This window comes from Colius striatus, chromosome 2, assembly GCF_028858725.1.
Source record: "Colius striatus isolate bColStr4 chromosome 2, bColStr4.1.hap1, whole genome shotgun sequence".
NCBI classification, from domain to species: Eukaryota; Metazoa; Chordata; class Aves; order Coliiformes; family Coliidae; genus Colius; species Colius striatus.
The window spans coordinates 102,266,615-102,388,510 of NC_084760.1; the positions used below are offsets into that span (position 1 = coordinate 102,266,615).

Below are 121,896 nucleotides of genomic sequence, written 5' to 3' on the forward strand. Positions count from 1 at the left end.
CCTTCAATTTAGAAATCTCCTGCTTCCTTGAACGAGGAAGATTTTCCTTCTTATAGACTTCATATGCGATGAGCCACACAAAAGACATGAACATGTGTGTATGTGTTTGCAATGGAAATAAATGTACTTTGGAATTTTTCTTTTTGCTCTCAAACTTGATTAGTGGAGGAGGTATTGTGAGGATTTCAGATATATGTATGTCATTTCTCAGTACAGTATCTCAAACGTAGAGGAAAAGAACAGGAAAAAAAGGCAATTCAGATATTTATCTTATTTGTGAAGTCTGACTCAAGACATCTTGGAACAATGTCCCTTCCATCCCCTACCATTCCATAATTCTATGAAATTTATCCACAAAAAATAATATTAAGTTAGCTAGGATGCATATTCTCAGTAGCAGCAGTGTACATTGTTATTCTAAGAAAACCAAAGATGAATGATAATATCTAAGAGAACTCCATGGACTAATTTGATTTGCAAGTGTGCATGAGTTTAGACTCAGATTCCATCCCTTAAGGAGCAGATATTTTCTTGATAAAATAGACTCTTTTTTTAAATGGACTCATAACAATGCTTTAGTAAAGATAAAAAAGATACATTACTATGAACTGAGAATATTGATATAGCATTGCAAATAGACCAAGTATTATTCAGTTTCTTTTTTGTACACATGTACATTTTAAAGACTGCTCAGCTGTCTGTACCATCTTACTGACGACGGTATTTTGACTCCACTGAAGTCTGTGCCAACTCCCTTTGATTGCAAGCATCACTTTGATGATCTTGTTTTCACGTGCACATTAAATAAAATAAAGTAGTTGTTCATTTATTTCATAGAATCATAAAATCATAGAATGGTAGGGGTTGGAAGGGACCTTTAGAGATTTGCCTGCTTAGCATTTTAATTTTGATTTGTGCAGAGGAAAGAAAGTCTTATTAGTTAATATGAAAATACAAATTAAAAAAAACAAGTAATAAATTTATGACTAATAAACTTAGCCCATGGAAATGTCGAAACACCCTGGTTTGATGGTGTGGATATACCTGTAATATGGAAAATGAGGAAACTTTGTCAAAGTGTGTATGAGGGTCACAAGCATGTAAAACTGCATAAATGAATTGATTTTGTAATTGTTCGTCCTGACTGAATACTTCAAGTAGCAAAGCTCCTTAGATACCACCATCATCATAAATAATAGTCTGCATCACAGTATCTCAAAGGTCATCACAAAAAATCATCTCAGGTATGCACTGTCTTGTTTCAGGAAAATATCAAAATTTGGAAACTTTAGCAGCTTCTGGGGCTTTTTGTAGCCATCTGGATCACTCCAGTCTAGAATGTAAAATTTCTCTAAACTCCTGTAAAATTCTCTTCCCCAGAGTCTCCTCCTTTTCCAAGCAAGGGAAAGTATTTCACTTTTTTGTTCTCTCAGCTATATTCTTCCACTTGGTTCTCGGCATTATGCCCCCTCATAACTTAATAGAATGGCTGAAGAATTAGGGCTACCTAAGTATGAGAAAGAAAAAACATCCATAAAAATAAACTATAGCACACAGAAGAGTCTGTGGTCATATATAAAAGTCTGCATAACTGTGGAAGAGAGTGCTTGACTGCCTTGTCCAAAGAAAGGATGTGTGGTCAAAACCTCCTGACCATAAGGATCTTGATGACAAATTAGTTACCTCATGTAGTCTCTCGGCAGCAGCAGCAGCAAAAAAACAAATCAAAACAAACAAAAAAAAAACAACAAAAAATAAGTAAAAGGACACAAAGATTCTCTCTTTTTCCCATCCCATTAAAGATGAGCATGTTGAAGCAGAAGAAGAACTTGCTCAGCATATTCTTGAGAGCGGTTGGAAGTGAAGCAAGCTCTCTTTCAACAGGACTATGTACACTGTGGGTGGATATATCTGATCAAATGCAGAGATCTTCAGTGTAGATGTCTCCTGCCAAGCTCATCACACTAAATTCCTTTTGTAATCAATGAGAGAAATGAGAGTTCCCAGGATGTGGCTCATCCCAAAGTAGACATATGTTTAGTCAGACAAACTGTTTTCAAATAACTATCCCTCAGTTGATTAGAAAGGGAACTTGAAGGGTGAGTAATTAGTTACAGAATAGATAAAAATCAGTATTTATCTAATATTTTAACCTAAGTTAGGTAAGTTGAATTCCACTCTGCATTTCTTTTGTAGCAGGAGCTGGATACCACAAGATTTTCCTGTATATTCCCCAAGAATGGTGCTACCGTTTCACCTGTCTGTCTGCTGGGGATCAGGGCAGACATACTGAGTTTCAGAAAATGTCTCTATTAATCTGCCTTTTGGAGACTTTCTGCATCCTCCTTTTCATTTGCCATTGCTTATCCTCTGTAGTAATTCCAGGCTCCACTATTTGAACCTGGTGACTACACTAAAAAACCAAAAAAGTTAAAAAAATGTCAGTTGTCCTTTCCAAAGCTGAGTCCTAAGGGTGTACCTTATTTTTCTGCTGATTTAATTTCCCTGATATCCAGTTATGCTGTAAATGCTTCTACATCTAAAATGTTTGAGAACATTTGGTATATCCTCAGTGCAGGAGAACACTCAGAATTAAAATGGCAAAATTATCTTGTAGGATAAGATATTTGCATTGTCAAAGAGCTTGAAAACATAAAGCTGGGCTTCTTGAAGCCTGCTCAGTAAGACTCAAACCTTCACAGGTTCAGATTTGGAAGTTTGAACTTTAAACTGGAACAGGAAAATGAGACATGAGCAAGTGGGTTAAGACACGGTTGTTTTGGAGCTTGTGGTTTCATCATTATTCCAAGTGCCAGGCGAAACAACTTCTTGGGCATATGGGATTACAGAGAGTTGAGGCCCAAGACAATAGAAAGTTTCAGAGAAAAATAACTTATCTCTTCTACCTCTCTCTCCTACAACATTGCAACTTTTTCTACATTAGTCTTGTAAGAGGTTTGTCTGACCTGTCCTTAAGACACCATTTCAGTTTATCTTCTCCAGGGCTTTGTTGTTATGCTATGGCAGATGGTTCTTTTCTGTTCCAAGTCTTTCAGACTTAAATTTAAGCCTATCTGTCATAAGCACAGAATCTCTTACACACCTGAAAGTTTCTTTTGTGTCTACCGACTGCCACCAAACTGTAAGTTTTCTCTTGATGACCAGAAGCCCATGTCTTACAGGATCTCTTCACAGATAATATTTCAGTTGACCATTCCTAGTGTCCTCTCTCAAATTGTCTTTGGAAATGCTGTGCCAAAAATTGATTATTTTGATTCTAATCTCTCTTTGGCTTGTGAACATATGGAATGCTCAGTCTCTTTCTCAGACTTGTTACACATCTAGCTATTTTCCACTATTTTCCAGCTGTTTTCCCTAGAATTCTTGATGTTTTTCCCCATCTATGATGAGTCTGGCTTTCAGGTGGCACCTGCATCCCTAGACTCAGGCATCTTTTCTGTGGAGTTAGGAACTTCCACAGGTGAAAGTCAGTTTTAATAAGCTGCAGGGAATCCAGGCAGTCTTCTTCTAGGGGGACTGTGCACTTCTAGGCTTTGCCAGGTGCTTTCAAATAGTTTTTCATGCAAACCAACTTCTGTTTGAAGAATTACAAAAATTTAGTTCAGAGACAATCCACTCTAAATTCTGTGAAATTTTGCAGTCTTGTAAAAGATAGTTCATCCACCTCCTTCCCAATTTATATCAGTCTTTGCTTTCATGTTTTCACCAGAGCTGTAACAGTTAAGAACAGTCTTCCTGATTGAAGTAGTATGTAGGAGATAAGCTTTCAGTATACACAAATTTACCATGGATTTAGATTTTTTTTTTAATGTTTGATGGCAAGTTACAACTCTTCAGTTGCAAGGAACTAGATTGAAGGTTCTTCTCGGTCCTGAACTCCTTATCTTGTAGGTAGCCCTTTCATAGCACAGACAATGAGAGTTGAAAATGCAGATAATGATAGCTGAAAATGCAGAATCCATTATTCTTCTCAGAGACGTTGTCTATGATTTTTCAGCAATATTATCTACATCTTTAGTTAAACAAAGTAAGGCACAGCAATTTCAGAAAAGGCTGCCCAGGGAGTGGAGTCTCCTTCTCTGGAGGTTTGCAAAATCCACCTGGATGTGTTCCCGAGTGACCTGATCTCAGTGGACCTGCTTGAGCAGGGGGTCTGGACTAAATGATCTTTAGAGGTCCCTTCCAACCCCTACCATTCTATTATTCTACGATTCTGAGAGCACCTTCACCTCTCCCAGCATCCAGTACAAACATTTAAATATTGTTTTGTAACATCTTACATTCCAGTTCATGTTTGGAGATTAAAAAATGGAGACTGGAACTAAGGTAATGATTAACTTCATTTACCACATTTGTTTGCTGATGTGTAACTCCAGTGAGAATCAATAAAACTTTATGCCCTCACTCACACAGCTTCCAGCCCCAGCAGGCTGGGCCAAAATGGGGATTAGCAAAGCTATCTTTCTCTTGCACTTCTATACTTCAGTAAGATTTCTTTGCCTTACATTTGAATTACTAAAGTTAAAACCAAATATATTCAAAATCAAGTGTGTGAAGCCATGTTGTGACTTTCAGATTTGCTGACCAACTACCACAGTCACTGCAAGAATGTCAGACCCATATACGAGGACTGAAAAAAAACCAAGGATCTTTATTAAGGTGTCTAACTATTGTCCAAAAATGGTGTTATGTGCATTTAAAACACAATTGTTGATAACTGTATTCTACCTTTAAGACCTCTATGATATTGGAAGAATCTGTAGCTCTCGTCTTTGAGAAATATCTTTTGTAGGGGCTATCACTGGCATGAAAATGGGTGCCACACTCCTAAGTGGATCTGGTCCTGTATCTGCTTATTGCCTCTGTTACTGTGACAAAAGTCACAATTTAGCAATTGCTATTTCCGTGCTTAGAATGGGCTTTAAAACACAATGAATATTACTTATGTTTTGAAATCAGTTTTTAAATTTTTATTTTGAAACCCTTGCCAGACAGTTTAAGCCACATTTTCCTTTTCATACTGCTGCTTAGAGATTCTGTTAAGTCTCGCTCTCACTTGAATAGGCATCCCACCCAAATTCTTGAGCCAGCTAGAATTGACATTTCTTTAAAAGCAAAAAAAGAATGTATAGCTGAACTGGAAACACTTTGAAGAACACAAGAGTTTGAGATTTGAGACAGAAAGTGTCACAGATGGCTCACAAATTCATTTTTTTATAATTCTGTAAAGGAGGTATTAGAGAAATGAAGCATTCTGTCTTAATTGCCTACATTCTTCCAAGGCCTTTCTAGCTATCACATTTGATTAATGTATAACTTTTTCTATATTTATCCTCATGACTCCCCTGTGAACAAGGCATTTACAAGATAATGAGATAAAATGCATGAAAAGTACAAGTGAGGTCTAAAATGGAGTAGTGCAAAGTCTCAGAGCATCAACTGAGAAAACCCCTCTACTGTGCATTAAGCTGGTATTTGTCTTCAGAAGTGATGCACTGTACTGCTGAAGGCTCTGTCTTTGCCCTACCTTCTTCTGTGTTCCTCACTACCTATTCCAGCAACACTGCCCTGTACCACTCCCAGGAGAATGAGCTTTATTAAATTTGCAACCACTGATAGTAATGAAAGCAATAACATTTTAATGCAAATAGTGCATGAGAAGCTGGAGATAAAGTCATATGCTGTTAGAAGCTGTAGCAGGAGAACAGTCTGAGCAAAATAGCCTACTGCTTTTTATATGTTGTCCCCTCTCAGTACACTGGACACCTTTAATTAGTTTCCTTGTACAAGTACTCTGTTACTATCTCTAATTTTCTTTTATTGGTGATACTGAAATAACATGCACGCTTGTGTAGGACTGAGGTTTGAAATTTGCTAAGCATGTTGTAACAAGCATAGAAAATCAGTTAGGGAAGGCAGGTATAAAGTGCTAACTGGTTCGTCATCAATGCGTTTTGTTTCAGTTTCTCTTCTAGAGTGCAAGAAAAGAAAGGGTGAGAATTATAGAGGAATAAAAGAACTCTGGAAGGGGTGCTAGGCCAGAAGTGGGTAGATGGCACACTTAATTAATCAGTTTGATTTTCTCATATTTGTATAATATTATGAATGATACTTTCTGAACCATCCATTAATAATGTGCTTTAAGCAATTCTGTACTACAGATTATACCAACAGTTACTTATCGCTGAGCTTAATTTATAATTAATAGTTTCCTCCACATGTCTCTCACTTGGACATTTATTTCTTACCACCAAAATGAGTACGACAGATATGCTTTTAAGACACTGCATAATTTGTCCTATTTTGATTAAAAGGGTATCACATGCTTCCAGTTTTTGTGGTATCTGTCCAAGCAAAATGCTCACTTTGAAAAAAATAACACTTAGGAAAAAAAAATAACACAATGAAAGGGTCATCCTTAAATGAGGTCAACATTGAATTGTTTAGGTAAGAGAAAGGACTTGGACAATGAAATTGAATGAGTAACTTTATATTGATGAGCCTTTTCACCATTAGTATATTATTGTTACTATAAGGGAAACAGGCGAGGTCTGTCTGCTCTTCAGGTAGATTCACACAGGTATGACATTCATATTACTGGAAACCCTTTGTTGTTTAGTTAGTGTCCTCTCTCTGTATCTTCCAAAGAAGTATTCTTTATGCGAACCTCTTTTAAACCTTGTAGGTTAAAAATAATAGATATGTCAATAAAAATCAAATAGATCAACTGCATGAATACATAGAGGAGCGCTGTTGCCTTTTGAGACTATTGAACTTCCTTTAATCTGTAGACATGAGATGCTGGTGGTTCTGTAGGGCATTCCAGTGATGACAGATTTTTTTTGAAAGCTTAGCTTATGGAAAAATATTCAGGCAGAGACATCAGATCCACAAGAGGAGTATCAATGTTCTTGGTTTTTAGGTTCCATAAAAGAAGCCATAAACATTTTTGGGGGAAAAAAGGAAGAAAAAAGCTTCTTCTATAATGGTATTTTTCTTTCTGTTACAACTTTACACCTGAAATTGTTGCTCATGTGGATTTTGAGGAAAACTGCTGCAGGAATCCTGATAGGAATGAAAATAAACCATGGTGGTTTTGATCCTGCTACCAGATTAGATTAATGTGGCGTCCCAGAGTGTAAAGGCCAGATTATGTGTATTTCTTCTTTCATTATCCTGCTATGTTCTCTACCATGATTTTTACTTTCTTAAGTATGAGAGAATATTCAGCTTATTCTGTGTTTGTTTTATTTTGGTTCAGGGATTTGCTTTATGTGTGCATTTAGAGCATTTTTATTGATAAGACTGAATTTCCTCATATGGACTTGTGACTTGATAAAGCCCAGTTACTGTACATAAAGGAATGGACTTTGGTAAGGTTTCTCTTTAGGGTGGGATTCTTTTACTTTTCTACCCTACACTGCTTCTCCTCATACCTTATTCTTGTCTCTCACCTTAACTTTTTCATGCTCTCTCCAACCTTGTTCTTCCAGATGACTTTTCACATGTTGCTTTCCAACACTGCTGCTCCATTCTCCTACCAATGTGATGCTTTTGAGCCTGGTGGAGTGGGATTATGCTCAGCTTGGTCATCTTTCTGCTTGATTCCTGTTAAAAGGAAGTGCAGAATACACTTCAGAAGTGTTTGAAAATGTATAATCAAGGTTAAATCCTCTCTACAAAAGTCAGGGTATGTCTCCCTATAACTAGTCCAGTGCAAAAGACACCTGAGACTAGTCAACGTTTTGAATACGAGCCAGTCTTAGTGGACTAGTCTGCTGCTAGTACACATACCATACAGTAAGCATAGTTTATGGCAACCATAAAGAAGACAACCTGGAGCATGAAAAACTAATCACATAAAGGCCAGCAAAAGAATGTTTACTACAAGGTTTGTCGATCACTTCCAAGACTGTAGTTTGTTTAAACAACATGTCTCTAGCATGAATGTGCAGCAATATACGATGATGTTTTATCTCTGACAATGACTCTCTAGTAAATAAAACTAATATTATATTAAACAGGCCAGGAAAACACTCTATATCTTCATACAACAGCAGGCTTCAGGTTTTCAGAATGCTATTATTTTCACTCTATGGTTCTATTTCAGGAGTTTACACATAAATTATTGTAGGAACCCAGCTGATAAGAAGATGCCCTGCTGCTGTACCACCACCAACATGATGTGATTGTGGTCTCATAGCATTCTTCAGTGTTCAGAGACAGCATCAAAACCCCCTGGGAGGATGGGAAGAGGTACAACTGTGCTAGACAAGTACAAAATACAATGGAAGGTGGTCATTTATGTTGTAAAAATTTCTACTAAAACTCTGCTCAGTACCCCTGATTGTTTGCTAACCTGGTGTACACGCTATGAAACTTAGTCACACAGGGCCTTTTGATCACAGGGGAACTGATATTGAAGGTCTTAAATATACTGATTGACAATTAAGAGACTTCTGGTTTTCCTTTTATATTTAAGTAGATATAAGAACATATGAGAATGAAATGCAAGATACATGGTAAAAATAAAAATCCTGGGCATCACATTTCATAGCACGTATTGTCAGGATGGGGGAATGGGAAACTGAGGACAAAGATAAAAAATAAATAAAAGGATAACAATATTTGTGGGTTTTAATAAATCCTGAACAGGAACCTCTAAAATCTAACTCATGAAAAATTACATTCAAAGATATTTTAGATTTGTATGTGAAGGTTTTGTTTCCCTAATACAAACAAATGCAGTGTGCAGAAGTGAAATTGAAATGCAAGTGCTCCTACCAAGTACCATCTGTTGCATGAAGTCGTTCCAGACACCCTTACAAATGCCTTCTGGTCTTTATTCTCAAATATTCCTGTGACTGCTTCCTAATCTGTCTGATTTTTCTAACTCACTGTTTATTAATTTTCTGAAGGCTATGGGAGTTTTTTCTTTTCAAAATTTAAACACATAAATTAAATTAAGGGACTGATTTCTGCTGTTCATTACAGATGCTGATACGTTAATGAAGTCTTCAAGTCCAGAGGAGTGCTATTGGGAGACAGAGGCTTGTACTACCATGGAACATTTTCTTTTACTGTCACAAGAAAGAAATGCCAAGCCTGGAGCTTGGAGATGTCACATCATCAGAGAAAGAGATTTCCCAAATGTGTATGTTTGTTTTGCCATTTTTGTGTTGTGGTAGATAGTTTTTTCAGTGCTTTTCACACACTTACCTTACAGTACTTAAGAGTAGAAGGGAATATACTTGATAATAATAAACATATGTCCAAACATGAAAAATGGCCTTTTACTCATTTCTTCACCAACTCAAGTCGTGGACTAAATGTGAATAAAAAGGGTCCCTTTAAATTGTCCTTTAAAATTTTAAGAGTCACCATTACTCTTGAAGAACGTATTGAAAAATGGTGATTCAGATTTATGCCAAAATAGCTGTCTGCTTTCCAAAACTATCTCTTTGTAAATATTTGAGAGAGCTGTGAGAGTCCTTAATGTGCTTTAGAGAGCAATAGATGGATGAATTGAACAGGTTGACATTTATCAGTAGCCTGGACTGTGTTTTGTATAGCAAAGCAATCACAATGTCTAGCGAGCCTACCCTTAGTTGTAAACTGGAATGGGAAAAGTAAGATCAATATAATTAATTTAACCAATTCCTGTCCTTTTCAGTTTTCTCATGTCATTTTTTCCCAAGTCTTTCTAGAGTACTCTGACTTCTTCCCACATAAATCTCTGTTCAAACTTGCTAACAGCTCATCTCTTATTTTCTGTTTCATCTCAAATCACACTTTTTTGATCAACAGTTTTTTTTGTGTTGTCGCTGTTTGATTCAAGATGGAGAAATTAATTGACATCTTTAAAATTCTTGGTAAGAGGAAGACCATTCCCTTCACTGTCTCATCCAGCCTTCACTGTGCAAACACTTATGTGGGGAAATGCTCACTGAATTCAGGAAAACTATTGTTAGATAGGAATCCCTAAACAAATCCAATGCATATACATTCATGGGTCCTGGGACCTAAAAATTATAAGGGACTCATCTCTTGTTTTCTCAATTTCTGATAATAAAAATTTAAATTTTCTTAATGTTATGGTAAGTTTGTAGTTTTGAAAGATATAGTTCAGTTAACATGTGAGTTAGTTAACAAAAAAAAGTATTCTCTGCAGCTGCACATATACTCTAATGAATGGCAGTAAAGAAGAATACTATGTCATCGGGCATTACTCAGCCAGCCAGAACATTTGTACAGCCTGTGGTTAAGTCTCTACAAATGTTCTACCAAGAATGAAACAAACGGTTATACTGCTTGTTGGGAAAGTCCCTAGACTTTGTCAGCTATCAAACTATGTATTGGCACTATATGAGACCACGTTAGCCAGCATGAGCTAAAGCTATTCCAGGGAATGTGCTAACAATTGAACAGCTTTCACCATCACAGGATAGTGTGCAAGCTGAGGCTCTGGACATGTTTACTTTACTAGTACAGACATAGTCTTTATCCCTCTATCAACAGACAAAGGATAACCTGATACCAAAATCATTACCATGGCTGCCTATGGCTTGGACAGTTGTACCTTCATTCAGTGGAAAATTGTGTGGATGGCCAGGCCCAGAGAATGATGGTGAATGGAGTTAAATCCAGTTGGTGGCCAGTCATTAGCGGTGTTCCCCAGGGCTCACTGTTGGGGAATGTTCTCTTTAACATCTTTATCAATGATCTGGATGAGGGGATCAAGTGCACCCTCAGTAAGTTCACAGATGACATCAAGCTGGACCTGCTTGAGAGCAGGAAGGCCCTTCAGAGAGACCTGGACAGGCTGGAGTGATGGGTCGAGGCCAATAGTATGAGGATTAACAAGGCCAAGTGTTGCGTCCATCACTTGAGCCACAACACTCCCTTTCAAGGCTACAGGCTTCGGGATGTGTGTCTGGAAAGCTGCCCTGTGGAAAAGGGTCTGGAGGTGTTTTTTAACAGCCATTCAAACATCAGCCAGGAGTGTGCCCATGTGGTCAAGAAGGCCAATGGCATCCTGGCTTGTATCAGAAATAGTGTGGCCAGCAGGACCTAGGAAGTGATTGTCTACCTGTACTTGGCACTGGTGAGGCTGCACCTCAAACATTGTTCACTTTTGGACCCCTCACTTCAAGAAGGATATTGAGGTGCTGGAGAGTGTTGAGAGAAGGGCAATGGAGCTGGTGAAGGGTCAAGAGCACGAGTCTGATGAGGAGCAGCTGAGGGAAGTGGGGTTGCTTAGTCTGGAGAAGAGGAGGCTGAGAGAAGACACAATCACTCTCTACAACTACTTGAAAGAAGGTTGTAGTGAGGTGGAGGTCAGTCTCTTCTCCCAAATAGTGAGAGACAGGACAAGAGGAACTGGGCTCAAATTGAGATTAGGAAGGACTTTTTCCCTGAGAGGCTTGTTAGACACTGGCACAGGCTACCTAGGGAGATGGTGGAGTCACCATCCCTGGAGATAATTAAAAGCTGTGTAGCTGAGGTGCAGTGGACACAGTTTAGTGATGGTCTTGGCAGTATTAGGTTAGTGGTTAGACCTGATGATTTTAAAGATCTTTTACTACCAAAATAATTTTATGATTGTTGCCCTTTGCAGAACACATCCCTGTGCCTATCAAATGCACTTGTCTTCAGTATTTGTCTCAGACCTGAAGGAACTTGTAGAAAGTGGATTTTACCTTAATGTTGGTAGACAGTGAGACAAAAAAATATTTTGGAAATATCTAGGATGAATTTACAGCTAAAATACCAAACTTAGATTAAATTTGAAGTTTCATATCTATTTCTAACCTAGTACTACCTTCCTAATCTAAACAGCCAATACACTTCTCTCACAATGAATTCCTCTGTCCTTCAAATCTCTAGTATGAAGTTCTAATATTTCTCATGAAGTATGACTAAGTAGCCAGCATCCCTTGTGCCCCACCAGTGATCCTGGGCAAATCTCTTGGATGCATATGGGTCCAGGCCCAAGAGGTGGTCAAATACATGTGAGTATAAGAGTGTGAGCAAATAAGTTTTATAAGTGAATGAGTTTGAATATGTAAAATCAGTTTCTTTAGATATTTTGTAAAAGAAATCACCTTCTGCTCAAGTTTTGTTACACTCATGTCCTGCAGTGCAGATTATGATGCAGTGCAACAATAGTTGTAAATAGGCTCATGTTAGCACTTGAGTTGCTGCAAAGGACTCCCTAACTCCCATTGAGCACTGCACTAGTGCTCTAACATCACTTCAGGACAGGAGCCAGTATCTTCTGTGGATTTCAGCAACCATGAAATATAATACATGAACATACTATCTCAGGCAAGCTCGGGAGTGTCTGTACCAGATGCTGTTAAAGCTAATTACTTTAGCTGCTGTATCTTGTTAATGTGGTTACCCTGCTTTTTTCTCTGGAGCAGAGTTCAAAGCTCTCTTGGATGAATCACATACCTGGCAGAGACAGGTAAAGGGAGGACAGGGATGACTGTAAGTGAAGAAAAGCAGTCTGACTCATTACGTGCTCTTTGCAGAAATAACTCCCCACATTGCTCTGTAAAAATATGAAAAGTAGTGAAATTAAATTAATTTAAGAATGAAAGAACATTAAATAGAAGGCAATTCTTAGCTCCTCTCTACCTGTAGAGCTTTTATGCCTTTATAGCATAAAGATTTATCATAGCTGCGTAATAGATAGGGAAAAGTCTTCCCTATCTATTCCCTAGCCAAAGTCCAGGTTATGCTATTTATTTTGTCCTCATACAGCTCCACTTCTGTGCCTCTGATTGATTACTAACTACTGATTACTAATGTACTATCACTAGTATATTTCCATCCTTTCTTCTTCAGGGAGATGTCAAAAAACCTTTAGTTTGTCTTTTCCAAGATATTTTTTCAAACAGGGACTCACGTCTTGAGGTTGTTGTTATGACCTCACAAAGAAATTCTAGTTTTGTCAGTGTCTAGTTAGACTTGAATTAAGAACCTGATGAGAACAAACTAATCCTGGGGGTGGACTGCCCTCTCCTGGAAAGCTGCATGCATATTAGAAATACAAGTGCTACATTAAAATTATATTAAAAGAAAAAATAAATACAATCCATTATAAATTACAGTAAACTAACACTCTGATAAGTAGCCAAACTGATGTCTTGTACTCCTCTTTCTCTATGCTCTTTACTTCAATGGATTCTGCAATAAAAACAGGTGAAGCACCCATTTATAGTATCCCATTCTCTCTCATTTCTAGCTCTCATAGAGGTTGGTATTGTTCTAGGTCTTTCATGTTCTCAACATTTTTGCTGACACACTGCATTATTAATGGCCATGCTTCCACTTTTTCCTTAGGGCCTCCCATAGGTCATTGTCATGGTCTGACATGACAGCCTTTTCTGGTAAGGGGGAAGGGGCTGTAAAGATGGCTCCTGTAAGAAGTTGCTCGCAACTCTCCCCAGCTCAGAGCCAGACCCACTTCTGGGGCTGAGTCAACTAGACGCCTCCACGATCACTTTTTAAGAAGAAGCCAGAAGAGGAGGTTTCTTCCTCCATCTTCTGACCCTTCTTCTTCTTCTGGCTGGTGGTGGTGCAAGGAGCAGGAACAGTGAGAGAAACAACCATGTGGACTCCAAGGTCAGTGATGAAAGAGAGGAGGAGGTGTGCTGGAGCAGAGACTCCCCTGCATTCTATGGAGAGACCTGGTGAAGCTGAGATTTATTTTCATTTCTTTAAAGACCCCGCATCAGCGGTAGAGACTCATTTTGATAATGAGCCCATATCAGGAGCAGAGACTCATTTTGCTAAAGCTGGCCCCAGACCAGGGGCAGCGATTCACTTCATTAAAGGCCCCAAGCCAGGGACAGTGACTATGGCTGGAGGAGGCCGTGTCCTGTGGCGGGGACCCAACCACTTCACTGCAGACCCCGAGCCAGGGGCAGTGATTTTCTTCTTTAAAACTATGACTGGAGGAGGCCGTGTCCCAAAGGAGGGACCCTTTATCACTATGGCTGGAGCAGGCCATGTCCCGAGGAACGGACTCAATATCCACAGCTGTAACTGTGGGGAGGAACCCATGACAAAGCAGCTCATTAAACTTATGCCCAGAAGAGGCCTTGTCCCGAGAGAGAGACCTCATAAATGCAGAAACTGCAACCATGGCAAAGAATCCACACCTGAGATATTCACCAAGGACTGTGTCCCGTGTGAGGGAACCTGTATCGGCAGAAGCCGCAGCTGCTGGGAACAACCCACACCAGAGAAGTTTGTTAAGGACTGTGTTCCGGGGGAGGAACCCCGTGTTGGAGCAGGGGAAGAATGCCAGGAGTCATCCTCATCTGAGAAGACAGAAGTGGCAGAGCCTATCTGTGAGAAACTGACCACATCCCCCATTCCCTGCCCCTCTGAGCCATTGAGGGGGGAGAAGGTAGAGATATAGGGAGCAGTGAGCTGGGCCCGGGAAGAAAGGAGGGATGGGGGAGGGAGATCTTGAAGTGCTGACTGTAATTTTTTCATCATCCTACTCCCTTTTTGCTTTTATTCCATTGTGTTTCTTGTAGAATAAACTTTCCTACTTTCCTCTCTAAGTTGAGTACTGGAGTCTGTTTTGCCCAGAACTGTAATTGGCAGCGAGCCCTCCCTACCCTTGTCTTAATCCACAACAACCTTGCTTATCTTTTTTACTCCCATTTTGCTGGGACCTCTGCCATGCTAACAAGGGTGGGGGTGAATGGGAGCACCGAGTGAGATACTGTCATGGTGCTGCTGTGCTAGCTGGGCCAAACCATGACACTCATGAAGACATCAGTCTCAGTTGTGGGAGACAGAGGTTCTCTATAGGTAGGCTTTGGACTGTGAATGCCTTTCAGCATTATGTGTCTCTGGTAGTCTCCATGCTCTGCAACTTACCTAACAGCCATCACAGTGATTGCCAAGCATGAGGACTATTTACTCCTCCAGATGCTATGCAGGCAGAAGATAAGAATCAGCAAAGAATCTTTCTTTTTTAGTAGTTTATTGTACTTAGGCAGGATTTTCTCAGGGTCTGGTTTGGTGAAAATGGAAGAGATTTTTTTCTTGATTTCTGTGCATGGCAAATACAGAACTCAGAATGAGTCTCAATACCAGTGTACACATGGGGAAGGAGCACATGAAATGGACAGTTTTAAAACTTCTCCATGGGGCAGGTTGAGCCAAGTCTACAGAGCTCCTCAGCACTGTTGTTGACAACCGATGACAACACAGTGTAAAGTGAAAATGGTATCAGATCCTCAGTACCCACCTTGTCTCTGTGTGTAAACATCAGAGATAGGATTTAACTGACCAAAAATAAATGGCTAGGGCCCTTTAGAAATCTTCAGGCTCTTGAGACATGTGGAAGGACCTGGCAGAAAAATTTTCATGGTATGAACGAGACCCAGTCCTTTCTGAAGTGGCAGCTGTAGTCCCCATAGGATTTCGTATGGAGTTTAAAGTGGTATTAGATGTTTTGCTAAAACAAGTCCCTGCCAAGCTATACATTTTCTATCTATTTGGAAAGAATTTATATCATAGTGAGGTTAGTTGAGGGTTCTCTCATTAGCTAATAAAATACATAAATACATATTATTGCTCCATGATAATTTAAGACTGCAATGGAGGAAAAGTAAACAAAGAAACTGTAATGCATTTGAGTCTTTGCCATGCCTAAAGAACCACCAGATCTCAATACAGGTGTTTTGTTTTGCACTGGCACATTTGTTCTTCAGTAGCTCATTCCATCATGGTCATCCCTGTATCCAAACAATACCATTTCTTCCAGAACATGTAATAAATAAAATTAATTTTCTTTCTGACAATATAATGAAGTGCCATCTTTAAGAAAAAGTCTGACAAGCTGTCTAGAATTGTCAATACACCCAAAAAATCATCTACATTCATAGCCTCAGGAATAATTTTCAAATGTGTTTAAATAACAAGCACCCTGGACTAAATTCAAATATCTGTTGCACAAGACTTTCATCATCCTACTCTTCTCCTTTGAGAGCACAGAATAGATAAAAATAATTTGCAAGAACTTCAAACTGTTGGAGTGGTGAATTTGACTGTCTGTAGTTTGGTCACAATTCACTTGTTTTTTACTAATGCATGCTTTGCTTAATTCCCTGAATAGTCAACAAAGATATCAACAGCCTTCCTGACTCTTATTTTTTTTTCTTGCTTATGCCAACATGTATGACAGGAAGAACACTCTGTCATCCCAGTCCTAAAGCTAGCTTGACTATATGATAATATCAATTACAATGTTACTTTCTTGTATGCCATGTCCTCACTTGCTACCTTTTCTGTTTCATTAGATCTGAGAAAGCTTTTGAGCAAATTCCCCAATATTGTCCCATGCTGAATATTCTACACAGATGAGGAAGAGAAGTTGAACAACTACTTCCTAAAAGTATGTGTGGAAGTTATTAGATTTATTACAATAAATGTAGACTTGTACAGTAAAAAAACAGGTATAAGCATAAGTCAAGTATTAATGCTGAGTAAATTTTCTAACAAAATAAAACTCTAACAGTTATTACTATGCCTATTATCTTGGCAGCAGCTAAGCAGATGATACACATTAGAGAATGTTACTGCAACAGTTCCTTTCCTAAGCGAACAAGCAAACTTGCAGTTTTTATCATGAAAGCATCCAGCATATAATTTGCAAATGTAGGGCTAAACATTAAAAAGGCATTTGCAAGCCCCCAGATCTGCAGATTTTTCAGATGATTAAGGGACTACACTGTAGATCTCCTGCTTTCTTTATTATTTCCTTAGTGCTCCGTCCCTGGGCTTGTTCCCGCATGTGGAGGCATAGTTGCAGGGGAATAGGAAAAGGATGTTTTCTGTAACCATCCACAGGGATTTTTCTACAACTGTCCTACCTTCAGGTAGACACGTATCTCCTCCCTCTCACCTCAGGCAGCCAATTTAGGTCCTTTTTTTACACACCACCTCCTCCTCATGTCTCTGGCCAAGAAACATCAGAGCCAAAGATTGTACTGTTCCAGTCTTTTGCAGGAAAAAAATCATAATGTCTCAAGAAGGATAACCTGACAGCCTGAAACACCAGAAGCATGAAAGAGGCCAGAGGAGTACTCAGGCGACAGCTGCACAGAGGACAGAAGATCATGGTGCTGAAAAGCTGTTTGCTAACTCACCAGGGAAGAACGTGGCATGACCTCACATCACAAAAGGGAGGAGAATAAAAATAGTTCATTACAGCATGGCTTGGCCAGCATGTCCTAATATAAAGGCCAGTAGTTTCTGACTGTAGGAATTTTAAGTCAAATTGTTTCCAAGGAAAATAAAACCATTACTAAAAGAGAGTTTATAAAAAACCACATGGATTCTGAAGTGGTTTTACAGGTGGAACAGTTTCAGCTTTTGTGATATCCTAAAATCACGTCCTTTACAGGAAAGAGAGCAATAAGGTTTTGAGGCTTTTTCCCCATTTTTTCTTATTTCTAGAAAGCCCAGTTGCCAACAACACAAGCTAAGTTTCAGATTTGCTGGAGCACAGGAGTTGAGGACTTATTGTTACAACTGGGCAAATGATATATTTTCTTCATTTTACTGGACAAAATTAGCTCCTAGCTGTGTTCTGAAATGACTGCCGACAGTTCATTTAAAGTAAATGTATGCAGTCATCACATTTGTTTGGTATTTTATGCTACTGAATTTCAGTCACCGAGTGACCTGTGATGGCACATGCAGCTAATCACTACCATGTCTGTCAAGGAAAATGAGAGTTTGGGTAAGAAATGTTCCTCTCAAATGAGAAGGAACAAGATTCTACTCAAAGGTAAGCTCAGTTTAGGACAGAAAAATACATTTCAACATAATACCTGAGAGACAAGGAGGAAATAAGGCAAAAGTAGGGCTAAGCAGTCCATATGTTGTGCATGTAAGATGTTGTCTAGCATTGTAGCTTGCTATCTGCTTGTGTACAGCTGTGTTACTTTCAGCCCAGTTAAACATGTAGCAATAGATACTCTAATGGATTATTATCTCTCTGCTCTGTGAAATGTCTCCATGAAATGAGTAAGTTCTTTCCAAGGGTTGTAAGAGGTGATTGCACCAGTGCTCCCTGCACCACTTCAGCTCCCAGCTGTGCAATGTGCAGGAAAAGTCACAGTGGATGTAAGCATGGAAAAAAATCAGGAAATAAAGGTCTTTATTGGTGCTGCATTTGTATATCTGCAAGTGCAAAGATAAGAGGTAGTCAAGTATCCTAACTTTCAGTTTCTCCACTGAAAGATGTTGCTTTTGCAAATTTTTCTCTATAGAAGGGCCTCTGTACCTTGGACTCTTCCCCATGGGGCTGGATGCCAGATTGGTCTGGATAGAACAGGAAGGGACGTAAAAGATGTGAAACTAAATAGGCTTCTTCTGGACAGACAGCATTAATAACAAAATAAATTGAATTGTGCAGAGGAGAGGCACAACTTAGTTATGGTGTGTATGCAAGACAGGGAAATAAGCTCTTGTTACCTCAGCTCTCTAGCTTATAGCTGTCAGGGCCCTGATGGTATGATAAGCTCTGTCCCTGCCTGGTCCCCCAAGGATTCCCCATGGCCCAGAACACAATGTCAGTCCTTAGGGCCATCAACCCCTTCCCCCACTGAGCTGGTCCCACCTACGAGTCCATGGCCCAGCCCAGCCTTGTCCCCTCCCCACTCCCAGGGAGGTGCCTGCTGCCCAGGGCTGGGGCTACTCTGGTGACCCCCAGCTGCCTTCTCTTGGCTGGGCTTGGGATGGGCCCTGGCTGCCAAGATCTGCCTCAATGGACCTATGGGGAGTTCCTTAGGGAGACAAATGGTTTTCTCCATGGTCCTTGACATCAGTACAAGTTTTGCACCTTTCTGTTTGATCCCCTGCTCACACCTTGCTTGTCTCTAGGTAGTGATTCCCCCAGAGGGCAGGGTGACAAGTGAGAGCCCATACAGATGCTGGTGCACAAGTATCTGTCTCATTCAGGTGGGACAGGCAAGGTGACTGGCTCAGCTCTCCAGCAAAACTTCCTCTTAGCTGATGGCTCAGAGATGTTTTGCAGACTTCAGGAGCTGTCACACTCCACATCCAACCCAACAGTACTTACACTCTGCATCCCTGTCTGAGTGTGTTTCACAGCAGGAGAGACTTGCTCATGTAAAGTCAACTTGAGATAGACATTTCATACACTGAATTTCAGGAAGAAAACCCTTAGCCACCTGTCAAGAGGGTGTTTGTTGCCTAGTGTGTCAGGGTATCACCAAGTCTAGTTTTGTCTGCAGCTACAATGAAGGTGCTTGAGGATCACTTGTAGGAGGATACACATGAACAACATGAGAAACAGCAGGGATGTAGTTCTTGTGTTGCCTATGTGAAAGCTTTGCTAGGATCAGGAATAGCTTGTCTGGTACAATTGGAACGTGACTGGTGGACCAGAGTCTGGGGACACATGGCACAGGAGTGGGTATAGAACTGTGGCGCAGCAGAAGGCCATGGGACAGCAGTTGTCTCAATAATGTCAGCTCAGGTATTTGTTCTAAAATAGCTTTTTGAGCCACTACTGTCACATATCTACTTCCAAAAAAAAGCCTGACATTGTATTTGTTACATAAATCTAACCCATCCACACAGAGGAACTAGAAACTATAAGGTTTGTAATATCTGGGATTATTATTTACAACTCTGTTATTCTTCTTGATGCCTTGCTAATTTCTCACATACTGTAAGTAGTGAAAGAACTATATTACAGCAAACAGCCTAAGGTTAGATATCAGGAAAACCTTAATGGTAAGGATAATTGTTAGCTGCTTTCCTGAGAAGGATGTGAAGGTTAAAAAAACCTCCTGAGAGGTTTTTAAGCTATGGTTGTTCAAGCAGCTGTCAGGAAGGATGTGGTAGAGTTGATTCTGTTTGAGGGAAGAGAGATGCATTAGGTGGCTTCTGGGGACTCATTTCCAGCCCTTTAATTGCAATGGCAAAGGGCACAAATTCACACTTTGCTTCTATGCAGTACATCTCAAATTAAAGATTCAGTTGTATGTATCCTGTTCGTATGTAGAAGAATGACTGTTGACAAGGTGTGCTCCATCAAAGTACTCTGTCCTTTAAGTGAGTCTCAATCATATACCAACATGTGTGGATCATAGAGCTGAAAATGCCTATCCACCTCTTATTTAGCAAGATCATTTAAATCAAGGTGTTTTTCTAAAGCATTTTATTATGTGTTAATTCATTATCTGGCTATTCCAAGTAAAGAGCTTTCAGCAGTCCTGGGAGCATGCTGGTAATGCCTGTGTTGCTGATGCTGAGAGGCTGAGTGGATGAGGGCCTGGTGCAGGAGAGAAGCCATAGCCCCAGTTTGGTGGGTGCCAGGAGGACAAAAACTCTCTCAACAGCTGCAGGAGAACCAACAGCAGCCAGGAGATCAGCCCTGAACAAGTCTGGCTTGCATATATTCCTCGTCACAGCTGAGGGACACTCCAGTTAAAACCAAATTAACTTTCAAGGTGAAGAAACTTCAGAAGTTGCAGTTATGTTCTGAAAAACAGGGGCAAATCAATTGTGCTTGATATGTCCCCAGGCAGAGAGAGCTGTCACTTGAATGAAATTGCTTGTAGGGTCATGCTGGAGATGTTTTGGGAAATGATATCTCTGAGTGTTTCCAGAGTGGTTTGAAAAGGAAGATATTTTTCTTCTTTCTCTGAAGACAGTTGTTCTGCTCAGTCAGTCTTCCTGGGGCAAGGATTCAGTGTGTTGTACTCTTCCCAAGGGAAACCAATGTGCTCTAAGACATGAGCTATAGCACTGAACTTCAGCCTGTCAACTGAGAGGGGATGTAGATATAACCAAGGTGGTTAGTGGGGACAGTGACGTCAGGAACTTGAGTATATAAAGCTCTGAAGTCCTGGAAATGCATTTCCTCTTTTCACATCTATAAGCTCATCTATAAGTGAGATCAATGGAGAAGGAAAGCAAAAGGTACAAAAGCCATCCTGCAGAGAAAAGAGGAGGATTACTGCCAACAGCTTGTGAAGAGCTGTAGTACAGCCGTTTCAAGAAGCTATTTAGGTGTCAGAAATCTAATTTGCAGAATAATAACAAAAAGGCAACAAAAGAGATGATATAGTTCAATTGATCATCAGTCATCATCAATGGCAGACTCGGGGGGAAAAAAGTCTTTATGAGAACAAGTAAATGATGAGTAATGGAGCCTCTCAAAACTGAGGTACTGAAATCTATAAAAATGTCTTTCACATGAGGCTAATGAATGGTCCTGCTCTGTCCTCAGTGTATCTGAAGAGAGCCTAACAGTCTACCTGATTCAGCTTTGTATTAATGGACAAAGTCTATCATTAGAGAATTAGAGGACACTGAGCTCATTCCCCTTAGAAACCAGCTTGGAGTCAGGAATTCTGTGACTAAACATGGAAAAATATGAAACTGAAAAATAAACAACCTGGCCAATCAGTGCATTCTGTTACTTCTGCGGTTGGTCTGTTACTTACTACACCTACTAATGTGTTTTTAACAGGAAAGGCAAATTAGGGATTAGAGAAAGTACAAATTAATTTAGAAACTGGTTCTTTGGATCATATTTGTATCTGATGAGGAAACAATAATTAATTTATATTTAACAGAGTTAAATGATTATTAACTCACATTATTCAGTTCAGGAAAGTAGAGAGAGATGGGTTGCAGAAGAATTTTTTCTATTAGTATTTACTCACAGAAAGAACTATCCTTGGTGAGAGGTATTTGATTTCTCCCTTGTCTGGAGATGCGTTCATTTTCTTCTCTGTTATTACATTGATTTTCCTCTAAAGAGTCTTTAACTTGATTTTAAGAACTAAAAATTGTACAAGACGTATATAAAGGCTCTCTGAAATTTATAGAATTAGTGACTGGAAACATGTCCTTGATTAACTGGCAAGTCTCCTGTTTATCACATAAAGGAAATGCACTCTCCAAGTGAGTGCAGCTGAGATGTGTCATCTTCTCTAGTGAAGCTGTAGATTGATCAAACATGTACAAATCTCTCTTTCTCCAAGCATAATCAAAGTATTTTATAATTTGACACTTGACATTCAAATTATTTTTTGTTTCCATTACTGTACAGTTCTAGATCTATGTTTTTACGTTTTAATTTAAGAACACTAACTTGAGCTCACAATCCATTTATTTGTTTTATCTATACTTATTTTATTTTCCAAGGGAGTTATTTTGTCTCTGTCTCATTTTTAAAACTCAGATAAAATCTGTGCTATGCTCTCACAAAATCTACGTTGGTTTTTTTTTTTCCAAATAGATGCCTCTTTTTTAATCTGTTTTTTTTTGGTGTCTTACAGTGATAATGTTACACTTGGCTTTCTCTTTTTCATTTCTTCAGTAATTTTTAAATGTCTTGTACTTTGATGGGAAGGAAAAGGAGGAACTGAGAAATAAAATAAAAACAAAGCTTGTTTGCATAAGATATGTTTACTTGAAAGCTAGTGTTGTGATATGAGCATCAAACTAACAAATCACTCAGGATTTTTTCAAGTTTATGGACAAAGATCTGCCAATGTATCATGAGTGCTTACTGCCACCTTTCCTTATGCTGGGGCTTTGATATCACCTGCCTTGTCAAAGAAAGTATCATCTGCTGCACCCTTCTGGACATTATCAAGACAGCACATTCTCCAGAAAATCCCAAAGAAAATCAGGTAGTATTACAACATAGTTTTCGTGAACAAAGATGTGTCTTCCATTGTTTCTCGTAGAAAATTGTCATTAAAATCTCTCTATTTTTGATTAGTCTAGGATTTAAATGAAATCCAAGATAGGAGACTGTTCCATGCTATTTACTAGAACACCTAGAGTGCATCTGAGGGCAGAGCAAGTAACGCTGTCAGAGGCATAAAAAAGTGAGGCATGGCTCCTCATAATTAGTGTCCCTGCTCATCATGCCCTCATAAATGTTTTGGTGACCCCATCTCTCTCCTATATCAAACTGTGAAATCTTGAGGTCCTCCATGCCCTCCTCACTCTCAAATGGTTCCCTAATCCTGCTTCTTCCAATTCATGTCCCATAATCTCTCTGTGAGGTACTCCCAGTTTCCATTAGGAAAGCCTATCTCTTCCACATCCATGTGTACTAGGGAGATGTTCACAGGAGTCACCTATGCATATGCTGACATGCTGATTGGTTGGTACAGATCTGATGACTGGCCAAGCAGAAGTGAGTGGTGTTTGCTTTCACTATCAGTGCCCTTATGGAAAACAAACTGTGGTTTATTTTCTCTGTTAAACCACTGATTTTCTGAAGCCTTATAGGAACATTGGAGTTTTGTCCCCCTACCAAGGTGGGGGAGTTTGATGCTAAAACAGTGATTGTGGAAGTAAGGATACAAGCCAGCTGTGGCTGTGATGGCATCCAGACACAGAATCTTAAGGGTTGGAAGGGACCTCAAAAGATCATCTAGTCCAACTCCCCTGCCAGATCAGGATCACCTAGAGTAGGTCACATAGGAACTCATCAGATGGGTTTTGAATGTCCCTGAAGAAGGAGACTCCACAACTCATCTGGGCAGTCCATTCCAGTGCTCTGTCACCCTCACAGTGAAGAAGTTTTTCCTTATGCTTCTTTGGAACCTCTTATGTTACAGCTTGTATCCATTGCCCCTTGTCCTATCATTAGACATCACTGAGAAGAGTCTGATTCCATCCTCCTGACACCTGCCCTTTATGTATTTGTAAACATCAATGAGATCACCCCTCAGTCTCTTCTCCAAGTTAAAGAGCCCCAGATCCCTCAGCCTTTCATCATAAGGGAGACGTTCCACTCCATCATCTCTGTGGCCCTGTGCTGAAACACAACTGACTGCAAAACTTTTTCCAGGACCAATTATCCATTTTCCTGCTCATGTCACTTCTGCCCATTCTAACTGCAAGCTATCCACTGGCTCTCTACGGAGGGCCCTCTGAAGTGCCTCAGAGCTAAGACAGAAGGGACACTTAACCATCTCCACATCAGCCCGAGATGCATTTCCCACCTATGTCCTGGAGGTGTGTACCTTTTGACCACTGCTTCTACCCCAAGGGACTTGTCTCAACTGAAGCGGCTGTTACACGTGGCCTTTCTGCAACTGTCATTCTCCCAGTAAAGAAGGGAGATTCCCAACTTACTCCTAACCATCAGTTTCCTCTACTTTGGCAACCTCAGCTGAGGACTACACTAACCTAACAAACAAAACAATTGAAACTCTTGGTGGCACTCTGTGTGGGAATGTCTAGCTTGCCTTAGCTGAGCCCAGTGGGGGTGGTTGAGGTGGTGTTGCTGAAATACAGGGCACACCCTTACATGCACATTGAGGACTGGGCAGAACTGAGATATCAGGAGCTGTGCCTGGAAGGCAAAGACACATTATGCACTGAACCAAAGCAAACACTGCCTCCCAAGTAATGAACAACAGGAACTAACCCAAAAATGGAAAACAGCTAAGGAAGCTGTTTAAGCTTTGCTCCCCCAGGAAGGACGTTAGGAGGTGTTGAAAGAAATTCTGATACAGACTTGACAATATCAGGGTCTGTTTTACACAAAAACATAAATCAGAAGCAATTCCAACCTAAGCAGCACAAGTGACCAAAAATACTATTGAGATCTAAAGCTGAATGACTGTGTAAAATTAGATTGTGCCGTGGTTTCCATACCTTCCACCACCATGATCTCCACCTTTACTGTAGCAAAGTGAGATCAAGCAATTTGAGAACAAAAAGTACCTCTCAGACCAAGATAGTGCCTTCACATTTCCCAGCATCCAGTACAAATGGTTGAGTCTGATTTGTTAATCCATCCAAGTCAAGGTTGTTTGAATGGACAGACCATGGCAAAGAGGGTCACAGGATGGGAGAATGATTAACTTAACCTACCTGCCTTGTTTGTTAGATGCCATCTCACTTCAGTGTGAGTCAATAAAACTTTGTGCAGAGACACACACAACTTCCAGCACCTGCCAGTTGGGCCAAAATGCGGATTGGCAAAGCTGCCTTTCTCTTTCTTTTCTTGCTGAGCTCAGGTAAGAGTCCTTAGCCTTCTGCTTCCCTAGGTGAGATGAGGGCCAAGTGCTTTCAAGCTCCATTTGGTGAAGGTAGGTCCCCGAATCTCCGTGTCACCACTTAGCAGGTCAGTGATGGATCTGAGGCTTGCTGACCAGTGAGAGTTGTCAAATAAAGCAAGAGCTGTGGTTCCACTGGTGTTTTTGAAAGAGAAGCCGGAAGAATAACAGCTTTAGTGTCTGCATGGGAAACAAATGGCTCACTGCAAACATGCCTGATGGCCATAAATGGGGTCACCCTTGGAAAGCAGCCCCTTGGAAAAACTACTGCAAAGTCCATGGCAGTCAGTAAGATGGTAACCTCTCATTTCAGAAGGCTTCGGATCAAATACTAAAGCTGTTTTTACTGCAAAACATTGATAAGTACAGTGATCCTGATTTTTATCCTTTAAGACAAGAGTTTTAAATTTTTTAAATTAAATATTTAAAACAAAGTTTAAAATGAAAAATCTCCTTTATATCCCAGGACTTTCACATTTTTCTTTTGTCAAACACATACAAGAAAATGTTTTCCTTTGTTTTCCTGGGAGCAGTAGGTAGAAATTTAATCTTCAGTAACTTAGATTAACTTTTCCAGGAATATGTCTAGAATTCTTTTTTACAACTCCAAAGGAATACAAGTGTTCCACTAAAGGTAATATGTGACTTTCAAAATCTGTAAATAATTATTCCACATGTAGTAGACATTTCAGTTTTCAATCAGATATCATATTCATTCATACTTTGACATTGTGTATCATTGTGTGGCCCTTAAATGGCTTTTTAAAAGTACTATTAAAAAGCATAACAACAGTTGGTATTATTTTCTAATAGCTCAGACATTTAGTGTGACAGAATAACAGACATATCATTGTATGGTTGTGCTGGGTTATAAAAGACAGATGATAAAGTTATTTTCATTTGCTCATTATCAGCTCTCTCTAACTCACTTACTCCAAAGTGAAGGTCCATAAAACTGCCTTAAAATAATTTTTTGATGTCTCCTGGATTAGTACTGGTGAAATTTAGGAAGACATGTTAAAAACTGGTTGCTCATATATATTTGAATATTCTGTTCAATTATCGTATGTCATGTCTGGGTTTATAAAGGCTTGGATTTTAGCCAGAATAATAAATTTCCTGCTGCATTTTTAAATCTAGTGTGTTCATTTTGAAGTTCATACTTTGCAATGTTTTTCGGGCCACTGACATCATATTTGCCTTTGCCAATCTGCGTTGCCTTTTAACTTACACGTGTCATCTGAAATCTCATGTGTTTATGCGTAAACCAACTGAAATATATCTCTTTTTTATGGTAACTTAAAAGGAATGGTATCCAAAGTAGAGTTCTTTGGGCAAATACAGTTTTAAGAGGAGTCAAAAAAGGTTGAAAAATAGTATTCTCCTATTCTGGCCTCAGCTGGCTTAAGAAAAATTCATAAGAGGAAATAGTTGTTTGTGGAGTCCATCAGGAAAAATTAGTAGGCTACTTGTGTTTTACATAGTCTTATTATAACAGTAAGATTAGATATGAGATGCCTCAATGTCATTGGTTTCTTGAGTGGTAGATTTTATAGCATTGAGACAATTATGCAAACAGACACAGAAGATTGCCTTCAGGCAATTAATAATCTTACTTTCATTAGTGGCCCAAATACTTCTTATTTTACAGAAATGTGTCATATGGAGGTAGGTGGTAGATTACATCATGGGAGTTAATCACACTGGAGTGATGTTGCAGTGAATATAGCCCGAGTGTTTGCATACAAGAAAGATTCATGTTACCTGAGAACACTGTGCAAGACTATGAATTTTCTGTGTTTTTCAATAATAATCTATCTTGAAAAGTTAAATAATTAAACCATATAATTCTTGTAAATTTGTAACCTAACACTGGATACAGAAATAAACTTTCACAAAATCTAGGAATAGAAATGCAAAATCTTTATTATAGACATTACAGTAAAACAATTGATTAGATGGCAAACTCCATTTCAGACACCAGCGTTTTGGAGTTAAGTCTTAAATATATTAACAGGTACATCATATATACCTTATGCACATGTAGCTTTCAGATATATACTAATTGATTTACTAATTTAAAATCTTGCTTGAATTTGTTGCAACAGAAATGCAGCCTGACATTAAGTAGTAAGTCTGCTCAACCCATTACAAAAATAATGGTGGCCACTGTAAAAGTCTATGTAGTCATTTTAGAATTGAGTTGCTCCAGGGCAAGACATCGTAGGATAAACAATTATTCGGTGACCATTCGCACACAAGGTCATAATCTCACATCCTCCAAAACTTTAATATTGATATCACTTCCCTTCACCTTTCTCTGACTGGTGTTTGACACTATTTAGTCCCTCTTTTTGGTCCCTCTCAGTCTTATTTCACATTTCTTGTTCTCAGCTTCAGACATATACAGAGCTCTGTTCTGACCTGCTTCTCTACATCTCTCTTCTGTTATTTTTTCCTATGACATGTTCCAGTCATATAGCTGTGATTCTGTCACGAGACAGAGATTTACCCAGAATTCCACAAAATAAAAGATGTCTTCACTTGTCAATGCTAAATGAAAAATGGGACTCAAACTCACAAGTCTTTTTAAATGTAGCTTTCTCATTTTTAATGTGTTTCCTTTACTTCCCCTGTAGTGAGAGGAGACATACTGGATGACTATTTAAGAACAGATGGTGTTTGGATACTTACTCGAAATAAACAGTCTTACAAGACAAATAATGAAAAAGAATGTGCGGAAAAATGTGAAGCAGAAAGAAATTTCATTTGCAGGTAATGCACGTTAAAACCATGACATTGTGTTGTGCATATCAGTGATATTTTCCTACTGTTGCTCAGAACCAACATCCCCATGCTGATACATCTCTGGCTACAGCAGTGTCACCCATTCTTGTGCCTTTACCTTATGGCTTAACTCCACACGTAAATTACCACAAGTTCCGGTAAAGGGTGGATTTACTCTATGTTGCTCATTCTAAAGTAAATGCTAAAGTTCTTGCTATTGTCCAATGCTATCCTGCTCTTACCCAATCAACAGAGCTTCTCAAATCTCCTTAGCTGGGTGCTGCATTGATTCACAAAAGAAGGGTGAGATATTTCTAATTCATTGCAGGGAAAGGTACTAATCTGAGCAACCTAGGATGCTGTTGATACCTAGTATCTAGCTTTCCACACAATAAGTTATTAATATAGTCATTCATCCTGAAAAAGTCAGCCACTTCAGAGCAGGAGAAAACATCAGTCTCTTGCTTAGTGTCTCAAATACTGAGCACAGTACCTGAAAGATATAAAGGGGTATGACAGTGCTAGTAAATTAATAATTTCTAGGAAAATAATTATGCATTGATAATTTGAATTGAATTAAAATTATTCCTTCCTATGTTAATATTGCTTCCATCTCAATTTGAACAGGGCCTTCCTATTCACCAGGAAAATGCTACAGTGTTTAACACTGGCTGAAAATACCAAAATGACAGTGATGTTCAACAGCACAGATGCAGTTCTTTATGAGAAGATAAGTATGTATACAGTAAGATGCTACCCATTTACACATTAACCCTATTTTAACTGCATCCTTGTATTCTCTGCTGCAGTGTTGGAGCAAACTATTGCAGGTGATGACAGTTTCAAGGAAGTAGGCCTGTACCCTTTATGAACTGGGATGAAACTGTCAGAGAATTTCACATACAGCATCAAGACTCCATATATTTGAGGTTGTGTTTCACTCCTTTGGTCATGTATTATTGAGACCAAGCAAAATAAACATTCTCCAAAGCAAAAATTATACATTTCTCTGCCCTTTAACTATTTGTAGTCTTCTGCTTCATGGAGCTAATGCAGTACCTTGGTCATATAAATTTTCAAGACTATAGGATTAGCTACTCTTGTGTAGTCCTCTAATTTTCTGTATAATAATTCAGTCAAGAATTATTTGACTGAAATATTATATTGACTTACAACTGAGGGGTTTCTTAAAATTATATTCACTATTTATGTTGTGTAAGCTGTTTAGTTTATGCTGAATTCTTCTTGTATGCCATGCTTAGATGAGTGGCTTGGTTTGAAGGGGTTTTAATTAATTAATTAATTAATTAATGCTTTCCTATATTCTGAATAGATTCTATGCAGCTGGAAAAATAAATATGTTTTTAACTAGATGATCTTCACAAGTTTTTGGGGGAACATAGATAATGCAGTCACAAATGCTAACTTCAAAAAAGAAAAGAAAGCCCCTATTACTAACTGATATATAAGATTAATAGTTCATTAGAAAAGACAATTATTTTCAGTGTCTTTAGAATCTTGATGCATTTGAAAGATACACAGAAAACTGTAACTGTATGAATAATCACGGTACAGGTTCCTTTTACCATATTAAGGAGAAAGCAGTTCATGTCTAGATTCCCAGCTAGTATAAACCGGTACAGTTCTGATTAATTCCTTAACTTCTGCTAGAGATTTAGCCCAAATATAACAAAAAAAAAGCTAGAATGTTAACATTGAAATAGTTGTATCCTAATTCTTCTGCTACTAGACTGGATGATGGGTTGCCATGTTCACAGCTCTGGTTGCAACTCTGTAATAGTTATCTTCAATAAGCACCAGTTCAACCTCTAGTTGACAACCAGTGTCATTCTACTTTTGTGGTCCAATACTTCTTCCTTGGTGTCTTCTTTCTATGCCACTGATAAGTAGATTTTCTCACCAGTTTTCCTGAACTTGCAGTTTGTGTTTAGCTTGTACAAATTACTAAAGCTAGAATCTGAAGCATGCTGCTTGATTATTGAGTGTTATCATGGTTAGATTTCTTCCTTCTGGTTTAGAAGGTAAAACCACTGTTCTAGTTATCAGTTTATCAAAAGACTTTAGGTCTACAGTTGTGTTCTCCAGCCCAGTATCAGACTTCACAAGACTAAAGCCTATAGAGAGCTCTTCTCCATCGTTTATTTTTCACATGTTTCTTGTTGACCACTGATACGTGTCACCACTACAGAAGAATAGTGGAGCAGGTTCAGACAAATAATTTCTGGCAGAAGTGAATTATCTGTAGAAATAATGGATGTAGCCAACACCTCAATATTTTAAATGTTTTTTTTTTAACTGAAGTTAAAATTGTTTGGAATTTTCATTTGAGATTAGAAAAGGACAAGGACTATGTGCTGTATAATTTCTCTGTATATGTTTAATACACACTTGCACAAGCTGTTAATCATGAAATTGAAATGAGTCCTTCTAAATGAATACAAAATTCCCAATTGATGGTAATTATATGCTGTCATGGAGGGCCAGAGACTCTCTCAGGCTTAAATTGGTACAAATCAAGACAATATCTCTAAATTTATCAGGCCCCTTTACATTGCTTTCCATTGTCCAAGCTCTTCCGAAGTTCTGAGACACCTGAAGAGACACATCTGATTCTCATATCAGCAGCAAAATTCTTGCTTTTTATACACAGGAGCCTTGGCCTTTCAGGAAAAGCAGGGAGCACTGCTTGGCCTCTCTTCTTTCTTCTCAGCCTGAAGCTGCTCTGAAGTTACTCTCTGGAAGAGAGGCCTGATGCCTCCAGCCTTCAAGTTCATCCCAGTGACCTTCCTGAACACATGTAACCTAGAAATTGAATCAGAGCCTTCAGCTCTGCTGTCCATTGGAACTATACTTTCCTGTAGAAAAAAAAAAAGGCCTACCTGGCACCCTCTCATACTTCAGGATGGATTTTCCAGACTTAACTGAAACTGTAGGGCTAGATATGGAGTTACGCCCTTCTCTCCTCATCCTCTTGGAATCAGAGCTTTTCCTTCCTGGTCATAAACAGGACTGAAGGAAACGTCACCACACAAGTCCACTGCAGCAGGAGACACTGTGTCTGGTTCCTCCCATCGAGAGAATAAGTCATCAGTCTGTAGAGGCAGGGAGTTCCCCATCAATGGAGGCACTTGTCCAGGTGCAGGACAGAGACATAGTCATCCAGCAATATCACTAAAAGCTGCAATCAGATACTACAACAGCTTGGATGGATACCACATCCCTCCATGTAGAATCTATTTTCTAGTTCCCTAGTTCATCCTTTTGCTAATGGTGGTGGTTCTTTGAAACAACTCAACATACATTATCAAGTCTTAAGGCAGCTAGATACTAGTGGGGGGAAAAAAAGCATCTGCCTCACAGCCTCTGTATTTTCATCTAATGAATGTATAATCTTACCTGTGGCTGACTCAGACCTTGGAGTTCATAACAACTGCTCTGGCATCAGCTTTTGCCAGAATTTATTGTCCTTGGGATTGGATTCAAAATATCTGTACAAAGCATCTATTTTAAACCCAAAAGATTCATCCTTTTGTGAGTATAAGAGTGTCTAACTGTGCTGGGCTACCCAATGTTATGCAATCACGTTTTCTCCCATCATGTTTTGGGATCTGTACACAGATCATACTCTGGATTGTCTGAAGGGCAACTTCATGAGCATATGAGTGGCAGTCACAGTTTTACTTTTTTTATGTTAATGGAAAAACTCCGTATGAGGAATCCTCTTTTGCTTACAGCCTCCTTATTAATAGTTGGAACAATCTACAAGGCCTGGATACTATGCTTACTACATTATGTTGAGTTAGATTACTTCCTACCCACACCTCCTTTTCCTTTGATTATAATTGGCTTCTGAGAATTTAAGAACCATGATGTTTTTGCTACCTCAGTGGCCAATTGAGATACTTAACCTCTTGCAGTGATAATTATCAGAATTTTGCCACTCAATTGTTAAAACATTCCTTAAGAACTTGATTCGAGACTTCTTCACAGAGCAGTTTCTCCAGTCAAATCTTAACTTTGTCTTGACATATAGTTTCCACCTCTCTTGAGAAACACAGACTAACAATGATTATAGGCCAGTACAGCAAACTCCTGTACAGGACAGAAAAGTAAGAGACTGGCGGTCAAACAGAAAGAAGCAGTGTTACTAAAAATGCTGTTTAAGAGCAATTAAACACCAAGGCCCAAATGCATGGTAGTCTCCATGTGCCATTTGAACTGGAAAGTTACTTGCTTGTCTTAATTCCTGATTCAGCTATACAGAGCCTCCACCGCCTCTTCCCAGGTTTCAAATATGTCCAGCTTTTTCACTTAGACAGGCTAAAATCACTTAGGAGGAACCTGGCAACATCAGAAAATCCATGAGCAAGGCTATTTAGCAGAGAATGTCCTGCTGGGATTGACTACTGAAGTATCAGTGTTGAAGCAGCAGTGACAAGACTTTGGAGCACTCCAGTAGTACCTAAGAACCAGGCAGCAACTCCCTTTTGGTAAGACATACAGCACAGATATTTGTAGTCCCAGCCACACACTGTGACAGCAGTAACCATTGCAAAGTGTTCAAATGAGGTCAGCTTTTCCTATCAGATTGGTCTCATGTTTTTACACTAACATTTCCGTTTCATATTTTGGGGTTTAGGGAGATCCTTCTTGTGCAAGCAAATTGCCGTAAGGGGAAATCAGTCATTTCTCTTCAGCATCTGTTGCCAATAAGAGCATGATCTGCCTTAGAATCCCACTAGAAACTATCTGAGAGTCTGAGGCTAAGAGGAATCAAAGGTTTTGAGGTCACTTTTGTAACAAATGTATTTTAATAACTAAACATTTTTTTACTCAAAGGGATAGTTGTATGACATCCAAACTGCAAACGTGCTTATGAACATTTTATTTCAAAAAAGTCTCCAGCTGCTGATGAGAGACCTTGGCTTTCATCCCAGTAGTGTAACAGTATAAGCATTCAATTTATACATGTCAAAAATAATTATAACTTGTTATATCCATTTTCTTAGCTAGATTAGTAGCTTTATAAAAAATACTTCAGGAAGTTTCCTCTGTAGTTGCCTAGAAATTGATAACTCATGTGTTTTAAAATGCTTTATAGAATCACATTTCTGTTTGCATGCACAAGAGGTTCAAATCAAGGGTAAAACATGATTCATCACAAACTGATGAACTTCAGAGTTATATCTGCAGATTCTTAGTGTCAAGGGATGCAATTTCATAACACCATTGAATTAACAAAGCCAATTTCATTTCAGTTTACCTTCTACAATGTAAAAGAGGAATTGGGAAGGACTACAGAGGAATGGAAGCCAAAACTCGGAGAGGCATTCCATGCCAGAAGTGGGCAGAAAAAACACCCCACAATCCAAAGTATGATCTTATTTGTCTTTGTCTTCATGTTCTGAAACCCTTGCAAGATTCCACAACTTCATATGTATAAACATGCTTCTGCAGGGGTGTTAGACTAGATGATCTCTAAAGGTCTCTTCCAACCCCTACCATTCTATGATTCTATGATTCTATGTTATCAAAGACAGTTGTCAGATGAGTTTTTAAGACATCTGTATCTTCATCTCCTTAAGTTACTTTTGACTCTACTGGCATCAACTGCAATTATCTGTGTAAGCAAATGTTGCATTGTCAGCTAGGGAAGTCATGTCTAAATGCTGGGCCTCTTAAGAAGATGAAATGCTCTTTCTATCAACACATGACGAGGATTTCACCATTGGTGACAGTGAGGCCGTATTTTCTCTCTTCTGTATGAAGTGTTAAAATAAAAGCAGTGATACCTGTGCAGTTCTATGACCCTCTGCCTGCCATCTATCCAGTCAAGAAGAAAAATTAAGAAAGGAAATGCAGGAACCCACCTGCCCATGCAGACTTTTCTCATGGCTGGCTGCCATTGGGTTCACTGAAGCAAGCATGGAAGTGAAGCTCCTATTTCTCTGGTCTGTGTTGGAATTTGATCAGTTTCAAAAGTTTTTTGTTTTGGATTTTTTTTGGTTATTGTAATGAAACTTGAATGTGCTTGTTTAGATTTTTTGTTTAAAAACCATTCCATCTTCTTTGGGAGGGCTGCTATAGGAGGAAGCCTAGGGTCACTTGCTCAAAAGTCTCTGCAAAATAGGATCTGATTGTGTCTGGTGATTAGTCTGTAGAAATATTCAGTTTTTAAAATAGCTGTATTAAGAAAAATACATGTCAGGGCCGTAGGTCATAGTCAACTGACTAGATCAGCTGGATGCAAGTATTAATAATTCCCTTTTGAGACTGTCATAGTCTGTATAGGCTGTCAGCTCATTTGTCATTGGCAACTGGGACCTAGGGAGAAAGATACTTAAAATAGTAGCTGCAGAATGGTGGGGTTCTTTTCTTCAGATTTCATTTAGAGGTTACAAGCGGGAATCTGTTTCTCTCATTTTTACTGTGAATTAATAAAACCCACAGCTAAATCGGGAAGTTGGACAAATGTCTTTTTTGGAACCTTCTGCTCAACCACATTACTGGAATTAAAATATAATTTTAATACTGTTACAGTTATACCCCCGAAAAACACCCCAATGCAGGGTTGGATGAAAACTTCTGCAGAAATCCTGATGGGGATGAAAGTGGACCCTGGTGTTACACAACAGACCCTGATACTAGATTTGATTACTGTAACATCCCAGAATGTGAGGGACAAGTCACGCACACTGGAGAAGGTATATTTATCTTTTAAAAGAGTGTTCAAGAGGGTATTATTATTCCTTCTATTTGTTCTTGCTTTATTATTGAAATTGGTTTCAAATGTGATTTTTGATCAAGCTGGAACTTAAGAAATTCTCAGCACAAAGATGGTTTTCCTAATTGTCATCAGTTATCAAAGTAATTTTGTAAAGATATATATAGATTTTTAATAATTTGCTGATATTTTCTCACCCTTACTCCAATCAATTTATTTAATTTTAAGAAGAGTTAAGATTGACCCATGTGCTGTGTTACATGCAGAACTCCCACCGCTGTCAATACATACAGATATGTGACAAAGTCCTCCATCCAAATGACACATATCCCTAATTTTTTTATCATTTGGCTAGGCTGTAATGCATGGGCTTCTGGATTTCTTTCATTATTAGTTGGAAAAAAACCCTCTTTTCCTTTCCATTTAGTCTTCTGTGAACAGTTCAAGATCAGTATTCATGGGCTGCTGTGAGCCTTGCTTTGTTTTCATTCTACCTAGGCCCTACGGTGGAGTGCATGCAGTGTAATGGTGAGGATTACCACGGAGACGTTTCCAGAACTGAGTCAGGGCTTGAGTGTCAGCGCTGGGATGCCCAAGAGCCTCATATGCATGGCTTTACCCTGAAATAGTAAGTCACACTCAGCACTGAACTCCTTACCACAGTGACTGGGAGACCCTGACTGCAGACAATCTAATTGCTACAGCCAGCCACAGCTTACTCACAAGCCTGTCTATCATTTTCCATGTGCAGCTTTCCAGAGAAGGATCTGAGGATGAATTATTGTCGTAATCCCGATGGCGAACTTCGGCCCTGGTGTTTCACTACCAGCCCAACTAAACGCTGGGAATATTGCAACATTCCTCGTTGCAGTGAGTCTGCTTTCCTGAGATCATTCCAAAGGGTAGTTCTTCTCATTAAAATGATTCAGGAAGGGAAAAGACAAGAAATCACAGTTCTGAGTAACCTGGAGAAATCCTTAAGAACCAGGGAAAGTGCAAATTAATAAGTAAAATCACTCACTAAATTTCTATTTAGACTTTCTCTCTGACCTCTGCAGATTCTGTGCCTCTGATCATTACTGGTTTTGCTGTTCTTCACATGCCAGGCTAATTAGCTTTCTTTCACTCTTCATTCTGTTACACTTTCCCACTTCACTGACTCCAGAGGTTTGGCTGTGAAGGCTGTTCTGCTTCCTCTCACAATTTATTCTTGGCCCTTATCTTTTCTGGCCTTCCACCCCACATTATATTGATGTGCTCTCTTCATCCCACTTGTTTTTAAAAGACTGCATAGGACAACTTACTGTGTTGTCACAGGCACAGAGTCTGTCTAAAACCAGCAAAGCTATTTACTGAGGACTGTAAATGGTGAGATACACGACATTTGTCTGGCAGCCCGACTGCTTCTGAAAATCTATGCTTTAGTTTTGCCATGGGTTTCAACCAATGTCATCTCTGCTGAAAGGAAAAAAAAACCCACATGTTCAAACATTACAGAAAACAAAGGGGTTTAAAATATATTTAAAAGTACTAGGTAGAAGCATTTTTCTTTTCTTTTAATCCTGTTACAGCTACACACTCACCAGTCTCTGGCCTGGGCTCCCAGTGTCTCTCAGGGAAAGGAGAAGACTATCGAGGCAGGATAGCCATCACTGAATCAGGAAATGCCTGCCAACACTGGAATACACAGTTTCCTCACAGACATGGCTGGATTCCTGACAGATATCCCTGCAAGTATGCTGAGCCTCGTCATTTTAACAAATACCAAAGAACATAGTCATTCGCTATTAATCCAGATGCAAAGGCAAGAGGAGCTTAGGTTTTCCACAGATACGTTAATAAGCAGTTTTCTTGCCTATTGTCAGCTCTTATTACTTCTATTCTTGTCTTCTTCTTCTTTTTTTTCTGCATTCCTTATTTTTTACCAGCTACTTTATTATGCATTTGTCTCACCTGTCTCTTCCACATCCTACCATAGAGTTAAAAGTATTTACTATTTTTATGTTAAAAATTCCCTATCTGTGTTTTGTCATGGTTTCAATGCATTACTTTTCTGAAGAGTGATTCTCTAAGGTCCACAATACTCCAATATACCACTGGCTTCCAAGGTTAGAGGAGCCGGGTTTACAGAGCATCATCAGTGGGGAAGTGTAGCTGGAACTCACCAGGCTTTTAGCTTTGTATTTTGATGTTACAGCTTATGAAATGGAGTCTGTAAGCTTTCCTGGGCCTGTGAAACCCTTTCTACTATCACAGGGCAGAAAGCAGCTCAAACTGGTGCTCATAAGCACATGCTTCCAGGATTAGTCTGTGGCATCCAGCCTCGCCTGGCTCTTACCGTAATGGTCAGGTACATCAAGGGCTTGTGTTTTGAAGAAAGCTTTTACTGCCTTAACTTGGCCTCAAAAACAGCCAGCAGAACGCTGGGCATTGAAAAAGTTCCTCATATACCATCAACATTTAGACTGTAAATTCAAAGGCTTTTGATTAGTTGCAAAATAGTGGCGCGTGAGGTAATCTCCAGAAAGCATAAACGTAACCACTGAGTTGACTTCTGTATGCAGTTATAGTTCAGTCTTGCACACAGCTTTTCTGGATTTCTAAGAGTAGTTTGAAGACAGTGCTTCTCTTTCAGGGGCTTAGAAGAAAACTACTGCAGAAACCCTGATGGAGAGAAGAGGCCTTGGTGCTACACCATCAACAGCAGTGTTCGGTGGGAATATTGTGCAATTCCCCACTGTGATGGGATAGAACAAGAGATTGCTGGTATGACTAGTAGAGTGTATTTGAGATAAGAACTTTAAAACAGTGAGAGTCTTATTGTTTCTCATCATAAATATATGAAATCTTTTTTTAAGTCACTTTGGCACTGTTGCTACTGCACTTTGTCTGCTTGACATGTTGCAAAACCTGTCAAGCTTTGGACTTTCAGTAGTTAAGTGCAGTAAAGGATGCAAATCACTGGATGATCCAGAATTACCTTTTTTTCCAAAGGTAGGACATTTTTAATAAGTTATTGAGTAATGAAAACCAAATTTTAAAAGATGAAAAAATGCTAAATAAAAAGAAGGGAAATTTTTGGAAAGTAGTCACAAAAGAGAGGACAAGAGCTTCCAAAGTAATAAAATGTCATCTGAAACATCCCTTCATTGAAGCAGAAAATATGACAAGACAGTCTTGGTGCAATCAAAAGGATAGTAGAGAGATTAAACTTTAACATAATGTCCATTTTAGAAACATATCAGAGACAAAATCACTAGCATCTAGTCTCTGAGGATTTTTTCTGTGATCTGTAATTCAAACAGGTTCACATATATAAAAAAGAAACTGATTGGTGAGCCTTCCACTGAATGACATTTGACATGAGAGGGTAATCTTTGAAAGTTTTCTAAACATTTTTGGAAACACCCTTCCACTTTTCGTGCTGGCCACCATACTCTCACTGGATGCTATCTGCATCAATGAGTCACTGTTTTTTGTAATCCTGTATGTTTGATGCTTTCTTGTGCCTACTCAGTAAAAACATAAAATCATGATGCAAAAGATCAGTTTCTATTGTTTGCTGCAGATGTTCCTGTACAGGTTTCCCTGCTAGAGGAATGCTACCGAGGCAAAGGCCAGAGTTATCGTGGCACAACTTCCACCACTGTATCAGGAAAAAAATGCCAGGCCTGGAATTCCATGTTTCCACACAGGCATGAAAAAACTCCAGACAGATTCCCAGATGCGTATGTCTATCTCATTTTTTCTTGCTTTATCTGACAACAGCTATTGCCAACTGTATTATCTTTTCGCATCTATGCTTTAAAACACTGCCAGAGAATGTATCTACAAGAGATAATTTTTCCAAGACAAAAAAACATTTTCTGTTGGTCTCATTTTTTAAAATTGTGTTTCCTTGTTATTTAAATTCTGAGTAAAATACAACTATGTCCCTTTACTCTTAAATCTGAGCTTCTGTAACCACCTCTGGGAGACTTGTATTCAGAGTCTGGGCATCTGCTGAAATATGCATTTTGTTTATGAATTGGAGACCTTTATGGTGTTTTTTCTACTTATTTTATCCTTGGAGAACACAGCATTTATATTCCAAAACACACAGTCAGATAGATCATGATTAGAACTACCATCTAAATGTTCTTTCTAGTTGTAATTGAGCACTCAGAATTGCTTACACTGAGTTTTCCCCTTTGATTTGTCTTCAGACAGACAAAACTGAAACAGTGAAGACTTAAATTGCTAATCATAATTACTAATTTGTGAGTAGTTAATAAGGATAGGAAAGCAAGAAGATGACAATTGCCTGGAAGTCCATCATTGTTTGATGAATTATAAGTAGAAGTAGAAAAGTTGATACTTTCCATTTTTTTTGACTTTTTTATGATGTCACACTAATTTATTTCTTTTTTCAATCATGTTTTGGTATTAAAACCACTGATGTAATTAAAGTGAAACATCTTCAGAGGAGATATTATTTCTCATCAACATTTCAGAAAATTGAAATCAAGCTGTGAAAATGTGGAATCAATGTGTTCTGTCATATTCAGGGAAAAAAAGCATTTAGGCTTTTTATTTTGTAAATGTGTTGTGATTTTGGATGGGGAAATACCTCAAATCTAAAAATTATTGAAAAGGGAAATTCTACCTCCTCCTGCCCCAGCAAGCACAGGCACAAGAGTGTTTTCACTAGATTCAGCAGAAGGGGGGGTTTTGCAGGAAAATAATTTACAGAAGTATTTCTTTGCCACTCTTCCGAATACGAGAAAGAACCCTTTAACATTTAAAAACACCAGTAGTATGGATCTTCCTGCATTTTTAGTACTAATTTACAAATTCACACAATAGTATATGCTCATACATCTATGCATAGAATTTGAATTATTGACATATTGGCCATTTGTTTAGCTGCTCAGTACATTGACATATTACAGACAGAATTTAAGCCAGTACTTGAATTGTTTACTTATACATAAATATACTTATGCTTCTGATCTACATACAGAATGTAACTCCTATCACAACCATAAATGTGTTTGCTGGTAATAGGATATCTAGCAATAAGTTAAAAAATAATACATTTATTTCTCTCTAAGTTATGCAGATCCACATCTTTTTTGGCAAGATACTCCTATGATTACTATCAATCTTATTTGGCATGAATGTTGTACTTGTTTTTGCAGAGATTTGAGGGAAAACTACTGTAGAAACCCAGATGGTGATAACAGCCCATGGTGTTTCACCACTGACCCCAGTATGACATGGGAGTACTGCAATCTCAGAAGGTGTGATGATCATATGCAAGAACCCATACCAAATGACTCCCCTGCAAGGACAGCACAAAACATTGGCCTGACTACACTCATGACATCTGGTAACAGCTGGCTATAAGTGTTACCTGTAGAGTCTGTGGGTAAAACAAATAGCAAGCTATCAAAATTATTCTTGAGTAGGGCTTCGACATAACAGTCACATCCCTCCTGCAGCTTTCGGATCTGTACTGTTGAATTTTGCAACAAGAAGTCTTCAGTCAGTTAATATAGTGTAGCTGAAATTATTTTGGGGGCATTATTTAGGACATCTTTTTCATATAGGGAAGTAGATAGACAAAATTTCTACAGATAGTTGTGTGCTATTGAAATAGCAACTAACAATAATTTCCTTTTCCTCTTTTTTGACAGACTGCATTCATGGTAATGGTAAAGACTATCGTGGCACAGTAGCAAAAACTGCAAGGGGCAGGACTTGTCAAGAGTGGAGTTCTCAGAAACCTCATATCCACAAATATTTCACTCCTTTGACTCATCCAAGAGCAGACCTGGATAAAAATGTAAATAACTGCTAGTGCCATTGGTGTCATTGAACAATGCCTCCTTTCTCCATGACCCCTCAGCAAACACTTCATCTTCAGTCTCTATAGATCTGGAGTAACCGCTTTGGTAGCCCAGACCCATAACAGCATTGAAGAGGAAAGGATACATTTTACATTACCTAAGATGTGCTGGTACTTCCAAGCACAGAGGTACACCATGGGGTTGGTTCTGACAGACAAGCAGCTCAAAATAAATCATACAGTGCTTCCCTGATTTCTACAATCCCCAAAGCAATGACTGTTGTGTTTGTCACAAGCTAAGCAGGCTTCTCAAATTCTCAGAGCTGGCCTAACTTGCTCTCACTGACTTTAGGTGAAGAAGGATTGGGCCAACAAACACTGGGACAGGCTGCCCAGAGGGGTTGTGGAGTCTCCTTCCTTGGAGGTCTTCAAGACCCGCCTGGACATGTTCCTATGCGACCTGATCTAGGTGACCCTGCTTCTGCAGGGAGCTTGGACTAGTTGATCTCTAAAGGTCCCTTCCAACCCCTACCATTCTATGATTCTATGAAAGCACTTGGTCATCCTATGTAAACTTCTTATGGGGCTTTAAAAAGCACTAGAGCTAGGGTAACTTTTGGTGGGTGAAGAAAATAATATCAGCTTTTATAATATTTTTCTAATTTCAGCTAATGGTTTTGGGATATAGGAAAGAAAAAGTTACGTGATCAAAGGATATGGAAAGCATAAAAAAATCCAATGGAAAAGAAGTTTGGGGAAATCAAAGTTTTAGTTTAACACTTTTTAAAAAACATACACTTACAGTCTTCATTCTGTGGCTAACGTTTGGAGTCTTCATTCTTTGTTTTTGTACTCATTACAGTATTGCAGGAATCCTGACGGAGATGTAAATGGCGTTTGGTGCTTCACAACAGATCCAGAAAAAAAATGGGAGTACTGTGAAATCCCACGCTGCTGTAATTATCCTTAAAGACTTTTCTGTCCTCCCTTTCTACAGCTTGCTTTGATAGTTACAAAATGGTTTCAATACAATCACTAAAAAACTGCAGCAGGCAGTATCTTTAGGTTTTAATTTAGATTTGTATGGAAGTTTAACACAGTTGGGTATCTGTAAGAGTTGTTAAAGTTTGGAGAGCTTGGTGTTAAGAATCATCAGTAAGATTTCATAGATAATAATCTATGTGTTCGTTATCATCGGTGAAGCGAAGCTTAAACTGAAATATCCAGTAAAGCTGTGAAGAAACCTATTCCTTCTCTGGGCTCCTCAAACACAGGACAGAATTTCTTTGATATTCATGCTAGTATTTCCTTCCACTTTGCAGCAGTATTAATGCTTTGAGAACCTGCTCATACATTTTCCTTGTTAGTTGAGAGAGATGACATCCTTTGAAACCCTTTTCATTCTTTGCTGACTTAATTTTTATCTTTATCTGGATGTTAAAATAATCTGTCATTATATATTTTGCCTTTCATTTGGCATAGGGAGCGAATTTGGTCCTGGAAACTTTAAGTAGATTTCCTTGATTATTTTTTTCTATTTTTGGGTAGTAATCAGAACACCGTGCAGTTGAAGTGCTTGTGCCTGGACATGTTCCTATGTGACCTGATCTAGGTGAACCTGCTTCTGCAGGGGGGTTGGACTAAATCATCTCTAAAGGTTCATTCCAACCCCTATCATTCTATGATTCTACGATCTCTTGTGGTGCCCTGGCAGGTGGCTTCAAGAGGAGCTGTACTGTACTGGGATCTCTTGCCTTGCACACCTGGCAGTCATCTTGTTTGCTTTACTCTTCTTTTCCTTGTCTTCATGCTGACAGAATTTTCTTTTAATATGTCTAGCAGGGATATGGAAAGTCTTTTTCTTCATCATCTCAGGTATTATTTTTCCTTCAGTAACATCTAGAGAGCAGGTCCCTGCTTGGTTGGACAATGTAGCAATATGAAACAGTGAAGAGTGGTCACTCCCTCAGGACTTTGTGATATTCTTCATGCTGGCCAACTAACATGTTCCTCTCAGCAGCAATACATTGTGATTGCACATACAAATTTTTTTATCCAGACCTAAGAGCTATGTAGGCAAGAAGAATAAGGAATGGTTTACAAACAACACATCCCACATCTGTGAAAACCTGATCCCTGGAGATGTTGTGGTGGAGTTTCACTTTGAGATCTAATATCTTTTTAAAACAATCTTACTGTATAATCTCCTGCTTTTAGTTACTTTATTAATTGTCTCATACTGGAAATGACAAGTTTAACATCCACAGCACCATATGCAGCTCTGGAAAGAGTTACTTGGGTCTAGGTTCAATCAATTTTTAAAAGTTCAGAGATATTTTTACTAATGAGAAAGTAATGAACAGTGTGAGGGCTTATTTCATGACAAAGGGACAGTTACTCAATTCATTTTTAATCTAGGAATTGGTTTGAACTCAACCAATATGTAGACTGTAACGTTTTACAGAATTTAGAAATTGGTATTGTTGTCTGGGTAATAAACTTTTCCACTTGTTTAACTCTCTTTTCTCTTCATCTTCCCTATAGATATTCTTTGGCTGGGGGGACCTCATTGTAGTTTTACTTATATTGTCTGACTATGTGCAAATATTTGACATAGTTAACTTTTTTTTCAGGTGAATTAATATTTTGTCATCAAATGTGATATATTAACCCCAGATCTAGATGCTGAAGATAATGGTGATATAATGGAGTCTAAAGGCTGTGGTTGATTCTTTAGCTTCTATTAACCAATATAAAGAGCGAAAACCTAGGGAAGATTTTAAAAGTCTCTTTTAATCTCATTGTACTGTGAATGGCATTACACTACTGCTTTAAAATTCTCCATTGTAGCTTTTTTTACTCTGTAGCTTCTTCTGAGCATGACTGTGGAAAAAGCCCAATGAGGAGTGAGCGAGCCTGTGAGAAACACAGCATGTGTGATGCATCTCCAGGGTCTTGGCCTTGGCATGTCAGTCTCAGGAAGAGGTATTGGTATTCCAGACTGTATCACTTACAGGGACATTGGGGTTTCAGAGGGTGAAGGCGTTAGAAAGAAACTGACAGGAAATAATTCTTATACTTTTGGAAGCTGTCCTTGTTTTCTGTATAAAATAATCTTTTTTCTTTTTTAGGTTGGTTTATTTTAAAAATTATAATGTCCACAGATAGCTATTTATTGGGTCATTAATCCCAAACTCCCCCCATTCTTCTGATTCTCTAGATGGAAAACTTGAACTGCAGACATTAAGTGCAGCTTTATTTACTGAAAGGGGCAAGGAATAATTCTCACTGAAGATAGTGACACTTAATTGAAATCTGCAATGGGAGTTTTAAACCCAGGAATATATAACCACTAACCTGTAACATGTATGAATGGACTTTAATCATCCTTTTTCACCCAACACTCAATCTGGTCCAAATGTAAATTGATCCTGTGACCGCTCTAGTTGAGTTAGAAGCCATAGGGACACCGTCACCACTCAGTGTTAAAAAAGTGACCATGCCTAACATTTCCAAAGTCTCAGTGAGAGTAGATGAGCAGGAGATGGAGAAGTGCTAATGAATTTTTCTATAGAACTGTCGACAGTCACCATAGTAAATGTTATGCCAATAAAAGTTAAAAGTCCACAGTAAGGTTTATTTAAAGACTTAGTCCAGAGCAGCCCAACAAATGAGAAGGATGTATTTTTCATTATTCCTTATCAGGGCAAATCTTTTACATCACAAGTGAAATTGTTGGGAAATGTAATTACTTTTATCAAATTTTTGAAAGCATGAGTGTCCTGTTGCAAAAATTTTGCCTGCATGTTAAATATCTTTTCACATCTCTCACATTCTGGAGTAAATAAAGCTGTCCTTTGGAAATCTGCATTTGATTTTTCTTGCCATTGCCAAACCATGATAGGTAAAAGGTTTGAATAAGGGGTATATTGATAGTTTCTTCACATTGCTCATTGTTCACAACACAAATAGTGGAGAGTTGACTAAGCAGTCTTAAATGAATGTGTTTGTTTTATCTATTTAGTACCAACGTTCACCATTGTGCTGGCACCCTGATACATCCACAGTGGGTCCTTACTGCAGCTCAGTGCTTGCAAGAGTGAGTATCCAATAGAATGTGTGACAGCATTTCGTAAATCTGTATGAGAAAATCAACAGAGCAGCAAGGTGTACCCAGTAAGGTACTTTCTTTACTCATTATTTCATGTCCTTCTTGCCGGAAAGCAAGATTTTTATTTTGTGTTCCTGTATCAGTCAAAGAGCATCACAGCACAATAGAGGTTACCTCTGTCTTCTGCCTTCTCCTCCACCTCAAAATATACAAAAAAAGATGTGCTGGTGCTAAACTGCACTTGGTAAAACAGTGGCTAGCAGCTGAACCTTAGGAGTTGTGAATACTGCCATATTATTTACAGTCCATCAAATTTTTCACTGCCATAAAAATAACTGTTAAAAAAATCCACATTTTCCTTCTCCTTGAGAAGAAATGAAAGTATCTATGGCCAGAAGCAGCAGCCTGACTGTCTTGTTAATTGTAGTTCTCCAGGGAAAAAGCTGGATTTTGTAAGAATTACATTTGTGGTTATATATATGGATATATAGCCTTGCCACTGTCATTTATTTCAGGTCAACAGATCCTTCTTCCTATAAGGTGTTTCTTGGGATACAGAATCTCAATGCAGCAGAGCCATTCCTGCAAATTCAAAGTGTTCAGAAAATATTAAAGGAACCAAGTGGAGCAGACATTGCTTTGCTGAAGTTGAACAGGTACTGTCTCAGTCCAAGTTTTTCCACTCTTAACATCTTTATTCTGAGGTCACAAGTTAACTTAGCTTTTAAGAGATATAGCTCTCCATAGTGGTTTTATAGCTCTCCAGAGTGGTCTGAGAGACTGTGAGAGTTCCCTCGAGTGTTAGCACAGGCATCTGTTCAAGGGTGAACTTTGAACATCTCTCCTGCTGACTGACTCCATTGGCAGAACCAGTCTGAGCTTCTTACACAGTTTAGGAAAGGCAAGGACCAGTTAGGACAGGAGGGATGAATAGAACTAATTGTCATGTGGAATTTGCACTGTCAACTTGCTAAGAAGCAGCTCCACTGAGACAGGGAGGGTGGAGGCAAACTAAAGCATAATTATATCTGGAGGGTCTTCTTTTTGGAGGCTTTTCTTGCTCAGCTCTGAGGGCTGTGAGCCCTGACTGAAGTTTTAGCCAAGAGGCACCACAGCTTCTGCATAGAGCAAGTAGAAAGGTCCAGTTTCTCTGCCAGTGCTTCAGGCCAGATCACCCAAGAAAACACAACGTGAAAAGACTGGTTGGTACTCCTATACCTGTCTTTTGTGTCAGCATACGAGGCTTGTTAGAGAACTGTAATATAAGTCTGTGAAAATCTTGAGCAAAATCATCCTAAAGGAGGGTTGACCTATTGAGAAGGATTATTGGTTTCAATAGAAGTCTAACTTTAGGTGAATTATGTGCCATGCTCCTGAGAAGATGTGACATCTGAGACTTGATACTTCCATTTCAATGTCATATTATCCATATTCTGTTCTCATTCCCTACTCTCTTGTTCATTTACATATCCAGATGTCAGAGGCCTCTGAGAAGGTGACAGTGTCTACCCTGTGTTAATTGCACTCCCAAAGGCAAATTCCTTGTGTGCCAACAGGATTTTTAGGTGCACTAATCCAAACTTTCTCACTTTAATCTCCTCTTGTCTATCAATTTCCAGGAATTCTTTTGATAAAACTTCACTTTATTGAGAAGCAAATGAGCTAGTTTTGGAAGCTGCAGAATTGATTTCCATTCTAAGAGAAAAAAGAGCTCACGCAGAATTAATTTCATGGAACCATGCTAGAGTGAAGGTTTGAGAACACCATTTCAGATTTCAGAGGGCTGGAGGATAGAGTTCAAAATGATGATGATGGCATTGACACAACTGTAGCTTCAACACAGGAGCTGATCAGCATCTCCAACCCTCCTGGACTGCTCTGTTTGTGTTGGAGTGATCCTGATTTTAAGATGGGTTAGAGACAGTTCCCCTTGATCTCTCATTCCCTTGAATTTTCTTGGACCTTGTGACCTGGCTTGGCCTGATCAGCAACAGAGGGTTTTGTTAGTTACCTTTAACTGGACATTGAATATCTCACTAGTTATCACATCACATACTTTGAAAATCATTCTGGACCTCAAAATAGGTTACAAATGTCCATTTTACCCTGACCAAACATCTGGAGTTTGTTAAGTTCTTCTCAGTGGCAGATCTTGTTTAGCAGTTTGTTTGGACATCCTTCCACTATATCAAAACTGTCTACGCTCTGATTCCCAGAGCAATATACCTTCCAAAAACCATCTCATCTTTTCACAGCTAAATCTGAAAGTCAATAAGAGATCAGACAATCCAAAGCAAAGCGCTCCTATGCAAGGATTTAATCTTCTGCAGAACTGCTTCCCAGGGCCCTGTGCACTCCAGTGCTGGAGTGTCAGGGCACAATGTTGTGATAAGAAAGTTTAATTTTGGTATATATTTTATTGAGATGCTAGACTTATTAATATGCATGATGTCACCCACAGTTATAACGTCCACATTAACCAGAGGAGAAAGGAATTTTCTGCGACTTCAGCTGTGTCTACTTATTTACTCAATCATCCATCCTTTCCTCCTCCTGTGAAGTCCCTGAAAATCTCCATGACCTCTGAGACAGGGATAATGATAGATAGGTCAGGTTCACATCATCTGCAAGGATTCCTGTGATGTAGGCTCGGGCTTGGGCTTTTTTTACACACGCTGCAGGGGTAACCAGAGATCAATGCTCTAGGACTATGGTGCAAGCACACGCACACACTCATTATGCCCACAAACACATCCCAGAGGCTTTCAGTTGCTGTAAGAAACCTTTCTTTTCATCAAGTGACTACAATCCTCTCTACAGTTTTAAGGCACCATCAGCTTTTCCACCTTTCCTCACGCCACTTCCTTCCATGTAGTCTTTTGAAAGTGAAGACAACAAGAAAACAGTAATTTTTCAGGATCTTTTAATTATTCTCTCTTTGTTTTCCAGTCCCGTAACAATTACTGACCGTGTAAAACCAGTTTGTTTGCCTGAAACCAATCTGGTGGTAGAAAGAAACGCATTATGTTTTCTAACTGCCTGGGGAAGAACAAGAGGTAAAGCATATTTGATGTAGTTGAAAACTTAGGAAGATTTTCAAATTCTGTCCCAAAATGTATGCACTCATGGGAACTAAAAAACCCACATTTTGTTTCAGATTTAACCAGATGTCACCAAACAACATTATTCTTTTTATTTCTTTTTTCTCAGAGCTTGATTTTTCCCTTGCTTGCTTGCGTCAACTGTTTTATCTAAACAAGAGAAAAGAGAGAGGAGAATTAGACTTAAGATCACTCCCTATATCTCAATTTTGGTCTTTCTTCATCTTCAGTATATACTGTATTTGCACAAATAATACTCAAATAATGCCCTTGTCTTTAATTTTGCTCTTCAGATATGTATTTTTTTTTAACATCTGAATGAAGCTTGCGCTTTACTCCCTGTAGTCTAAAAGTTATTGTTTGCATAAACTTCTGCAGGGACCTACATTCACTCCAGACTGATAGGATATATAAGCAAGCACTAGATCTTGTATCTGAGATAAGACAGCATCTTGAGAACCGTGAAAGCTTTGAGTCAGAGCTTGTACAGATCTAGCCACCTTTGGGGCATGGGAAAAATGAGTGCAAGCTGAAGGTTTTTAATGTCAGTAAAATCCTTATCTCAATTTTGTTCACAGTCTAGCATTAAAAACCAGAAAATGTGGTCTCCTGCCACCCCACTGTACCTCCCCTGAAGGCTGAGAGTACTCACCCCTCTTTGCCTGCTTTTGCTGCAGCAGGAGGTGACTCCATATCCCTGCAATGTCCTGCAGTGATAGAGGCATCTGCCCGCATTCAGGCCCAGCTCCCATGGACACACTTCTGGCCTTTCTGAGCTACATGCAAGGGATGCACCTTCCCACCCTATCTGTCAGACAGCACCTTATAATACTCCACCTGTAAAACCAAGCCAGTGGATCCTTCTTTATGTGTGCACCCACAGAGTTAAATAATTGGATAAATAAATAAATACATCAACATTAACACAGCAAGTCCCCGTCTCTGAGTTTCACCATAAAAATCTTCCATGGGGATTACACTTTTTTCCCTTTCTCATGTCATTTAGCTGCAAAATTAGTGCTATGAAAACAATGCTTAAGAATAATCACTGTACTATTAGTTTAACTCTTCCCCAGCACAGACAGTATTTACTGACTTTCACCTTTTTTGCCCGACCTTGCATTTTTGTTCCTTTTTGTTCAGCTTGCCACAGGGTGGCAGCTGCTTCCTGTGTTCTAGTGATCAGACACACACGAAAAAAAAACAGATACAGTCTAGATTTCTTCTGAAGTGCACCGAGATGGAAAAAATAACAGACCATTGTTGCATTTATGCTATGGGAATGAGGAATCTGCCATGTCGTGCAACTAGATCATGGAATAAACAGTGGGGTGACCCACATCTAAATAAACTGTGTTGGGACAAAATTTAGCCTTCAGGAAAATCCTCCTTGTCTGGAAAACACTTTGGGCTAGAAAGAGTTCAAATTAATGTAAAGTAAATCCAGGCTAACGTTTTTCCCACTGAAACAAGCTATTGCTACTGCACCATGATGAAAGCTTACAAATTGACACAATGGGGTAAATACTAAATGTCTGCTTTTATTCATTTTTGTTACACTTTGCAAAGAAGAATAAACTCTGCTTAGGTGCAATCCAACTAACAAAAAAAAAGTAAAAAGATTTAATAAAGTCCTTCCAGGAGCTCAGAGTCCAGTAGCTCAGTAGAGCTGGGAATGAATTCCAGGCCTTTAATTATTCAGGCTTCACTAGAGCACAATGCCCAAGATACCATTTATGACTGTTGAATGGTTTTGATTTTTCATAAAGGTACTGATACAGACAGCAGATTAAAAGAAATTGAATTCCCTGTGCTTGAAAACAGAATATGTAATCGCCCTGAATTTCTGAATGAAAGTGTCAAAAATCATGAGTTCTGTGGTGGATTTACTTTTGGAAACATCGGTCACTGTGAGGTAAGAACAATCTAGCTTTGGCAATTTGTACTTCTGAGGCACAGAAATAGCTTCAACAATTCAAAGCAGCCCCATGAAGCATAGGAACAGAGGCATGGACAGCATTTTTTCTTCACTTACACTGTCCATCAGAATAGGAGAGAAATTGTGTAGGGTAATTTCAGCTTCCATTCAGAATAGCATGCTGACATACCCTACCCATAGTAGCCCAGTGTTGTGAATACTCCATCTCACCTCAAATAAAGCCTGTGATATATTTACTAACTGGACTTCCCTTTCTTACAAGAGACAGGGAAAACTAGCAGCTGTTTCTGGCACAGCCTGGAGTTGTACCACATCTTTTTTAAATTCCTTGATTAAATAAACCTCAAAGTGCTTCCAGTTTTTAATTTTAACAAGTATAAGGATAGGAGACTATTCAAATGTGTGTTTCTTGATGGAGGATATCATGTTGGGAGCTTTTCAGTAAAAAGCTGGTAGCTACTTGGTGACAGAGTCAGGAAGCAAACACTGGTCTGCCTGAGCGGGTGTTCAAGACTGCAGGTGCAAATGATGTCTTTGAGAGTGTAGACAGTGCATTCGTTGGCAGGCGTACAAATCACTAGACACAAATATTCATCTCCTGCTATTTCTGGGTTTAAAAAAAACAACAAACCAGCATTCTAACAATTAGATTAATTTTCTCTAGTATCAAGTAGGTAAGTGGATATGAAAGATTGATAAATTTTCTTTTTTTGTATAATTGGCTTCATAGTGATCTGGTGGTGTCCCCTCATCCATGATCGGTGGTTGTGTCTCTCTTCTTCAGACCAGAGGAATGGCCTGGATGTTTGTAAAGAACCTTTTTTTTCCCCTTCATGTTTTTTACCCCAGCAGGTCTAATAAAACACTCTCCCTCTCTCTATGGCTCTTACCTCAGTCATATTTTCAGGCCTTCCGAGTTACCATAATATTATTCCTGCCAGTATTTTGCTGTTCTCATGTCTACCATCTCCATCATAAAAGAAGTCACCTTATTCTTTCTTCTCCTTCCTAGGCTGAAGTTGGAGGACCTCTGGTCTGCCAAGATAAGGATAGATTTGTCCAATATGGAGTAACCTCTTGGGGACTGGACTGTACTCAGCTATCAAAGCCTGTTTTTGTCCGAATTCCTAATTTTGTTTCTTGGATCAAGAATACAATGATTGCCCACTGATTCTGGATGCAGGGTAGTTTTTCTGGAAAGAAGTCCTTGTGTCAGAAACAGCATTTCAAATACAGTTTAGAAATTGGAATAATTCATAAGAATCTTAAATAAATATCATTTCTGGCTGAACATAAGTAGTTACTGTGAAGCAATACCCAAGTAGACCAATTATTACTATCTGTCAGTGTGTCTGTGTTGTGCCTGGCTAAGTCAACCATGTTGCATGTGACAACAGTTAGAAGGTTCCTACTTTATTCCTCTCTTTTGAGACATGTTCCAGCTAATGAAAGTGACTGCTTCTTTGTTTAGATATGTGTTTTTCTCTGTACATGCAAGGAGCTGAACTATCTCTGTGTACAAAATCTTCCCTGTGCAATAAATTTTGTCCTACCAGAGTGAGTAATTTTTTTTCTTTTTCACACAAACATCTTACCTAGGAAGGCTAGAAAGTTGCACAGCCTACCATAAAGCTCTGCTCGGGTGGTGAGAGTTGGGGGAAATGAACCTCAAGAAGAAGCAACTCTGTCAGGTCTTCCTCCAGCTGCTGGCAACACACCCACAGTTTAGCCTGTTTCTGTACCCACCACTGGCATCTGCACCCCTTTCCGTGGCTGCTTGAGGAATAAATAGCAACCAAACCTCATAGATGCTTTGGGTATGAAAAGACTAAGCTAGACTGTGAATGTGTTGCCAGCAGCTGTATCAAGACCTGATGAAGTTGCTTCTTCTTGAGGTTCATTTCCCCCACTCTCATCACTTAAGCAGAGCTTTGTGCTGGTTTGTGCAACTGTCTAACTTTCCTAGGTAAGATGTTTGTGTGACAAAGAAAAAAATTACTCACTCCAGTGGTCAAAGTGGTGATATGGTATGGTTAACACGTTTGTGTGGCACTTGCTTTCTATTCTTCATGTACTGTTTTTGAAAGTTCTGCCAGTATTAATGTTCCTTCAAAAAAAAAACAGATATAAATACTTCATAATAACTGGTCAGACCTAGAAATTGTTCCTGTTTCTTTTGGTTCCTGTAAGTCATTCCTCGGTGCCTGTAGGCATTGCCTGATGGAAATTTCAGGTATTTTATGACCTTTTTTTGTTAGTAATTGCTGTATTGTGCCTGATGGGGGTCTGCTAACCTAGGCAATACCATTGCTTGTAGAGGTTTTGTACAAACATAGAATCATGGAATCATTATGGTTGGAAAAGACCTTTAAGATCATTGAGTCCAACCACTAACCTAACACTGCTGAACCTGTCTAGCTATAATTCAAAGATTTCAGTAGCACAGACATGTGCAGTTGAATACTCCTCATGAAATCCAATAGTTGTCATTTAAATGCCATTGCTGTTTCATGTGAACCTTGATTTTAAGGTTTAAAAAAGGCCATTCTCCCTGGACGCTTTGCCAGAGTACCTCTCAATACTATTTGATTAGATTTGGAATGATTGTCATTTTAGCTCTCCCTGGACACTAATAAATACAATCTTCATGTCACTATGCATCACACTGGAAAATCAGGTTTCATTCCCAGAAATCCATGTGATTCATTAGCAATCCATTCTCTTGCTACAGGATGTTTTCGAAGACCCCTGGCTTTCAGTTTACAATATTCTCTGCTTCCTTGACTTGATTCTGCAGTTATTTGAGTCTTTTTTGAGTGTCTTTTTGTGACTTGAGGTGTAGTTCTTTTAGCTTTTATGAGAATGCAGTCTGTAAATCTTGCATTATTTTCTCCAGCTGAGAAAATTATTCTTGTTCTAGCTGTTCTCTTGCAACATGGGAATTGTTGATTTATTATTAGTCATCTGTCCTGGTTTTTGCACATAGTGATAGATTACTTCTGGCAAGGCTTCTTGCATTTTCCAATCTTTTGGTGTGTCTAAACAGTCAATTTACTTTTATATTTACAGTGCAACTCATTACTACTAGGACTGTGTCAATACATTGTCATAGAAATCAGGAACTTGGACTTTGATTCTGATAATAACACCAGTACTTTGTCATTGGATGGCACTTTGCATCTTCTGCATCCTTGGCACACAGGAACCATCCTCATCATTTCATCTGTGCTTCTTGGGTCCAGTTCAGTGCACTGCATGTTCTTACTCTGTCACCCTTGCAAATCTACCACTGGATTTTTTTGTTTTCCTGTACCTTAAGCCCATCGACAACTGCAGAACTTCAAACCTTTCTGAGTGCTAGAAGTGCTTTTTCTTCAAGAATCTGTCTTATACAAGATGTTACAAGACTAGTGGCTAGTTTGTAATCAGGGAAAGTGTTGCAGACTTTGAAAATAAGTTTGGAAAAGCAAGTTTTGAAGATAACTCCAGTTGCCCACTTCACAGTTCACCCCACTTTCTTCTGCCATCCACCTTGTTGTTTGTGATTAATCTTATATTTCTGCACTTTCTTTTGCAAAAATATAACATGATGGCATGTATTTTAGAAATTTACTTTGAGCTAAAATATGGTGTAAGTAAACAAGAAAACTGATCAGAAAAATTTCCTTGATCTCTAACGCAGAATTTCCTAATCATAGCTCAGCCATGACTGCCAGTGTTGAAAAAAAATCAAACCAAACAACTTCTCCATTTCTGCCTGGAGCAAATGCAAGTTGTAGAATCTGGTGGCAAGGTCTTTTTGCATAGAGATATAAAAATGTTTAAAGAATAAAGGAGTTGTAAACAATGTCTATTATACTGGAATCATCATAAATGCTTTTATACGCTGCTTGTAAACAAAGAAGATGTTATCGTATGTTATACACATAAAACCACACACACACAATCTGCTGAAATGTTAGATTAAGTCAGAAGGTAATATTCTCACCTCGCTGACATATTGTTGAAAATCTCATTGACTCAAGTGGCTTGAACTGATCCCATTCCACACAGCCTGAAATGGAATATAACAACATCATTTGCTGCCTTGCCCTTTTAGCATTTTGTTTCAATAAGATCAAAACGGTCAGAGCATCCTTTATGCAAGTTAAGGAGTCAAAAACAAGCCTGCAAATAAACCTACATCTAAGTGACAAGTAGAAACTGCACTGGCAATTTCAGGATATGGATTCTGTGGAAAAGGGAGGTTGCTTGTCACTCTTTTCCAAAAATGTCACAGAAACAAGGAGTTGTAAACATTCACCCAATTTCAGTGGCATTTCTAGACAGTCGATTTCATCACTAGCTGGAAGCATCTGTAAGCAATACACTGCTCCAGGGATTGTTATGTATAACTCTGTGTGTAGAAAAAATGCCAGAACAGCAAGTCGTGGGCATTGCCAGGGTCTTTGGAGGAACTTGAGCAATTGTTGGGTAAAGTGTAAAAATCTCTCTACACATTCTCTCATCTGCTTTTCCAACCAGCAGTAGAATGGTGGTTATGCTTCTTTTCTTCATTTCTTCTTCCACGTTCTGCTGCCAAATACTCCAAGGATACCCCAGTAATGCCAAACATCTTTAACAGGATGGTCAAAGTGGCACCATTACATGTGAGAAGACAGACTGATAAGGGTTCATCAGCCCCTTCATGGGCTCCAGAACAGTAGTCACAACTGACTCCTGTGATTTGGAGCAGCAGAGACAGGAACTGCTTGCCAGCTAAAATCCCCAAAAAAGTGTAGCCATGGCCTACCAGGCACTAGTCTTTTAGGAGCCTGAGTGCAAACAGACACTTTGTTATAGACTCTCTTATAAGAAAACAGAATTAAAAAGGAAAATAAACAATAAAGGTTGAATTTCAGGAACTATTATATGCTGCTGCTTTGTTTCTGTTGTGCTTCTCTACATTTAAAGAGCAGCTGGCACTCACAGGCATGCTGGTGATTGTAGGATTCTGGTACATGAGGAGAATAACAAAATTAAGAAAGGACAGAAGTCGCATGCAGGATGCGCTCTCACTAACAGAAACATGGAGTAGGCTACAGCAGCTCACCACAGTGGTTTTGCCGAACCATTCCCCAAACCATGTAGTGCTGGGCACTATATGCTGGGAGGCACAAGCAGGACTCAAAGCTGCCGATAAGGTGGCTCTGCTGTCTGCCATCCTTTAGCTCAGCTGTGGCTTCTCCAAAGCTCTGTGTCTAGGAAATGGAGAATGCAGTGACGTGATGAAGTTGTCTCTCATGTATAAAGAGTTCTAGCACAATGTGTGCTAAATGTCACTCTTCGCTTGCTTACTTTTAAGCAGGGGAAAGGATTGCATTTCATAGAATCATAGAATGGTAGGGGTTGGAAGGGACCTTTACAGATCATCTAGTCCAATCGCCCTGCAGAAGCAGGTTCACCTAGATCAGGGTCACATAGGAACATGTCCAGGCGGGTCTTGAAGACCTCCAAGGAAGGAGACTCCACAACCCCCCTGGGTTTCCTCCTAATCATCTCCAGTAAAGGCTGCTATCAAAATCTCTATAGCATTAATGCTCTTCACAACTCTTTTAAAGGCAATTGCAGGATCCTTGCTATTTTGGATATTGTTTCAGCAGCACAGAAACCATAGTAGTTAATTCCTTAGCTCTTTCTACTATAAAGGTGAGATTTTATTTGCTTGCTTCCTAACCTCTCTGCTTCTCATATGTCTGTCTTACTTCATTCTACTGATTTCTTATGTTTGGCAGTAGCCAGAATGCATGAACATCTCAGAGACTAGAACTCTCACTACTGGAAAAACATCCTCTCTGTGTCTCCTTACTGTCATCATCACTTTCCTTTCCTTGGATACATTAGTGTCCATGGCCAGAAATTGCAGAGATGAGCTTCTCCACCAGGTCTTCTGCCCTCTATGTTCCTTCACATGTAGAGCAAGAAGAGAATTTGGTTTTAGCTTGGCTACTTTTTTTCTTCATAAACCCCTTCCCACTTTACAGCAGCTCCTGCTGTTAGAAGTCATCCACATTATCTCTCTGGGGCTGCTGCTCAAAGTTCCCTCTGGCTATGTGAATCAGAGCCACTTTTGTCACTTGATCTGGTTGTTTCTGAAAAGAAAGTAAAACTACCTTCCTTATTTCGCAGCTACCTGCATGTCTGTGTCATATCATTACCCTTTGGAACTCTTACATGAGCACCTCTGGTTAATGCTCACTCCAGTCTTGCAGCTGTTCCCTTAGAGCTGCCTTCTGAGCTCTTTCCCTCCAAGCAACTGAATCTTGCCTTTGGTCTATTTTCCTCTTAGCAAGTAACTAGTATCTGAGTGACTGTTTTCTGACTTTTCTGATTCTGAAATTTAGGGAAATTGTGTTTATATGAATTTATTCAATAATTTATTCAATGTGTTCTGACACTATTTGCAATTTCTTTTTCAGGGTACTTTTCTGAGCTTACAGTAAACCCAATTTCAAGGGTCAACTTCTATTTAAAAAGCCTCCTACTGTTGTTTATATTTTAACCACTGTGCTAACTAATGGACTCTGATTCTGAAATAAGATCTGATAAACTTCCACCCTGACAGTGGTCAAATAAATGAGAATAAACACAACAAGACCAGAACTGGGAAAAGATTTAGATACTGTATGGATCTATGAAGAAAAAGAGGAATGGAATGCACAAAAGGAGATAGATAAATCAGCAGTTCACACGAGATCCTTTCGTATGACACTTTGAGAGGCCACATCCTTGTCACAAGACAGTGGTGATGAGTCCAAGTCTGGCAGATGAAAGACATTTCTCCTGTTTGACATTTTGTTGGGGAAAACTTATAGAAGGAGTGTTTTTGTACTATGATCAATTTCTGACAGTATCTCCAAGTGCAGTTTCCTGGGATCAGATCCATTAAACCAGAGATGAATACTATTTCTCCAAATTTGCATTGACATTGAAAGAAATGGCAATACAAGTTTTCTGTCCTTTCCTCAGAAATAAATCAGGAGCATCCACACTGGAATAGGTGCATTTTAACCAGATCTGAGACAACGAGATTGAGAGAACCAGACCCAAGTCTGAAAGTGGCAACTGCAACCTGAAGGACCTGAAGAAGTATACGTAGACCTTTGACATGAGGAAAGCTTGCAAAAGAGTGCTTGCTTACATGATGTATGTAAATGTTCCAAAATGGTCCTGGACACATGTTAACACACCTTTGGTTACCACAACTAGCTCTTTTTGGTTGTGAAAGTCTATAAGAAAAGGTTATCTGATGAAAATCTTTAAAACATCATGTTTATCAAAGAGGTTTACAACCTCGATTAAACTCAAGGTTTTTTAAACCTCAATTGTTTAGGAGAAATAGTTGCATGTAACCCACATATTAAACTGTTTTCTTAGACTTTTACCAACGGATGTGTACCAAAGTGCGTTAGCTCAGTGAATACCTCAGTAGAAATGAGAGATACAGAAGAATGGGGAAGGGCTCAGAAGTGATGGGGAGAGCAGGGCTGTGCAGAAAAAAAATATTGCATTGGAGTAAGGAAAAAACCATTAGCTGATAATACCTGATGGGAAGGAAGCATGGGGACTGGCAAGCAGATATCAGCTGTGGCTGGGAAGAGGACAGTGGCCATGGAATCAGGGCATGTGGAACAGGAGAGAGGGAACCCAGGATCTCAAGTGATAACTGAAAATGGAGTTAAGATTGTTAAAAACATGTGGAGCTAAACAGACTTGAGTAGCTCGCAAAAACCTGCTTGTCAGTGAAGTATACTTTGTATTATGCTCCTTCATTTTATCCTTCTTTCCCAATTATTCCTAAAACTTGATAAACCTGATCCCACATATAACTGCTCAGTATCCAACCCCTTCTCTGTCTCCCTTCCCTGAGCTAAGCCTGGCTTCCATCAGCTCCTCTTTTGGGCCCATCTGCCTTGTCTCCCTGGCCTAGCATACAGGTTTGCACTAAATAGCTTCACGCACAGGAGACAACCAAATAACATAGTAATATAGTCCTGTAATACCAGGACTATAAATGGGACCAGCTTCATATTTTTTGCATAATCTGTAAAATATCTGCTAATCTGGTTCAAGTGCTAGAATGCCTCTCTTCCATATTTACTCCTGCACACCTAGGTTATCCCAAGCTCTCAGTACAAGACAATTTTTACTAAAGTGGGACAACAAGAAAGTGGATAAGCTCACTAGCTTTCAGAAGGAATTAATGATTTTAGGAACTTTTTGCCTTCAATTTGCAGAAGACTAAACTGTATGACCCAGCAGAGCCCATTCAAGCCTGTTTTTCTCATCCAATATTCAGCTCCTTTCCTCCCTCTGGTGAGTCACCAGCACATTTGATTCAACAAGTTGTTTTGAAGCAACACCAGGGACCTAATATGCAAGAGAAGACATGAAATGGTGCTGCAATGCAACGTTTCCAAGGCAAAGGCCACTTGGGAAATGCAACTGATGTTGAAATCAGGATAAAATATGGGTGAGCAAAGTCTGACAGCGTCACTGGATGAGTTTGTACATGCAGTGTGAGGCTAAATGTCTGGTAAGGAAGAACACTAAAGAGCTATCCATGGGTCTTAAACCTAAAGTTATGCTATTGAACTAAAATAAACTCAAAATCTTACTCCCAAATAGAAAAAATAAAAAAGAAAAGTCTAAGTCAAGGGAACATAAGAGAGAATAAACTCTGATAAAAAAGTAAAATTAAACTGTTTTACAGAGTTAATATTATATGTATCTGATAATCCTGCTTACTCTGAAATCAAATGGAAATGGGTCCTGATCTAGGTGAACCTGCTTCTGCACGGGGGTTGGCCTAGATAATCTCTAAAGGTCCCTTCCAACCTCTGCCATTCTATGATTCTATGATAAATCAACACAGGAACGCATGGCTGAAAGTACCATTGGGACTCTAGTTTCAGGAGAAATGGGCACATGACTTTTCATGCTTTCCCGTAACATTTTTTCTATCTACTCTCTTGCAAAGACCTAATCATTTCAGAACACAAACCAAGAGAGTGCCTTCACATTTCCCAGCATCCAGTACAAATGCTTGAGTTTGATTTAGTAATCCATCCAATTCAAGGTTGTTTGAATGGACAGACGATGGCAAAGGGGGTCACAGGATGGGAGAATGATTAACTTAACCTACCTGCCTTGTTTGTTTGATGCCACTTCACTCCAGTGCGAGTCAATAAAACTTTGTGCAGGGACACACACAACTTCCAGCACCTGTGAGCTGGACCAAAATGGGAATTAGCAAAGCTGCCTTTCTCTTCCTTTTCTTGCTGAGCTCAGGTAAGAGTCCTTTGCCTCCCACTTCCCTAGGTGAGATGGGAGCCAAATACTTGCCAGCTTTGAAGTGAAGGTAGATCCACAAATCTCTGTGTCACCATTTACCAGGTCAGTGATGGATTTGAGGCTTGCTGGTCAGGGAGAGATGCTGTTGAATAAAGCAAGAGTTGTGATTGCTCCAGTGCTGTGTCAGTGAGAAAAGAATATCTGCCTTAGTGTCTGTATGGGAAACAAATAGCTCACTGCAAACATGCCAGAAATGGGGAAACCCTTGGAAAGCAGCCTATTGAAGACTTGCTGCAAAACATGCCTGTCTCTAATTTCAGCAGCCTTTTATCCTAGGGTTTGGTTTTACCTCTGTTCTTGCCAAGTGCTGTGGTCCTTATTTTGATTGTTTTAAAATTTTTAAATGCACTGGGGAAAACAAAATCACAAAGACAAGGAAAAACTGTTCTACATGCTAGAGTTCCAGTCTTTTTCATAACCAGTATCTTACACAGAAAGTTTTTCATTCTATACGATAAGGAGGTCAAAATCTGGTCAGCATTAGTTTCTGCGGTGGTGCTGCAAGACTGTTTGGGGGGAAGGTAGTACTCTATAAATTGTAACGTAAGAACTAAGTATCTTTACATGTACCTTTTTGGCTTTAGTAGATTGTAACTCTTACAAAAGTATTGAATAAATATTCTCTAACCTGAAAACTTTGAACTTCAATGAACTGTGAGATTCAGATGGCAGGTGTTCTGTACAATTTTCAGGCCTTCTGTATAACTACACAGTTTATTGTGATTGCAATTAAAAATGTAGTTACAAATATGCCGACTGATATAACAAAAGCAAAAAAAACCACCAAAACACACGAGTATTTTACACACATAGTTTTAAAATATAAAACAGTAACAGTCAGAAAAATGTATGGATAGACTTTAGCAAGAAATATTAGAGACATGTACTAGTATTAAAAATAAATCTAGATAATCTTAAATTTTATTTTAAATTTAATAATAATTTTTAATTTAAGAATTATAATTTTCATTGAAATTCTAGTTTCTAAGCTTTGTTGTTTTGCAGAAGAACAGCCTCATAAAAATCAAATACAGTTCTCAAATGAGCAAGAATTTAATATGACAGAGAAAAAGAAAGGATTTGGGCTCTTTTCTGCAATATCCTGCCTTTGTTTGTAAATCCTTTATCAAATGATGACAAATGCATTTGTGAATAAGGCAGAAATACATCTTTCTAACACTAAAAAAGTCCATAGGTATAGGAAAAATAAGTAACAAGAAAATCGACTGCATTTTTATTCAGATTGCATATTGTTATCTTTTTTTTCTTATGGTATTATACCCTGATATATCATTAGAACAGAAAAGAGGGAAAATATTTTTATCAACAAAATCTACCACCAACCTGTCAATATTTTAAAAATAAAATTCTGTGATGATAATGACAGTATTATTACAAACTGTCAAAACAGAACAGTTGTAAGGTTGCATGGAAGTAGCTTGGAATTACTTATATTTTTTATCCTTGTTAGAGCACTGCAACATCCCTATAATATTTTGTTTAACCTAAGGTTTTCTCCCAAAATGCGTTTTTTCTTGATGATAATTAGTGGAATCAGGGATTCCTGTGCCTGTCACACAAATTTTTATTGTGTTCTTTCTCACTTTGTCTTTTTTTCCTGAAGTGGTTATCCTTTTCCTTCATGCATACTTTTAAAGTGTTAGCCCATAGGACCTGACTTTTCTCTAGTTTACATGCAGAAAAAAACCTCCAGTAACTCCTCTAGGTTTGCAATGGTATGAGAGGAAGCATAATTTGGCTTTTGTGCCTATTTTATCGGTTCCATTTGTAGGTGCAAAATAATCTTAAAGAAAATACTCAACTGCAGGCAGAGCTAGCACCCAGGTGAAGGAATTTAACTGTACCAAGGAGGCATACGAGCCTGTTTCACACTCAAGAGAGTCTTACTTGGGAGAAGCACAAAATCAGAGCACAGAGCAAGACTGAGATGTTTTGCAAAGATCACTAGCCAGCTGTCTGTTTGGGGTTAAACCCATGCAGAACCAGTAACTCCCAGAAACAAATGTTTGTCAGTAGAGTCACACGCTTGTCTGATAAAGAAATAGGATTCATGCAACTCAGCGACCCTGCAGCTGGAAATTATGAAGTCACCATGCTGTAAAGTATAGTTAAACATTCAGAGGCTGCATAGCTGTAATGGAAAAATATATTTCACATGCAGCTGTAGCACAAAGGTTGTTTGATGAGTTTATTTACCAGTTCAGTATCTTGTGTTAAATCACTGCAATGGAGGGCAACATCTGCTACCTCGATTAGTAAGTTCAATACAGAGTTATAATCAACTCAACATGAACACAGTGATATTTCCAGTGACTAAGGATGCCTCTTTTTTCTGGCAAGAGCAAAAACATTTTAAAAGGGGCAGACTTTCATGTAAAACTGAAGTTTTTCCATGTGGGTAGATATCAGCAATGAACAACCGTTTTTTCACATCCTTCTTGAATCTCATTTCTTCACTTTCTCCAAAATATGGACAACCAATATTTTGTTTCTGAAACATCTCATTTTTTTTTCACTCCTTGAGTCATCTATGCTCCCATCAGTTTAATCCCTAGATTTGTATTATTTGTTATGGCTTTCAGCACTGTTCAAACCACTTGTCTGTTTTGCCTTGCACCAGATTTTCAGTTACAATATCTTTCACTGTACTAGGAAGACAAGATTTACTCATATTTTGTCAGCATTAACACCGTTGTTCCAGCAATTAAATGATGGTTTTACTCAACTACATGACAATTTAATATGAAAGTTAAATATTCATGTTTTTACCTCTTTCTCTCTTTCATTTTAGTGCAAGGAAATATACTAGACAGCTATGTGAGAACAGAGGGAGCTTGGCTGCTCAACCCAAAGAAGCAAGTTTACAGGGCAATTAGTAACGAAGAATGTGCGGAGCGATGTGAAGCTGAAAGTAAATTTATTTGCAGGTAATTTCTGTTAATTCCCATGTATATATGACTGATCCAGCCTACTCAGAGTTTATCAGGCCATACCTGGAGTATTGTGCCCAGTTTTGGTCTCTGCAGTTCAAGCAAGAGACAGACAAACTGGAGAGTTCAAAGGAGGAGTCCAAATAATCAAAGAGCTGGAGAACCTGTCCTGTGAGAAAAGACTGAAGGAGTTAGATCTTTTCTCCTTGGAGACCAGAATGCTCAGGGGTGAGGACCGTATTACAGTATTCACGTACTTAAGGGGCTGCTACAAACAGACTCTATTTTCACATGGAGACATACAGAGAAGGCAAGGGGCAATGGATACAAGTTGTACTGGGAGAGGTTTCATGTGATATAGGAAAGACGCTTTATATAGTGAGAACTGTCACTCACAAGAACAATCTCCCCAGGGACATAGTAGATTCCTCATCACTGGAGATTCAAGATGTAACTGGACAGGATTCTGGATATTCTCCTTCTCCCTTGCCAAGGCTGAACCAGAAGATCTTTCAAAGTCCCTTGTAGTCTGTACTGTTCTATGATTCTATGATTCTGCATTTTTCATTGCAGATGTTGGAGCAATCTGCCTTATGTATCAGCAATTTGAACTTTTGGGGGATTTCTTAGGAGCATGTATATCTCAGGTTTACTGGAAAAAACAAAAAGTTTAAAGAAACAGAATAAATGGGACATATGGATGAATACAGCAGGAACAGATAAAATAAGAAAATCATGTTGATTTTTTATTGGAAAATTTAATGATATCTTGAAGCACAGCGAGACATACTGAAAACCGACTTGACATGGCTTCATAAAGACTCTTGTACCACTTTTGTAATAAAGAGTCATTACAAATTGCTCAGAAATTTAGGACAGCAATAATGACATTGCTTTTGCTTGTTGGATTGCTTGTTATCTTGCACATATATTCATTGTTTGGAATTTTACTAGAATTTAGACTTACATAACTTCTATTTGCTTCAAGAAATAGACAGCTGTCTAAACCCTACTTCCAGCTAAGCACTCTGGACTTGCATTTAACCAAGCCCAAGGAGCTAGAAAGTACAAAAGATACTGATTAATCTGTACCACTGGCCTTTGCTTAGGAACCTGCCTCGGGGGAATATATTGCTTTGATCCTCCTGTGCCAAAACTTCAGACCCCATTGAGCTTCAGCAGTCCAGCAGGCAACTGGAGTGAGGAGGACAGACGTCAGTTACTCTGGTGGGAGGCAGTTCTTACGTGTGAGGCAGGAAGGTTTTTCTCTTCTAATCTTCCTGAGTTCTTGATCTACCGTTCCTGCAGCATTACTTTTTGAACTCAGCAGACTGATTGTCTGTGAGGCTGTTTCCAGTACTTTGTTCTCCATCAGGCTTTTATCCAAGGCAGGCATAGCCTAGTGCTGGCATTTCAAATGTGTTTTTATAACTTTGTGGTTTAAATCAAAAGGGAAAAGCAGACCTATTTTAAAGAGGCATAAGCCTGGAGAATGACAGGGGTTTGCTGACCAAGTGTGTGAAGTACCATCTGTTCTCTTTGATGTGACATTCCTCCCTGAAAACCACAAAGAGAGGGCAGAGCTTAGGTAGTACTTGGCTCATGAGGAAGGCACAAAGGGCAAGTCTGTATATTCAGATTATATATTTAGGTTTTGCGAAGGATTATTGTTTACTTTTGAGATGTATTCAGGCACAGTATAATTTTTTAGCGTCTGCCTTGTGTCTGAGCCTGCCATCATTTGACACCAGCATAACATCAGGGTGCTTTGTCCTTGCCTCCCTAATTAATTATGTGAGAGCTATTACAATCAATGAAGAACAGAGGCTGTCTGTCAGGGAAAGATCTAGGGGAAGAAAGTAAATACTAGGCAGAGCTTTAAGACCAGGCCAGCATTGCAGCACCCTCACATTAGTGCTTCAGACAAATGAGTTTAAATCAGTACTCCAGACTTGTTATCCCACCTTAGCAGTTTATTGGACCTCACTCATTAGCTACATCCCTAGTTAAAAATTCAACATTACTGAGAGCTGGACTCAGATGGTAGGGAACAGTTCACAGAGTAGTTTTAACCCAGACAACTCAAGGACTTTGTTGCCAGCAGTGAGTCCAGATGTGATCGCTCCCTTTTGGGAGAATTTGCAAGTAGAGGCACACTGGGACCATTGCAGTTGGTTACAGGGCTACAGAATTAGCTTTGTCAGTATTTGCATTCCTGCTGTAGACCTATCCATAAAAGCTATGTTGATACTGCTTTTTTTTTGGGTTCAGAAAAGCCAACTGTACTTAGCCTGTAAGCAGTTTTCTTAGAAGACATTGTAAAGGTTACACCATCTGCACCAGTTTTTCAGACTTACAGCCTAAGCACTTGCTGAAAAGACAAATGGCAGTGTTTTCCAAGGTGCTTGCCTTGCTCCACATACAATGACTCATAACAGTTATCACAAGGTAATTTAAGGACCTGGCTTGTTGTGTTTTACCCATTCTTTGCCAACTGCTGAATACTGTAGAATGTCTCACTTCTTGAATGACCACTAATGTTTTTTGAAATATGGTCAAGGTCCCTTGTGTATATGCCCTCTTCAGAATGTCCTGTGGAGTCTGTGACACATTATAAACCTTTTTTATTGCTTGTCATAATTAATTCATGTAGGTCCCTTTCAACCTAAGTTTGGTATGAAGACTTAGGAGTCAGTCACCACTGAAAACAGTGATTTGTGAAACATCAGTCAATGTTAAATGTCACTGAAATTCAGTCCTTGATAAAATTATAACTCAATACTAAAAAATAAAAGTTCGGGGAAAAAATGCACACATTCAACTATTATTTCTTACATTGCTCTCTCCTCTTAATTTCAACAGGGCCTTCTTATTCACCAGTAAAGACCAACAGTGTTTAACATTGGCTGAGAACACCAAAACAGCAGTGATATTCAGACGAACAAATGCAGTTCTTTATGAAAAAAGAAGTATGTCTATATTTGTGGCTTTTTTATATTATTTTACTGATGACTTTTACATATATTTTACTGATGTATGCTCGCCACTGGGACTTGCATAATGCAATGGTAAATGGAGGCTAAGCTTTTACTGGGTCAGAAGGAATGGGTAGATCAGCTCTTACCTAATGCCTGGATTGTGCCACATTGCTGATATAACAATGGTACCTTTTTTTTCCCCTCAGATTAGTACTCCAGCACCTTTTTTGCTCCTTAAATCCTGGGGGGCTCCACTGGCAGAAAAGAGCACTGTTGCTAATGGAATGCAGAAGATGCTGGGAGTCATGGAGATGCTTAAGAGTTCCTTTTCTCTTCTCCTTTTAAACCAGTCAATAGCCTACAGCTGCATCTTCTCTATCTCTATGGAGGGTACTAGGAGGAGCTACTTGTGTTAGCAATGGTTTCTGAAACAGAACCTTGCCCATAGGAAAACCGATGGCAATCAACAAATAATTTCATTTGTATCATGAAAAAAATTCATAACTTACTTGGGTATGACTCAAATCAACTTTATTTTAGTAGCATGTCAGAAGTATTACTGTTAACTATATTTCAGATTTTAAAAAGCCTATTTTTATGGTATTTTTACATCCTTATAAGATATCTATACCTCTCCGTTAACAAATCTGGTAAAGCTTTTATTCTAATCTATATTTTTATGGTATAATTAATTGATATGGTGAATTTTTGTATTCTTCTTTTGTACATATTTTATTTCTGATCATTTTTGTCACAGATGGGGATTATTTGACTAGGATGTGTTTGATATCCTAATCTATCTTTCAGAAATGGCAACAATCTAATTTTTTACAGTCACTTATAAAAATCTGTCCGTAATATCAGATGCAGACAAACAATTGAGTGTTAAAACTACTTTTGAGTCATATAATCAAGCACAGAGGCCCTGCTATATACAGGGAAGAAGGAATGGGTTTTCTTTTTAATGTTGCATAACTTTCATTTTGCTGTTCTCTGACTTTAGTAACACACAAAGGAGAAAACATTTTCTTAGTGATTATTCAGATGTAAGATAACATAACAAACTTTGAATATATTTACTCCTGTTACATGTTAAAAGATTTTGTGAACATTGCCTTTCCCCATTTGCTGATTTGTAACTTGTTAAAAAATATTAATGCATTTGAGAATATTCAGAAATTCCAAACTATAGTATCTATTAAAATGTTAGTCTCCTTCAATGAAGAAAGGTGCATCAAAAGGGAAAATTAACCACGTTTTCAGCTTCTATAAACCATGAGGTTGTTTCAACATGCCAGTTTCTAATCAAAAGTAAAAGATCGCAATAACTAAACTGCAAATACCAGTGAGATCCAGAAAACTGCATCTTTACTCCTCTGTTGAGCTGCAAAGCCTTGGAGGATAACATAATGCTCTGTATATAGCACCTACAGGAAGACTCTATAGAGCAATTTAATAGCTTTAGCTGGATTATAGCTGAACATCCAAATGAAAATTTATATAGCTGCTGTGGATATAAGGAAAGTAGTTTTTCACAGGGAAGGTGGATAAGCACTGGACCAGAGAGATAAGCATTGCCCTGAGACACTGTAGAACCTCCACCTTGCAAGTATTGACTGGACAAAGCTCTGAGTGATCTCATCCAGCCCAGAAGCTTTCTGTGTTTTTTATGGGCATTTGGAAGAAAGACCACTGGGAGTACTTTTCAGCCTGATATTTTCTGAAGCCTGTAGCCAGCTGACTTGAAGCCTGTAGCCAGCTGACTTTTTTCTTTGTATGTATGTAACTGACAGGTAATTTCATCTTTTGAACGTAGGATTTTTTTGTTATATCCAGAAGTTGGTAAGAATTTCTCTGACTCATGTTTAAGTAATGCTAAGAACTCTTCAGCAGTTACTATTGCAGTAGGAAAATGGAACGGTTCAATGGGCAAGTAACAAGTTGGAAGACTGAACAAGTAACTGACATCTATATAATCCTTACTGATTTTGCTTCAGTACTGTGATCAGGAGCTAGACTGTGTTTCTGGTTTATTTTTCAGACATCTCTTAGGTTTACTGAGACTGTTACTGCATCTTTTTAAGCCCTTTGAGGTCATAGGCAATGATCTTAGTTTCTTGACAAACAACCCCATCAGTAAAGGTGTGAAAGCCAGGAGTTTTACATAGTCAACATGACCTAAAATTGCACACCTATCTACAGAAAACAAAAGATGAACCTAGGTATCGTTAACATCAAAAGTGCAGCTTACGGTGTATGTGTCAGATCATTTCTCTGTTGCTCATTTCTTCATTTACAGAGTTCAAATAATTCTGTGTCCATTTACTTATCTCCAGTAATGAATGATAGGGCAAGAGGAAATGGGCTCAAGTTGTGCCAGGGAAAGATTAAATTGGAGATTAGAAAGAACTTTTTCACTAAGAGGGTTATGGAGCATTGGAATGCGGTGGTAGAGTCATCATCACTAGAGATATTTAAAAGGTGCTGAGGGGCATGTGAGGTTAGTGGCTGGACTCAATGACCTTCAAGGTCTATTCCAATCAAAATGATTCTATGATTCTAGTGATAACATACCTTTAATATATTGTTAGGGGACAGAATGGAAAATGTAGCTTTTACCTTGGCAGATAACTTAGTAGCTGCTGCTGTTCTGATACTTAAAAGAAACTCTTTTCACATGCCCAGATGCTTTTGCAATACTGTTGCTGAAACCAACATTATTCTTTTGAGTTGAAGCAATGATTTGATGAGACCTAATATCATTTTTAAATTGCAATCAGAAAAAAAAAGATGATGGTATACAATTTAGGCATTTTAGTGTTCTTTTTTCCTATGGTGTGTACTATAAGAGTTAACATTCTCTGTCTTATAGAAAAAGTAATAAGAATTAAAGCTAGCATTTGGGAATTGTTATCCATGTATCTGCTTGTAAATAGTTAACCCAAGGGATACATGTTGAGTTTGGGGGTCAAAGTTAGTTATTTGTCATCAGAGAAAAAAAAACCCTAAAGGTTATATAAACGGTCAAAAGTTTATGCAAACAAAAAGAATCAGCATTTGACTGATTCAGTGTTCAGTTTTTGAGGGTTTTTTATGTTAATTCATTGCAAAATTGTTTGAGGGATCCAAATGGCTTCCAACTAAACTTTCTGGAGTAAACTTGTGCGTATATACACATTGAAATAAAGCTGTGCCTCATGGTAAATCTATAAATCTGGACCTAAACTACCTACAAACCCATAGGTGAGCAGGATCTTATTTGGATTCAAATGTTAGTTATTTTCCAATGCCAGGCTAGATGAGGCTTTGACTGACCTGGTCTAGTGCAAAGTATTCCTACCCATGGCAGAGATGTTGGAATTGGATGATCTTTAAGGTCCTTTCAAACCCAAACCATTCTATCATTCTATTCCCTTTCAACAAGACAGGTCTGTGTAAAATGACATTTCTCCAGATTTGTATTAATCTTCTGCTTGTATGTCAGCTTTGGTATAACTTTGATGCTGGGAAAAGCTGATGCAAAACTGAGTCTCCACAAATATCTTATTTAGACGGAAAGACATTGAGACAAGACAGGTCACAACCTGTGGTTGCTTTACTAGATTGCTTTACTACAGCTAGAAAGGCAGAACTGGCTGATGGAATACACGCTGTGCATAGAAAAATATTAAATAAGATTCCTCCTTAGTTTTCAAAGACATTGCCTGACAGTAAGAGTCCCTAAACTGCAGACAAAGAAGCTCTAAGGGAACATGCCAGTAGTTCTTTCGGCTATGTATGCCTTGGCAAAGCCACCCCTTGCAAGCCTGCTCTCCCCTCACAGTCACCAGCTCTTTGTTGGAAAGAAAGTCCTCCCAGGAAAATCTTAAAGGCTCCAATGGGTTGCCTCCTCCTCCTGGGAAAAAACAAACAAACAAAAAGACAACATTAAGCTTTCAATTCTCATTTGATTTAATGATTAATAATTTAAAACAATTTAATATTTTTAAAGCTGCCAGTTCTACCCCCAAGCTTATTCAGCATTAAATTTTCCCTCGACTTATTTAAAGACAGGATTTAATTTCTACTTCCTTTACTCCGTTTTCTTTTTTCATGAAGATACTATTAAGTTTTAAATCTGAGAGCAGAAAAAGCATATATTATATCCACCTTCAACCAACTATCCATTTTATCTTATACAGCAGAATCATTGTTTTAGCATGTCATGAATTAATTAAACCTCATTCATCACATGGGGAACTTTAATGAAACAATGTCTGAATTTATATAAACTGTCAAAAATTGATTATTTAAACTGGTAAAATGCTATATATATGCATCTATGATTTCATCCTGTTATGTTCTTCAGCTGAATTCAGGTGGGTCTATTTTAAGGCTTGATTTTAATTACTATGCATAACTATAATAACACCATAGCAGGCAATGAAATGTGTTTGTTTTGTTATAAGACATATTTATAGGTCAAGAGTGTATTTGATTGTTTAAATCTAAATGTTCTCAAAAGAATTGGCTTGTATTACACTTTTTTTCTCAGAAATTTTGTTTTGAAGTTCATGGAGTTCACATAAATGTTGGAATGCTAATTGATTCAGCTTAAACATAAGACAACTGGTAGGTCTTTACAATATGAGCTGCTTATTTTTGATGGCATAAAAAAGCAAAAGTATGTCCAAATGTATATTAATGTATCAGCATGAAAATCGATTTTGTATATGCTGAGATCCAACGGATATGTCATGATACTGATTAATTTGGCACATATCATTTCAGTTTATCTTCTAGAATGCAAGGAGGGAAGAGGAGTGGATTACAGAGGAACAGAAGCCAAAACCCAAAAAGGTGTGCCATGCCAGAAGTGGGCTGATAATGCCCCCCATAAACCAAAGTAAGACCTTTTTGCATCTATTTGTATGTCTTTGTGAAATTTTGTTAAGCCATTTATATGTGCTAAGTAGTCCTAGAAGTAATTTGTTTTTCAAGTTTTTGTTATAAAATATTTTTCTGCACTTATCTGGAATAATTCTCTAATCAGAGTTGTAAACCAAAGATGGGACTCCATGATCGTGGCATTGTCAGTCTTGGCAGTTGCAGTTAAATTTTGTGATCTTTACGTGAGCAAAACACTAGACAGTGAAGCATCTGGTTCTGCTAAAATAAGAATTCTCCACCCATCTCACTGGGTCAAAAACTTAATCTCTTGGCTAAAGGTAAAACGTGCGACAGATGACATAGCAGTACATAATTGTATCAGTGAAGTCACAGACAACAGGGCAGAATTTCTTGTGTTTAATGATAAACAACTGAATTTATTAGTAATCTCCTATTGAGAAGGCATAGCCCTCATGTTACAGAGAACTCTCGCATTTCAGCAAATATCTTTGTGTTGAATCTCCCAGGGAACATATGCCAGAAGAGACTTTTCTGTACATGCTTCAGTGGTACCACACCTGAGCAAAAGTTACTGGAAACTGAATAGCTGGAGTAAATGCAGCTATTAAAGACATGACTAGCCTTAGAGGCACCATATTTCCTGAATTCCACAGCTATGGCACTTCTAACTCTTCAGCAATGGCACACAGTAGGCGACTTCTAATGAAAAACACCTACAAAACCTCAGATAAAGATTTCATTTTTAGAGTCCTCAGCTGAGAAATTGAAAGATTTTCCTTATTCTCTAATCTCATTTAAATTCTGTTCCAGTTACACACCTGAAAAATATCCTGATGCGGGACTAGAGGAAAACTATTGCAGAAATCCTGATAACGATGTAAAGGGACCCTGGTGTTACACAACAGATCCTACGACCAGATTTGATTACTGTAACATCCCAGAGTGCGAAGGTCAGGACACAGATTTCTTTCTCTTTTCAGAAGATCGGTTCAAGAATGTTAAGTTATTCAGATACTTTTGTTAATAATTATGTATTCATTCCAAAAATGAGTTTAATTCAACTTGAATCTTTCCAAAGATATTTTCAACACTGTCAAGGGAGATATCAAGACCATAAAGCAGCTATACACAGCCTTTTTTTTCCCTAGACACACAAAAAAAAAAGTATATGGTTGTATCATAGATCATAATCCTAGAATTGAACTAAATGACTGTTGCTAGTGCGAAACTCAATAAAATGTGACAGCAGCAAGTCACAGATTTTCAATTATAGCTTAGTACTTCTAATTTAGCTCTTTTAAAAACTATAACGTTTTGTGGGTTTTTTAAATGGGGTAATATAAATGTGATCAACTAGTTGAAATCATCTTACTAAGGAAAAGTAAGCTTTTACTTTGCCAAAAAAAAATGTCCATCAGCCTTGGATTTTGATGAGGCTCTAGAGCTTCATAAGAGATGTTTATAGACTGGTTCCTCATAGACTTTCTGACTCTTCTGTCCTCATTCTGCCTTACTGCTACAGTGGAATGCATGCACTGCAGTGGAGAAAATTACCATGGAGTAGTTTCAACAACAATGTCTGGGCTTGAGTGCCAGCGCTGGGACTCCCAGCATCCTTATTCTCATGGATACCTCCCAGAAAAGTGAGTAAGATTCTGTGATGGGTTGTTTGTCATCAATAATGGCCTGAAGACCACCCTGCCCCAGACAAGATAATTGTTACAGTCATTAGTGATATTTTCTTTAAAAATTAATGTTCCTGTTCAGCTTTCCAGAGAAGGATCTGAAGATGAATTATTGCCGTAATCCTGATGGTGAACCTCGGCCCTGGTGTTTCACTACCAGCCCGACTAAACGTTGGGAATATTGCGACATTCCTCGTTGCAGTGAGTTTGAATTCAAGACTTCTAGACATAAAGACATCTAGACAATCTCCATTCAGGGTGAAGCTAGAACAAATAAAAGAGGCATCAAAGATAAAGGAGAGAATAAAAAACTGATGATTTTTATCTTAAAGAAAAAAAAGAAACACTTTGAAATGAACCTTGATAGCACTTTTGAGGCTAGACATTTCTGCCATAGGTGTTTCTGATGGTTTTGCCTGGAGCACGTTTCTCTTCCTTGATGTGTTTTTCCGTGACCAGGCATTTCAGTGGTTCTGATGATTCTTCTCATGTTTCACTTTTGATGTCAAGCAGTTTCACTCTTCCTGAAAATCTTTTTGATTTTGTTTCTCTCTTCCAATTCAGTTCTCCACCTTTTTCACTTCCTTTCTCTGTCACCAGTTAGAGCACATCTACACCCACACCTGTCACTGATGGCCCTGCCTCTTTCAACCCAGTTTTCTTCACAGTATTAACATTCACTTTCCAGCTTTCTTCTGACGGGGTTGCTAATGCTTGGTTGTGTTGTATCCTGGCTGATCTAAAGGGGCAGGTGCAAATGCCCTTCTGGCAATTTGACTGCTTGTGAAGATATTAAAATGGAATAAATAAAAGTTAAGATATTTTTAGAACTTTTTTCTGCCTTTTGCACTTAGCAAACATTTTGGTATTTAAACCTTACCCACAAAGAAAGCTGAAATGCCCACTTAATTAATAAGTTCTAGGTGGCTTTGGTTTTGTTTTTTACTGTGGTTGGAAGATACTGTTTAATTCCAGTTCCTTTTAACAGCAACACCCCCACCAGTTCCTCCACCAGGACGACAGTGTCTATCGGGAAGAGGAGAAGACTATCGTGGCACAGTATCTGTTACTGAATCGGGAAATACCTGTCAGCGCTGGAGTTCTCAGTCTCCTCACAGGCACTCTCGCACTCCTGAAAACTATCCCTGCAAGTAAGTGAAACCTCCATTACTGTGTCCTTGAGAAGTACCAAGGCATAGAATTAATTTTTCTTCAACTATATTGCAAAATTCTTTGGTTACACCAGCATTCATCACCTGCTGGATTACATTTTTTCAACTTTTTTGCACATTTGTTTTTATTTACTTCTTCATTCTTCTTGGATATTAGTGTCTCGCCACTTTCAAGCTCTGCTTGTTTGTCATTTTCCTTCTTTAGTTCATCACTTTACTGTACTGTTCCTCAGCTAGAGCAACATAGAGTAAAAAAGTTCCAATTATGAAATATGCTTGGGCCTAGATTTTTTCATTCTATGTTTCTGCTATGCTGTTCTTGGCATAAAAGCACTACATGAAATACAGTCTCTTAGTTTATCTGTCAATCTAGCAGATGTTTGGTTTAGCGCATCCAAAGCACCAGTGCATTGCAATTATTCATCTAGTAAAGGGCACCAGCAAATCACAGGGGCGGTTACCTACTGGTAAATACAAAAGTAAACTAGGCAGCAAGGTACATTTCTGTGTTGTTCTTAACCTTTAATAGGTTTACATGAGAGGCTTTTCTTAGCCGAGTTTTCTGTTTCAGGAATCTAGAGGAAAACTACTGTAGAAATCCTGATGGTGAGAAAATGCCGTGGTGTTACACCACCAACAAGACTGCTCGGTGGGAATATTGCAACATACCCTCCTGTGACGGGACAGAGACAGAGGCCCCTGGTAAGAGCAACAGGATATATCTGAAAGTGAAGGGTCATCATAGTCTACTTTGAAAAATCTGGAATGACTCTGCTTAGTTGTATTATTGCTGTCACTCTCAGCACTGCAATTTATCAGCTGAACTCCTGTGCCTGGTGTGGAGCCTACTCTGGTGGATGAGTGCAGAAGGTTTAAGTCATCTGCTGGCCCAGCTCGGGAAAAAAATTGCAGTAACAGAGGTCTTTTCCTTTTGCCAAGTGGTAGTTTCCTCTACCTCTGAATGTCTCAATGCTCTAGGGAAAAGATAATTAGCTTTACACATTACCTCCTAAAAAACTGAATCCAAAACAAAACCTAAGATAACTTAACAGCACTGAACCAAGACTCCATAAAATGCAATCTAAAGAAAAGTCTCCTTACCCAAGGCTGCCTTGTTCCACATGAGTGGAAAAGTAGCAAAGTGGCAAAGCCACTGACATTCCCCCACACCAGAGAAGTTTTGATCCATACGTGTACTATTTGGATCATTAACTGAAAGAAATCCCCATGCATGACCATAAAATTTATGTACCAGTGCTTTTAATCTAGCGTATCATTAAATTTTTATGAACATTTTTGGAAATCTTCCTTTTGATCTAGAGTCTGAGAAGCATTCTAGAGAACGTACTGTGGCAGTCAGTGAAGTATTCTGGGTTGTTGTTGTTTTCTGTTGGCTTTCTATGCTCGTGTATAAATATCAAAGTACTGAGATACAAGGAACTGGTTTCTGTTATTCACTACAGCTGTTGATGTGCCTGAGCAGGCTCAAGTTACTGAGGAGTGCTATCAAGACAATGGCGTGACTTACCGTGGCACAGCTTCTTTCACTGTCACGGGAAAGAAATGTCAAGCCTGGAGCTCAATGTTTCCACACCGACACAACAAAACAGCAGACAAGTTCCCAAATGCGTATGTGTATTTCTCATTTTCACTATATTTCACTTGACAATTAGCATTCATGAACTCATTTTGAGTTGCATCCTCTTAACAAAGCAATGATTTTAGTGACAATCTCTTCGTTTTATTATTTTATTTAATGTGGAAATACTTTCTATTTACTTAATCCTGAAACAAACCATAGTTATAATGTTTTAGACTAATTAATTGTAGGTTTCTACAATTGCTATTAAAGGAATTAAGAGTCACAGCATATTTTCATTTATACACAAATGAACTGTTTCTACATGTAAGCTTATTAATGATTTTAATTTATTAAATTTTATTAAATCATTTATTAATGATTTTAAATCTTTGTTTCCTAGTCTGCAGCTCATTAGAGCTTTGAGAAAGGACATGTTCTTTTCTTATTCCTAATAGTATGTACGTACGTATGTGTGTATTTATTTATTCCAAAACACACATTCACACAAAATATTTCTTCTTAGAAGCTATGAATATATTTTAAAAAGTAAAAATAATTTTATCTTTAATAGACATATGTGCACTTACTTATCTGGATTTGTATATGATATTTTACAATAGGTATTAATCATTGAATACTTATTTGAGTTTGAAGTATTTAGATATCCTACATATGCCTCGAGTTGTTTATGCTGGAAAAACGATTTCTGTCACACACTGTACATTATAAATGATATTTGCTCACTCTTTGGCAGATCTGCTTTCTAAAATGTTCTTTCAAGTTCTCAGAGTAGTGGCACAGATGGGAATATAGTATGCTTACATCTGTAGGGACCTGAGGCAAAATTACTGCAGAAATCCAGATGCTGATAGCCGCCCATGGTGCTACACCACCGACCCCAGTGTGAGGTGGGAGTATTGTGACCTGAAGAGGTGTAACGTCCAATTAACTGTGACTTTACCAAAACCTCCTCAAACAACAGCAGAACCAAATCCTGGTAAGAATACTTTCTCCATCTCCCAGAAATTCTCATAAACAGGAAGTTGGTTTTTAATGGAAAAGTCATTAAGAATTTAATGAGGATGAAAGAAGTTATTTCAGAATTTAATAACGTAGTCATGCTCTTCCTTTTCTGAACTTTCCTGTAGAATTTGATAGTAAGGTTTCTGTATTTGATTTTAGATTAATATCACATCTTTTGTCTCCTACATCTGGCAACACTGGAAACATGAGGAAACAGATGTCTAGCAGTCTCCACATTGATGTGGGAGGGCTACTAGCAGTGACAGAAAATACAGAGGTGATGGCATTTTGCTGGCAACTGTTCTGAAAAAGTCTTTTCCCATGCCATGTGTTCACATTTCCAGGACTCCGTTTCCCAACAGAGGCCAGCTGGCTTTTTAAATTCAGTTCAGATTCAACTTAGTTATGCATAGATGGTTAGAGTACTGTATCTTTGATTTTTTTTGCTGTGACATTTTCTTCTGGTTACAAGGATAGTTATTTTGGATGAGCATATATTAGTGCTTTTTATCTTCTGTAAAATGTGACATCGGGCAGATATCACTGTCCATAAGGAAAAGAATTTAAGAGTGCATCATCTCTGTGGTCCTGGCTTGTGGAGTCATTAGAGGTCAACTGAAACTAAGCTTCTTTGATTTATGATTTCCATGATCATGAAATAAAAAACCTAAAATGCAAGCAAATGAAAATGTGATTGTTAGCCATCATTAACACTAGATTGTCCTTCTTCCATTGTACATATATTTTGTAGGATGTGTAAGTCCTAGTAGTATACCCTCAAATTTAATTCTACTTCAACCACATTGAGTATGGATGTGGCTTAACGGCTTACAGCTAAAGATAGTTTCCTTTTCCTCTTTCTTCATAGATTGCATTTATGGTAATGGTAAAGACTATCGTGGCACGGTCACAAAAACTGCAAGGGGCAGGACTTGTCAAGAGTGGAGTTCTCAGAAACCTCATAGCCATGACTATTTCACTCCCATGACTCATCCAAGGGCAGGCTTGGATAAAAATGTAAGCAGCTGTTCATTTAATACTTGCTGTCATTGAGTTTCATCCATCTTCTTTATGGTCCCTCAGCCAGTATTTAATGTCAGGTCTTTGTAAATTAATTTACTTTCCTCAGTTCAATCCAAGAACCTGATCATGTTAATTCTTGTTGACATGAGCAGTCTGTATTTCTGTGGGGCACCCAGATGCTCAGAAGCTCCATTGCATGCTTCTGTAGCACAGCCAATGGGCCTCAGATGGGCATCGGCTTCTCCTCACTACTGAGAATTAACTGGAATTGGTTTGTGGATAGCAGTTCTGCCTCCCCTGCCTGAAAGAGCACCTGACGTCACAGGTTTCAGTAGCAACAGTGACAGGTGAGATGGCAAGGGATTCAGTGTTCAGTGCAAGTTCCTTGAGATATATAGATAATTGATTGCAGCTCTCATCGTCTACTAATTCCCCCTCCAGTCTTCCAACTTGTGCTACACATCATCATAAAAGGAAATCTATGTATGTCATTTTCCTAGTTCTAGCGCACATACCCATCACTCATCTAGGCTTGTAATATCCCATATACAATACTTTCCTGGTTTGTGACAAACTCTGAATGTGATGTAAAGAGCTTGTTTGATATTGCCAGCTTGAACTATTTTTTTCTCTAGATACATGATTTGAAAGCTTGCTTTACCCAGTCCTCTGATGGCATCACATACCCTGTACTAAATTACAGCTCAGATTGGCAAAACTCCCTCTGAAAATCTGCCTGCAAGATTTTTGGGAGTTCTTGTGTTTGTCAGTGACCCTTGGAAAACAGAAGCAAATATTTTCCCCTTTTTCCTAAGACATGTGATATAATTCAGAGTAGGGAAGGGACTCATAAAAGTGTCAGGTGGCACACAGTTATGTGAGGTGTCTGTCGTGAGCGGAGATTAGTCAGTATGGCCAGTAGGACCTGGAGAGTGATTCAATCAACCAGTCCCCACAAGTCAGGGTGAACACTGCACTGCTGGCAGTGGGATTCATAGGTGTTACCAAGTTGTGCAAGAGCAGCTTACATAATACCCACTTACCCCATAGTCATGCAACCAGTGTGGGCATGAAAAGACCTCAGGGCTAACCCTACTGCTCGTAGTAACTGCAGCAGAAGCAGGAGCAGACAGTTTAATGCTTTAGAAAACTCCATCCTAGGTCAAGATCTCCTATTTTTTGAGAGCTTGAAGGTCCAAGTGTGAAACGTACTGGCTGAAAACAGTTGAGGAGGTTTCATTTTTATGATCTTTTTCTAAACTCAAAGACCTAATAGAAAAAAATGAATTATATTTTGACAAAATAAGTTGGAAATCAGTTATCAGTAAGGAAGCAAAAAAAAGAATACATCACAAATTTAGTTTTGTTTTATTTGATTTATAAACATGCATTGCTAGGGTTTATTGTCCCCTTGTTAATAGCCTTATTCTTTGTTACAGTATTGCAGGAATCCTGATGGAGATGTGAATGGACCTTGGTGCTACACAACAGATCCAAGAAAGGCCTGGGAGTACTGTGACATTCCCAAGTGCCGTAATTATTCCTTTAAAGACTAGTGTATCCCTTTCTTTTAACCTTTTTTGATAATTGGAACACATTCAGTGATTTATCTGAAAGACTGATCTAAGATTGTGCAATACCTTTAGCTTGGAAATTAAGCTTGTGGGGAAATGATGCTCAAAGTCTATGTCTGAAGTCTTAAGAATATGCTTATTTTTTTGAATTTCCAAACCCAGGACAAAATGTGTATGGAGCCCAGTGAAGCTCCTGGGGTTTTTGCCATGTGTTAGAAAATAGGGTTGTTCCTGCAGAAATGTCCCCTGCTCCTGCCTGGTTACCTGGCATAACTATGCGTGGCCAGGATGAACAAGAAGTGTCCTTATCACAGGAAAATATTTTGCAACCTCTGCTCATGTGGCTCTTTTTCTGTTCTGGGTGTAAGATAGGTTTTCTCTCCTCTGATATTGTACTGAATCAGGTATCTGGAAAGTGCATCTGTACCTAAATTTTAAACCAAATGCCCTTGTCTTTGTTACTCATAAGCAAACCATTCTGTACTCTGAATGAGATGGTGCAACAAACTGTACAATGATGTAGTTCTACAATATTTTGGTTTCAAGTCTTTCCATGTTGATCAACAACAAAAGCTATGCCAAGAAGAGGGACATTTCCCACTCAAAAGTCTTGACTCTCTTGCAGCTCTACCCTCTCAGCTGTGAGCAGCAGAAAATGTACTCTGATCAAAACCCAAAATGGAGAAAACAAGAGAAAGGAAGGTGTTCTATAACATGCACATACTGCAAAAAACACTAAAACATCGAAAGTGTTAGGCTGGGACTCTTAGGAGGAAAAATGGCCTTCTCACATGACGTATTCATTTTAAAGATCCTTTTTTTTTGTATTATTCTCACTTGTTCAGATAAAGAACAGAGAAACTGTGGCTTTTGACTTTAGTTTCAGTGGTTAGTTCTATTTGCTGACAACAAATTCTAAATTCTGTGTTTATAAGAGTCAGTTTCCCATGGTTAAATAAGAACTATCCGTTTTTAATAAGTCAGTACCAAAAATCCTGAGATAAGAGTGGATTTTTTTTTTTTCCACAGAGACAGTGATTGAATTTTGCATGATTGTACCACCAAGATCAGTTTGAAAATAGCTTCTGTCAGTGCAGCTTTTGCATTGCTGTCATCTGTAAGAGTAAATTTCAAGATGTTGGGAGAATTTACTGTTTCTTTCTCTCTGTTTTCTTCTCCTTCCATTTTTGAGGGGGTTTTTGTTCTATCTGACTATAGATCTATTCATGCATAATTTGCTGACCACTGAGATGGATATGTGAAAGAAAAACTGACAGGCTTTTTTAAGGGTTTCAACTGAAGGTAACCTACCACGATATAAGTGGGATGTGGTATATAACTGCCTGCAGAGAATCAGTAGCTGAAGTGGCAAATTAATAGATTCACCTTACAGCTTTCTGAATGCAAATGTGTGCAAATGTATTCAAATGTGGAATGTATGGCAAATATGGTAAAGTTCTTTATAGTGACTCTCAAAAAAAATTATTCTGTAGCTCCTCCTCAGTATGAATGTGGAAAATCCAAGTTCAGACCAAAGCTGTGTGCTCAAAGGATTGTTGCTGGGTGTATTTCACATCCACACTCCTGGCCCTGGCAAATCAGTCTCCGGACAAGGTATGGCCATTCCTCAATACATTTGACATTAGATACCAGGAGACTTTGCCTCTTATAAGATGTTACGTGGTTGTGGCATTCTAAACTTGATTTTAATTTAAAAATAGCTCAAGGCTACATATTATGTGTGCTAATCTTAGAGAAGATCATTTAGACAACCACCGGCAAAGTTATTAGCAAAACTAGGAATCAAGGCCAGTTGCAGAGCTTTCTGACTGTGACTAGAGCTAGGTCAAAGCCCTAATCTCTAAAATAGTATGCATTGCTGCACAGGTTTTCTTGTAATAGAAATACTGGTTAAGATGTATGTGTTTTTTCATACTAGGCCTTATAAAAATGTCCAGACAACATTCCTGTCATTGTAAGAAATATTGTTCAAGGAAAATAAAATGTGGAATAGTGTATTTAGTTTATAAAGATGTACATCTCGGATTACCTGATAAACTGCAGTAGAATTAACTTCCTCACCTTAAACCAATGACTTTTTCACATCTTTCTGCTCTATTACAGTTTTGGCCTGCATTTCTGTGGGGGAACTCTGATAGACCCTCAGTGGGTCCTTACTGCCACCCACTGCTTAGAAAAGTAAGTATCTGTTATAGATTACAGTTTGTACAAGTCTAGCAAAAGCATTTTCTTCTACTAGGTGACAGAAAATTGTAAGAGAAACAAAATGGACCTGGTAACCAGCCTGAGCCATCTCTCAACTCAGCTTGCAAACAGCTGAGAATTGAGTCAATTCCTCATTCATTACAGCAGAATTTTGTCTGAAGAAACAAAGAGTGGCAGCGATAACTATTGCCAACCTGATTTCATGAGCCATAATAAGGGATTAAGAAATAAAGATTATACCAAAACTGGCTTTATTTTTCTGACTTTGATAGAATGAATTGCCTGATAACATCATAAATTATCTACATCCTGGGTGCATGTTCATCAGTTCACCATATGCAATCATTTCCAACAGGTCCTCACGGCCTTCTGCATATAAAGTATACCTTGGATTACATAAAGAAAGAGCATTAGAGACATCAGTGCAAAAACGAGATGTTGAGAAATTGTTCAAGGAGCCACGTGGGGCAGACATTGCTCTGCTAAAACTGAGCAGGTACCTTTTCACCTGAAGTGTTCCTTCATTCTGATGGGAAAAGTTGTCTAAATAGTGGTTGCTGGTATCACGGAAATGTGTGTTTCTGTGTACACAGTGTTCAGTCTGTGATTTAAGACCCTTTCTTCCACTTCTGCAGAAGCTCCAGTGGAAACCAAGTCATTTCAGCTGTAGAGCTTTAGAAAAGGAAAGGGCTGCCTTTGGAGGAGGGCTAGCGACAGCGACCCAGGCTGGCAATGCACTTGGTGCAAGCTGCTGGAAGGTGACGCAGTGGCAGCAGAGTAGGAGGAAGTAATACCTAGAGGAGCTTTCAGTCTGTGTTTCTACATGCTTCTACCTTGATAAAGTAATGAGGTTTGAAAACTGCAACCCATACTGTTTCCATGCTCTGGTTGGGAGACTTTTTCTTCCAGCAGGTCTGTCTAGTGTGCAGGCAAACAGTACACGTGTTCAATGCAGTACCAGTGTGGTCTTTCTTGCATCTGTTTCCATGCATCTGAAACTCTTGCCAAGGCACTGTGCAGTCAAAAGGAATAAGTCCACACATCCAAAAGCAGATGTGAACATATGGTGCTTGTGCTTTGATTTTCATGGCTGCAATGCAGGTCTAAAACAGAGGCAGGGTCAGCACAATTCATATGACTTCTTAATTGAGCCTAGCCTTAGCCACATCCAGGGGCAAGTCAGACTGACTTGGGTTCTGTGATGTGCTAAGTGTCCAGTTTGAAAGTGTTCTATAAAGTCAAACTGGCTGCAGATAGAGAAAGCTAACACCTGTGTGTTACATGCCACTAATTCACACATCTAAGTAGCTTTGTAGTTAGGTTTTGTTGTCCATGCATTAGCCTAAGTCAAAGCATTCTCTTGGATTTGTGTTAGTAATTTTAGTATCTAAAGCCTATAACTGTTCTCCTTTTCAGATATTTCCCTTCTTTGTGTGATATTCCGAAGGATTATAGTCTAAAACAAAACTGGTTTTGCACATTAGAAAAACCCTTTACATAAAGCTCAGAATTTCAAATAAAAACGGCTGACTGTATACAAAATCTTTTTAGAAACCTGAAGGTGATATATATGGGATAAATCTGCTAATGATTATTCCTGTATGATCCTCTTGTTTGTTTCTTTCAGCCCAGCAATCATCAATGATCATGTAATCCCAGTTTGTTTGCCAAAAGAAAATTCTGTGTTAGGAGGAAGAGAGGAGTGCTATGTGACAGGCTGGGGGGACACAAAAGGTGAGACTCCATTAACACATCTGAAAAGCTCTATGTTTGGAGACTGTATATGTTTTTTCTCCAGAGTGTATTCCCTTTGTGTCAAAAACACTCAGGCTTGCATACATAACAATTTCATCAAAATTCATCAAGTACTGCCATTCTTTCTAGTATCTCTCTCTGATTTATATTATCATAAATCATTCAGAGGTGTGTAAACTGTAAACATCAATACTAAAGAGGAGAATCAGATCTAAGGAACTACTGCCTCTTATATCTCAGTCTGCTGTGCTTTTCCCCAAACTAGGAAGTGAGAAGAATATAGATGTAGTCTATTTCCTAATAACGTGAAGATGAGTTTACTTGTTCTCTTGAATTACTTTTTCTCCCTAACACTCTGGTTCAGAAGATCTCACACAAACAGAAACACAGCTCTCATTTTCAAAACATCCCATTCTGTTTTGGTTGAGATGGGCATCAGTACCTTCTCTGTTTCCTCGCTTCTGCCCATTTTGCCATTTTCCACTATTTACCTCCTACCTCCTCTCTTCCACAGAGAAGAAAATTCAGATACAGAGAAATAAAATGGTTTGGGAATGACTTCCACAAATATTAGTGGGTACTCTATCCATATAGATGTACTGTAGAAGCAGGAAGGTAAATCAGTGCAGCCTGGATTTTGATGGTGCTAGAGGATGGATCACTACCATGATACTGATAATGATTACTGATTTTGGTATTACTTCATAATATGCAGGGAAAGTATATTCACAGTGCATAATCACTATGCTTATTTCACTGCTTATCCATGTCTCAGTGTTTATTTTGTGAAACGTTAATTTACGTTTGTCATTTATTGTCCTTTGGTTTTATTTTTATTTGCAAAGGAACTGGTGGTGATGGCTACTTAAAGGAAACTGGTTTCCCTGTAATTGAGAATAAAATATGCAACCGCCCTGAATTTTTGAATGGTAGAGTCAAGAAACATGAGCTCTGTGCTGGGAATATTCATGGTGGCACTGACAGCTGCCAGGTAAGGAAATCTGTGAGCATCAGGGTTGGTTGAAAGCACATTCATATAGGGGCTTGCTTTCTGGACATCAGAGGCTCAGAATTAGCCTTAGTGTGTTGCCACACCACGTGGTAAACTAGCTGAAAAATGCACATGGGTTCTGCTCTTACTTTGCCCCCCTGTCTGCTGCTAGGAAGTGGGGAAGGTAATTTTTCAGATAAGCCTGAACTACCAAGCACATGGTAGTACAAGGCTGCCTGAGCCAGATATATAGAAGACAACTTAGAATGATTAACAGTCTTTCTTTCCCTCCCCGACCACTTTGCTTGCCTCAGCTAGACTAGCTCCAATATCTAAAATAGCTCAGTTAACAACCTGCGACATCTCAATTAGCAGCCAAGGGACAAAGCAATGGAGTCTGCCATGCAGGCCTACTACAGGCCAAAGCAGCTACTTATTTCCAAGGGTCAGTGAAAGTGCCTGTGTAAATCACACCCAATGAGGCAAAATGCATGCTGGACTTCCCTTCTGCTGAAAAGGAACAATACAGTTGGCAATAGCTCATCTCACATGTGTGATATGAAGGTGTCTCCACAACTCTAGGTTTTGGAATTGAGTTCTTCAGTTTCTTAAAATATATAAAAGGGCTCAGAAAAGCTTAACTACCAGAGGGGTTGTGGAGTCTCATTCCTTGGAGGTCTTCAAGACCTGCCTGGACATGTTCCTATGCTACCTGATCTAAGTGAACCTGCTTCTGCAGGGGGGTTGGACTAGATCATCTCTAAAGGTCCCTTCCAACCCCTACCCTTCTATAATTCTATGAAACTTTTGTCCCTGAATAGCCAGAGGTGATTCTGTAAAGAAATATGAGACCAGCAGACTGCCTGCCTCAGCTGGCAATTCAAAGCTACCACCAACACAGCACAGATACCCTTTGTGCAAGCATGGGGATGGGCAAGCAGGCCATTCAGCAGCATGCATTCCTGTCTTAAGACACATGGCTTGAATGCCTGCATGCACTGGATGTTGGATTATCTAGTAACATCTAGAGGCTGAGGGAGGAAGCACAATTACTAAAGGCAATCAGATTCCTTCCCAACAAATCCCCTTACCTCAAAAATAAATGTAATACTTGGATGATAGGAAGAGATGATTGTATAACAATATTGAACACTATGCATAGAGAATTATTCTCTGGCTAGAGCTCCAGTGTCATCTTATAACTTGTGTGCTCCTCACACTCAAGAGGCACTTCTGTTTCCATGCCTTCTGCAGGAAAGCCATTTTTGCACATGGGGCTGTCCATGAAGGAATCATACTGTTCTTTTTCTGTTTAGGGGGACAGTGGAGGACCTCTAGTCTGTCTGGACCAAGATAAATTTGTTCAACATGGAGTCACTTCTTGGGGTCTTGGCTGTGCCCAGCCCATGAAACCTGGTGTTTATGTTCGAGTTTCTAATTATATCCCTTGGATTAAGAGTGTAATGGAAAACAACTGATGCTGGGTATGGACTACCCTCTCCTGGAAAACAGCGTGCACATTAGAAATACAAGATTCCAAGTGCAATATTAAAGCTACAATCATTCATAAGAAAATAAAATAAATATTAACATCCATTTTTAATTGCATAAATTAACAATTTTTGCCAAGGAACCCAACTGATGGAACGTTACCCTCTTTCTATATGTTCAACAGTTTTCTATGTTTGACAATAGACTTACCTCTCAAATATATGTCAAAAATCCCAACCTCAACTGTGATTGGACATCTGCATTTCAATCTTATGTTAGGCTCTACAATGATCTTTTTCTTCCAAGGTTGACTTTCTCAAAATGTTGTGCTTCCAACAAACGAAGAAAGGAGAATATATCTCATTTTGTTAGAGTTGTCTGAGCCTCTTGCCAATTTAATGATACAAATCAAAGAAGAATCTCACTATGTATATCTTATATGCATATAAAGTTTCATTAGATATGTCCAATAGCATTAAATACATGAAATATAAAAGAAAAAACCCAAAAAACAAAGAAGCAAAGACATTTGGTTTATATTTTCATATTTTTATTGACATGAAAATCTGTGTCAGCAGAAGTACAAATACTACATCAGAAATATAAAACAGTGACTAAAAAAGAGCCTCACCCTAAAGTCACACAGTGAAGACAGAGAAATAACTGTCAATGCTTACAGCAAGTAATGACAATGTGTTTAATGTATTATAAAATTTTGCTGTCCATAGTACCCATCCTATTTGACTGTATAACTTTATCTCACTTATAACCATTACAGGAACATTTTTATCTGCTAAAAGAAAATTATGTACACGTGTCTGTGGTTATACAAAGTGAAAGATCAGAGCTTTAGAGATGCCTGGCTCACTCTCTCCAAAGTAAAATGCTTACTAACTAGGAAACCCTGCTCTTAACCTGCACTACTTGCATATCGGCCACGGAGAACTCCGTGTGTGCCTGGGGAGCCCCGGCTCTGCATATACCCCCTCCTGCATCCCCAGAGTGTGCTGAGTGTACCCCAAGTAACACAACTACTTCCTTGGCTGGGATCAGGGTTTTTTATCTTTTGCATGCATGTATATAAAAAAGGGATGGGTTGCGTCCTGTGGGGGTAGAGTTTGGGGTTTTTTCTCTCCTATAGACTGTAAAATGAGATAAGAGCTATAAAACAGAGTTAGATGGCAGGATCATTTTCCACAGCTTCTACACCTGGAATCTGACTCTAGGAGACACAAAGGTTTCAGTACATTGCTTTCCTGAGCAGAAACAGCTCTGATAAAGCATTTACCCACCCACTCCTCTGGTCCATTGTGCATTGGGCACAAATACTTTCCTGCACATTTTCTGTATCTATTCATTTGGATGTGTAAGTCAGCCAAGAAATAAGTGTTGTACTTCCCTGACAACAGATTTTCTGTGTTGCAGCTTGGTCTTTGTGTTGTAAAGTTCTTCTCTTTCAGGCATGGTTAATGTCTGGCTTGTAGGCAGGCAAACTCATTTCTGCTATCCTTGCCAAACCCACTCTGTAGCCCTGAGTGCCAACAGAAGTGCCACCTCATAACCTCCTAAAGCACTTAAACAGTGATCTTTTCCTTCTGTGAGAGTGTCAATGGCAATAAAAATTGCCACATTCCTAACCACTTGCACGACTACAGGAGGTAACAAGGCAAATTTGGTGGCAGTGGCACATTTGGACCAAATGGCACATTCACTTATTCTTTGGTCTGGAGAATCTTTTTGCAGGCAGGACAAACACAGCTCCTGGGTTTCTGAGGTCCCGTTGAACATGTGTCTTGGTGGTGGTAAGGTGATCCTTTGTCTGCTATGCACATCACATCTCTCACTAAGCCTCTGAAGTATAACACATGCAAGACAACTAAAGCTGGCACTGTTTGTCTCTTCCTGAAAAGGTGCCTCTCACTAAGGTGAGTCATGACAGTCTTTTTAAGTATCAGCCTATGTGAGAACACTGATTTGCTGTCTGACAAGTTGTAGGACTTTCCTGAAAGACTCACTGTATTAAATGGTTTGAAGCACATATGAGTTTGTAAAAACTGTTTTTAAAACAAGAAGCCTCTCCAGTGGTCTGGGTGGTCCCAGCTGGTTTCCCCTAGGGTCCTCCTTAGCTGAAGTTCTCCCTTTGCTTCTACCACCTCATCTGTTGTCTTTCACCCACAACAAAGTAACCACACAGTCACCAAACTGCTGGTCATATGAAAGGTTACTATCCACTTCACAATTTTCATCAGGCACCCAAAGTCTCACAGAGATGAAAGGATCTTCTACCTTACAAAAACCTCCTGTTAGGGGTAAGAGAACACAGGAGCCGTTATCAAATACAAAATCTACCTGAAGTTGTTAAGTACTACCATGTTAGAAGGCAGAACACATACAGGGGATTTTTCTTGCTGTCTTTTACATATGAGCTTTTAGAAAATAAATACATCCAAACTCTAACACTGCTCCTAGACATTTTACATACTGGAATATTTCACTTATATTCTCTTCTGAGCATTGTACGATGCTATACAAAGCAAGGAAAGCCCAGAAACAAGCCTTTGTGTCTCTCTCACTTCTCAACACATTTTAGTTCTCCACAAACAGCAGCAGCTGGCAAAGTATACTGACATTTCTTTGGCAAGCTGTAGCTTCAACGATGTTCACAGCACTTCTCAGACTGCAGTAGTGTTTAAGAAAACCATTAAAAAAATAAAATTCACAAAAAAAAAGAGGAAACGTTTAAAGGAAGAGGGCAGCTCAGCTCATACAGCAGCACAACTGATTGCTTCACCCTGTCTCCCTGAGGGCCATGCCTGTGGTGAGGGCTGGCTGAATGTGAGGAAGGCAAGGCTGAGCGCTTTGGCCAGGTTCCTGGTCAGCCAGTGCAAGATCCACAACTTACAGTCCAGGGCTTGGTCTCTGCTAGGCAGCCTTGGGCAGCCTTGGGCAGTTTACAGCTATCTGTAAAAGACCATCTTAGTGTAGGAGTAGGTTTCTGCCTGCAACAGTAGCTCTAATTTTGAGTTGTCTTCTAGATATCACCAATTAGTCAGATATATTATGAGATGCTTGTTTAGTTTCACCTCTTTCAGTCACTACTGATTGTTGCTAAGCATCACGTTGACCTTTAACTATGTCTCAGAGGAAGTCAGCAAGAGCCTTGAAAGACAGCCCTTTATCACTAGTTGCTCAAAGTATGCAAACATTAGACTGAGATTACTGGGAAAGATCTTGTTTCCCTCCAGCGGGGTTGGAGGTGGGGGCAGTTGCTGGGAAAAGGCATGGAGAGTCGGGAACAGTTGAAATGCACAGTATACTCCTCACCATAGCAAATCCCCCTGCACAGGCACCTGTCTATATGTGCTCTTTAAGATGATGAGACTGGAGCGGTAATCATTCAACTGCACCGACTGACGTTCACACTATTCATTTGTGATATAAACCTTCAAAACAGTCCTCTATTTGCTTTTGTCCAATGTGTTGATTTCTGAGCTTGCAAGACCCCTTACAAGAGCTCATGAGTTTTCTTCTGTTTATTTCATTCTCTGTTGGTAACAGGGTACCTTTTGAACCCCCAGTACTTCACTGTAAGGGGTGTATTGTTTACCTGTCAGTGGTAAGGACCCAATGATTGATGAAGAAAGTCATACAGTTGAGAGGGAAGGCAGGCTGTCCCTGCAGATTCAAGCTAATTTGCTATGTGTCAGCTTCAAACAACTAGGACCTGTTAACAATTCCCTACATAACCAAAGCTTGTCTCATCCCTGCCCATCTTCCCAAGACAGCTTAACGTCCCTGTCAACAACCCAAATAATTTATCTCCAAGACAGAAAGATGACAAATAATAACAATGGCCAGAAGACATAAACTGCAGGTCACCTTGGCAGTGGTCAGGGTGAGGGAATTTGGTTTGTAGAGATGGGCAGAGAGTATGTTTTAGAAGGGAAGAAAAAATCAGCACTGTCTTGAAAGAGAGAGTGGGAAAGCACTCAATATGGGAGAGCAGGCAGAGGCTCTTCCCTGTGAGATATGGAACTCCATAGCCAGGGGACAGGACAATGGGATGCCACATGAACCCCAGCTGGATTAGGAGGGAGGCAGCAGGACAATCTGACCTGCAGAGCTAATGCCCTGTGTAGGATGTGGCAGTTATATAAAGCTTTGAGAAGGAGAGGAGGAGGATGGCTGGCACATTTCAGAAAGCCCTTGAATGGGGAGGAAAGTAAGGCTTTTGTGGCAGAGATTTGCTGCATGAGAAGATCAGACCAGGGCAAGGGTCTCCTCATGCACACCTCTGATTCCCATCCCTTTTAATCAGAGAAAGGGACACGTTGATCAGCACTCACCTTCCTGACTCATCAGATCTTCATTTGTTAGGATTCTCCAGAGTGTAAAGTAGAACACGAAATACTCATCCTCTCCTCCTCAAAGCCATCCAAATCTTTAACAAGCAGTACCATTCCAAACCCTCCCCACCCAAAGGTATATGCTAACAATACAAATAAAAAATGTCTCAAATACATGAAGAAATAAATAAGAGCTCACTGAGCTGGATAGTGCAGCTTTTTAAAGCTGTCCTGTTTACCAAGAACCACAGAGTGCTCTCTTCCTGCAAACAGCATACTCAGAAAAACACAGATTTATTCCATATTTATAGAAAAATGCACTGCTTGTTTTAAATGTCCTCATGCTTAGAAGAAGAACATGGAGTTTCATCCATACTCTGTAGAAAATTCTGAAGTGGCAGCAGGTGGTGAACAAATTCCCAGTATGGGAACACAATTCTTTGTTCAGTGCTGTCCTTCAAAGGTCAAATATAAGAGTTGCTGGCCCGGTGTCTCTGTTTCTTGCCACATTTACCAAAATGACTGAAGAAACAGAAGGGGAAAGGGTATGAAGGTGAAAGAAACAGGAAAAGACATAATCCAAGTTGTAGTTCAAGCTGCAGTACTGAAACATTTCCTTTCAATATAGAAAAAATCCTCTTTCTCTAGTTTGTACATTGAAACAGGCAAAAGTTGTTGATATACTAACCAGAGCCACTGCTTGAAACTTTAATGTATAGCACTAGCTCCTCAAGAAATTTGGCCAAGTAAATGTTCCCTGCATGCCTGCAATGCAGTGGACAATCTGGCTTGCTGTGTACCAGGAATGAGAAAGCTGTTCCTACAGCTCTTTCCTACAATTTCATCTTATATGTGACTTTTCAATGACTTCACAAAGTCTGGAAACGCTCCTATGATCAAGGATCTTTCTTCACAGGATTCTTTGGCTTAGGTAATGATTGGTTTTCTTGAGCACCAAGGAAGATGATGAGGTTGGAGACAGCAAAATCTCACTCAGGTAAAAGTAAGACAATATTTATCATACCTTGAGAGGTGTTCCACATCCTCCACTGTCTCTGGTAAGGAGATTCCTTTTGTCTCTGGTAAAAGCAATACTAGGAGCCCACAGGCAACCGCAAGAATACCTACAATAAGCATTGAAGAAATACAAAAACAACAAGTAAATTGTTACTTTTCTTATTTTCAGGGCTTATCTAGAGTTAGGTTAATTCAGATTAAGGCTGAAGTGAGATTTTCAGTGTGCAACAACTATGTCTAATTACCCTACTCTTAACAAATACTTTTATACTACATTAATTTTATATATTACCAAAAAAGAAAAAAAGGCTTGAGGGCTTCATTTGCAGCCTGAGTTGCCCCAAAAGGGAGATCTTAGAAGTAAAAAACCTGAGATAAGCGTACATGGGCAAGTGCATACAATCTGCACTGGAGCCAGAACGGTATTTCTTAAATAAGATAAATCTGCCTTTGTTCATGGGGCTCCCTCACATAGTTGCATCTGTTTCTTGAGATCATTGAGATTTTCATGAAATATTCTCTTTGTGTATCTTTGGCCAAAGCACATTATGTGATTCAGACCTTCCTTGGGAAGGACCATTCAGATATGGAGCCAATCTGACATAGTCATCAAGTACGATTATTTTGCAATAATTTCCTGTGTAGGTATCATTTAAATAATGTAGTAAGTGAAATGTAGGACGGTTGGAACAGAAAGTAAAATGTTCCCTGACTGTTGCACAGTCCTCCCAGATCCACTCTGATTTAGTATCTGTTTATTCAAGACAAAGGGAATTCACAGGTCCTTCAACAGCAGACGAATTTCAGAATTAGATAACGTGAACACCGTACGTCTATTTATGTCTATTCTTGGAATAATGGTAGTATTTTTAAATGTCTCTTGCCTTTCCATTTTTGTTTTCAGCTAAAGTTGCCGTTAGCAACAATTTCCCTTTTTATTCTCTCCTAACCCTTTAGCTTTTTTCCCAGTCACGTGCCTCTCCTGGAAGTCTGGTTTAGCGACAAACCCCCAACCTCTATGTTGGAAATGACTGGGTTTTTTTTGTTCCTTAGAATTACTTTGCAGGGCTCAGGTTTGGGTTTGGTTTTTTTTTTTTCCCTAAATGTAACTGAGGATAAGAATTTGACAGGAATACAATGCTATGATTAATATAGCATCCATAGTCATAACTGTATCTACCAAGAAAAACAAACCGAGTATTTTTTGAAGGACATTAACCTCTACTCTTGGGAGACTGAGCTTACTTCTCTGCAATTACAGCGGTAAAATTTCTCAATCTTAAAGCACCCAACACAGTTTCTTTTAAGTTCCTTTAGTCAAGTTACCCAAGCAGATCTGATTTCTTCCATAGCACCCACACTTCTGTATACCATTCAGCCTCTTGCTCTAGGCATGAAAGTTGAGAGGGGCTGGTCTGAGGGTAAAATGAGGCCACACACTACACTGTGTAGCTGTTAGAAGGAGAATATTTAAAACAAAAGTACATTTTAAATCAAATCTTACTAAAAATAATCAGAGGTAGCTCCAACCAGATAGCTGCTAATCGGAAAAGCAGGAATGGGGCTATGATTCCACCTAGGTCACACAAACTCGAGCACAGGGAAACACCAAAGTTTCTGCAAAAGAAAAAATACAGGCAGATATTTGAGAGGTACTACCAAACAGATGAACCAGCAGTTTAAGAAGCAGAATGTAGGCTTAGCTTCAAAATGATCTCATCAGTACACATCATCCACATTGAGCAGTGCCTATTGAGTTAGGAACCTCTGGAATAAAAAACAGTTTTACTAAACAGTAGTGAAATAGGAAAAAGAGAAAAGTAGAGGGAAAAGTTGAAAGATTCCTGGGAGCTTTCAACATACCTCAGTGTCGTAGGGTACAATTCAGTGTTCACAAGATAGACAATTTCAAAAGCCATCGTGATGGCCAGTCTTCCCAGAGTGGCGATGGTCATTTTGAACCATGGGATATCTGTTCATTCAAAAGGAAACCCAGGTGAAGTGTGCTTTGCTGAATCAGCAGAGCATTTCTGAGAGCCTCAGAACCTGTCAGCAGAAGCTACATCACACACTGGATCAGTGCAAATGAGATTGAAAGGTCACTGATGTAGATATCAATCTATACGATCCTATGATTCTATACTGCCATTTATTGCTTTCCAGCATCATGTGAAGCTGCTTTATAGAATCAGAAATCACTTCATATCTATTGATTCAAGATGCTGGTGAACGATAACAGCATGGGTGAAGGAATCAATGTTATAGGCTTCCATGATCACATGCAAATTTTGCTCTGGAAAGAAGCATTTATTTACATAGGGATGTTATGCTGTAAAAAACATTGTTGAATCTCCTCCCAAAGCCTTCTGATCACAAAGAAGATACCTCTAAAGGTGCATCGAATAGTAGAATCATAGAAACATTCAGTTGGAAAAGCTCTTTAAGATCACAGAGTCCAACAACAAAACTAATGCCATGAAGTCTACCAATAAACTATGTTCCCAAGTAACACATCTACATGTTTTTTTCAAATATCTCCTGGGATGCTACAGTAAAAGAGTTCTCCCTAAAGCAGGCCAAATACACTGTGTAATTTGTCTAGCCATCACACACTGGACATATTCCTAATGATGTTACTCCTGGCCATCATCCCCCTTTCCTTCCCTGAGTCTTATATTTGTACCTGATACAACCAGCACAGGGGCCTTACACTGCCCCAGTGGCTCTGACAGATTTCCTGGCTCCACTTGAGCTGTGGCACACAGCTGCTACTCTGTATACACCAGTGGGAAACCCTTATACATCAGCAAGGGGTGCAATGGTCCTAACCCCAACACAGATCAGGGCCATTCCATTTCTCTGTGCGCAACCTCTCAGCAGTCCGAGTGCCCTCTCTGGAGAGTCAGTGGCCTCTGGAGGAGCATTTCAAGGAATGTAATAAGCAGTTCTGCAACGCCCTTGGGAGAAGACAATCACAACCAGACAGACGGGGAGGCGAGTGAAACAACAAGCTTGAACCTGGCACGACATGGAGCTCTGACATTGCAGAGGACTCTGGCAGTGATTGTGTTTTTTCAAAACTTCACTAGGAAGAACAAGAAAACATTTCAGTTTGCTCTGAACCCAAAAACATGAGATGCTTGGGGTTATTTCCTTTCCAAAACAACCAAACAAATCCCCATCAGATTTCACCCCATGTTGTGAGACACTGCCTTTGCCCTGGAAAGTTCTGTTTTCAAACACCTATAAAAAAAAAGCAAAGGCTGGAATGAACAAAACAAATCCATGCTGTCTCCCAGACATCCCTTAGGTCCACCAGACCCCTGAGGTGAGGGTGACGTCCATGTATGTCCTTCCCCTGCCAGGGGACTTGGACTGTGTGAGAACTGCAGTGTGATGGAGCTCTCACAAGCTGCTGCAGCAGCTTTTTCCATTTGTATAAACAAACTTTACTTTAAAGCAGGACTTGGACCTCAGGTGTACCATCTGCGAGCTTCTTAATCTGCAGGCTATCCTCTCCTCACCTGGGCAGGATCCCCTCAGCACTTCACCACTACTGAAAACAGGCTAGTAACAGCATCCTGCTGGTGCCAGGTTACTGCTTTCTCCCCTTGAGGCCATACCAGCCCCCCATAATGATTCTGCTCTAACTCCAGACATGCTGTGCTCATCATATGTTGTGGCCCAAAATACATCAAGGTGCTGGAGGCAGGCATCCTGCAGGAGTAATTCCCCAGTGCCACTCTGTTTCCTTCTCCTACAACAGCCTTAGCTCGAGGCAATCAACAGTCACCAGTCTCTACTGTCCCAGCAGAAATTTTGCAGAATTGCCCCCTGTGTTAAGGGAACTGACACAGCAGCACAGGGTAGCCAGCATCCACTCTGTGACGAGTTCCTGTGTGACCTACTCTTGGTGGTCCTGCTCTGGCTAGGAATTGGACTAGATCTAGATCAAGGTCCCTTCCAACCAATAAGATTCTGTGACTCTGTGGTGGCTCTTCTGAGAGGCAGACAGAAGTGGAAAAATCTGCTAGGACAGCAGAGTCAATCTTCATGGGCTTCAGAGGTCAAATTGATGAATGCAAACAAGTGACAACAATGTGATATCACAGGGCACAATTGCCCAGCCACAAGTGCTGGCACCAGGAACAGACTGTTGATCTTCCCCATCATTTCTGCTTCTATTAAAGCAACAAAGTTCCTCAAGTATACAGTATTAATTTTGAGTGCTTTTGCAGGAATCCCTTTAAAGGAAGCTTAACTTAGAGGTGACCCAACACACCTCTTTGAAGGATTTCATTTTGCACTCACTACAAACTTCCCCGTTTTCATAGGTACATCATACTCCTTAAGTGGTTTCTCATAACTCTTGTCTAGGAAGACAATTGGCGTATGATATACTTCTGGGAATTAAAACCTCTAAGGCTGGTCAGGGTTGTCTCTTATTTTGACAGGAATATCCTTGGGGAGGAATAAACCTCTCTAATGTCCATTCAGCTACACTAAGGCAAAGCATGCTAATTGGTAAGATTAGTTTCAGAGCACCTCCAAAGGCTTCACACAGGAAGGAAAGGAAGGAAAAAAGTTTAAAGAAAATTACAGAAGTGCTGGGACAGCTTTGTGTGATATCAGGCCTTTTAGTTGTCCTTTAAACCAGATATAAATGACTTAATCAAAAGCCATATCTTTCCTTCAACCCCTTTAACATTGTCCAAAAGGATGAGAGCAGGGTAATAACCTCCATGTTGTCTGCCACAGTCCCTGCATGACACTGTGGTATGTGTGTTTTGCATATTGCAAATGAGATGACCACCAAGCAGCCTTATCTAAATCACCAATGTCTTATATTATTAAGTGGCTTCCAAGTCTGAGAATGTATTTTCTCTTTATGTTTGTATACTCTTCCCTTGCTTTTGTCTTCAAAAGCAGACCAGGGCCTTTATACACATTTTCTCTTAAGACTATACCCAGCTGTTGCACACCACCAAGAAGTCACAGGGCATCTATAAGCAAGTAAGGTGTGTTGTCCCGTGACTGTGCTGCTACTTGCATCACTAGTGTGCTGTCCTGGCTTAAGGGTTGTCAGAGAGAAGTCGCTGACCTAAACATTCTGAAGTTGGGAAAAGAATTACCTTCTGGCAAGAAGGCAGTAACGAGGCACGCAACTCCTGCAACGATGTTGCTTATTGCAAAGGGAAGGCGCCGGCCAATGCGATCAATTGTCACTAAAATTAGGAGAGCAGCAGGCAGCTCCACAGCTCCCGAAATGAAGAAGTCTAGGTAGAGGTTCCCTCCAACAATTCCTAGGCGCATGACAAGCCCTTGGTAGATCAGGGCACTTGCAAACCTAAACAACAAAGGGAAAAAAACATTGAGAGACAAACAAATTATTGCAAGCCACTGGAAAGACCCTAAAATTCCCAGGGGATTTTATGTTCAAAGCCCACTGCCCTGGTAACAAGCTGGACTGATTGTAGGCACTCACCAGCCATACATTAGGATGAGTGTATTCTTCCTCATCTGGGGGGTCCTCACCAGATCAAGAAAGGAGGGGTTGCTGACCTCCTCATTGTTAATAGTGATCTGAGGAGAAAAGTGACAGTATAGAATCAGGAAGGCAATAAGGCCAAGTCTCTCCATAAACATGGTGCTCAACAATATTCCAGTCCAGCAAGTAAAGGTGCTGATGAGCCAGCTTGCTGCTTTTAACACTTCAGAGCTGTGCATAGATATAGGAAACAGAGTATAACTGGACACAGCTGTGGGCTTTTCTTAAAGAGGACCATGCAAAAATCAGGAAAAAAAGCCCCAATCTTGAGAGTGGAAAAATTATTTCCTTCTTGTAAACTGAGAGAGGTTGACCTGGAATTTCTTGGAAAACAATAAGCAGATGTTGTCACATCAGGGTCACTGAGAGCAGAGCTGCCTTCTGCCAGAGATAACGGAGGAGATTGTGGCAGGAAGGGCAAAGCAATGAGCTGAGGGAAGCGTGGAGAGAAGTGGTGAGCAACAAGCGATGGGCTTGGGAATAAGGCTGGTAGCAGGAGGAAAAGTGAGAGAAAGAGTAGAAAGGCACTTGAGTGCTACAAAACATCCAATTGATGAAATTTAGAGGGTCTTAAAATATACAAACACTGTGATGAACATGGTTTTTACCCTGAAGTGAAAAATCCTTCAAAGTATGAGTTACTGGTCTTCATGCTGCCTACCAAGTATAGTACATCTGTTCATAGCTTCAACAGAAACAATGAGGTACTCAAAATCATAAGTTAGAGGGTTTAACAATAACAGAAAAGGGTAGGATTTCATGCAGAGTATGTTTACATATTGGATTTCCCTGCCATAGGATATAGTAAAGCCAGAATATTAGCAAGGCAAAAAAGGAATTAGACACAGTGATGGAGGCTGACTTAACTGTAGCCAGCAGTTTTTTGACTGTAATATCCAAACCAGGTGGCAGCCTTTTCCTTTGTGAGTTTATTTAGCAGATGAAGAAGGTGAGGAAGATAAGGCAAAGGTGGCTTTAGACAGGAACAAACTGTGAGACTGCCCAAGGACTGGCAGCTGCATCTGGGATTGCCATCAGCTCTCAAAGCAGCTCTGGAAAACACGGGGTTAAACATGCTGTGCCTTTTTTTAGGAGGATTTCAGGCAGCTTGGCTGCTTTAACTCTCAGTTACTGCCACTCTCCTGAGAGAGGAAGGAGAGGAGTAAACTCTGCTCTACCACCACAGTACCCACTGTCCACACAGGCACTCAAGGAAATTACTCTGGCCAGTGGAAAGACAAGGGTGAAAGGATGGAGAGTCACATGGGAACACGCAGATCCATGAAGAGAACATGGGTGAAGCCAAAGGTATTGCCCAAGGTTGGCTCAGCCAGGGTTGCATCCAGAGATATTACCCTGTATTTGTCTTTCATATTATAAGGTAGCATAGATTTTATTCAGTGAGATTTGGCTGGATATATGACTTTTTCATAACTGATACAAAACTTTGTAAGTGGACAGAGAAACTCTACATTTGTTTGACCTTCCTTTCTGTTCCCTCTTGCTTTTGCTCTGTAACCAGAGTCTGAAGTTTTCTTCAAAACACTGTCTCTTCTGCTGCATGCCAGAGTCCTGTGTGAGGCAATCAGAGGTTGGGTTTCTGCACTGCTCTTGGACTCTCTCATATTATGGTTATAAAACTGCTGTGACTGTGTTTACAAGAGCACACTGCCAGCCTTCCATTGTGACTTTGTGCAAATATGGCTTTTAGTTTTCCGAAGAACTAAAGATATGTTCAGCAAGGCTTCTACCATATATTTTCATGTCTTAATAAAGTCATAATAACCCCAAGCATGGCTGACTACTTTCTGTGGTGAAGAAAAAAAAAATCACTGTGGAAAGTCAACTGTTCATAGGGAAAAGTCAGATCAGTACAGTCAGGAATTCAATGATAAGGCCCCTGTTTCTAAAGATACTTTATCTGAAAACTCTGAAGTTAGTATTATAACCAACTTCCCTGACATTTTTTATGCCCCAGCATAAAATTACACATCAGCTTTTCTGCAATAATTTGTAAAGATTCCTCATAGCACAAACATGAGGCTCTACATGTGATTAATTCCACCCAGGACAGTACATCCATGCATGTTTATGATACATACATATCTAAGTTAAGATATAGAAGAAATATATCTGTCTATATAGAAGGAAAAAATGTATATATAGAGGGAATATATATGAATCCCCAACTCTCTCAAGAGGCAGCTTTTACTCAGCTGGTTGCAGTCTATTTTACTTTTGGACAGGAACCAAGAATTTTAAAACTCACTTGTAAAAAACCCACAAGTACAAAAAAAGTTCATAATTTACAATTAATTTCATAAGTTCTGATAGAGCTGAACTGTACCAGTGTCGTAACTCATCGAGCAAACAAAGCAAATGTTTATCTGTTTTCAGATAAAGGTCATCTGTGGTTTCTGCTTGCCAATAAATATGCAAGGCTGCTACATCCAGAGCCACATAAGAGATTTGGCCAATGAAATCGTTGCAGATGTATTGGAAAATCTTAGTCAAAATGCTTTCATGAATAATGCTTCTCACTTCTCCCTGTCTGCAGGTGTGGACCTGCAGAACTTTGCCTGAAATTATGGAGTTGCTTCATGAAAGAGAAGTCTGATGTGAGTTAACGTGAGAAATACATTTGATCCGTGACTAACACTCTCTCTTTCCTCTGGGCACAGTACCAAGCATAACTGACATTGTATATTAAAAAGGTCCCAGGAACAGATCCAGCACAAATCTAAATGTGTGGAGGTTAATCTGCTGCAGCTGTGAGTGGCTTAGGGTCATGAGTAGGAACACTTCTGAAAAAAAATTAAATATTACTTAAACCAAAAAGCAGCAAAAGACATATCTCCATTCTAACACAACACTTTGAAAATCCTGATGTTTAGAGAGAGGAGGTGATTGTAGGAACATGGGGCTGATCATGCAGGAAGAGCTGCAGCAGCACAACCTTCCTGGGCCACACTCAGAACTGAGTAATAGTGACCAGAATGGAAGAATCTCACCAGTGTATATGCCTCGGCCAAGGACAATAAATCATAGAATATAGAATGATTGGGTTGGAAATGGTTTTAAAATCATCTAGTCCAACCCCTACTTCCATGGGCAGGGACACCTTCCAGGGACACCAGGTTCCTCAAAGCCCATACCTTGAACACCAAAACCATACCTGGTCTTGAACACTTCCAGGGATGGGCCAATCAAAACCTCTCTGGGTAACCTGTTCCAATGCATTACCATGCTCACAGTGAAGAACATCTTCCTTACATCTAATTTAAATCTACTCTCTTTTACTCTGAAGGCTAGGTAATGATAGTTTCAAAGCAAAAAAGAAACATTTCTTCACACTTTGCTTATCTCAACTATGGATCTGATGGCCACAGAGTATTGCCTGAAATATGGGCTTACATAGGTCTTGGAACCAATTAGACACATTTAGAAAGTTAAAAATCCACCAAAGGATTAAAAAAACCTCACAACAATAAAGACTATTTTTTTTCTAGTAAGTAAAACAAACTATGGCCTATTCTTTGTCCCCTAGAGTAACATAACATTCATGGAAATGCCACTATGGCACTTAAGTTGCTTATAGATAAAGCAGCTGACTGTGGAAACCTGCAGCATCTCTGCAGATAGGTCTAGTTTTGACTTCAGAAAATCATTAGTCCAGAGTAATATATTCTAAGAAGCACAGTATAAGTTCTCTGTGGAACCTGATATGTGAACTTTGCTATGCCAGAACTGTCATTAACATATGGTTAATAATGGGGAAAGATAATGGAATATTGGTATAAATAAATTACCACAGAATGGGAGGAGTTGGAAGGGATCTCTAAAGATCTAACTCCCCTGCTAAAGCATGTTCACCTTGATCAGGTCACACAAGAACACATCCAGGTGGGTTTTGAAAACCTCCAGAGAAGGAGGTTTCACGTCTTCCCTGGGCAGTCTGTGTCAGGGCTTCCTCACTCTTACAGTAAAGAAGTTTTTTCTAAAGTTTAAGTGGGACTTTTTTGTGCTCCAGCTTTTGTCCATTACCCCTTGTCCTATCACTGGACACTACAGAAAAAAAAGTGTTGCTCCATCCTCTTGACAGACACCTTTTAAATACTTGTAAGTATTAATGAGGTCTCCCCTCAGTCTCCTCTTCTCCAGACTAAACAGCCCCAGATTCCGCAGCCTTTCCTCATAGGAGAGATGTTCCAGTCCCCTGATCATCTTGGTGGCCCTACACTGGACTCTCTCCAGAAGTTCCCTGTCCCTCTTGAGCTGAGGAGCCCAGAACTGGACACAGGACTCCAGATGAGGCCTCACCAGGGCAGAGTAGAGGGGAAATAGAACCTCCCTTGACCTGCTGGCCACACTCTTCTTGATGCATCCCAGGATGCCATTGGCCTTCTTGGCCGTGAGGGTATATTGTTGGCTCATGGTTAGTTTATTATCAACCAGGACTCCCAGGTCTCCCTCTGCAGAGCTGCTCTCCAGCAGGTCAATCCCCAGCCTGTGCTGGCATTGTTCTTCCCCAGACTCAGGACTCTGCATTTGTCCTTGTTGAACCTGATGAGGTTCCTCTCTGCCCAACTCTCAAGCTGGTCGAGATCCCACTGAATGGCAGCACAGCCTTCTGGGGAATCAGCCAGTCCTCCCAGTTTGGTGTCATCAGGGAACTTGCTGAGGGTACACTCTGTGTAGTCCTTCCATTGCCACACACTTCTTCCTGTGTACACTACATGCAAGGTCTATATTTATAGCAGGAATGATCCTGAATAAGCAGAGCTGCTTAGGCTGGCTGGATGATTGATGGAACCTGTTTCTCACCAAGTAACTAAAATACTGTGGATTTAGGAACAGCTATCTCATGTTTCAGAAGAGTGCCAACAATTACTGCTTGGGGTTTACATCCACTCTCATACTCTGGAATTTTGGTGAAGCAACTCTACTTTTGTGGATAGCTCTCTTGCTTAAAAAGAACAATGAGAAAGACCTAGGTAGGATACCAAGCTGTAGGAACTCAAGTTGCCAGCTGCCTGTTAAAAAGCACATCTCAGGATGTAAAAAGAATGTGTTTTAACACAACTGAACCTCCAAAATATTAAGAAAGTTTAGAAACAAAACTTCTCACTCAAACAGATATCAGTACCTCTGAATAATGTGGTGAGAGATATTTCCCATTGTGTTTTGCAATGCTGTGCATGATTTTTAATGCCTTCTCTCCCTTTTTGCGTGTCAGAAGCCAACGTGGAGATTCAGGAACCACCCTGTAAGAACACAGAAGTCATAAATATGTGCTTTGCCCTTTAACATCATAAATAAACCAAAGTCCTTTGCCTTTTATCTGTGATAATATAGAGCACACTGATTTTTTTAGTCACTGGGATACAGAAACTCTTTTGTGAACTGCATTTCCAGTCAGTCTCCTGTAACATATCTGATCCTTGTGGATAAGAAACAAAAAAAATAGACTATACCTATACTCAGCAAAGCTGAAACATAAGAAATCTAACTATTGCATTTGCACAATGGATATCAAAATATGATAAACCACAAGTAAACAAGGTGCTTGTAGAAGAGCAAGGAACAATGAAAGTCAGCACTAAACACATGTAATATGAAGTACAGATCAGGAAGCTTCTAGTTGAGTCATTAGAAGATAGACACACACAAGCTCAAATGTGTATATATTTTAGAAACTGAACATAAGGAACACTACTGATTGGTATTTCAGTTTCTAATAGCCTAGGGTTAAGATGATTCACAATTTAGACATTCGTAACAGGCAATGTTTACAGAAACAATGTTCAGGGAGAGGGTACGTGATTAGTTTCTTTGGATTCCACCCACAGGATGGCTGCACTCCACTGAGATGCGTGTTCAACATGACACGGTGCTCTGCTTTCTCATTAGCAGTACTGCCCAACTCATGAGACCTGTAGGGCAAGCTCAGGCTTGAACTGAGTACAGAATTAGAAGTAAAGGTAGGGTCCCATGGCTGATGTGGAAAGTAGACTTTAGTCCACTTAACCAGATAAGCAGGAGCAGATAAGGGTTCCAAGAAGGGCCAATTGTGGCTGACAAAGTCTGGACAGAACAAGGAAAGTCATTGTATGTCTGTGACTTACTACAAATAATTAAAAGTGCTAAAAATAACAATATGCAAATATATTCTTCCTAAGCTTCAACAACTTGCAGACCAGAGACTTGGGACCAGTCTCAAGGTGCTCAAGTAAACAATACTGACAAGAGCAATGACTGCAGTGTTACCAGTAGTAGAGCAGGAAGAGGAAGTTGGGCAGTGAAATGGCCAGCTGGATCCCTTGCCAGGTGGGAACCACGTACGCAATTCCAGGGAGAATCATAATTCCCAAGGTGAAGAATATCTGAATCACAATCCCAACAAATCTCTGGTCAGAACCAACGATCTCCGTCACTGAGCAGAGAGAAAGCCAAAATAAATAACACAGAAACCAACCTGACTCGAAAGAAAAATATTAGTTGTGGAACAAAAGGAAGGATAGTACTGTATCAGCTCACAAGTCTACCTAGCCTGGCATCTTGCCTTTGGCAGTGTAAGCATGTCACTGAGACTGTCCAGGGCATGCATGGGTGACACCTTCTCATCACTTCACCCACTATTGTTAGGCTAGAGGGGTTTCTGACAGCATGTTTGCCAATGAATTAAATAGAGCCAGAACAAGGGTTTGAGACTGTGTCATGATCATGCTTAGTGGTAAACTGTTAGCACTCTCCCTGGAACAACTTTGGGCCATGCTCCAGACAAAAGAATCTTCTAGATAGGGGCTACTCTCAGCAGGTAATATAGACAATGCTCTGTGGGGAAGAGTTTAGCCATACCACGCTGGTTACTCTAAGATATGGTCCATAGTTTGTTTTATTTACTAGAACAAAGATAGTCTTTGTTGTTGTGAGGTTTTTATAATGCTTTGCTCTATTTTTAACTTTCTACATGTGTCTAATTTGTTCCAAAACCCGTGTAAGCCCCTATATCAGGCAATACCCCATGGCCATGAGATTCATAGCTAAGTGTCTCTTGTTTACTTCAAAACTGTCATCACTACCCAGCCTTCAGAGTAAAAGCAGAGGGTTTTATCTTAGTTTATAATAAACAGAAGATACATTTTAGAAAACGTATTTTACTAAAGAAGACACAATTTTACAAGTAATTAATTTCAGCTGGCAAGGCAGAGAGATATGAATCTATTACTATATTTTTGTCTATTCATCATATTTTTATGGCTCAGAGGCAACTATATTGCCTAAAGGTAGCTGCTTAGCACCAATCTGAGAAGAGCTGGGTTGTGCTTAAAACCAGAGAGTACTTGGGGCAGCCTGTTGCAGTTCTGAAGCACAGATCAGTAGCTTGGGAGGTGTATTAACGGCAACCCTCCTCCTGGCGTAAACAAATCAATGATCTGTATATGTCTCTTAAAAGATGTTAGATTGCTAAATAATCAGTGTGATCCCAGGATGTAAGAGTAGATTCTTGAAGGAATTTAGATAGAATGACCCTCTCCAAGAATTAAGCACCTCGCTTAGGGCTACAATAATATACTGTCCCACAGCGTGGCTATTTCTGAACCTTTCCCCAAATTCAGGCAGTCTGATCTGAGCATTGCAAAACACTCCTTTCTGCCAATACCTGGCTATTTTAAGGAAGCCATGAGTCTGTCATAAAACACTTATGCTGGTTAGAGCACTTGTCAAAGTTTTAGGATAAGATCTCAGTTTAAAAATAAGCCATGCGCTTGGAAATGAAGAGAAAAGCAGCATCTGGCCTTTTCACTAAATCTTGGACCTGACCTGCTCAGCAGTGTAACTTTGCCCAGAAAACTAAAGTACTTTTGGGCATTGGATGCTGAGAAGGCCAAACAGGTAACATTTGCACACACATCACCACAGTGTTTCCAGTCTCACTATAACTGTTTACATCTGGTTGCAATTCTGCTGTCACTCATCTAAATTCTACTGTGGTACATTTTTTTTCACTATTTAATGATGTTATCACTGTGTTTTGGTTTAGCACAGTAGATTATTGAATAGCTGATTTTCTTTTTAAGTAAATCTGACATCTCATCTCCAGTAGGATGTTTTCCCCAATGTCTTGCCATTTCATGCTCTAGAGAGGAGTTTCCCTTTCTTAACCTGTCATTCAAGATGCCACAATAATACCCTTTTCCCAAGAAAAATAACCTTGCTACAAGAGGAGTTTTATTGTTAGTCCATGACTATAACTATCAAAATGTCTGGATCCCTGCTGTTTTGATGCTATTTATAAAAAAGCTTTTTCTTCCTTTCCCTTTTCAGAAAGCAGTAGTCCTAATATGGACTCTGGTGTTCAGTCTGGCATTGAGCAAGGCCTCTCAGCTAAGAAATGAAGAGCAGTCATCCAAGTGTCTGTCCCACCAGTGAGGAAAAGCATTTAACTCTTCTGAGCTTCTGTGGAAGATATTCAGATTCTGCTAAAATTAACAGTGTTCCTGTTAGTGTATCCAGTTTATTTGAGTTTGGTCCTGTAGATTTTTATCATCTTGGTAACCTTCTATGTAATAAGGAAACCTTTATATTCAACACATTCCACACCTCCACCTCTTAATTATTTAGGTTAATCCCTCCCATTGGAGCCCATAGGTTAGACAGCCATAAATTCCTCAAATAACATCAAGAGAAAGTTTCAAATTGCTACTGAATTGCCCATGGCCAGCTGTTCACAGTCATACTCAAGCACCACAGTGAGGGGTATAAAAAGAGAGCTAGGACAGTTCTGACATCCTTCTTGATAGTCTACACTCTTGCATTGTTTCTTCCTCGCTTTTCTCTGTGGGATCCTATGAGGTCAGCCAGGCACATACATTGAAGCTTGTTTCCATCCTATATCAGTACTGGTAAGAGTCTGCACTTGCTGCCATTCTCAGAGGCCATGTCTGGAGCAGAAAATTAGAAGGCATGGCCAGGTAAGGAAATACTACACTGTTTAGCTGCTAGATAGATCCCTATCATGGTCTGAACAAAGGCCAGTGACTGCTTCACCAAATATTCAGTTAAAAAATGAGTAAGGAAATACTACACTGTTTAGCTGCTAGATAGATCCCTATCATGGTCTGAACAAAGGCCAGTGACTGCTTCCCCAAATATTCAGTTAAAAAATGAGTCCAGACCATGGATGATGCCAAGTTACATGAAGGCACCTTGTCTTAGAGGACAAATATGTTAACTAGGACAGAGGGTTATTCATTGTCTGCTGATCCCAGGGTCAGTGTTCTGTTCCCAACAAAAAATATTATCAAGAACAGATTTCTTGTCCCCTAAAAATCTTCCACCTTTCCTAACCAGCAAAGAAAGAAGATAACAGTTCTCACCAATCACGTAGCATGTCATCCAGGTTCCCTTGCCAAACACGCCTTGGAGGAAACGGAAGATCATAAATACAGTAAAATTTGGCGCAAATGCCACTATGACACCACATATCCCCACCCCAAGACAGGAGAGCAGGTAGATGAGGATTCTGCCATATCTGTTGAAAGAGGAAAAGAATGTGAAAATCATGAAAAGACACAAAGATATTCTTTCTTGACATCTCGTTTTAATGATTGACCTTAAAGTGCCTTTTTTAGTCCGGCTTTCTTCCAAAAGGAGGTTGCCCGAAACTTTGTAGTGTTGATCCTTTGGATATGGGGTCATTTTCCCATATTATCACTGCCTTTATGCCATGAATTTATAGACTGGTGACGTACTCACCAGTCTCCCCTTCATTTTAAAAAACAGTTTGTCTTGTTATATCTAAACTATGGCCCATATGTTGCGGTTCAGATTTTTGATCCAGTTGAACTTAGGGCACTTTTTGTTGAGAATTTCTGTTCTCACAAATTAGACTCCTAGTAGTAATTATAGCCAGCTCTGTAATTTCTTCTTTAACTACTCTATTTTCTTAGGTTTAGACCACTTAATTTCAAAGCCTGTCTATTGCATTTATGGGTTTCATTTTTGAACAAAACGAAAGATAAGCCATCATTTTAAAAAATCCAAAACAAACCAACAAAATCTCCCTGCAGTTTCATGGCAACAGTGTCCCTGGGACACAACACACGATGTTGTTGTTTTAAGAAGAAGAAACTGAAAACTGATGTAGCTATTTCTCTTGAAAAAAAATATTTTACACAATACTTGTTTGTTCATTTGGTTCAAAAGACTTCATGAGAAGAACTTATATGGGACAAAAATCAGGGTATTTTTCAACCAAGTCCAGTCTTTTTGAATGCTGTCAGGAAGACAAGAGTGCAATGGACTGGCTGCAGCACATTACCCCAGCACTATCTATATAGAACTTTTATAGTTGTACAGTAGTTACATTATGATTAATACACAAGTATTCCTAATTTATTTTAATAATTAGCTGTAGTATCTCTACTCCTACACGGCCTTAAGGTGCTAGTACCACAACTGCCCAGACAGACACCAAGCAGAGATTTCCATGGCATGTTTTTCACCTACTTTTTCCCTTATTGCTATACACCTTGGAAAGATGAGGTATTCCTTGAAAGTACTTTTGTTTGCTATTTCGAAATTTCTTATGTGAGATGACAGTCCAGCTAATTCTGTAAGTATTTCTGCCTTAAAGAAACCATACTTTAAGTTATTATTGCTCTTACTATATACTCTGGCATTGAAGTAATCAGTAGTGCTGTCAGCCAACATATATATTAAGTTAATTATCAGCACATAGCACAAACCAGGCTCCCTCCTTTACTTGAAGAGCAAGGTAGAGCTTACAGGAACTTCCCACTTAGGGACAGATTTGCTTCTGAAACCTGAATATCACCGACGTCTTTTCCTTGGTATTAACAGAATTGAGGACTGGGTAGAGGGAGCTATGATCTTCATGGTAAACATGAGTCCAGTCTGTGAATGAGGAGAGTTACCATACTGAGTCCCTTCCTTCCTTCTTCAAGTAGCTGCTTTCTTCATCAATGGCATCCATTAAACATCCTGCAGTAAACATCAGTCTGAAAAACTCCTTTGAATGCTTCCTTTTCATTACTGTGTCCTTCTGCCCTTCCTGGGTCCAGATGTGCACAGAAAATGTTGGAGACCACAAGAAAAGCTCTTTTCATGGCATTTTTAAGTCCAAACAGGATCAGTAAGTACAATTGCTTGACGTTTCCAGCCCAAAAGGAAGCAAAAATTGCATTGACTGGGTTCTGTTAACCCAGGCTGGGGATGTTTACTCAAAGTGAATTAAACCTCAAAGTGTTGACACATGCTACAAATTATTTCACCTCTAAACTAATCAAAGGACAGCAGCACTTATACAGTACCTGTCTGCGGCATAGCCCAGGGTGAAGGCACCAAACAGGAACCCCAGATTGAGGATAGCCTGTGAGAGATCCAGCATCCAGGCATTGCTACACACAAGGTCATACTGTGGAAAAAAAGGGAGAGACATAAACACCCCAAGTGGGTCATTCAGTATCCTCAGGGCAAAAACATAGGGCCAGGTGGGGAGGGGAAGGGAAAGAAGTTCAAATTTCCTTCCTTGAACATAGTAAGTACCCTTCAAACTATAGTGATGATAGAGAGCGAGCTCCTCCTTGCCAAAAGGATGCTTGTTTCATACATCAGTTGTCCAGATATGGAAAGAAAATTATTCTTTCACAAACCAGACAAAATGTTGTTCAAAATGTTACCAAAGCAAAGCCATAACTTTGTTCATAATGAGCACAGCTACAGCTAATGAAAACATCAACTTATAGGAACTGCTTAATTCTTTTCCTTACTATCTTCTAAAAAAAAGCAAAAACACGTCTCTGGGGAAACTGAAAACAGATCTCAGGTCAATTTCAGACACATTGAAAATGTATTTTCTTGGTTTAGCTTCCCCAGTCTTTTCTCTTCTTTGTACTGCGGTAGCTGTCCCTAGCACAAGGTTACATTGGTTGCATATCTGAAGGATTTGTTAACGTTATTGGGGATGGGAATGGGAATGGGAGGGAGTGAAGGGAAATGCAAGACAGGAAGGAAAACAAAGAGACTAAGAATCAAAACTAAAACAAACTCAAACATAAAGTAGTTATTTTAGAAGGCAATACAATTGACTGTGCTGATGACAGAGATTGGAGGTCTTGGATGAGCATCGACAGTGCTCTGGTAAGCACTACAGCTCCCCAGGAGGAGCACCATGGTCCCCACCCTAACACAGGATGGTGATGGCCCAGCACCCTTGACATGTTGCAGAGGCATGCTCCCAGGAAGGCCCCTTCAAGGAGAAGAGGGAAAGCTCCAAGGCTGCTGAGGCAGCTGAGGAGCTCAGCTGCCAGGGTGGTGATGTGGGGCTCTGAAGCCATGCCCAGGCAAGCAGCCAAGCTGCATGGGACTGCCAAGATGGACCAGTCCCAGCACCCGCTGCAGGCATCAGTCTTCAGGGTTTATACTTTTGATCCTTTTTCAAAGCGTATATTTAAATAATTTGATCTGCCTTTAACGTAAACAGGCAATGAATAAGCTGTCAGGAAAGACGGCAGGAAAATGAACGTGTACCAGAAAGAGAGGGAAAAATACCTTTGTCAGAGAGGACTCATTCACTAAACAGCATTTTCAGATGATTTAAGCAGCAGCTAAATATTTTGAATATTCTAGGAAACAGAATATTTAGAATTCTAGAAAACTCCTAAGAAACTGTGAGCTCTTTCTGAAGAGATTAGCGACATCTGCTAATGTCGCTAATCCCACTCTAATGTAGCTAAACTGCACTCTCCTAAGTTAGTCCTAGGCTTTGTTATTTTCCAAGTATTTAAATAACTTCTGGTATAGATAAGCATTCTCAGACCTTTTCTGTTTGCTTGACGTAGCACCTAGCATTTAAGTCATCACCCTGCCAATGCATGGCTTTTCATTTGCAAACATAACCTTTAGAGGGGAATGTAACCTTTAAAAGACAATTGCACACCCTGCACAGATACCTTTTGATCCAAGCAGCCTGTCAGACCCACATCATCACTTCAGCTGTGACGTGGTGTGGTTTTGCCTGATAGCTATGCCCACATGCATCACTTGAAGGAAAAGCATCTTGCATTTGTTTATCCAGGATTTGAGCCTGTCTCTAGTTAGCCAGTAGTCCTCCTACATGGCACTGCCCCAAGACACCTCTCATGTGCCTTGCTAGCAGGCTCCACAAAAGGGAGTGGGGTGGTGCCTTTTCTTGGTTTCTGAATGGTCACGTACCAGTCCATGCATGGATTATGTTTACACTCCTACCACACATGCTGGTCCTGTGTCCAACAGTCCATGTTGTGAGGAGCTCACCAACCAGGAACACTTCCACACAAATATCCAGTGGCAGAAGAGCTATCTCTGTAACCAGCTCCCATTGCAAGAGATCTCAATTTCCTGGAAATACATACAACACACCAAAAAAATCCCAGTATATGATCTTTAAATGCTCATGGCTGAGTACCACAAAACCCTCAGCAAGTTGGGACCCGGGTGAAGTTTCCCTTCAAAAGCTTCACTCTATAGCTGCAACAGCATACCCTTGCTGCTGCAAAATTTGAGACATATTCAGGAGAAATATTTTGGACATGTTGGAACAGAAAGAACTTACTGTCCTGTCCTCCTTGTGCCTTTGTAGGTGTCTGTGTCCACAACATGAATATTTCTGTTTTCACTTGAATAAGCTCAGCCAGGGCAATGCAGCAGAAAGGGAATGTCACCATGTCCCCTTTCCCCCACAGGCTTGAAATTTAACTGCTAAAACATTTACAGCAGCATGGGGGAAGGATATGAAAAATGAAAGGAAAGACTTAGGTATTTGGCCAAGAAGGCCAATGACATCTTGGGATGCATCAAGAAGAGTGTGGCCAGTAGGTCTAGGGAGGTTCTGCTCCCCCTCTACTCTGCCCTGGTGAGGCCTCTTCTGGAGTCCTATCTCCAGTTCTGGGCTCCTCAGGTCAAGAGGGACAGAGAACTTCTGGAGAGAGTCCAGCACAGGGCCATCAAGGTGATCAGGGGACTGGAGCATCTTCCTTATGAGGAAAGGCTGTGGGAACTGGGGCTGTTTAGTCTGGAGGAGACTGAGGGGAGATCTTATTAATATTTACAAATATCTAAAGGGTGGGTGTCAGGAGATTGGTACATCCCTTTTTTCTATAGTAGCTAGCAACAGGACAAGGGGTAATGGGATGAAGCTGGAACGCAAAAACTTCCACTTAAATATAAGAAAAAACTGTTTCACTGTGAGGGTGACAGAGCCCCGGCACAGGCTGCCTGGGGAGGGTGTGGAGTCTCCTTCCTTGGAGGTCTTCAAGACCCACCTGGACATGTTCCTATGTGACCTGATCTAGGTGACCCTGCTTCTGCAGGGGGGTTGGACTAGATGATCTCTAAAGGTTCCTTCCAACCCCTACCATTCTATGACTCTAATACTCTATTTTTCACACTGGATCTTAAGCTCATTTTTTGACCCATATAATGTTAACTGTACCTGGACAGGAAGTCCCAGAACTCTTCAATACACCCATCCCTGCAGAAATGCATTGCTTTAACTATCAGTGTGTCATTGAGAGTATCTCAAAATGCAGAAACTCTGAGTAGCAGTTTGGAAGCCACTTTACTGCCTGTTACAATCAAATTTGAAAAAGATGGTCAATAAAGAGGTCTCCAGTGATTCAATTACATATTGCAGCCCAACAGAATATTGAGAGCCAATACAGTGTTGTGTTATTCGTACAAGTGTCCAAACAGAGGCTGGTTTACCTTTCCACTCCCAGTGACAAATGGTTTAGGGCAATATTCATCTTTGAAGGAAGCCTGGGGAGATGAAGACTGCTGCTGCACATTCCTTACTTGTTGCTGGGCAGTTCTTCTCCTCCTCTCTTGTCCTCTTGGCTGTGAAACTGGTATCTTTCAGGCATCCTTACTGCAACAAAATATCTTACAAGTGCATGCAGTGGAAAGGGTGAAATTACTTTTTTCTTCTCTTTCTGTCAAAGGTTCTGTGAGAGTACTAAGGGACTCAGCAAGAACACTGTGCTCCATGTCTTGTTTCAAGATGAGCACTTAACAGAACAAATGGAATCAGCCTTCACCATGCTTCCCAGAGTACTGTGGCTCAAGGCCGTAAGGAACAGCTTAGTTTTGAAAGCTTTACAGATTTCTCTCCTGAGCATACCCCAAGGCCCAGCTGGTACCTACATATCCCTGTTACTCAGATCACCTTGACCCATTGAGCCTCCTAGGACAGAAGACCTGCTCTGTCCTTTTTTTTCTTACATCTATCCATGGCCAAAGCAAGTGAGAGGCAGAGAAACTTGACATTTCCTAAAGAGGGGAAAATACAAGCTGTTCTAAAAATGGTAAGAAAATATAAAACCCACAGCCAAAACCAACTGACTTGATGGCAATGACAGAAATGTAGCCTCATTGGCATAATCCATGCAAGGAACTGATCTGGTGCCTCTCATAAAGGGAAAGCTTAGTTAGAGCTTCATAGGAAATTCAGCAATTGCTTCTCCCTCTGCTCCTCTGTTTGCCCTTTTTCCCATTCCCTTCACTGCTTTCCACCATGACGGTGGAAATTAAGCAGGATACTGCCATGTCTGTGACAATAATCCCACTCGATCAGCTATGTCAGGATGAATTGCAGTGCTTATCGCCTTGGAGGAGGACAGCTGTGCTTTTTCCACCCTGAGCTTGACTGCAATGTTGTCTCCTGCTCTGAGGGACCATAAAAACTATGAGAAAAACATAATTGGTTTCTCCACAAATACTGGTTAACTGTTATTTTCTGAGACAGCTGGCAAGCAGAGACATAAGATTTATTTCTAGCAGGTGCAACAGGATATGTTCAGATGATCATTTGTCTACCTCAGACCTCACACTTTGGCAATAAGTTGTTGACAGGTCTTGAAATGACATCATCTATGGCATGAAGACTTGCTGAAGACAGCGACTATTGGAATCAGTCAGTTCTGCTGAACTTCTGCCAGCAAAGGCTGCTAATAAGCCTAAAATATGCCAGCTGTGAGGTAGCTGCTGATGGCCATGAGGACTTCTTTCTTTCTTTCATCTACCACCCCAGGCCATTCAACCTGCACACATGGTTGTAATTCATTTATATTCCTCTAGGAGTCATCACCTCCAAAAATACCTGAATGTCAATCACTTTGCAAACTATCACCAGCTGCCCTTTCTCTGAGTGCAAGGCTTTCTCCGCTGGGATGAAAGCACATAATGCCAAAGCCTAGCAGTAATAAAGGTCAGGAACTCAGTCTTCAGCACAGTTTCCTGAGGAAATTAGGTTTATTGACATCCATATGTCTTGGTTATGTGTGTCCCCCACAAGGCTCACCCGGCAGATGTTGGCACGTAATGCATTTCCTACTTCATTATGGAGTGCAAGGGGTGACCTGGGCTCCATTCCAGACTCCTGGGCCAGGGCATGAGGCTGCAGCTGCCCCAGTCCACTGCAGCCCCCTGCCACCGCTGCTCTTCCTCCTTCTCCTTCTGTTGCACAGAAACGTCATTCTTTCCTGCCCTTCTTTCAGTGTGAGAGGTGCTGCTGTCACCAGCCTTCACTTCAGAGCAGTGCCAGTCACCTGCTATGACCAGCATCGTCTCATATGGCATCAGCTGGCACAAGCCAGGAATGGTTTTAGCTTGATAATTAGCTCCTCAGCCTCCCTCTCCAAGCAAAATCTGAGAAGACACTAGGTTCCTGTCCTGCCGCTGACGCACATAGCCAGATCTTCCAGTTTCACAGAGGTCTGTGCAAGACCCATTGCACTAAATGGGAACAGATTGCACTGGGCTGAGGTCCACTGCGGAGATCCACCACCTGCGTCACCATTGCGTCAGAGGGGTCACTGCCAAGCTTTACACATAGCCTAGGACTTTGCTGATACACCCCAAAACCTTTACATCATCCCAGCTCTGGCCTGCTTGACTCCGATTCAGACACCACAACTCCTCCTCTGATCTGGATTGCCTTCACATAAAAGCCTGAGCTAAAGCAATGGAGCACAGAGACCTTTAGGCATGTCACTGCAGAAGTAGTGATCTCCGCTCACAGCCTGTTGGATATCAGAAGATTTTAAAAGATAATCTTTAGCAGTCCTCTGTCACCTGTCAGGAGACCAAGCTAAGTGGCTTTGGCATGTATTGATCTTGTGATGATTTCCAAATAGATTTTGCTCTTCTCCTAAAATGCTCGAGGAAAGTTTTGCTATGTTCTGCCAGCACCAGACTGTAACCCAGCACTGAGACTCAGCACAGTAGCAGGTGATGCAACAGGCATTCCAGGTACTATTTGTTAAGCAGTGGGTGTTTTTTATCACTTCACATTCCCCTTTTTCCTCTGCTTCCTTCTGCTGATGCTACTGTGAATGCCTTTGTAGAATATAGCTGAGAGAGCAGCCTGTGAGCAACGTGCTCCAGTCACGCACAAATCAAAGCAATGAAATCAAGTGCTGTAATATCATTTGTTTTACAGCCCCTCATAAATCAGCCTCTCCAGCCATACGATTTAGTTTCTTCAGGATACTCAGAACTGATTGCAATAGCCTTTGGTTTGGCTGCCAGACCTGCTCTGTGACAGAACATCTCTTCCCAGCAAAGGCTTTACATGCCTGCATTTGCCCTCTGCCTCCCCAGCCACCCTGCAAATCCACACCAGATCTGCACTTGCCATAGGCCTGGAAGAACTCCTTCAGTACCCTGACATTCTTTTGTCCCTTCTTTCTTTGCCCCTGAAAACACATCCTTCAGATTGTCATGTAACTCCTTTTAACTCTGTCTCCCTGGTCACTTCTGCTGTTGATTCAGACAGACATAAAGTGCCAGAAATCTTAAGACAGTTAAAAGAAACAAACATTTCTGCACATATAGACAAAATGAAGGATTTACAAGTAGACACATGAAAAAAGACATCTTTGGTGAACTTATTAAACAGAGCACATTTTTGCTTACATTGAGTCATAACTTGTCTGTGTTGAATGTATAACACATTAATAAGATGTCAGATTCCTTTTAAGAGCTGATCCCAAAGCAACTGAGCCATGACATGCATGTCACAAGCTTCCTTTCTAGATAAAGAAACCGAGCCTTGTGGGATGTAATTTATCCCATAAATGGTGTAAAACTGAGAACAGGACTCAGGTGGCATAGGTCACAGCCTAGCACCTTCTAGCCAAAGAGCACTCAGCCAGCCAGAGTCCCTCTAGGAGCTGCAGTGACACCGATGATACAACCTGCTGCCCTGGCACAAGGAACAGACAAGCTCAGCCTATTGTTACTTGCAGACTGTTAGTCTCTGGTTTTCACAATATACACCTTTGGGAGCACAGGTAAGGAGTGTTTCCCCAGGCATCACTTCATCTATCCTCTCTCTCACCCTAGAGTGTCCCCCCCAGGAGAAGAAAAGAAGGTGTAGATGGACAAGGTGTTTGCCAGAGAACACTGAACCTTTCACTCATATTTATTGCTGCAACAAACACTGGTTTAATTGTCTCTTAGCTGTACGCTGGAAAATCACAGTGGCTCTGCTACATACACAAATTGCTGCCATAAACGGACTCTGAGAACAATCTTATGGACACAACTTACGTGCTTTCACCCACAGCAAGGCTGAAGGGGAAAAAAGGGGAACAGCAAAATAAAAGGAATCTCTGTATTTTTATGCTCTGAGGGGAAGGGCTAGCACAGACTGCCCAGGTAAAAGACACAATGACCTAAGCCCTCACAGTTCCCCAGCAGAGAAATATCAGAGACAGCAGCAAAACCCTCCAACTACAGCCACCTCCCATAGTTCACTCTGGAGCCAAGCTGCAGCTCCTGGACAGCCCACCCCTGGCTTTCAGTGTCAGCACAGGCAGAGATACCTCATTCTCAGGGACATTTACAGGTTTGATGCCAGGTCCCTGCATGGCACTTGTGTCCTTGATTTCAGCTATCACACACAACAGGAAGTTCTGAACCTTTGTTTTAGGGCCAGCCAGGTGCACTGTTTTATCTTCTCCCAAGCATTGATACTGGCTAAATCAGCTCAGGTTGAATGCAGTGCTCAGAACACAAAACTGCTGCTCTGAAGAACCTGAAGCCTGTGAGCAGATCCAGTGGTCCCAGGGGAACAGGGAAGGGATGGTGAATCAAAAGGTCGGGATGGACACCACTTTTCACTTCTGTATATGCTCAAGGCTTTACATGCTGTGCCCAGCTCTGTGGAGAGCACAGCTCCAGCACAAGCATCCAGTTAAAAAACACAGTGGGAGGCTCATCAGAAAGGCAGGAGACAGAGCCCACAGTTGTGCTGACACATTTTCAGGTGCACCTTGATGAATTCCTAGCCAGTTCCTCTAAGCACACTTCATATTTTTCATCACTGCATCAGCAACAGTTACTGTCAGGATGACCCTAAAATACACACAGTATGCAGTCTGCACAGAGTGCAGACTATGTGCTCGAGCCAGATCACAGCACATCCACAGCTTAATCATGGATTACACAGGGAATCTCCTAGGAAAGCATCTTAAATGACCTTTCACAGCCTTATTAAAAAGTCACTACATTTTCCAGTGCATACCACTAGTGGTAATAGCCTGTTGTTCTCTGACACTGACATTTCAGGAAAAGCTGAACGATAGCTTTGGGTTTCTTTTCTTTTCTTTTTTTCTTTTCTTTTTTTTTTAGAAGCACAATAATTTCTGCTGACTGTTGTCATATCTCAGAAGGGAAGACTGCCATGCAGATTTGCTGAGGTTTTTTATTACCTGCAGACTTAAATGTTCAGTACTGGAAATGCAGAGGATGAGTTATATACAGTGATTCAATTCATCAAGTGGTTTCAGTCAGCTACACTTGGAGTTTCCACCACCAAAGTTATTGCACACCAGAAGCTGCAAAGACTTAACTCTTTATTTTAATCTGACATTCCTCTAGCAACAGAGCAATCTCTGTGTGAGGTGTTTGGCTTTGTGTGGAGTGTTTGGTTTTGGAGAGCCACCCTTCAGATCAGCTCACCTTTTTCTAAAAGCTTGACACTGGCATTTGATCATACTCATGGTTCCAATCAGCTTGTGACTTGAAACAAATCCAGAAAGGAAAACCAGCCACCAAAGCAACGACCTTTGCAGCAGAAATACCCTTTTACTTCCCCAATCTCGGACCAGGACAGAATCCACTGCTTAGAGGACAGGGATTTTCCTTACCTCACTGACGATGGATGAGTGGGGCTGTTTATACACCCAGTGATCGTGGCATGCAGCTAGTGACAGGTTGTCCTCACTATGATTGCCATAATGGGTGAGGGGGTTAGTGCAGCTGACAGAGGCATCCCACACAACATCCAGCCTCTCACACTCCCCACTGGACGACCTGTTGCCCAGGCGTAGGGGCAGTACTGTGAAGTTTCGTTCCTCTTCCAGAGTCCAGCCACATCGTTCACTTAATTCAGCTGCCCCAGGGATCCTGCACCAGTAGTTGCCTGGTGCCTGCCCAAGAAAAACCACACTGGTAAACAAGAAAGAAAAAGTTACGCCAGTCTGGCAAAGGAGGAAAAAGACCCTCTTTTGAAATCTTCCAAACTCCCCAGCTTCCTTCAAAACCTCATCAAAAGATGGCATTATGTGACACAGACTCTCCACTTTCAGCAGTCCAAGAGATGGCAGAGTTTGCTTTCACACTTCACATCAACCGCTGGTACTTCCTATAACTGTGACCGCCTCGCCTCTTCTTGCTCCTCTCCTCTCATGTGCACGGTAGTGGCATGACTGCAGCCGGGACGGAGCAAAGCAGCAGGCAGGCATGTGAGCCCACACGCCGAGGACATTCAGGGCATGTCAAGTGGCGTGGGGCTTACACACAGTCGGGGAGGAGTGTGATTTAAAGTGCACAAACGTATTGTCCAAGAGGAGGGGCGTGCATTTCCTATTCATCTCAAATGTTAAACAGATTATGTAATAAATCCAGTTAACTCCTTCCAGACGGGTGAGCTGCAAATGCCAGCTCCCACCACGGCTAAGTTAGTAAGTGCAAGGATAAAACAGAGAGTTAAACAGGAAAGAGTGCAGAAGTTGTTGCAAAAAAACAGCAGTGAGTTGTGCAGCCTCTCTGCAGGATGGCAGGGGCAGGAAGAAAATGGTTTCAAAAAGAGCTAGAAACTCTTACCTTCAGCAAATAGAAATGAATACTGCAGCAATGTTTAATTACTTCTCCAAAGCACCACTTCACCATCTGTACAGATTTCATTTACAAACCTTTCCTTTTTGTAGCATAAATAGAGCCAAGCTCGTAAACTGTCAAAATCCAAAATCTAGGAATTCTTTTCAAGTTGGATCTACCTGTTCAAGACAGCTTTTACATGACCTTGTTAATTTCACAATGTCTTCCAAATATTTAAAAGAAAAAAAATATAAGTTTTTCTTCCTCTCGAATGGAAAACAAGTTCTTTCACTTTTCTATGCAGCTGTTTGCACAGGGGGAGAAGAGGAGGGGGAGCCAGGACTGGGGAGCATTTTGTGTGCATGTGAGCACATCTTGTGCAGAGCTCCCTGAATCAAATCAGATATGTCACAGCAAGTGTTCTGAGCTGTGTTCAGGATCACGAGAGTCACGGCCCCTGTCTTCTCTTGAGAGAACGGGCACAAAGACCACATCTACCAAAGATGTCTCCTGCAATCCCTTGTCTCTGGTTACCTACAGCTTTGACCATAGGTATCTATTGTTTTGAAGCTAAGCAAAATTTCTAAAACAGACTCAGAGCATGGAAAACTTTGATTACTATAGAGACTATCTTATACGGACTGATGCTTTTGGTGTGAGCTCAGCAAAGATGCAGATCCCTAGGTAGGTGTGGTTCTGTGCTTGCATCAGGAGATGCTTTTGAGAGAATTTTATTTGAATCCAGGTTATACTGTTCTGCAGTAATCAATCTTAGAGGCCATGAACACATCACCCTTGGGTCCAGGTTGGTGTGTGAGGAGACGGGGCATTGTCTGATGGCTGGCTCCAAGAAGAAGAAGTTCTTTTATCTCAGTAGGGCTAACTAGGGAGTCAATCGTGCTGAGATGTCAAAGGTGAGATGGTCTCTGTAGGGATCACCCAAGAGATGAATTAATGGGGACAGAGACTCATAATCAGCCTGTGCACTGCTTTCACAGCTCTAATTGAGGGTGTATTAAACCTCGGCTGTTCCTCAAGCCTTATCCCAATTACAAAAATGTTGCTTTAGCCATGTTGGGTATTATAGAATCATAGAATGGTAGGGGTTGGAAGGGACCTTTATAGATCATCTAGTCCAACCCCCCTGCAGAAGAAGGTTCACCTAGATCAGGTCGCATAGGAACATGTCCAGGTGGGTCTTGAAGACCTCCAAGGAAGGAGACTCCACAACCCCTCTGGGCAGCCTGTGCCAGGGCTCCCTCACCCTCACAGTGAAATAGTTTTTTCTTATGTTTAAGTGGAACTTTTTGTGTTCCAGCTCAAGTCTGAATCATAAGGGTTAGTCCCCTGTAAGCCCTGTACCAATGTAGGTGCTCTCAGCATCTTACCTGTTTCATAAACCCATTGGTGCAACTACCACTGCCACCTCTTAGCTACTCAGTGGAGCTAGACCAGATTCATTTGAGTGAGAATTCAGTCCACTATTGCAACGTTGCTCCTGTAGCTACTTTCTTTCCCAAAAGAAAGCATGGTCTAGTAGCTGGTTGGCAAAATTTCATCCATCTCATCCATTATGCTCCTGTCTTGAACAGCATGTGCATCACAGTCTGTGAGACTCAAAGCCAGAAAACCCAGTAGCTGAATATCAGAGCTAGTGTCATGACAGCAGACATCTGGAAGTCTTCCTAACATTCCCCACAGTTATGCTGCTGCTCATATAGGTGAAGATTAATTCAGTAAAAACAGTTCAACTGTCTGGCAGTGGTGAAGTCAAAGTGACCTTGGTTCCTCAGTGCTCACCCATGTCCAAAAATGTCTTATCAATATTTGCCACCATATCAGTGTGCTGTAAGACACGAGTTTGTCAAGAAATCTAAAACATCCCAGATACAGATGCATGAGAGTGTGCATTAGTGCATATATTCTACAACAAGCAGTTCCCATCTTCCCCAGGGTTTTCCTGGAGCTTCAGGTTACATGCTGTGAGACCAGAACACATCTAAAGATGGGAAGATGATGAGTTTGTATACAAAGCCTGCAACTATAATCTCTTGAAAGAATGTCTTTAAATCTTTGAGAACAGATCTCAGGGTCAAACCAGCATTTTAAACATTGTGTCCTGCACATACAGTAAAAAATGAAGCTCTTTGATGCTGGTAAAGAAGCAAGGGAAGAAATAGCCAGGGAAGACGTTGACTGGTGAAGGCAGTAGCAGTAAAAATAGATACAGAGAGAACAGAAAGAGGGAGGGGGAAGAGTGGAAAGGCAGCAAGCCAGGGAAAGAACAGAGTCAGAAGCAGTGATGAAAGGGAAGCAGAGAGGAAAGACATATAAAGGTACAACTAAATTACAATCATGACCATCTTTAGTGGGAGCTCTGTTCATAAGCCCAGATGACAGTTATTTCAGAAACAGAATGAAAACTATGTAGCCGAGTGGGGAAAGCACATATACTCCCTGTATACTCATGGCACCAGACTACAATTTATACATGCCTGGGCAACAGCATGAGGCATTTAGATCAATGTCTGTGGTGAGTGAACTCTGGAAAGCTGAAACTTTACTGCAACGCCCCAGACAACCTTTGCCAGTGCTTCAGCAAAGGACACTATAAGCATTCAGCCAGTGACATCAACCAGTTTACATCCATCTGAGGGCACCGACCTACGTAACAGCACCATTTCCATGATAAAGTTACACAGAAAAGCATGACCTAGGTTTTTATCTCCTTAAAGATATGGGAATGAAAACAGGTTCTGATGCAGTTTCCTATTGCATCCAATATTCCTCCTTCAAACAGATCTGCTATAAACTAGATAGCCATAAGCAGCAAGGGTACAAACCAGACAGCATCACATCCTCCTAGGGACAGAAGATTGCCTGCATCAGTCTTTTCTCTATCTCTCCGGGCCAAAGGAAAGGGCAAGGATCTCTGCATTTGGGGATTATCTGTACCTTTTCTAAACAGTGGCCTTACAGCAGAGAAGGTAGAATCATAGAATCATAGAATGGTAGGGGTTGAAAGGGACCTTTAGAGATCATCTAGTCCAATCCCCCTGCAGAGACAGGTTCACCTAGATCAGGTCACATAGGAACGTGTCCCGGTGGGTCTTGAAGACCTCCAAGGAAGGAGACTCCACAACCCCTCTGGGCAGCCTGTGCCAGGGCTCCCTCACCCTCACAGTGAAATAGTTCCTTCAACTTGAACACATGGAAAAACTACTTTACTGTGATAGTGATGGAGCCCTGGCATAAGCTGCCCAGAGAGGTTGTGGAGTCTCCTTTTCTGGAGGTTTTCAAACCTGTCTGGATGTGTTCCTGTGTGACTTGATCTAGGTGAACCTGCTTTAGCAGGGGAGTTGGACTAGATGATCTCTAGAGGTCCCTTCCAATCATTCTGGGATTTTGTGTAAGCCAGGCAGTAGTACCTCAAAGTATGTTGCACAGATCTTAAAGGCAATGCTTGGTTCATAGTGGAAGATGGCAGGGCATTCTTCACCACATGTACCTTCCAGCTATGTTTTGCAGGTTTAGATCTCCTGTGCAAAACCCACTGCTCTTCAAGTCTTCTTCACTCTAGTCTTCAAAAAGGACAAGAAGGAGGAGCCAAGTAACTACAGACCAGTCAGCCTCACCTCAATCCCTGGAAAGGTGATGGAACAACTTATCCTGGGTGCTGTCTCCAGGCATTTAAAGGACAGAATGGTCATTAGGAGCAGTCAACATGGTTTTACCAAAGGGAAGTCATGTCTGACCAACCTGATAGCCTTTTATGAAAATGTAACCAGGTGAATAGATGGTGGTAGCGCAGTGTGATTTATCTGGGTTTCAGTAAAGCATTTGACACCGTCTCCCACAGCATCCTGGCAGCAAAACTGAGACAGTATGGGCTGGATGGTCAGGTAATGAGGTTGATTGTGAACTGGTTGAAGGGAAGAAGGCAGAGAGTTGTGATCAATGGGGCAAGGTCTAGTTGGAGGCCTATCTAGTATCTAGTGGAGTCCCTCAGGGGTCGTTGGTGGGACTGTTCAATATATTCATTAATAACCTTGCTGAGGGAACAGAGGGCACTGTCAGCAAGTTTGCTGATGATACTAAACTGGAGGGAGTGTCTGCCACACCAGAAGGCTGTGCTGCCATTCAACAAGACCTGGACAGTCTGGAGAGTTGGGCAGGGAGAAATCTAATGAAATTCAACAAGGGCAAGTGTAGAGTCTTGCATCTGGGAAAGAATAACCCCATGTACCAGTACAGGCTGGGGAAAGAACTCTTAGAGAGCAGTGTAGGGGAAAGGGACCTGGGGGTCTTGGTGGGCAGCAGGATAAGCATGAGCCAGCAATGTGCCCTCATGGACAAAAAGGCCAATGACATCCTGGGGTGTATTAGAAGGGCTGTGGGCAGTAAGTCAAGAGAGGTTCTCCTCCCTCTCTATTCTGCCCTCCTGAGACCATATCTGGAATATTGTGTCCATTTTTGGGACCCTCAGTTCAAGAAGGACAGGGAGCTGCTGGAGAGAGTTCAGCACAGGGCCACAAAGATGATGAAGGGAGTGGAGCATCTCCCTTATGATGAAAGGCTGAGGGAGTTGGGGCTCTTTAACTTGGAGAAGAGGAGACTGAGGGGTGATCTCATTACTGTTTACAAATATGTAAAAAGCAGGTGTTAGGAGGATGGAGCCAGGCTGTTCTCAGTGATGTCCAATGATAGGACAATGAGCAATGGGTACAAGCTGGAACACAAGAGGTTCCAAAGAAATATAAGGAAGAATTTCTTCACTGTGAGGGTGATGGAGCACTGGAAGGGGTTGCACAGGTGGATTGTGGAGTCTCCTTCTCTGGGGACATTCAAAACCCACCTGGACGAGTTCCTGTGTGGCCTGCTCTAGATTGTCCTGCTCTGTCGGGGAAGTTGGACTAGATGATCTTTCGAGGTCCCTTCCAGCCCTTAAGATTCTATGATTCTATGATTCCATACTGAAGTGCAGAAGCCTGATGCTAGCCCCAGAAATGTCTCATGTTCATAGGGTTCCCATTGTTACGATATAGCTTGTTAAGAAGCTATGTTGGAAAGGATATAGAAGCTCAGTTTTGGAGATTAAATTAATAGTGGATTTTTAGAGATCAGAGCAAGATGTCTTCATGGAGCAATTAGAGATGTTTATTCTTCCCTCTCCCACACATGGTACAATCGCATTCCAAGTCAGGACACTAAATTATATGCAGCTTTTTCTCTGACAGTTCTTGTATTTGAGTTTTTATGGATTTTTTTTTCCCTTCACTTTATTAGTCTTTCTTCCTCCTGCTGCCCACGTTCATCATCTTCTTTCATCTCACTCTTTTTCTTCAGTCAGATTTCCTCTTTTTCTGTCCAAAAGTTGGCAACTCTACTCAACAGAACATGTCCTTTCCCAGACCTCCAGATCAACTTTGTGAGATCTGAGACA

General features: G+C 40.0%; 3 protein-coding genes across 3 annotated transcripts; 2 read left to right on the forward strand and 1 right to left on the reverse strand.

The window, feature by feature from the left end:
- Window positions 1–25,039: 25,039 nt before the first annotated feature.
- On the forward strand, window positions 25,040–50,811 carry LOC104560183 (plasminogen). The gene is made up of 19 exons (XM_010205427.2): window positions 25,040–25,088; window positions 27,767–27,902; window positions 28,542–28,648; window positions 33,194–33,308; window positions 34,476–34,639; window positions 35,158–35,287; window positions 35,411–35,529; window positions 36,231–36,393; window positions 37,295–37,425; window positions 38,228–38,387; window positions 39,840–40,030; window positions 40,338–40,486; window positions 41,352–41,445; window positions 43,357–43,474; window positions 44,514–44,588; window positions 45,116–45,256; window positions 47,550–47,656; window positions 49,471–49,616; window positions 50,653–50,811. Exons 1-19 carry the CDS (start codon window positions 25,040–25,042, stop codon window positions 50,809–50,811), a joined length of 2,454 nt encoding a protein of 817 aa, XP_010203729.2.
- An 8,110-nt stretch (window positions 50,812–58,921) lies between these two features.
- Window positions 58,922–84,361, forward strand: LOC104560184 (plasminogen). The gene is made up of 19 exons (XM_010205428.2): window positions 58,922–58,970; window positions 61,846–61,981; window positions 64,847–64,953; window positions 69,733–69,847; window positions 70,663–70,802; window positions 71,375–71,495; window positions 71,620–71,738; window positions 72,526–72,688; window positions 73,281–73,411; window positions 74,173–74,338; window positions 75,122–75,288; window positions 76,183–76,331; window positions 77,777–77,870; window positions 79,405–79,525; window positions 80,036–80,110; window positions 80,493–80,633; window positions 81,765–81,871; window positions 82,738–82,883; window positions 84,200–84,361. The coding sequence occupies exons 1-19, from the start codon at window positions 58,922–58,924 to the stop codon at window positions 84,359–84,361; spliced, it is 2,409 nt and encodes an 802-aa protein (XP_010203730.2).
- Window positions 84,362–89,184: 4,823 nt separating this feature from the next.
- Window positions 89,185–115,915, reverse strand: SLC22A3 (solute carrier family 22 member 3). Its single transcript, XM_010205429.2, has 11 exons — window positions 115,502–115,915; window positions 106,622–106,725; window positions 104,666–104,820; window positions 101,553–101,718; window positions 100,432–100,549; window positions 95,223–95,320; window positions 94,870–95,084; window positions 91,601–91,709; window positions 91,242–91,354; window positions 89,745–89,844; window positions 89,185–89,242 (listed from the first exon to the last, which is right to left on the reverse strand). The coding sequence occupies exons 1-11, from the start codon at window positions 115,913–115,915 to the stop codon at window positions 89,185–89,187; spliced, it is 1,650 nt and encodes a 549-aa protein (XP_010203731.2).
- Between the last annotated feature and the right edge of the window lie 5,981 nt (window positions 115,916–121,896).

What these genes read in the sequence shown, in the direction of transcription:
- LOC104560183 (XM_010205427.2), top strand. Translation starts at nt 25,040, where the DNA reads ATGCGGATTGGCAAAGCTGCCTTTCTCTTTCTTTTCTTGCTGAGCTCA. An exon ending in GACTACACTCATGACATCTG is followed by an intron (nt 40,031 to 40,337) that starts GTAACAGCTGGC and finishes CTTTTTTGACAG; the next exon opens with ACTGCATTCATGGTAATGGT. An exon ending in GCAGCTCAGTGCTTGCAAGA is followed by an intron (nt 44,589 to 45,115) that starts GTGAGTATCCAA and finishes CATTTATTTCAG; the next exon opens with GTCAACAGATCCTTCTTCCT.
- LOC104560184 (XM_010205428.2), top strand. Translation starts at nt 58,922, where the DNA reads ATGGGAATTAGCAAAGCTGCCTTTCTCTTCCTTTTCTTGCTGAGCTCA. An exon ending in AATGCCCCCCATAAACCAAA is followed by an intron (nt 69,848 to 70,662) that starts GTAAGACCTTTT and finishes ATTCTGTTCCAG; the next exon opens with TTACACACCTGAAAAATATC. An exon ending in CCTGAAAACTATCCCTGCAA is followed by an intron (nt 72,689 to 73,280) that starts GTAAGTGAAACC and finishes TTTCTGTTTCAG; the next exon opens with GAATCTAGAGGAAAACTACT.
- SLC22A3 (XM_010205429.2), bottom strand. Translation starts at nt 115,915, where the DNA reads ATGCCATCTTTTGATGAGGTTTTGAAGGAAGCTGGGGAGTTTGGAAGA. An exon ending in CTGGGCTATGCCGCAGACAG is followed by an intron (nt 104,821 to 106,621) that starts GTACTGTATAAG and finishes CTCTTTCAACAG; the next exon opens with ATATGGCAGAATCCTCATCT. An exon ending in CTCTTCCTGCTCTACTACTG is followed by an intron (nt 100,550 to 101,552) that starts GTAACACTGCAG and finishes GTGTTCTTACAG; the next exon opens with GGTGGTTCCTGAATCTCCAC.